This window comes from Macrobrachium rosenbergii, chromosome 43 (assembly GCF_040412425.1).
Source record: "Macrobrachium rosenbergii isolate ZJJX-2024 chromosome 43, ASM4041242v1, whole genome shotgun sequence".
Taxonomy (NCBI): domain Eukaryota; kingdom Metazoa; phylum Arthropoda; class Malacostraca; order Decapoda; family Palaemonidae; genus Macrobrachium; species Macrobrachium rosenbergii.
The window spans coordinates 47600453-47744631 of NC_089783.1; the positions used below are offsets into that span (position 1 = coordinate 47600453).

Consider the following 144179-nt stretch of genomic DNA (forward strand, 5'->3'; position numbering starts at 1 on the left):
GAAGTGATGCTACATGACTCCATGGGATTTTGTTCAAAATTCACTAACTGGCAACTAACATGATGCATCTTAATCTCTTATTTCAATGCAAGAACACGATTATTTCATAAAATAAGGTGTAATATATTTCATAAGAGTGAAATCTGTCACATATATAAAAACTGTAAGAAAATATTACGTGTAGCAAAATTTCGGAATAATGGTGATGAACCATTTCCAAAACTTTTGGTCATTCAGTGCTGATGCATTCAACAAAGAAAAGTCTTCATCAAATCTAGGTTCGAGTGTTAAAATAATAAACAGAATAAAAACAAATTTCCTAGCGCTATCATATTGCTTGCATTGCACCTTTTAAATTTGAAGTAGTCCTATTTGACTATTATTGTTATTTGTTTTCAGTCAGTAAATGGTCTGTTAGCCTAGCTCTCATACTAAATGAAATTGCTGAGTTGGACTTTTGTAAAAAAAAAAATTGATATTGAATTGCTAGTACCCCTGTATATCTAAGATACATTTTTGACATTTTCATTTCATGAAATTTTGTTCCTACACGATATACAAACCATCGGTCTTTACATAAGGAATATGCTCCAGCGCAGCTGGAAATGGCCGTTTAACTTTTAAACAAGGTGGTTAAGTAGTTAACTACCATCCGAATGGTGGGAGCCCCACCCACCCAGACAGTAAGCATTCACTTTGCTTTTGGGGGGGTTTTGACGCTTCAGCAGCATGGTGCAGAGGGTATCACCCTCATCCAGCAAGAGGCAGCAAACCTGCAATCTGCAGCGATGGCAGCATTCCAGGCAGGCTCTTGGCTGGACCTGTGGTCTTTCAGTGTCCAAGTTCGCCACTCCCTCAGGTTTCATAACCCTCAGGGGAAAATTCCACCCTTGGGAGACTGTGCCAGTCTGGAGGTAGGGCAGTTACCTACCCGGCCTACCAGATGGCGAACCTGTGGGCGAAGTTGGTATTGATGAGGAGGGACACCATCCTGAATCTGATATCCAAGTTTATTGGCATTGGCTCTAAGGAATGGACTGTTGCTGGGATCTGCCTCTCTCTTCCCTCGAGAGCAGATAGATGCTTTGGTGGACAAGCGATGAGTTGAAGCTAACGACTGACTTGTACACCAGGCAGTGGCTAAGATTTCTGGGTCTTGCTGTGCCAGTGTGACCAACCCTCATGTCAGGCTGGCACTTTCCCCACGGGCCCCAAGAAGTCCCAGACTTCGAAGGATTCCCCTGCCAAGAAAGGTGCATAGCCGTGCCTCTTTCAACCCTCCTTCCAGTCTGGAAAAGGGGGCAAGGGCAAAAAGAAGCAAGGAGGATGCTAAGGGCGATGTTCCCCTCCACATGCTGCCGTGGGGGGGGTGTTGTCTGTCGAGCCATTGGGCAACTTGGCAATGATATGGAGCCGAGACCTGGGAGGGCTATCTACTTCCCTTCGAGTCTTGGCCACCCTTCACCAACAATCCAGTCCATATCCGAACGTATGCTCTTGTCAGGCGAAGGTAGAAGTGATGCTGAAGATAGGCGCTGTGGAAGTCATGACAGGTCAGTCCCCAGGCTTTTACAGCCAAATCTTTCTCATGGAGAAAGCAATGGGGGATTGGAGACTGGCCATAGATCTCTCACCCTTGAACCGATTTGTCCGCCAGGCTCAGTTCACGATGAAAACAACACAGCCGGTGCTGGCAGCATCAGGGAGTCCGACTTCATGCCCAGTCCAGGGGACTCTGTTTCGGGTTCTTGACCACTCCCCAGGTGTTCACACGAGAGTTCACCCTTGTGTCAGCTTGGTCCCATTCGCAGGGGATACATCTGCTGAGGTATCTTGACATTTGGTTAGTCTTGATGAGTTCTCAATCGTAGTTGCTCCAGGACAGGGATCGCCGCCTTGAATTTTGCCAGGACCTGGGGTTTCATCATGGTAAATATTGAGAAGTTCAGTCTCATTCCCAAGTAGAGGATAAAGTACCTAGGCATGCTGATAGATACGGCAGCAACGAGAGTCTTCGTCCCCTCAGACTCGTGTATCAGCAGGTTCAGGGAGGCAGCACAGTAGTTCCTGTCTTGACAGGAGCAACCAGCTCGGCAGTGGCAAGTCATTCTCAGCCACCTGTCGTCCTTGGAGAAGCTGGTCCCTCATGGGCAGCTTCCCCTTCGTTCTCTCTAGTGAAGGATGAAGGAGTTCTGGTCTCCGGTTTGGGATCTCCCGTCCCTTCCCATTCCTCTCTCGGAGGAAGTGAGACAGGACCTAGCTTGGTGGCTGGACGACAGGAACCTCATAATAGGAGTGTCTCTGCACACTCCTCCTCCAGAGATGCTTCTGTTCTTAGATGCTTTTACTGAGGAGTTGCTGGTTTCAGGTGTGTGGTGATGGGCACTTTCACATCAGTGTGGTGTCAGGAGTTTCAGACAAGGTCTCTCTGTGGTGTTGATGAGCAACAACACCACGGCAAGAGGAATGCAGTGGCAGACAAGATCATTCAGCAGGGTCACGGAAAGGCTGTTCAATCTTTGACTCCATTGTCTTTCTTTGCCCAGACCCATATGCCTTCCCTCCGTTTTGTCTGATTCATGAACAGGGTAATGATCGCCCCAGATCTCAGGATGACCCTGGTGGCTTGTATGGTATCCGGACCTCTGTCTGTGTCAGCTGCATGTAGAATGGTACCACCAGTTAGGCCTTTCACTTCATGGCTGGAGAATATCCAGCATCTCTAGTGAGCGAGAGGATATTCTCGCTGAAGGGTGTGGATACCTCTCCTCTGCTGGTGTACCAGGAGAAATTTCTTCTTGCATGATGAAAAGTTCAGCAGGTAGCAAAAGTTTTGTCTCAGCTGTAAAGGGCTCCACCCTAGGGAAAGGGGTCAGGCCCCTTGCTGATGAAAAGCTAGGATGTTTTGCCCTCTCAGGGAAGTCAGGCCCCCTGAGTAGGATGTGGTCGCACCAGACCACCATTACATCCTTCTACCTTTGAGATATTTCCCACAAGTCCTTGGGCACGTTTTCCTTAGGTTTTGTGACAGCTGCTTAACAAGTTGTTTAGCTTACCCGGCTCCTCTAAGAAAACAGGTAGCATCTCGCCTGAGGTGTTTGTTTGTGAAAGAGAGAGCTGTGTGTGAGTGGTTGGCCTGCCCTCCTTTTCTCTTTCATTAACCTTCCTCTTCCTACAGGAAGAGGGTAGGTTAGTGAGCCGCCACATGCTGGAACTGGCATTGATGCAGGTGAGTTTTACAATCGAGTATCCATCCTATTATCTGTATAATACTGATGTATAGCAAGAAGCAAAAATCAAAACCCTGTCTCCAACATATAGATTCAACCTTTTTGAATAATGTTGCTTTCACACCCATTCATTTGAAAAGGCCCAGAAGTCTGACAGTTGAACATGCAGTTTCCATACGCTGTCCAGCATGTCAGAGGCACGGTCCGCTTCCTTGATCTACTCGGCCAGGAAGAAGACCCAGGCGTAGCAAACTACCAGTCAATTCAGACTTACTCAGATTCCTCCCTCCAAGAAAGTAAGTGTTCCTTATGTAAAGACTGATGGTTTGTATGTTGTGTAGTAACAAGTGACAAATTTTAAAAAGTAATTTGTATTTTCTCTAACTATACAAACCTTAAGTCTTTACAGTTAAATGCCTACCTCATGCCACCCCTCATTCTATACCTGAGCCGAAAGGCAAAGCGAATGCTTACCGTCTGGGTGGGCAGGACTCCCACCAGTTGGTAGTTAACTACCTAACCACCTTTTTTAAAAGTTAAATGGCCGTTTGCAGCTGCACTGAAGCATATTCCGCATGTGAAGACCTCAGGTTTGTATAGTTAGGAAAAATACAAATTACTTTTAAAATTTGTCATATTGATACTACTGTATTAGGACAAAGGAAATCTAACACATATTATTGTGATCATTGGTGTTTCTTTACTTTCCTAAAAAAAAATTGTCTAACTAGTGTCACTAACAAAAATTTTATCAAGAAATCTGTTTTTCAATGCAAGAAAAAATAATTCAAAATAGTGTATAGGATCTGAAAATAGCTTTCTGATTTTGTTTAACTTGGGCCTGAGACTATGAACTTGGAAAAAAGTAACTTGTGCCTGAGACTATGCACTGTACTTGGAAAAAAGTCTCATCGAGTAATTGAAAAAGTCTTATCCAGTAATGAAGAATTTAAAAGATTAAGCCTGGTCTCATAACAATGGGGTTTCCTTGTTCTGTATATGCTGAACTTACATTTTCTTGCCAAGGTTTGTAATTTACACCATTTATAGATCTTTTACATAGTATGTTATAAGGTATGCAGAAGTTTCAACTAGTAAAAAAACTTTTCACAAATATCTTTTTTTGAGTAGTGTAGGTATCATCCAGATACTTGAGATAATATTTGAGAAAGTAGCTAGTATTGGATTACCAGTGGCATGTTGCAGTTTTTTCTAAGTTAATAAGCTTTTTATAATATTAAAATTGATGTAAGAAGTTTATAGTGTTCCCTCATTCTTTTCCCTTTCTTCTGTACAGTATAATAAAGGGCAAATTATCCACAATTTGTATTCTGCCTGTTTATAGATATGCTGGGTATTAAAGTGCTATTTGATTTTGGTAATCCTTAAAGGACACAACGATTTTATGTAGAAAAATTATATGTTTCATTTACATTCTTCACCTCTTTCAATGTAAGCTTCACTTGTTATGTATTCATTTCTTTGTATAATTTAATTGTTCATAAATTAGCTGTTTTTAGAATTGTGTAACACTAAGCATGCATACTCTTCTAAAGTGTTATTTGGTATTTAAATTTGTTCTGTGAGTTATTAGATATATTAGAGATTGAAAGATTAAGGTAACAGAACATTCAGAATGTTTAAGGGTGGCATATTTGCTTAATATGTTTTTCAGATGTCAACTGCACCAAACTTGTTTATTTATGTAGCAGAGTATTGACCTCTGAGACATATTTTAGCAAAATAACTGAATCATGGTCCAGTGATCAAAGGGAACTATTCATTTGCAGTGACTGTGATGTTGTTGTTCATTTTGTTTCAGCAGCACTGGCAACAACAACAAGCAACAATAGTTGCTATTCAAGGTGCAGCAGTGCCAACTCCTCGAACCACACACTTATTCCATGAATATGGAACTGCTCATCATTCCAATGCACAGATAGCTAATGCACAACAGCAGGCTGCAAAGGAAATTCCAGGTTTTACACCCATGGAACATAAAATTATCCATGAAGTGAAACTGAAGATGGATGGAAGTTCAACCCCCAAACAAGAAGTTGATGGCCAGACATCTGATACCTTGCATCTCATGCGCCCGCTTATAGACCCAATATCTGGACAAGAGATTGAAGGGACCCAAGGCCAGGTAATAGCAAAGGGTATTTTATCAATATTTTTTCTACTTTTTATAGGGTTTCTTTGCCCTAGTATGCACACCAAGGACATCAGTGCGATGGTGTGGAAGAGGATAATTACAACCATTTGATAATTCTAAGATAACCAGGTTGTGTACACACTATGATCAGTTAAACTTGATAAAGCTATGCATTTATTCCTTATTCTTTCATTTCAGCAATTTCTGTCTTCACCAATTTCTCTCTTTCACATTTTCTATGCTGTATATTCCAAAAGTGTTTGCTTAGATACTATTCCTTCTTGCAGTTTCCACGTTTCTATTTGTGACTTTTTCATTTTTCTGTCACTAACATTTCAGCTTGCAAAAGTTTATCACAAAAGATACAGTAGCTTCTCAACTGAACATGCCTTGGGGTCTGGAATTTCTGATAAGTAACAAAGTCTGTTAAGTAACAAAGGCCCTATATTATAGCCCGGATATGAATATTTTTTAGGTATCTTACATTTAACAGTTATTCCACATGATTCCTAACCTAAGCTAACTTTTACTGAATTAAGCTTAAGATGTGTTTAAAAATCTTATCACATCTGAAATGGTAGCATAAGGAAAAATAATCAAAATATGGCAGCTGATAAGTACAGAAGTCTGGTAAGTTTAGGTTTGTTAAGTCGAGCTGTTACTATTCAGGACAGGAAACAATTGGAATAAGGGTTTATCAAAACTGCAGAAAGAAGACATACAAAAAATAGCTCTGGCAGAGGACAGGCATAGAAGAAGGTAGTAGTGGTGGCAAGAAAAAAGAAGAGGAATTTGGGAGAACGGAACCAAAACCCAAACACAGCAGAAGGAAAAATGCAAATGCACAAGATATTTGAGTGCATGCAGAAAATGAAATAGATGCAGAAATAGTAAATGAATATTGGAAAATTAAAGCTGAGGAGGAAAGGCAGTGAAACCATGGAGGGAGTGTTTTGCTTGTTTAGTAAATGAAAACTGAAGGATGTTGGCATTGCATATGACCAACAGAGAATGTAGCATCTGAAAAGGTTAGAATCACCTATGGGAGATAAACAGTAGGAAACAATGTTACTACCAGAAATAACTGTCAGTTTCCTGAAAGTAGTTTGAGAACTAGTCAATTGATGTGCTGACCACGATGAGATTTTCCAAGATGATCTCCTGCAACGTTTGGAAGGGCACCATTCATAATCACACTAAGAATGATCATAATGGTAAAATAAAACAGTGATGTAATTCCCAATATCGCAATTATCGATAATGCAGCAGACCATCGCCATCTTCGCCTCCTGGAGGCTCTACAAGGAAAGAAAACTTTCCTTCTCCCAAAGGTGGCACATAGAAAGCTGCCAATCAAGAGCTGCCTCCATCTGCTGTGAGCAACCCTCCAAGTACCACCCACCCTGTCTCCAATGTCCGCACGTGGAGACGGGTGCAACCATCAACGTCTGAGAGAAGGCTTGGCTCAGGCACTAATTCCTTAACATCCAATCAAAATTCAGCTCTCCTCCCACCAACGACTTGGGACCCTATATATACCGACTGATGAACTCATTCTAACCAGAACAAACCACCCCATCTTGAGAATAGGCTGACGATATGGCTTGAAGCATTGATACCCTTAGAAAATCTCTATGAGATCGTCTACTACTTAAGAACGATGCTACCACTGGAGGATGACGTGAAGATTTTAGTTACTGCTTGCTGACAGTGAAACTCTATAGACATACCATGCCATGTTTAACTTCCATCTGCATGTACCTGAATAAAACGACTATATTCAGAACTATTACCTTTTTCCTTATCCAGATTACCGGCATGTACATTGGCCAGCTCTCAGCAGATATCAGCTTTGAAGGAAAGGGAATAGTGAGAAGAATTTAAAAGGCATTGTATAAAATCGGTTCTACTGATGCTGCCATTCTTTTTAACAGAACTTGCTTAAAAAAGGGGTCTACTCCATTCAAATAATAATGATACTGTCATAATAGTAATAGTAATAATAATAATAATACAGTAATAAACTTTTAAGTTTTTGATTTTATAAAATTTACAAAATTAAAAAGAAGAGGTCTTATAATAAATGAATTCTTTGAAATTTTGGCAGAAGTTCCAGCATTGAATATACTGTAGATTCACTATATTTTCTCCTTGTGTTGCATTTACTGTTTGTTTTTACCATAGGTATGTTAACTCTGTATCTGTTATGTGCTCTATATTTTAGATATAAAATTTTGTTTTGATATTTTATCTCCAAATTACTAAAAATAACTGGTGATTTTGAAACACATGGTCGCTCCGTTGTATGTAGTGCAAAGAACCGTTGTTCAAGTACAGACACATTACATGCAGTATTTACAGTACTCCATATAATACATTTTAAAGCCAGGTTTGTTAGTTTTGCCTTTTAAATCCATGTTTGTTAGTTTTGCCATTTCCACACAGTACTGTATTTATTTGTTTATTTTTTCAGGAACATGGTGAGGCCATTTACAATTTCACTGGTAATTTCACCACAACACAGGTAAGTGCTGATAAGAAATATTGCAGCAAATTTTTACATGCTTGTGTAAAGTACTGTACAAACTATTGCTCTCAAAAGGCCATTAATCATGGTGTAGATACCTTGTCAGTTGGAATGAAGAAATTTCACTATCAAAATAAAGTAATAATCAATATTATGAGGGAAAAACATTGTACAAAGTATAGAGTCTGAAAGTGTTGATATGACTGTCAGCTGTGCAGTAAGGTTTTTGGAAACTGGTCATAACTAGACGACGATGACGATGTCTTCTATTGTTGAAAGAAAATGGGTAAATAGATAATTGAATTTACTTAGAATCTCTCTCTCTCTCTCTCTCTCTCTCTCTCTCTCTCTCTCTCTCTCTCTCTCTCTCTCTCTCTCTCTCTCTCTCTCTCACAGTCTTGAATTGATCAGGACATTTGAGATCCAGAAGCAGACCAGTTGGTAGTCTACATCCTTTGAGTTGGCTACAGGATTTTGTCCATTGCCGGTCATCCCCACCTGGCACCATCTTCAGTAACTAAAGACCTTACAGTGTACCTTGTATTATGTAAACTGTGCTTGGGCTCTTTGCAGGACCTCTTTGGCTCCCAGCTGCATTGCTTTCTCCCATTTACACATGTTTCTTGTAGACCCTTCCCACCTAGTTGCCCAACTTCTTTGTAACTTTGCAAAGAGCTCTAAGCACAGTTTACATAATACAAGGTACACTGTAAGGTCTTGAGTTGCTGAAGATGGTGTCAGGTGGTGATGACCGGCTATGGACAAAATCCTGTAGCCAACTCAAAGGATGTAGACTACCAACTGGTCTGCTTCTGGATTTATGAACACTAATTTGGGCAAGCGTTGTGAATCCAGAATGAATGAACACCTTCTAGCCTTACAACAAGGACACAGGGAGGTTTGCTGCAATGGGCCAAAAGATTGTAAACAAGTGGAAGATGTAGAGGGAGTTCAAGATACTTCTGTAGGATCTTAGTACCCAAAACAGTGGGAGATAGTGTAGATCCATCACGGAGGGAAACAGTGTGTCTATAGATTTGTAAAGCACTTGCTACCAGATACTGATTCATCCAATATTGCAGGAGTGCCTGAGGGTCCCTTACAAAAAAAGTTACAATTTTCATCCCTGGTTTGTTCTCTCTCTCTCTCTCTCTCTCTCTCTCTCTCTCTCTCTCTCTCTCTCTCTCTCTCTCTCTCTCTCTCTCTCTCTCTCTCTCTCTCGAGTATTTACAGGAATGGTGGCACCCATACCTGTCCAGTCTCACTTAGGAAGGCTAATACTATTTTTCTGTTGCAACAGCTAGTTTTTTCTTATAAGCATGAAGAAGTCTGACCTACAGACTGGACATCATGGTAGACTGCACAATGTAACTAACATGAGTTTTGGTAGGTTCTGATGGATTCCTGGGAGTGCTTGTGCTACATGCAGAGTTGTGACAATTTAGGACAGATTCTCTTCAACTTCAGCTTTCTTGGAACTTTGTAATAGTGTACATTGACAGGAAGCAGAGCATGCTCCTTAAGGGTTGCAGGAAAGATCTGCAGCAGTGGTGGTGAGGTTCAAGAACATTGCCTGCATTGTACAGAAGTTGATGGCAGTTGAGGAGGGCCTAAAAACTGGAGAGAGTTAGCTACTGTAATAGGGTAGATGGTCACCTACTGTTAGATGGAGTGTACTGCAGAAACATAGGGTGAATCAAGTTATTTACTATTTATGAGACATCCCTTAAGATCCTTTACTGGGGAGGAGAGGAAGAGTTATTTTCTAGATCTCATCAATGAAACCAGGTGCTACCCTCAGAATGATTGCTGTTTCCATGATGTACAGGCAACTTTAAAGAATATTGAGCAACCCTTTGGTAGATCTTTCTTCATAGATGTGTACAGTACCACACCTCGTTCGTGACAGATGCCAGAAGCCACCAATTCCTTGCATGTATATACTGTACAGTTATATTGTTTTTTTTTTTTTTACTGGTTTCCAGTTGGTGCCAGGAGATTTATCCTGATGTTAAGTCCGCAGGTTTGTTAGTTGTGAAAAATACAAATTAATACAAAATTTGTCATTTTGTCATAAAACTTGCATGTTCAAGTTATCATTATTTGGCAATTTAATCAGACCACAAAGCTAAAACTCTCTTAGAACTGGTCTGTATTGTTCAGAAGACCTAGATTAATAATTACTCACCAGAAATGGTTTCCTGACCTCGCAGCTCTTTTGTTGGATGTCTTGAGAAAACTCTGTTTGGCCCAAACTTCTGTAACAGCCACACTTCCAAGTTTCATGTTTCACCATAACTCCCAGGCTGGATCTGCATGGGTGGAGATTATCCAGTGATCCTTTCAGGTAGAGAAGAATTTTTATGGACATTTAAACTGTGAATCACCAGGGTCAACCACAGTGATGTCATAGATGCAATTATATATTAGTACACAATTTTGTTCTTTATATTTTTACATTAAACATGTCAATGTGAAATTCTAAAACAAATTTGTTGTAACTTATATTCTCACAAAGAATTGTGACAGAGATATTACTTGCCATTCTCACCTTAAGCGGGGAAATCAGCCACCATAATTACCAAGGGGAACAGTCATCAGCCATCAAAAAGAACCTTGCAAACAGGAAGAGATTAAACCACCTGTGGGTCTGTGAAGGTTATTTGGATAGAGTACCAAGACAAATAATTAGACAGTGGAAAGAAGACACAGGGTACCAGAAAGACTGATTAAACTAGTGATGATACTCTATCATAACACTGGATCCAGAATGAAGACTGTAGCAGGTGTATCAGGATTGGCGGTAAACCCTTTGCTGTTTATCATGGTATAGGTTAAACCTCTGTAATTCTTTTGCCACTTTTTTTGAGTAATGCACTTTCATTTACACATATGAAATGTATTACTTACCATGTATGTCTGTGTTTGTCAAATGCTTAGAACATAAAAAAAAATCACAGGCATATGTGGAACCTTTGATCAGGGCATGTTGGCCAACTCCTGATGTCAAGAGGTGGTTGTATGGGCAACGATCTATTTCTCATATATTACATTTAGTGCAGTCTGAGCAGTTAAAGGATAAAGGTATTACAGTATTTGTGCTTGATACCAGTCTGGGTCTGTGTCATTACATGAGGAGCCAGCTGTTGAAACTGCCGATACACCTCTCTGTACCATCCTGCAGTGTAATGTGTACATTTGCTTGTCTCATTTAGTGAAACCAGTGTGCCTGATTCGGCCTGTTACTTGAGGCTTGAAGGTGGTCACACAGGATCAACTTTAATGTCTTTAGACTATGACTATGTCTGGGGCTTGCTCTAGACATTCCTCAAGATCCTGTGAGTAGGCACAGGATCAGAAGATCAGGCTGCTACATCCTTTCCCTCTGCTTCAGTGAGGGATCTCTCTTGGTAGGTATTGGATTTTCCCCATAGATCACACAGACAGAGTTAGAGAGACACTTTTGTGATGTCATTGTTCACACTCATGAATGGAATGACCTCAGGAAAGTGATCACGACTACTCATCTGTATCTGGTGTCCCCCATTAAGTGTAACTTGGGATTTTTCCCATAATCTTACTATCTTTTCTACAAGCCTGAAGTCTGCTTGCTACTGGTGTATTAGGGGAAGTGGACCCTCTGATTTCCAGGGTGTCTAATGCCCTTTCCTCCAGTAGCTCAACAAAGCTTCTTCCCCTGCCTCCAACATGACAGTGAAGATATTAGGCCCATTCCAGGTGTCACCATGGTTGGATATTTGGTTCAACACATTGGGAGATTTATCCCTCTCTAGTGGCACTCAGAGGAGGACAATGCAAAGTTCCAAAGGTTGTAGGTGTCAAGAGGATGGACATCAATCTGTCAGCAAACCTGTTGGCTAACCTTGTTTCGAGGAGACGTGGTTGAGTTTGTAGTTTCTTTTCAAAACAGGTTTTGTCTGAGAGAGGTCTTCGTCTTTGGAACAGAGGTTTTTAGTACCTCCTTGCACTTTTCAAAGAGCAGGGCTCTTCATTATCAACCATGCGTTTCCTTCAAACTTCTTTCAGGTTATGGGAAGGTTACTATAGTCAACCCTTTGGGGGTGGCTACACCATTGACACTGGGCTTAGAAAAAGGTTAAACCTTTTCCTAATTGGTGAGGATTCCTTTCGGCCCTTTCAGTCTTCTGCTTAGGCCTCAGGCCTTGGGCCTGAATGGAGGCAAAGGAAGGAGGGTGGAGGAAGCTGAATTTGAATCCTCCTCTTTTCCTGTACCAAGTTGTTGGTCCTGTCATGCCACTGACATTTCAGTAGCAACAGGTTCAAATCCTCTGGAAGTCTGTCATTTGGGATGGTTGCACACTACTTTTTAAGGACAGGTGGCCTGCCCTTTCTTGCAGAGGATGGACAGAGCTAGAGAAAGGGATGGTTCTCACATGCATGTTAGCATTGTCAATATGGGTACAGCAGTTTTGGCACTGCAAGCATTGTGACACTAGTTAATGAGTTACTTGGTAGCATTGGTGAGCAACAGTGCAACCACTTTGGTTTATGTTAACAAGCAAAGGGGACTGTCTCCTCCCCTCCTGCATGTTGGCAAGGCAGGAGCAAGAGTGGGCAGTTTGCCACACCATCAGGCTGTCAGCAAAATACATCCTGGGCCATCAGAATGTATTGGCCAGCTACCTCAGTTGCTAGAGGTGGTTGGTGGGGACAAAGTGATCACTGAATCCTCTTGGGGCATGAGGGCTGTACTAGGTTTGGGGAACACTGATAATTGACCTGTTCACTGCTTTCCTGGCTGGTATATCTTTCTTTTCTCGAAAATGGCACTGGCCTTCAGTCAATTTTGAAATTTAAAGGCTGGTTCAGTAGTTTTGGCTCTGAAGGATGAAAGCCTATGGCCTTGGTTTATGGACACATCTGTTGAATGGTCCCCCTTAACCATTTTGGTGTAAATATGATCCACTTGACCGGTTTATACATCTCAATAGTGCTGACCCAAAAAGATTTCTACTATTTGCTGCTATAAAGGTAGTCTGTAGTGTCATCTACTTAAGGGCCTTGAACAGCCACATTGAAGGTTTTGAGAGCAGTAACAAATACCTCTTGTGTAGCAGGGGAGGTTTCATCATGTTCCACAATTTTGGAGGAAATCAGCAGGAAACCAGAAACATTTTCACTAAGTATATTTCAGGTTCTCAGAACCTTACCTACCTTCTGCTCATGAAGCTCTGGACCAAACTTCTTGCTGTGGTAAGATATGCTAGGGACATCATGCTCACTTGGGTGGGTATTCCATACTATTAGATAATGGGATATTCAAGTTCACAACAAATATATCGTGACTGTGAAGTGTTATTCCCTTATGGAAGGCTATTGCTGTGCTAGGCCAAAATCAGTGTTGGCATGGGGCCTCAAATTTATCTCACCTTCTTCATCAGATCCATAATGTTTTTACCTCAAGATCATAACACTTACAACTGGAAGCCTCCCACCTAAATAGCTATACAGGCACATATAAACTGATTTAGCTGGGTTAAAGATTTTTAAAAAAAGAAAAATTTTTTCTTAGTATAAAACCATTGATTTGCAAAGTTGTAAGTATGGATAACACAGGGAATATCTCATTGCCCTGAAAGGTACCTGACCAAGTGAGAGTTCATTTTTTGTCACCAAATAGTTGTTGACCATTGGATAAGACAAAAGTAAACAGATGGGTTTGTATTAAAAATAATTTTAAAAATATAATTTTATATTTTAGCATGTTTTCAATATGTACCATATATATACAAGGAGCTCCTGTGCTTACCCCTTGATGAACTCCCCCATATCTTGATTCCCAAAGGCCAGCTAAAAATACAGCCTACATAATTGTGAGTGAACATCATCAACTGATAATGTAGAATTTTAGAATTGTCTAATTTACTGAAACCAGTTTTGAAAGGCGTTTGAAAAATAATTAATTGGCCTCAAAAACTATTATTTTTATTTTTTACTGTACCTCTGATCTTATAGGGTTTGTTTTTACCCTTTCCACATCTCTTAGCAAAATTGACTTAGTTCGTGAGCTTTTCAGTGTGTATTACACTGTGTTGTATGCATTTAAGGGTATGGAACGTCTTTTATTTCAACAGAGCCAAACTACTCAGCCAACTGGATTAAAGGAAGCCATGGAGTGCCATTATGGGGATTGCAAGTGCATCAAGCAAGAAAACCAGCAGGACTCTTCAGCCCAGACAGTGCCACCTCCTCCAGCTCCCTTCAAACCGTGCTCTGGAAAGCATTGCAACTGTACTTGTAAGACACACAAAATTGTGATTGCACAGAAAAAAGAGCATGCTGGGAAAATTCATAAATGTGCGCATTGCGACTTTACTAGTAAGCGTTCTGACAATGTAAGGCGGCATATGCTTAGACATACTGGTGAAAGACCCCATAAGTGTCCGCATTGTGATTTCAGTGCAAAACGACCACATTCCATAAAAAAACATATAGAAAATATTCATAGCAAGGAATTAAATTGTGAAAGCATTACAATGGAAAATTTGCAGACTAAGAATAGAACTGAAGAAATTTCCTTAGATGGCATTCAAGGAAAGGACCTAAGAGGCGACGGCATAACTCTGGAAAATCTTCATGATAAAAGCTTACACACAGATGGTATTGCCATGGAAAATATCCATACCAAAGATCTTGGAACTGAAACTATTGCTATGGAAAGTATGCAAAGTAAAGACTTAAGTGCTGATGGGATTGTTAGATAAAATCTAGTAATCATATTGTATAGATAATATTTCTTGTAGGGTCTTACAGTTAGCATGCTGCTGCATTGCTAATTGAGAGAATTTCTAAAGTACAAAATATTCATCTGTAAAACACATGAAAGCATTGAGGTAGTGATGTCTTAAGAGGTACAATCTATTTTAATTATTTCTCAATCTGTGAAAAAGCAGGTCTGTGTTGCAACCAAAGTACAGTAGTCATTAAAGAGCAGCCAAGTTTTAATAGCTTGTATTGTTTCCGTAGTAAGAATAGTATAATGTTATGTATTTAAATGTTATTGTAATAAACAGTATTTCATGATCAAAATACTCAGCAGATTCATACCTTCACAGTTATGTAATATGATGCGCTGTACCTGTCGATCCTGCTCCTGGGTTTATTGTAAGTTTGGATACGTTGAGAGGTTAGGATTTTATTCCAATTCTTATTCATTCTTTTATGACAAACCAGTCGATCATAATTAGCTTTAATGTGGAGTTTTGAGTTCTTGAGACAAACCTCTGAAGTGTTGCAAACAAAAGAAGAATAGCCAGAAAGCCATTTGCTGAGTAGCAGTATGAACACCTTTGACCCCAAAAAAACTGCTGGCTTCATTCATATGCATGTCATCATTAAATCAGTACAGTAGCACCTCAACTTAGAGGGGTCTGGCTTTGTGATAAGTAATAAAGTTTGTCAAATGACAATGACCCTGTATTTAAGCATGCATGTGAATATTTTCCAGATATCTTGCATTAACAGCAGTTCCACATGCAGGCAGTCCCCGGTTATCAGTGATCTGGTTTTATGGTGCTTGCCTAGCGATGACAATAACTGGATTTTTGGTGCCCATATGCACTGATCTCTGCTTGTCGGTGTCAATCTCTGGTTATCAGCACCGATCCCCACTTAACAGTGGTGCCGATCCCTGGTTATCGACGCCAATAAGCAGGGATTTCAGCGCTATTATCGCCGATTTTCAGTTGCTGGGGATTTTCGGTTATCGCCACACCTTCGGGAATAGAACCCCCTGATAACTGGGCACTGTCTATAGTTATTAACCTAAACTAACCTGTGCTTTACACCTGACATAATATAACCTAAGAGATTTATTTAAAAAAGTATGACAGCTAAAATGGTAGCCAAGCAAATAATAATCGTATTATTGCAGCTGATAAATATAAAAGTTGGCTAAGTTTAGGTCTATTGAGCTGAGGTTGCTACTGTTCACCTTCTGGATTATGTCTGGCCATTTGTTTTGTTTGTTTCATTTCTTTGTCTGTTCTCCAACCTTACAAAGTTTTGTTTTTAAATCATATTTTATCATTGCCTTTTTAAAATTGCCTTTACTCTCTTAGCAAATTCAATAAGTTTTTTCTTTCACCACAATATTAAGTCTCATAATATGGTACGATACCAGCATGTTGCCTACTAACCAGAAAGAAAACATCTCCAAGTGTGGTATCCTATTGGTCATCCTTTTGACCTACTCTTGAGGTCTTTAGAGATGGAGGCTCATGTGTGAGATTGACTATTCACAAAACCCAGGCATTGTCAACTTCATTAGCTTATAAGGGTAATGTATTGCCAAAAACCATAAGGCCTAAAACACTAAATTTTTAGGTAAGAATATTCGTGGACAGTTAGATGTTTAAATAAACTTCCTAAAGTGTTATAGCTCAAAAATATTCTGGGATAGGTTTATAGTAGTAGATAATTTTGTATATTTTATTTCATGGTACAGTACCATCAAATATCAAGTCAGTGCTGAACATCATAGTTCATGGTTGAAAAATATCAATTGATAATTTTAATCAAATCCCTTCACCCCTAAGCTCAAAACCTTCATTCATAATGGTTTCTTATGAAGTCAGCACTCCCCTGAAGAAAAATGTTAGTATTAAATGCTACAGAATTTCTTCAAAATTATAATCCCAAAAATACCCTTGTACAACAGATTAAATTTTACCTCACAAATTGTATGAAGATAGGTGAAAATGTAGCAATATGTTGGTTTCCTGCCCCTGTAGGCATTACAGGAAATGAAGCTGATAAGCAGCCAGAGCTGATGAGATCACTTGCACATGTTCCTATTAGTGATTATATGACACCCCTAAAAAATCATTATAATCAGTAAATGGAATGGCAGAATATAAGGAATAATGAAACTGACAGTAACATTAAAACAGATCAAGCCTAATTTTTGAAAATAGAATTCATCATATGAAGAAGAATGACAGTTACAAATTATTTTGACTTGTCTTAGAATTGGTCACTCTCCTTTGACCCATAGATATTTGATCAGTAACCCACTAGCACCAGTTCCCATATGTACAGAACATAGAGTAGTATTAATGAAAAATTTTTGTATGTACTGTCAATATAATCAACATAAATGTCAAATTTTGGAAACAAATCAGATTAATAGATTTTGTCAGAATATCCATAATTTACAATTGAACCAGTTATAAAATTTTAAAAAGCTGTATAATTTAAATAAAATGTAAACCTTTGTATTAATAAAGACAAGTCTTTCAGGTCATCCTGGTGAGAGCTAAACAAATTGACCCTGCGGTCTGGTTAAACTACTTAATGATAGTAACAAACAATCCTAAACTGAAACATTTGGAGAAATCAGTTCTCTTTTGCCAACTTGTAGTACATGCACAAGGGGATGAAGACATTTCCTGGGTCAATTAGGTGAAGTAGGTCATGATATACCCTGGCATAAGATGTAGTGCATTCCTCTTTCTCTTTCTGATTTAGCCTGGATCCATTCTTTTCCCCCATAAGGGGGTAGTCCCGTCAACGCACCTCAAGCGTAGCGCTGTAGGCATTACTTAAGGTTCTTTGCAGTGTCCTTTTGGCTCCTAGCTGCAACCATTGTCATTCCTTTCACTGTACCTCCGTTTGTATTCTCTTTTCCTTCTTACTTTCCACCCTCTCCTAACAATTTTTTCATAATGCAACTGCGAGGTTTTTCTCCTGTTACACCTTTAAAAATTTTTCACTCTTAATTTCCCTGTCATTGCTGAATGACCTCTTATGTCCCAGCATGTGGCCTGTGACCTAGATTTAATAGTCCTCCTCATTAATTTTCATTCACCAAGGGTTACAAGTTGCTCTGTCTATCTTGAATTGTTAGTGTTGGTGCACACTTTTTTTTTCATTAAATAGTAATTCAAGGCATATTATTACCTCACTGTGGGGATTTACCTACTTAGCAGGAACTTTAACCCACTGGGACCCCCAGGAGCCAGGCATAACTCTGTACTCTCTGACCTAAATAGTCATTCTGGCTAATTATGATTGAGTGTTGAGTATCTTATGCCACTCAGTATGAAAGATCTTAAAACAAAGAATTTATTGTAAATCAAAATAAAGGTTCTAAACATCAATACAAAACTTTTCATATAAATGCATTGATAATAATCCTGGTCCTTCATCAGTCCCCTCACTCTAGGCTTTATTGCAAGTTTCACACAAAAGAAAGGAATCCCAATTTCCTCACTATCCATGGGTCAAAGGTGTACATGCACGTAATTGCTAACAAAGTGATTTTCTATTTGTCTTCTGTATGCAGTACTTAGAAGTTATGTGTCTGGGGAATCCAGTTAAGGCTAGTTATGGTTCATGGTTTGATTTATTCTAAAAAGTTTGGTTTTATATAGCATTATGGTAAAAAAGTGCAAAAGATCGGGTTAGTTTCAGATCTATGGAAAATTGCTGAATCCCTTATGTATCTGATTGTTTGGTGGAAAAAATTACAAAAATGCATATGTTCCGTTTAAGGTTATTCGGGAGTATTCTGTTTTCTTTTTTTTTTAGGTGTGTTGCAACTTTTGCCAAAAGACTGAATGTGAAAGCAGGTGATGCCAAGATGTGCTTAAGTAACTGATGAATTTGTATGAGCAGCGACAGAGGATATAAAGTCTTGTTAGATGGCAGTTTTATGTAAAATATAAGAATATATTGGGTGCCTCTCTTTATAATACAAAAATTTATAGCAATTTCAATGTACTGTACAAAGTTTACCGCCTTTGAGGTTGTTGGTTGTGCAACTTTATTGAGGTTGATTTAAATTTTATGTAACAAATGCTATTTTTGTTTTCTGGTTTTTGCATGATTGGATTGTTAGGCTTTTTACCATAAATTCATAGTATTTTGACTTTCCTCTTGAACTCACTTGCAAATATTTCAGGTAATCATTAATATTAGTTTGTAGGCATGTAGAGAGGAGGGAAATAGCTTGTTGTTTCTTATTAATCCACATCAACTGTTAAATTGTTAAATTTTCCTATTTTTTATTTCTAAATACTGTATCAGGTTTGGAAGGGTATGCCTCCACTGCCCTTGAATGCGTGTTGTTTAATAATTGGTGTGGTATTTACTTGGAGTAGACATTCTTCTTTATTTTGATACACTGTATTGTAAATTATTTGTTTTCAGATATTTCATGCTGAGTAGCATAAGATATTCAATACTTTTTTGCCCTTTTTGTAAGTACATTTTGTTGTCTGCTTTTGCTTTTAAAGACAAAGGATTCATTAGCAGATTTTACAAGTTTGCATCTGTCACAGTTCTTATGGATAGCTCCAACCTGGTTGTGTAAAGCTTGTTTTAAACAGGTTAGCATAGATGAAAAGTGGATTTCAGTACCATAAGGTGACTTATTCATGTAGAGAAAATGAAGGCTGATAGGTATGTAGTAGGGCATATAATTCAGGATTTCAGAGAGGAAGTTTAAGTAAGAGACAAAGTAACACCTGTATGAATTTCATGGAACAGGTGTTGAAACTTAGAATTTAGGAAGGGCTGAGTGCACTCTGTATGAAGGTATCTGGCGCAGTGTATGTACTGGGAGTTATTGCAATGCAGATGAGCCATATACAGGCAGTACCTGGTTTACGACGGGGGTTCCGTTTGTACACTGCGTCGTAAAACAAAAATTGTTGTTAACCAAGAAATCGTCAAAAATCCTAAGAAAACCTTACTTTTGATGCTTTGGGTATATTGAAAACGATGTAAGCTGCATTTTTATTGAGTTTTTCATAAAAAAACCTCCAAATTTTGATTATTCTGCCGTTTTGGAGCCATATTTCTTCTTTTGGATCGGCGTACAACGCGTCATAACCCCGGAACATGCGTCATAAACCGGGAAATAACTTCTGATGAATATATTTGAAAAGCGTTGTAACCTCAGAACGTCGTAAACCGGGGACTGCCTGTATACAGTATAAGTATACAGTACAGCTGTTGCTGTACTCTCTCTCTCTCTCTCTCTCTCTCTGATACAGTGATTTTATTGACTTTAAATTCAATACTGTATTGTACTTTATACAGTAATGTAGTTGTGCTATCCTACCTTGAGGATGACATTTTAAAGGCATTTGTATTTCTTTTAACCACAAGTCTTAGAAGTTCAGATGGTGTATTCCCACAGTGTAATGAGCATGGCACAGTCACTCAGAAAAGTTTGTGTAAGGAACCGTTTTTATATCTTCAATGAACAGTTGTTTCCTGTTCTGTAGTACATATACATATACAGTACAATTACTGTACTTTTCTTATAACCACAGGTCTTTGAATATGTAAGGACAGGGACACACAATGAACAAAAATCACTTTAAAAACTTAATTTAAAGAACTGATGAACAGTAATTTGCAGTGGTGTGTATGCCTATTCTGAAATACAAGAACACTACATGTATGCATGCATTTACACTTTATTTTACCAAACATCTCAGAAATCCAGAGCACCTGTTTTCCAGATGAACAAATAGAGTGACAGTTTCACTTTAAAAAATTACTTTTTAAATTTAACAATGTAAAGTAGGTACATTACGCTATGTAACTTTGTTGTACACTGTAGTTATAACTTTTAACTCATGATTAAAAAATAACCACATTTTCTTTACTTGCAAAAACAAAAGCAAAAAAGTACAAAACACTGTATTTTTAAAATTTTTGCTGGATTCAACAGTGCATCCAGTAAGTAATAAATTGTTATAATTGAGATCCTTTAAGTTTGGTTGCCAGTGTATATCTAAATTCAGCTTTTGTCAGATTATATGCTTCTCAATAATTACTTACCTCTATATTTCTTTGACTGACTCTCTTTTCCTCATCACGTGCTCAGTTCATTTTAGTCTCCTAAGAGGAACGACGGTGAGATTGTTGCACCTCAAGAATTGTATAGCCATATTCTAAAAACATTCTCATTCTCATTTGTTTTAATTTATATGTACTTGTGCTGTCTGCAAAAAAAAAAATGCATACTACAGTAATGCCATTTGGTACTTTGGAAGGGCAACATGACTTTGGAACAACAAACAGCAATAAAAAAATCAGTTGGCATTTCTGAATGGAAGACATGCTGGTTTGGTACTGTTTGAATTGTGTATTGGACATGGGCATGGATTCAGTAGGTGTTGGTAGCATTGCAAAAGAATGGTCAGTACATGATATTTAATTTGTGTTATGTACAGTACTGCCTTTTCTCCGCATGTATTTGTTCAACTTAAGCTGGTAACTGAGGAAGTACATACTGACAAGAGAGACAGACAGACTCTTGTGTTATGATTATGTCATCTCTTAGAGCATTGTCTAATTATTATCAGAGATATATTTTAATTTTCTTAGCACATCACTTGTGTATTAAAATTTTAAACTCCATTTTAAAATTTGTACTCAAAAGTATTCTGGGTCTTGCAAATGACATGATAAAGAATAGGATATTGGATTCGGTAGAGGCTATACTGTACCTGAAAAGGTGAGCAAAACAAAAAGCGCAATTTGTATGTTTACACATTTTAAAAACTTGAGTACCATAACTAGTCACTTTTGTCTCAAAGTTTTAAACCTCATTCTTAAGGAGTTAAGAAAAGCAACCTCATTCAAGGCCTTTTTTTATTTTTATAGTATTCCATGTTTCATTAAATATTAGATATGGACCAAGACTATACTGTACCAAAATGCTGAAAATTGTATACTTTGTATTTAGGTTTACAGATAATTTCTCTTGGTTTTTGAAAACTTATAAAAGTATTTTTCACGTTGTTTTTATGGACAGTAGTAAGTGTGGTAGTCCATAGAATGGTAAGCTGTCATTGTCACAGAAATGATTTCCCACCAGAATAAATTTTATAACACTGACAACTTAAAACGCACCACTATTTTGGTAGTTTACACTACAGTAACCCCTCAACTTGCCAGGTTTCTGTGGGGTCAGGCATGCTAATGATAAAAGCTGTCAAGTAATAAAGACCCTGTAGTATAGCCTACACTTGAACATGCAGCTAATTCTTTGCTTAAATTAAACTATACTTAACACTTAAAGTAAATGTGGTTATCAGACCGAGACTGATCTGTAAAATGCATCACATCAGAAAAAATAGCCTAGAAAAACATTCACAATAAGGTAGCTGGTAAGCAGAGAGATTCACATTTGAACGTTGCCATACATTGAGTGCCCACCCAGAAGCAGATGCATACCTCAAAATGTATCTGTTTCTGCACACTTAGAATCCTTTTGAAAGTTTCAAGGTCTAATCGAGTCATTTTATTCACCTAATGAAGTTTCCTCTTAAATATTTTTATTCCATATGTTTTAATTTACTTTCGAAAGTGATATGCGTACCGTATTCTATATAGGTCTATTTGGAAGCTTGTACATGTATTGTAAATCTATTCTTCAGTCCTAGGTTAGCTTACAGGCAGCCATATTTTCCATGGAGGTTGTTTTAAGGCTCATTAAAACCATATTGCTAGGCATTATTTGTTTCTGTATTCTGTTATTTCTTTATGTCAGGAAACAAATTGGTGAGACATATTTAACTCATATTTTAAAAGCCCCCAATATGTACTCTTTTTTTTTTTTTTTTTTTTTTTTAGTGATATTTTTCATTTTTTAACTTATTTTCCAGTTTTATCCTTTCTTGTTTGTTACTAACACCACTTAGAGGAAGATGAAATACCTATTCAGAATGTAGGATATGTAGTAAAAATTTATGCAGTATTGCTTATATTTTGCAAATATTTGAAGATTGTGATGGTAAAGCAACTGAGTGAAAGACCCAAAATCATGCTGTAGTGAGGAACAAAACTTTATTGTTTACTTATTGCGTACAAAACAGTTGAACAAGACCACTGAATTAAACATCTTTTCTGTTTGTGAAATTTATGGCAGGCAGGATTTTAAGATGTTGGACAGTTAGAAGGAAAGAGAAAAAAAATAAAATAAATAAATAACTGAAAAGTATAAGGTGAAAATAATGCATATTGGAGCTAAAAGGAGCCTGCAAAGAACTTTTAAGTACCTTCAGCAGTGTCTCACACAAAGCATACTTTACTTCTTTTCATTTTTTGTGAATTGAATAATCAAGAGATGTTTTTTTTCCACAACTTGACATTGTGGAGCTTCCAGTGTTTCATTCTGAAAGTTATCTCTGTGTGATTAAATATCATCTGGATTTTGTGGTATTTGTAATGCATAATACTGGTGACTTTCTGTAAACGTCAAAGAGGTTTGAAAGATTTTGAGCCTGATTGTGTTGTAATTGTTGTTCTTGAACAACTACAACTGGTTGGTTACCTAAAGCAAAGATTGGACTTTGTACCCACAAAATCATAGGGGCATATGAGGTTATTGGAACTGATCTTGTTGAGAGATGATTTAGATCTTACAATCCTATTAGCTAATAATTGCTTGGGGATCATGCATTGTTTCCATTGAGATTCGTGACAACTGGTGGAAAGATATGTCAAGTGATAGAATCTCTTAAGACTAAATTTAGTCATAGAGTATGCACTTTTTAATTGTTGAAAATATGTGTTGATTTATTTTATTTACATGGGTGTAAATTACTTCGGTGAATAGTAGTAACAAGAAAAGATGGCTGAGTTGGAGGACTAGTACCAGAAGAAAAAATTTGCTAAATTTTGAATTATTTGCTAGATTGCCAAATGTAAAGTAGATTAAATACTGATTTGCTTTTTTTCTTCATTTCCTAAATCTTTTGGTAGTTACGTAGTACTTGAATTTTAAATATGTTTTGCAAGTTGGTAGTTACATAGTACTTGAATTTTAAATATGTTTTGCAAGTTTGGTTGCCAAAAAAATACATAAAACCTCGGTGTCATGAGCAGAATGGTTAAGGAAGAGTTCTGCTCTAGAAATGTACAACACAATTTATCACTTCATTCTTGTGGAACTGTCAGATCTTGAGAAATATATTGATGAGAGTTAGTATGTTTGCAATTTCTTTTTTGTACTCTTTATAAGCACCAAACGTACCACTTGTAAATACACAGTAATTGCCGGTGACAATGTTTTTTCAGAGATGTCATCTCCAAATCTTATGGCATTCTTTCTTCTTTTTGTAAAAAGGTTTTGTGATAGTTTTGTGCAAGAAGTTATGTTGTTTAAGAGTTTTCTTGTTTTAATAAAGCTGAATATTTGATGTGAATAAATGTATATTTATGTACTTTAATAAGATTTAGAAAGGTAATTTTTTTGTGTGATAGGTCCTTATTTTTGTGTTAGATGGCATTTACATAATATAATGAACATTTTAGTACAGTATTAGTACCTGAAATGAAAATGTTTGCCAAAAACTTAATTATTTAATTATTTTCCCAGTGTGTACAGTACATAGCTTTGGGCTGTATGTTACTGTTTTAATGAAGGTTATTAATGACTAATCTCCTTCGGTTACATTTGACTTGAATTTCATTGTAGATGGTTTCATGATGTGTTGACAGTGCTTCATGGGTAGTCTTAGAATTAAACACATTCAAAGCTATAGAAAGTACAAATTTGTTAGACTTTCTATGATAACTAAATCTATTCTTTTTATGTTATACTAATAGAAATACCATCTTGTTTGTTGTTTACCCAATAAGTGTGAACCTTCATTTGTATCATAAGTTATAGTAATTTCAATTTTTTATGAGTACTGTATTTTGTGTCATAAGTGTCAGGCACACTGACAATTAATCTAGGCTTCTTTTGTGATAGTTATTTATTATATGAATTTATTTATTTGTATAAATATAGATGAAATCAGTAAGATATTTTTATTATCATGTAAAATTGTGTCACAAGATAAACTGAGAATGGTGTTGAAGCTGTCATAAAATAACATTCAACATGAGCTAGTAATATTACAAATAGGCCTGAAAATTCTTATTAAATGAAAGTTAAATTTACAGGAGGGTGAAGTTAAAGAAGTTGGGAAACTAGAGAGGAAGAGACCAAATGGAGTTGTTAAAAAAAAAGAGAGAGCCATGCATTGGCAAACTGAAAGAAACCTAAAAAAAAAAACAGTTTGTATCTTCTACACAATGCCACGTAAGAAAGGAGCACTATAGGTGTATCCCCTTAAGAGAACAGCATTTGATGATGAGTAGGAAATTTGGGAAATGACAGTGTAATAAGTCCTCTTGAGGTCAAAAAGGTAAGGCATTTTCGTCTTTGAAAAATGAAAATAATATTGATTTCGGAATTAGAAAAATTTATGCATGTACTGTAGTTCATTATATGCTTTCTTTTTCGAAATGCACGTTATTTTATATTAAGAGCTGTAAAATTTGTTTGCAGTAGAGAGTGGGCACTTAAAACTTGGAGGCTGTCTTGAAGAGGAGTTACTCCAAAATGGAGATATTTATACTGTACACTGGAAAGATTGTGTTAGATAAAATGATTGCGCATAATAAACAGGTAAGTTAGCTTAACATTTTTATATAGCACAGTTATGTTACAAATGTTTTGATATTTTACAACTCTGGAAGTGTTTGGTATGATTCCTATTTTTATTGTTTAAAAAGTGACAAAAGTAGAGTGAGATATAGTTACATATTTAGAGCATTTACAACTGCCATAACACTTATTCCACCATGGACATTAAGCACAGTTATGATTACTCATAGAGATTCTATCCCAGTCTGTTCAGACTTAGGGTTTATAGTATGGGGGAGAGAGACACACACAAGTAATTCTTATGCGTCTTCGAATAGGCCATACTCATTTGACACATGGACACTTAATGAACAGTCCATATGGCCCCCCTCCTGAATGCTCAGAGTGCAAAGTGATAATAAAAGTCAAACATGTACTATTGTGTGAATGTCCAAAATATAATGCCAACAGCTATTATCAACCTTTGGAAATAAATTGATAAGGGAAATTTTGTCAACCTCCTACATTTTCAGTCACTCCAATTGTAATGTTTATGAACAACAACAATTTAATTGATTAAATTTAAAAATAAGTAAGTAATGAAAATTCAAAAACCCTTAGGGCATTTAATGAATTTTATAAAACGAAATTTAAAAATGTTATTTATTCAGAATTTTATGTAATTTTTTTGTATGTATGGACACATGAGTGAATGTATTTAATGTGTGCATGTTTTTTCTTTTAAATTAAATTTTCATTCATTCATCACCACGCCAAACGAAGTATTTGGTCCCAGTGCTTGGCCTATGGCCTAGACCTGGTATTTCATCCCAATCCTTTGGGCCAGCCCTATGAGAGCTATTAGTCAGCTCAGTGGTCTGGTTAAACTATTTGAATAATTAATTAAACCTTCTTCCATAGGAGTCCATCACTTTTCTTTTTATATGTGCTGTTTCTAGTAGCATGCTCTTCTGCACAAATCCTGGGGCTGCTCCAGCTTCCACTTTACTGAAGTTCTTCAGGAATTTTGATTTGCCTATTGCTCCATTTATTATGGGCACTGTCTCTACTGGCATACATCATAGCCTTCTCACTTCAATCTGTGGGTCTTGGTGTGTTTTTATTACAGTATCTCTCTTTTTCCTCCACTCTGGAATCCATGGTACTGTGACATCTCTGAGTGATACATTGTGTTTGGTTTTATCAGACAGTCAGGTCTGATTGGTGTGCTTGTGTCACCCTGTCTGTCTTAATATTGCAGTCTCAATAATTTTTCCTGTTGGTTTTTACCACTTCCCAGGTAAGTGTTCATACCACATGTTTTTGCCCTCAATGTGATAAATTTTTGCATGGACTTCAGCAGAGGGCTTTTGCTACTGCATCATGTCTTTTTATACTGGTTCTGTGCTAGTGCTTGGTATTTCATGCAATTGGATTCTTGGTCTCTTCTTTTACATTGCATTCCCAGCACTTGGAAGAATATTGGTTCTGTCTACTGCCTTTTGGATGTACAGTAAACCCCCGTATTCAATGGGGATGTGTGCCGCAGCCCCCCACCCCCCCAGCTAAAATCTGCGAATACTTAAAACTCCTCTAAAACCATTTAGAACTACCTGTTTTGATAGTTTAAACACAAAAAAAAATAAAAAATGCTTATACCTGAGTATTTTAATAGTTTTATCACAAAAAGTGCATTTAGTTGTGAAAATATGAAAATACAGTAATTAGTGAATATTTCTCAGTGAAAAATACTGCGAATGGGTGAGTTTTCCGCGAATAATATGTAGATACGTTCCACAGAGAAATCTGCGAATAGGTGAGTTCACAAATAGTGAGACCACAAATACAGGGGGTTTACTGTGCTGTATCACGTTCTTTGGGCCTGATCTTTTGCTGCTGTTATCATTCCTTCCATTTCTTAATTTCTTCCCTCTGTAGCCATTGCCTTGTTTCATTGCTTGACAGTGCTTTAGTTTGTCTTATGAACTGTCTATCCATGGGTTTCCTGTGCCATTCTTTTATTCTCTTCCTCATTGCGCTGTCTCTGTATATTTATGGGTCTTCACAATGTGTTGAATTGAATATAGAATTTAGGTCAAAGGCCAAGCACTGGGACCTATGAGGTCATTCAGCGCTGAAACGGAAATTGACAGGAGAAGGTTTGAAAGGTGCAACAGGAGGAAAACCTCGCAGTTGCACTATAAATCAGTTGTTAGGAGAAGGTGGAAAGTAGGATGGAAGAAAGAGAATATGAAAAGAGGTACAGCAAAAGGAACGAAAATGGTTGCAGCTAGGGGCCGAAGGCATGCTGCAAAGAACCTTAAGTAATGCCTTCAGTGCACTGCGTGAGGTGCACTGACGCCACCACCCCCTACGGGGAGATACTTGACTTAGATCATATGATGATCAGTGATCCAGCAGTTGTGGCATAGTAAGATATACAGCTAAGGTGTAGACTTTATAACTGTTATTCCTTGGGAATTGCGTATGTTTGTTTTTACTCTACAAGCCTCCCTATGCCAGCCTTGCATCTATTCTGTCCTTGCTTTTACTGGATACTCTTACTAATCGTAAGCCCAGGTCCCTATATCGTATTTGCGCAGTACCTACAGTACGTTCGTATCAGTACCTACGTTCGTATTCTCTCATATATCTTTCTTTCCATCTTCTCATAAATTGTTTCATAGTGCAACTGCGAGGTTTTCCTCCTGTTACTCCTTTTAACTCATGATTTTCCCTTTCGGCGCTGAATTACCTCATAGGATCCAGCGCTTCGCCTTAGGACTAAATCCTATATTCTATTCTTTTCTGTATTGTTGTATGTTTGTCAACCTAGCCCTTTCCTCATACTATAGTAAGCTGTTTTATTTGTTAATGAATAACTAACTCTATGTTCCTCGGTTCAGGGCTTGATGTTTTCCGTGTGTGTGTTTGTGCGTGCGCGCGTCTGTATGTGTGAAGCGTTTTCTATAGATAAATTAATGTCAATGCAAACGGTATGCACACATGTATGCAGGAAAAAGTCACTGAGCAGTAAAATAGATTCAAAATTGTATTTAACCATCCATAATAGATAAATTTTCGCCTTCAACTAAGGCATATTCATCTGTATGAACCAATTTATCTACGATTACCAAACTAAACGGCTACGATGGAACTGTTTTCATCATCAAGTAGCGTAACCTTCATTCGGTTGTCTTCTGATTCTTAACATTCAGCCTTATATCATGTTATTTTTGAGGCCCTTTCTTATTTATTTTTAATTTTTTCCATTTAAATTTCTTTTCTCAGTCTAATAAATATAAAATTATAAATAAGAAATGTGGAAAATGGATGGCAAAGGAACGCAACCAGAAACAACTTATCTTGCATATTTAAACTTCCATTGTTTACGTTTACAGAAAAGGTGTCAAGAACAGTCTCCCAGTGGGAAGAAACCGCTTGTTTTGTCGCCGTTCATCCGATTTCTCCGCTTCAAGAATGGTCTTCGGAACTAAGCCGGAATGTGCAAAATGTAAAGTTAACGAGAGCAGTATCTGGCAAAAGGATGACAGAGACCAGGTACTGTGTACAAACTGCTATTCAGCCACCACCCACTCTGCGCCTGGCACAGCGCTCCCCAAGAATCAGAAGGAAATAAAAAGTGAAGACAGCGACAATGGGAAGAAGGACGAGGAAAAAATGGAAATAGAAGAGAATAAAGAGGGCGATTCCAGCAACGGGGGAAAAGAAGACGAACAAGAGAATGACAAAGATAAGGATTCTGCTAAAAATTCTGAAAAACGGGACACTAAGCGCAGAACACGCAAGGGACGTCAGGGTGGGAAAGGTAGCATACCTAAAGGAAAAGGAAGGCGGTACATATTCAAGAAAAGTGTAAGTTAGCCTGTGACATTATTAAATTAATAATTTGAAGTTTGGGGTAGCTTAGTATGCAAACGGAGAGGTCAAGTTTTTTGCCACCCCCCCTTCCTAGAAAGGGCACATCATCCAAAGTAAGGTTAGGTAATGGTAGGTCAGATTAGGTTGCACTGCCTCTGAAATATCTGCCACTGTAAAGGGTTATCCTAGACCAGATCATGTGACCCCTCCATGTATATTGACTAATTCTTGGCTTTTGTAGGATAGCTTTGCATACATGGTATGCTAGACTTACGCTAAGTATTCAAGATTGTCAAGGTCAACATTGCTTAGACAGTTTAATTGTGCTCATTGACTCTAGGCCTTGGTAACTGTGAGTCATTTGCAGAAGTGGCCTGGCTTTCTAATACTATCATAAGTTTTTAACTTTGCAAGTTGTAAATGGTCAAATGCCATTTGCTATGGCCATGGATAAATAGCCCATAAAATACATACGGTTATAGGGGAACTTCAGCTGTCTATAGGTTTGAAGTGGAGAAAAAACAAACAAAAGTGAATTGCAAGAGCATGAATGGTAAGAAATGCTCAAGTCATAAAACATACAGTGCTAAAATTCCTAGTCCAAGTGTGTAATCATTAAAAATGACCAAATGAGACAAAGCACAGTGATACAGGGATACTTGTAAATGTAATCTTTCTTAACATAACTTGATATATGGTCAGTCTTATCTGACCTGGTGGCAAAGCCCTAACCTAATATGACCTGAAGAGCCTTATGATATAAAGTAAAATACAGGGATGCATATTAATTTAGCCAGATGTGGTGTGCTTGGTGCTGCCTGACCTCGAGAAAACCCTCCTAACCTTGCTTTAAAAACTGCCGTAAATTATGTTATTTTGAGTGTTTTATTAAAATGTAAATATATAATGGAAGCCAACTCTTCTACCATCAGTAGAAAGGTCACTAGCACCATCAAATACTCACTCCTGCCCTTAAGGAGAGTGAGTCCCTACCTGCTGAACCTGTCAGAGGGTGACAGTATGATGGAAATAAGGCAGGAGGAGGCAAAAACATCCAATTTGACCAGCCTCTGTGATAGTCACAGATTGATTAAGAACCTTAATCTAAATAAGTTGGTGGCCCTGAGGTTTCTCCCACATCATCAGCACTGAATGTCCAAGTGTCACAGTGCTTGGCTTGACACTGTAAATTAGAACATTGTTTCTTTTTTATAATCTGTAGACATAGTTGAACTGCTTTATTTGAATTTTCATATGGTGAATAATGGTAATACAGTACTGTATACATCAAGAGCTATTGTTGTTTATGTTCTGATACAGTTGATGTTTTGCCAGTTGAAGTTGCTTATCATCCGTATGTATTATATGTTCATAAAAACTGCCATAAAAGTTGTTTTTTAGAAGTATACAGTAATGAATTGGCAAATTGGATGCAAAAGTTGGCAACTACATATGTGAGGAATTCTAAAATAATCATTCAGGTTAATGGTAAATTTACTGTTGAATTGTTTTTTAAATTGCAGTGCATAAGATTTTGTGCACAATTTGACTTTAAATGTTTTTCCTGTCTACTTTATCTTTAAGTTTTTAATGTCAGGGGTGACACAGGTATTGTAATGATATTAATGTAATGTGTACGTGACGATAAATACCGGTAGTTATAAAAATAATGCTTCTTCAGTATCTACCCATTAATGTGGCACAAATCGTAATAGGATGTTGATAGTACTGTAATTGATCATATTTTGCTATGCAGTATTTTCTTTTTTTTTAATATAGCCTATACAGGGTAGACCAGGAAATTTTTATTTAACAATTATAATTTGCAATTCTTTTCTTGTAGAAAGTGATCTTGGGATGATTAAATTTGTGGGTAGTGTGGTGGGAAGATCACATTATACAGGAAGAAGGTTTAGAGATATGTAGTATTCTGCAGTTAGAAAATAGATTGGAATCTCAAAGATTGAGATGTTTTTGACATTTAATGAGAAGAGTCAGGAGAGTAATATACAAGGAAGAAGTAGGGTGGAGACCAGTAGGGAGGTTCAGAAAATCATGGGAAAGGGGCAAAGATGAAGACCTACAGTAGATCAGATGGGAACTCAGGCTGAAAGTGCACAAGACAGAAGAAATGGTGGGAACTGTTATTTGGCAAAAAAATCAGAAAAATTTCATCATCTGCAAATTCTAGCTGTTGTATGATAGTTAACACTTGTGAGCTCTCAAACCAACGTGTTAGCCCATGTTATACATGTTATAGAATATTGGAATTACAGTGTAGTATTTTGTAAACCTAAGGAGCTGTAGCATAAATATGAATATGGCCTGTAATGGCAGTTGTTGATTTAAATGGACTTTTGCTCCTTCATAACCAAATGGATTTCAGGTAAGCAATTATTGTAGATATAATATAGTTTGTTGTTATTGTTTATCCTGTGTCTGATGCTCTATACTTATTATGTGTGTTTTGCAGGCCACCAAAGCTCCAGCAGCTGTAGCTACACCATGCACATCAGAATACCTGTTTTATAAGGTAATTATTGTAATAATAGTACTTGAATTTGATGGAAAGAAACTGGCATCGTCAAATTGTAATTTACTCTTATTAGGTAATTACTGAGAGTCATAACTACCTACTGAATGTGTAGGAAAACTGCTGGTTGAGGGTGTTTAGGAAAAAATAATTTTATACAATACTGTACTTGGAAGGCTCCATGAAAATAAACAACTTGGCATCTGAGCAGTGTTCTGTTCTGTGCTACTGTATTTTATTTTTGAATTGTTTTAAATTTGGACCGATTGTGGGTTGTCATTTTAGTAAGATAGTTTGTTTTTTGTTGTTAGCTTTGAAATTTATCACTTAACACATGCTGGAAATGTTGTACTTGTTTTTCGAATAATTTACACAAACCTATACTGTCTGTAGTAATTCCCTTGATTTAAAAAAAATATATTTTTTAAAGTTTTGGTTGAGTGATGTCTTTTAAATTCATCTTTTGTATGCTGATGTATTACAATAAATCATATATAATGGTGCTTTAATGTTAATCAGAAAATGTTGAATTTTCTTTCTTTTTTGGTATGCTTTTAATTCACATTTATGTGGTTGTCTTTTGTTTTCTTGTGTGACTGTACCAGTTATTGCACAGTAAGAGATGTGACTCTGGTCCTTAAGGGAAGCAACCATTTCTCCATTGAGCACTCCATGGGTTTTACTCTGGAGACTTCATTATTTGGAATGAATCATAGTTACTGTTAAAATTAGTTGTAGTGGGGACTCTTTCTTTGAACTAAATATAATAGTAACCGTTTAACCTTGCTTTCTATCTGTTGTTAGTTGTTAGGAATCCCTCTATGGAATTTTGGGAGCATGAAGGTACACATTGGTGTATATGTGCATGCCTTCATATATGAAGATGGTAATTATCTTTAGTTTCTGACTGTCGATTATGGGCTTTCGACTCAGGCACAGGAGTCACCAGTACTCTACGAGATAGAATCTTTTTTCCTTGTAAGATCAGTCCTCAAACCTATGGGCAAATCTGGGGTGTTTTATATGCAGATTTTTGCTGAACGTGGTCTCTCTTTTGGAATGGATCATTTCAGGGTTCCTTCTTGCTCTTTCTGAATCTTGCTCTTTTTGAAGGCTAAGGTGACAGTGAAGGAATTACATCCTGATACTCAAAAGACTCTTGATCTGGAACCAAACCTTATGGGGTAGTCCCTTTAATGACATTTGGTTTAAGTAGAGGCCAGATCTCTTCCCAAGGCCAATTGAGTACCCACCATTCTTCCTCATCAAAGGGCAAGGTGCCTTTCTGATCCTTTTAGTCTTCCTCCCAGACTTTAGCCAAGAAAGAGAGGCATGGTAAAGGGGGATTGATGTCAAGGCTGTCAGTCTTTTACTGCAGCCATAAGTTAGGGATACCTGTTTCACCGTGGGGCAATATGGCAGCAACTAGGGTAGAGCTTTGGGACAGTTACAGGCTTCCCTTCAAGGGTTGATGTCTCCAAATGATCCTGTTCCCAACCTATTTTTTTGGGGGTCATCTCTTGCTTTGTGTGAAAAGGTAGGAGTGGGAGAAAGATCATCTCTTGGCTTTGTGTGAAAAGGTTGACTGGTGACAGGTGATGCTAGAGAAAATGCACTTGTATATGCAGATTTTCAGATACTTGTTCAACAGGACTCTTGGAAGCATATACTTTCAGTTCAAGGCACTGTGCAGCAGACTGTCAACTGCTCTGCAGGTTTTCATACAAGAGTTCTCTCTGGTGCCTTCTTGGGATCTGCTTTCTACTTATCTTTACCTTTGGCTGTCTTTACATCTTTCAAGGTGTAGTTGCACTCAGATAAAGACTGACTTTCTCATTTTGTGATAATTTGTGGAAATTTCTCTGATGGTGTTTTTTAATTGCTTTAATGGTTGATTCTGTTGCACATGACTGAAATATATTGGTGGGGGTGTTGACATGATTGCAAGTCACACCTGACCAAGATTTAAACCCATCAGTTTACATTGCAGTGTGAACCTTTATGCCTTTATATGTTCTATTGAATGTTGTTAATGATGTTGTGGGGTTTATGATTATTTTTAAGTAAATATTTTAAGTGTGTACCAGTTCATACTTTATACCTAATCCAAGAAGGAGGTAGTTCTGTTAATGGAGGAAACTTGATATTTATTTGTCAACTCACAGTTAGTAGGCTTTAATTTGGAAAGATGGTAAGTGATTATTTAAAATATACTTCTTTGTTTGAAAAGTATTTTGTTGGTTAATCACTTGCTTATGGTTTTTTTGCACCACATATTATTACAAAGTCACAATGAAGAGTTAGAGGTGGTTCACTACTTTCAACTTTGATGAGTTTGGTACGTCAGCTCCCTAATTCATTTTCATATTTGACTTTTATATGGGTTACATTGGCTTTCCAGATTGTGTATGTCAAAGATTAAGTGTGAGAGCTTTGTTGCTTGCCTTGTAAGTATGTGATGCTCTGTAATCTTTAAGTCAGTCTTAATTTTTCCCACTTAATTTTTTATAAAACGTAACTACTGTGGTTTTTTCTAGAGAAAATTGGAAACCTACTGATGAGGCCATATATTTATTTTTACTGTAGCATTATTAATGGTGTATTTTGCCTGCTTTATGTTTGACACTAGTATGTGGAGCAATTGTCCTTGTAAATATTATTTTATATTCCAAATGGTACTTGACTACCAGTGTCAGGCATGGCTAGTGTGAAGTGGGTAAGTCTTTGAATGAATATCATCAATTTATACTTGAAAGGTACAGTCTATTAGAAAGTTCTTCAGTGAAGATTGGCAAGTAGCCATGTGTTTTTGTGTATAATGTTTGTAGTATTGAGTATTTCCATGTGGTAGCTTAGACTTTTTGTATAGCAAAGAAAATAACTTGTTACTTTTTTTGCATTAAAATCCTGTGTGGATGTGATCGACCAGATGTGATAGTGAACAGATGGTAGATCTAGTGTTCCGTGATTCAAATTGGCTAGACATCAGTACTGTATTGTATTTTTATGTGAGTGCCATATGAGATGTTTATTTTTCATTTTCTGTAATTACTGTAGTTGGGAAATTGGTTTTTTAATTGTTTACATAATGTGGGCCAGTTGTTTAGTGAATGACAGAGTGAACCTTCTGCCAAGGAATTCTTCATTTGCCTAACTAACTATGTATTACCAGTTTATTGGGATTCAGGATGGGCTGTCTCCCTCAGCTGACAGAATAAGGTTTTTGCAAAATAATTATTAATTTCTGTGGAAGAAAATTTGTTTCAAGGAATTTTTTTCATTTCCATTTTCAGAATTTGTATTACCAAGTTGGTGACATAGTTTCTCTGATAGATGTTGATGGAGGAACATACTATGCTCAGATTCGTGGGCTATTACAAGACCAATATTGTGAGAAGAGTGCTGTCCTTACCTGGCTGATACCAACCAAAGAATCTCCACCACCTGAGGAAGGATTCGACCCATCTACATACATCATAGGTTTGGCTGTTTAATTTTTAATGTGGTTTTCTTTATGTTATTTAATCCAATAACAAAGTTAATGTTCTTTATACAGTTTTATGATTTAATGGTATGGTTAATTTTCTCCTCCCAGAGCCTGAACTCTGACATTTCTCAACCTTCTTAGGTTTGATTGTCATGTGAACATAATGGATTGTAACCTGTAGAGGAGAAAAAACTACCCATTATTTTGATATGCGTAAAACAATGGTACTAATTATGTTTATAACACAAAAAACAAAGTTACCAATTGCTTTGATAATACAAGTACCATCCAACTTACAACCTGCTCGACATAAGACCATTCGCACTTTCAACTATACTTCTGACAGCAGGGCTCAGTGGGCTGATGCATAAGAGTGCACGCCGTATGACAGTTGACCACTGAGTTACTCTGCAACGTGCCATCTTGGGAGAGCTCTCATCACTCAGGCAGCATCAGTTTGAGTTACCCTGCCCTATCTGCACCATCATATAGTATTAACAGCACTGTAAACTGAATTGCAAACCGATTTACGTATGTGAAAATCGACTTCTGACATGCAGGCAAGAACCTAACCCCATTGTAACTCCATGCCTACCTGTACATATTATATGTTACATTAATGATTAAAATATGTCAATAGAAGTACATTATGGTAAAGAGATTGAAATAATGATGCATTACATTACAGTACTATGTAGGTACTGTATATAGCAAAGGTTTTATATTATGCCCTACCCATTATGTCAGCCACATTCTAAGGTTCAACTTACACCCATTTTGACTTGCAACCAGTTGGTCGGAACTAAGCTCGATCGTAAGTAGGATGGTACTTTACAAAGAACAACAGTAGTACCAATTATTTTGACAACACAGAAAGCAGTAGTGCCACTAGGCAGTGTTTTTAGCATTTCTATGCTTTCAGTTTTTCACAAGTTGGAAAATGAGTTTGAATGTTTTCTGTGAGGTAAGAGCCTCGAAGTCTTCTTGAAATTCTGGAATATGGCTGGAGGGCTGTGGACTGCAGGATCAGACTAATGTAAATTACATAGTGGGTTTGTGTGTAGAAAAATCATATTGAGACCTGCAGCTGCTTTAATGACAGAATTATTATCATTGCTAATAATTCAGTCCCCAAAACAGGAGGCAAACTTGGGAGACCTGTGGTTCATCAGTGGGATGAGAAATGAATGGTTTTGAGAAGAGACACAAGGAACTACTACAAGAGTTATAAGAATGTGGCTGTCTAATTTGCAAAATTATTTATATGTGCCCAAGAAAAACAACACTGCTACCATAAAAAAGCTGATAGACAACCTTGGATACATTATACAGGTAGAACAAATTTAGAATTTTAAATTATTTAAAGAAACTAAGTGGTAGACATGTTCCATTCACTTTTAACATCCTAAAAATAGACAAAAATATAATCACAGACCCTGATGATGCAACTGATAAATTTGGGGAACATTGTATATTTAGCCTGGCCTGTAAGGGTTGAGACCTACTCTTGCTAGCTTGTAATAGCAAGGAACTCACTCAAAACCATACCCATTGTACCATTTTCACCCATCAGATGAAGGGTAACTTGCAGTAACAAAGCTGGAGTAGATGGGTTTATACTTTCCACCAACAAGGATACATTACGAGTTTGTTATAACCTTGAATATATTAAAATTTGGGAACATATGATCCAGCAGACTGAAGGAGTTAGGGGAGGCCATTGGTTGATCTTATGCTCTAGATTTTCTGATTTCCTGATTTCCATGTGGAGCTTCACATCAGCCAGGGTGCCCTTGATTTTAATTTGTATTAGTACATCTTGTTGCTCGTGTCAGTAGAGAAGTCCTCTGGTCATGACGTGTGGCAGAAGCTTCTTTTTTTTTCATACTGAGCAATGTCTGGAGACGAAACATTTCATAGACGCAATCCATATATTTATATATAAGAGGCCAAGGTGATTGCAAAATCAAGAAATTCACAAAAGAAACTCGTGAATCAAATATCAAACTGAAGTCTAAGAACCTGTTCCCTCCTATTCAGGAACATCAGTCACTCTTGTCATTTGGTGAAGGCGGGACATTTTGTAAGGTACCTTTCCTAGGTATTGCATTTCAGTGGTGAAAGAGGGGAAAGACTTGGGGGATGTACCCGGAGCTGGATGACTAGAATGACATAAGCAATCAGAGGTACTGTGAGGCTTTTGTTTATGTACACAAATCAGCAGTGGAACAGGAAGTCTTTTTGTATATGAAGCCTGTCTGTGAATCAGCAGTTAAAGAACTGACATGGCAGTGAATGTGTGGTGGTTTCCCTTGGGAACAACCTGTCCCTGGAAACTTTTGATTGTGGAAAAATAACATTCAGTTTTGTCTTTGAAATAAAAGTATAATGCATAAATTTTTTTTTATTTAAAATTACTCATGTTTATAGTCTACTGCACTCTTTTTTCCCCACCATTATAATTTTTAAGAGGCTTCTCATCAAAATTATATTCATCTTACTGAATTACTTACAGGGCCAGAAGAAGATATTCCTCGTAAACTTGAGTACATGGAGTTTGAGTGCCATGCCCCTTCAGATTACTTCAAGGATCGTACATCTCCATATTCTACAATCTCATATCGTCCACAGTCATGCTTTGTATGGTCAAGACTAGGTCCTCAAATAAAGCCTATAGAAAAAGCAAAAGAGTTAATGGCTAAGTAATTGAGATGTTTGATTGTATGGAGAGATTTTTTTATTTTCTGTGCCCTCTTTAGGTAGTAGTGTTAGAAATTTTATATTCATGTTAATGTGTCCTGTCTATTAGTTTCATAGGGAATTAATACAAGATTTCTATAGGTCCTGTACAGATATTTTGTATACTTTCTGTTTGAGGTAATTTTTAATTAGCTTAGACTATTTTAGAAAAAAAATAATGAGAAATTTATCGAGAACAGTTGGAGAAAGTGATGGCAGTAACCAAAATTGAAACATTGAGAATGCAACAGGTAAAGAGATTGGCTCAGGCTGTAAATGAATATTTTAACTGCATATTAGTAGACACCAAATAAGAAAGAAAACAGTTAGTCCTAGAGAGACTGCATTGCATATGCAAAGTTCCAAAGTAATATATAAATATAGGTAATACAAATGCTCCTAGCTTTACGATGGTTTGACTTACAATATGGTGGTGCTGTAGTATATAGTGTTTGTTAGTAGAAAAATGAGAGACAGTCTACTGTAGTGTTTAATTGTTCTCTTGTTTATGAAAAAATTTCTTATTTTTATTAATAATAGAAAATATATTTACTACAATGGTGTTCATATACATAAATCACGATAATACAGTTGAGAACTACAGTATGATTAGTAAGAAACAATGGAGACTGTCAGCCATTTTTTAACATTTTTTCATAGTTATGTGTCATCTTTATATTTATTTTGGATGAATCTTACCTACTGTTAAAGATAGCTTATTCTCCAAGCCGATAGGGGAGTCAGCATCCAAACAAAAGAAAAGATCGAATGGCTGCTAGGATGACTGTGTATTACACCTGTTCTCCACCAGGTGTATTTCAAATGTTGTAGCTCTTGTCAGAATTCTCCTTGCTGCCGTGGTGCAGGAGCATGTTGGTATTTCATGGTTTTGGCTGTTTGCTGCTCTCACAGTGCTGTACATTTATTTTTTCTTGGATGCCTTCCACTAGAATCAAGGCTGAGAACATCAGGTTCTGCAGGAATGATTACTGTGTTAGCAGGATGTAGAATTTGAGGAGATAGACACTGTGTTAGCAGCAGGGGTGTAAAGAGTGATCTTGAGAATAGATGTGAGGAAGTAGGGATTTTTGAAGGACTTTCTGCTTAAGTTCTTTAGTGCAGGGAAAGGAGGGAAGCAGATAGATTGCAAAAAATAAAGTTAGGTCAGGTCATCAACTTGTCATTTCTCCCCCTTCTCAGGTCCTTTATATGTAGTTATTCCTACTCAGTTTATGGCTTATCCCTCCACTAATGCTTTAGCCAGTACTGGGACTTCCTCTTTAGCTCCACCTTCTACTCCCCTTTGGTTCAGGAAAAATGTATTTGTCACAGTATCTTCTGTTTTTTCCAAGCTAGATATTATTCTAGCTACTTAGCTTTTCAAGAATGTGTCATATGGGAATACTCTCAAGTCTGTTGAGTCACTTTCAGGCAAAGCTGGAGAATCATTGTACCTCCTCTTCAGGTATACCTGCACTGAAATGCTTGCACAGGCAGCCTGTGCAGGCAAATCTGAACATTAATATGAACAACCTGCACAGTATTTCCCACTTGCACAGGCAACCTGAGCAAATAGCTCATTTCAGTTTATATGCCTCTGACCAAACGGCCTGCACAGACTCACTTTAACATTAATGTGGAGAGGCAGCTGCTTTGGCCCAGTTCACTTTCCGTCTCTGGACAGATGGTATGTACCAGTCAGGAACAGTATTGAGTTTTAGGTATACTAAATTAATGATGTATTGGATTTACTTGTTTTTTTATGGTACAGATGTCAGAATAATATTTATTTATAATTTTGCAATTTTTCCACAGGAAAAATAATGTGTACTGAAGGCTGAAAGTGGCATCATCACTCCTGAATATCTTGTAAATTTTGAATTAAATTGGACTAATCAATATGTACACGTATGAAACAAAGGAAAACAGTCTTAAACTATTGCTGTTCATTTGTTGTAACACATCGTAAGAAAGTCAGTCTTAAAATGAAAACAAATCAGTATTAAGCATTTTAATGAAACAGAAAAATGATACTGCATTAGGCCTATATTTGTCAACCATGAAATGAAAATAATTACTAGCTTAATTAACATAATTATCTTGCCATGGAACTCTTCCTTCATTCATGAAATATCCAATATACATTATGAAAATCCTTGGGGGCAAATTTAAACTCTTAAAAAATTCACAATGGAGTACTGAATTAGTTTTTTTCAATCCCTCTTTCACCTGACATCTTGACATTTATGAATTTTTAATGCTATCAGCAAGCTAATTACAGCCAGACTGTCACCTGTTGATGCCATGGCTGCTTCAGAGGACTGAGGAAAAAACTGCATCATTAGTGGTGAAGGTATGCCTGCACAGGCCGATTGTGCAGGCAAACCTGCTCAGGTATACCTGAAAGTTAGTGGCGGCCTTTAGGGAGGTTGAGGCTCCAGCTTAGTGTGTTTGTGACACTAGCTTAGGGAGTTTGTGGTGCCAGTTTTAAGTGTTAGTGGTGCCAGCTGGATTTTAGTGAGGAAAAGTGTTAGAGTTTTTACCTTGTGCAATCAAACCCTTTTCTGATACTGCAGACGAATATTCTCATGCTCATGCTAACCCGGTTTGGAAGAATGGAAGAAGTGAGAACACATATGCTCCTCTGTCTTAAAAGGCTTATTCTGCACAGGAGATGGCAGCTATTTTGGTTTCTCCTTCAGGTTCCCTTCTAAGCCTGACTCTCTTTAAGGCAATAAGGGAGGATATTGCTAATGTAAAGTGTATGAAATAGATATATAACTAATTAAATAACAGGAAAAATTACTTGCTAAAAAAATATAGCCCATGGAAGAGTAATACTGTATAATGTTATTAGTCACAATATAGTTAAGTGATTGTACCAAAATACTTTAATATAGTACTCTATATTATAAGCACTATACAGTACACTAGATGATGTAAGATTTAAAAGTGCAGATTATGCATTGTGGTGTAGGATTTGATGCAGTATGGTCTAATGGAACAAGCCAGTTTTCTTTATGTGGTAATGCATCTATTTTTACAACAATATGGTTAGCAATCAGAATCATTTAAAACATAATCCTGTAGAAATTTACAGTTTTCAGCGACTAGAATTGCATGAGAAGCCTTTCAAAATCCTTTTCCTAAAGATTCTTGTGTATTTTTCCTAGCCTTCCATATTGAGGGTAACCCACCTTATCCACCCTGCTTTGTCACATGAGCAGTGTTGGTCAGGTGAGAATGGGGATCCCCCTTTCTCCCATCACCCCATGCACAGGATGGATTTTCTATATATGAAAGGCTACAGTTTCTATACCTAGTAAAAATACAAATTTCTTAAAAAATTTGGCATTTCAGCAAATTAAGGTTTCATTCCAAAATTGTATGACGCTGGTTGAAATATGTTGGGTCCCAGAACATGTAGGCTTTAAGGAAAGTGACATGCCTAACATATCTGTTCCCATCATTCATTCATAAGTATCTCAAACCCCTGCATTTTCAGTAAATGATAGGCTTTATGGTTAAATGAAACTGACAATAACAAAATAGTTTAAACCCAAAATTGGATTGTTACATTTCTCATTCCCAAAAAGTGTTGCATTAAAATAATTTTATCCAGTATTTAGTTGTAGAACATACTGTAATGTGATGTCATTGTCCATTTTACAATGAGCAATAAATGCCAAGCATTGGAAACAGGTTTATTACAATGAATTTTGTCATAGGTTTTAAAACTTTTAAGTTTAGTTTAATAAATAAAGTGCGTATATTTACTAGGAGTAAGCCCATTTGGGCCAGCATGTCAGTGCTCAGAATACTTATTCAGTGTTTGGTTTAAACTGTTCATTGATAATGATAATAGGACAGGCATATAATCTCTGGGTGGTGGATGTAGTTTTCAAGGACACAACTATGAAATTAGCCAAAAATTATCAAGGAACTAAATTTTAATTTTCATTTTTGGCCAGCAATATTTTCAACTTAGTATTGGGTTTGCAATACCAAAACTCATCAAAAGTGAAGGAGCATCTGTATTGAAATTTGCTGAAAACTTTGAAGTTTGTTGGGACACAGCTCAGGATCCAATCGTAATGTTAAAGATTTAAAAAGAACCTTAAGCTCTGTATCAAGCTAGAAGTAATTATTAGAGGTTGACCAGCCACATTGCTCAGGGAACCAAGGAAAGGTTAATGCTTACAATTTCTTGAAGATAGTCTTCCTGATGAGCATCTTGTGTAATAAAACCAGTACAGAACTTAATATGGTGCTCACAAGATGCTGTGAATGAAGATAATTCTTAATCAGTAATTTATTTGTCAGTAGAATTTGGCCGGACTGATAGAGGCTTGCATGCTTCTAAGTTCGTAGATAATAGTTCAAATTTTTGGGAGAAAGCTTTAAGAGAGTACAGTATAAAGATTTCAAGGATTGTATACAAGGTTTTATTCAGAGAAATTTAATACATCCTTAAGAATTAAATGTGGTCTATAACATAATTTAGTGTTTATGCCCATTCAATTCCTCATGTGGTGTTAATAGTAGAACGGGAAGAAACTTAAAAGAGTTTGTCATAAGTTTAAAAAACTAATGGTACATGCAAGTCACAAAGAGATATTAGCAGTTAGAGTTTCAGTTTTTTAAACAGATTCTCACGAACATCTTATTTAGCAAGTTTTCACATTGTCTGGCAATAATTGATTCTGTACAAGTAATAAAGTAGAAGTTGTTATACAGTTAATGTAGCATTGTACTGTTGACCTTGTAATGAATTTTTGTTCCACTATAGTACACATTCTCTTTGCTCTGTAATAGAGTAAAAATCTTGTTTGTATAGAAACTCTGAATTCTTTTTAACAAAATCCATGTACATGAAAAAGCATCAGGCATTTTCCATGAAAGTTCTACTGATTAACTGTATGTAAGTAAACTAGTCCTATTTGGTTATGCTTGTCATTTGATGTTGACTGACTGTGTTAAGTAGTAGTTTCTGTTTGGTGATATTATTTTGAGGTGTCATGTCACCAGTTGCTCAGAATGATAATGGAATCAGTATAAAATACTGTAAAATGTCTTACTCAGACTTCAGGTAGTATATTAATTATTAAGGATTGAGTATTTTTCCTGTATTCATTCTGATAACAATTTCTAAACAACAGCTCAAATGAAATGTTATGTATTTCATGGTGTTGAATAATGATGTAGTGTGTAGTGGGAAGGCATTGCCAGAAATGGCTCTTATATGTCATGATTTTTTGATAATTGCCATTTTGAAAACATTCCTGATTGGTATGGAGAATTAGTGTCATGTTGATGGGTGGCCAGGTTTCAGGGAATTTCTGTGTATGCAGCACCATAATTTTTAAGCTTTCCACAACCAAGCTGCATCTCCAAGTAGCTGGGAGGGTCTATATTTTCTCAAGTTACACAATCTGCCACTGCATTCCATCATGACATGGCAGTTTTCAGTAACCCTGTATTTTCTGAGTTTGCAAATTTTTGTTTAAGGAGTGGCTTGCTTGTTGAATGTCAATTTTTTTCCACATATCTGTTTTTTATCAGAAGAGAGAGGGGACTGACTGATTTGTGCCATTAGTGAACAGGGAGTTTTGTTAGTTAATAAATCTCCAAAGATACCCTCTCCTTTCCCATGCATAGTTACTCTTAAAGGTTTATTTTTAGTGTTGATAGTTTTTTTGCTAATTACTGAAACTGATAAACCCAAATTTCAGTCAACAGTACTTTTTTGATAGTGTAGTCACTGTTTCGTCCTCAAGGAGTCACCTTCCATGGTCTACCAGAGCTCCATAATGACCAAACTAATATCAAAGAAGTCTCTTCTAGTTGGTCCTTTTGGTCAGGTATTGTGTCATAATGATTAACATTATGACACGTGATAGAGTATATAATGGACTCAAAGATAAGAGGGCACTTTCCCTTATCTTCAGCGAAGCTGAACCCAGTTTTTCCACTGCCAAAGAACCTGCAAGAAAGAGAAGTGACTATTGCGCCTGCACGTCTGCCCTCTTGTTTACAACCGGGCCGTTAAAAACCAAGGAGCCATTACTCCCTGTTGGTCAACAGCAAACAGTTTACATCGTTACCAGCGCTTCGAAAAAATTCTACTTTTTTCTCAGATTTCATTATCGAGGATCATGGAAACATCAAAAATAGCAAGATAAGTGCTTAATATTAAGTTCCAAAGTGCTTAATATTAAGTTCCAGTTAAAGGTTTTAGTTTTAAACTTTTGGAATTGATAATGTGTGTGTGAAAGCCGGAACCCAGCTCGCTGATTGCTAGTTTTGTAAAGTGAAAATTGTTTTAAATTCTGACTAAATGTTTTAACTAAAAGAACTTATTAATATAGAAAATCCTTTCAGATTATACGATGTCTACAATAATCTAGGCAGTAAGTGAGAATGATTTAGACTAGATTAATAGTGGATGTTGTCTATAGTCTGTGTCCTAGGATTACGTATCCGTAAGTGGCCTAGCTTAGACCAAGGATCCCAGGATCAGATAATGGCCTGGTTGTAAACAAGATGGCAGACGTGCATGCGCAGTAGTCACTTCTCTTTCTTGCAGGTTCTTTGACATTTGAAAATTTGGGTTCAGCTTTGCTAAAGGTAAGGGAAAGTGCACTCCTATCTTTGAGTCCATTATGTACTCCATCACGTGTTGTAATGTTAATCATTTCGACACAATACCTGGCCAAAAAGACCAACTAAAAGAGAATTCTTTGATATTAGTTTGGTCACCATAGAGCTCAGGTAGACCATGGAAGGTAACTCCTTGAGGACTCAACAGTGACTACCAAAAATAGGTTTTTCCTACATTAACCCCCTTCCTCCAAGTTCCAAAATCATAGACTTTACCTGTGTCCTGTTGAAATGTGGGTCAAATAATCTAAAGATCAGGACCTGCAGATATTTTTGGATAGTGAGTGTTGCAGTGCCAAAAATAAACACCCATTTCTGTTAGGGGTACAGTCTGCTGGAAACAGTTACATAGCAAACTATAACAGTAGGCAGATCCTGGTTATCGGCGGGGGTTCCATTCTGACAGCGTGGCACTAAGTGAAAATTGCCGATAACTGAAAATCAGTGATTTTCGGTGCTTATTGGCGCCAATAACCGGAGATCGACACCTCTGTTAGTATGTATTGGTGCCAATACCCAATTATCAGCACCGATAAGTGGAAATCAATGATTTTCGGTGCCGAAAATTGCCAATTTTCGTCGCTAGACAAGCACCATAAAGCCGGATTGCCGATAACCAGGGTGCACTAATGGTATTGTATTTTGCAGTGTCCCGTCAGGCCACGACTGGATTGCTTTCTGCCTTTTAATTTTCATCCATTCCTTTCAGTCTCTTCCCATGCAGTTGTCAAATGTTTTTTAATTTTATCTTGCTCATTTTTTCAACTTGTTGATTCAAGACATAAAACATAAATCCTTAGGGCCAACGCAGTGAGAGTCCAGAAAATTAGCTCAGAAGTTTAGTTTTATTACTTTGTAATGATAATAACCCATCAGGAAGCTTGAGAATTACAGCAGTTTTTGGGCCAACCCAGTGAGAGTCCAGAAAATTAGCTCAGAGGTTTAGTTTTACTACTTTGTAATGATAATAACCCATCAGGAAGCTTGAGAATTACAGCAGTTTTTATTTGGCTAACTTAATGGTTTGTTGTTTGTTATATGAAAAAAGCTAACATCTTTCATGTGATCCTTCTTTGTTTTTTTATTTTGATTATTCTAGAAGTGACTTGAATCTCAATTTTTTTAATTTCCAAATTTTTAAATACTTTGAAGTTATTTTGAAGTCTTTCTGTACTCATAACCTTGGGAGAGTTTCAAACATAATAAAACTAGAAATTCCATATTTCTGTATTTTATGTACAAAAAGTTAATGAAGTGGTTAAAATGTACTCTGGATTTTATGGTTTTATAGTGATGAAAATCAGGTATTTACTAAAAGTATGTAAATAATGGCAAAAAATTTATGGAATATGCAATTAGTTGTTTAAATTCCATTGTGTCACTTGTAAAGTGCCAAGTGCTTTGCTATATTATCTCTGATGTATTAGACCTGTGTGAAAGTTTCATGTTGTCCTTTATTAAAGGATGTTCTCTATTTGTAATAAATACTGCAACTATAGGTCTTAATTTCTTGTCATTGCTATAATCCTAGGGCAATAAAAGTTCTACAAGTTATGCCTCGTGTGAAATGTGTTGCATTTTTCAGGTGTCATAATGGTGCTCTATTAACATCAATTCAACCTAGAACTTCTGCATCTCTTTCCAAGTCCTTGATCTTCAGGCACTTATTTTTCGCCATCCTTTATGTTGTCATTTTCTTTTTCCCTGGTTCCTCCTATCAGTCTGTTTTGTGAAATTGCCGTCAATTGTGTGGCACTCACAGTTGCAGTCTTACATTGCCTCCAGACTTCACTGTCTCTATTTGAGTTTCCGATAGTTTCCTTTGCTTGGCAGTTGATAACTTCTAGTCATTAATATTTTTAATCATTTATGATTTACAGTATTCATTTTTCATTTTTATGTTGTCAACATTTTGCAGCATTTTTTTTTTTTTTTTGTGTGAAAATGATTGTAAAGTGTTATCTATCTGTAAATAACACCTGCTTATTTTCTACTCATTTCCTTATGTAAACTTTGTGTAATTCAGCTGTTTTTCAGTGTATTCCTGTTAATAAATCTTAGTAGTGGTATTATTTTATTTGCATGCTGCTAGCTAACAAATTGTTACCATGTTAGCTCTAATAGGCAAGTTTTGTTGTGTCGCATCTTTTTTTTTTTTTGTTGCTTGAAGTATTAGTTTTGGCTTTTGCTGCTTTTTAGTTTTCTGTAAAAGAAAACTAATGGGATGGCTATTTTTCTGTCCGCCTGCACTTTTTCTTTCCGCCCTCAGATCTTAAAAACTACTAAGGCTATAGGGCTGCAAATTGGTATGTTGATGATCCACCCTCCAATCATCAAACGTACCAAATTGCAGCCCTCTAGCCTCAGTAGTTTTTATTTTATTTAAGGTTAAAGTCAGCCATGATCCTGCATCTGCAACAACAACACAGGCCACCAGCCCTTGGCTGAAAGTTTCATGGGCCGCAGCTGAGTTTCATGGGCCGTGGCTCAGAATTTCATACAGCATTGTGCGCTGTACAGAAAACTTGATTGGGCTGAAGAAACTTTAGCGCATTTTTTACTTGTTTTTATTTCTTTTGGTTTCAAAAATTATATTCTGTTTATTGATTTTTGGCATTTCTTGGTACAGATCATTATTATTTCCATGACCATAATAGAGTTTTTTGTAGTTCTTTTTAAAGGAAAAGCCTGGTTCAGTGATAGTTGTAGGTATGCTTATTTGGAGAAACAGGAAGCCTATCATCTGTGGAGAGGATTAGATATGGTGTGACATGGACTTAATATTATTATTGAGTTTTTAACTACCATACAGTAGTTGTTGATGAATGTTATAATGACTACAGGAATATAATCTCTGGTGTTCCTCAGCATTGTGTTCTTGGCCCAATACTGTACTGTGTTCATTATGCACACACAAAATGTGGCTTGGCCTTGAAAATAATCTTGTTGGTTATGTAGATGACTACTGTCAAGATTTACCTGATATTTAGGTAAAATCAGAGCATGATGCAAATTAGGGGGAATGAAACTGAGCCATAATTTAAAGTGCAGTACTTTATGATTTCTAGTATGTCTAGAACAGAGTATCCCCTCACCAAGATCATTTAATTGATTGTGTTACTTTAATTACATGTTCTATTCAACTTTGAATTGGACACATTCATTTGAACTGTGGATATCTTATGAATATTCCTCACGACCCAATCCTCGTATGCTGGAAATGCAGGTCAACACTATCAGTTAAATACATTTTATGTGAATGCCCAAATTTTTTCACAGCTTGTTAAACTATTTAAAATTCCCCTTTAGATTATTTTTGGACATTTGGTTCATGTCTGTACTGTCCCCAAGTGCTCCCTGGATCTGCAGGACATTTGCAAACTTTAGGAATAATTCCATGAAATTTGATAATCTTAATTTATGACTTGTAATTCTTATACCTTTTAATGACTGATGCATGAATACTGATAATCTTGAGCACCCCTTCTAAAATTTACTGCAGAAACCAAGTCTCAAAAAATTTTAGCTATACTCGTATAAGAAATCCAGACTACACCCAGTACTGAGCCATTTTCATTCCCACTTTGGGAAATAATGTTTACCTCCAATTTTCATTTTTCAAGTCCCTTTTATATCTTGGTCTAAAAAGACAAAAGAACAATAACAGTAGTTTGATTTTTTGTAATCTTAAAGAGTTGGATGCAGTTTTAAGAACAGTTTTAATCCTACGTGTTAATGCTTGACAGTACTAATCTGTAAGGGGTTAGTGCTGTCGGGACACCTCACGTGATGTACTGAAAGCACACAAAAGGTGTTTTTGCAGCATCCCTTTGGCTTCTGGGTGCAACCATTTCTTAGAATCTTGCTTACTTCTAGTCCCATCCATCTTGCTATTCAACGACTACAAATTCCACTTTTGAGTGTCTTAAGTGCTGAAAGTGACCTAGATTGTGGCTTTATAGCCAAGTTTTCATAAATCACTTAAGGCATATTAAAGGTAATGAAATGGCAGTAATTTCCAAGATTAAAACAAATATAATTTTTGTTTTAAGTATTTATAACAGTGAATAGGAAAATTAAGGCTATATATCTGTAAGGAAGACACTGCTTGCCTATGCACAATTAAAACTAACATTGTTCCAAAATTTTTGTACCATAATGCAGACTGGTGTAGCTTTTGGGTATATTGTCATTTGAAAAACTCGTACATTGCACATAATTTGAATAAACTGACATAAATACAATCCACCATAGACATTTCTGACGGGGTTCATTTATACAAATCGTCGTAAGCCGGAACATCGTCGAAAATCGTCAAAAATCATAAGAAAACCTTACAATGCTCTGGGTGCAATGAAAACGATGTAAACTGCATTATTATTGAGTTTTACATCAAAAAAACCTTCAAATTATGATTATTCTGCCATTTTGGGGCCAGATTTCTTCCGTCTATTGTTATAAGAACATTTAAATAATTTCTGATGAATATATTTGAAAAGCGTCAGTGCACCAAACATGGTGCTCGGAACCGTCAGGGCTGGTGGGACTGCCTGTACCCAGGATGTATGCCTGACAATCAAGCAACAATGCCGTCACACCCCATCAAGCCAAGAAGTAACTGCAATAGGTAAGTTATGTCTTTAAAGATTGTCTATTGTCATAAACAAATTCAGCCCATTGGGGAGTAGTGACGTCAGTGCTGTCAAACATGCCCCCAAGACAATGTTTGCCTCAACTTGTCCCCTATTTTGCTGCCCCAAACACATTTTCCATGTGGCCTCAAAAAATGTCACCACATTAAGTTATGTCTGTCTGTCTGTCACACAATGTTTGTTTGTCCGCTTCTGAAAAGCCTCTGTCTGTAAAATAGCTCAAAATAAAAAATAGCTAAAAAAAACCAGCTGTTTAGGCTCGCTTTGCTCGCCAAACCATCTTTGCCCCCCCCCAAACAAAAATCTGAAATGACGCCCTTGATCTGCAGGCATTACCGAATGTTCTTTGCAGTGTCCCTTCGGCCCCTAGCTGCAACTTCTTTCATTCCTGTTACTGAATCACCATTCATATCCTTTCTTCCATCTTGCTGTCCACTCTCACCTAACAAATGCTTCATAGTGCAATCGCAAGGTTTACCTCCTGTCACACCTTTCTACTCATTTTACCTTAGTGTTGAATGACCTCATAGGTCCCAACGCTTGGCCTTTAGCCTAAATTCTACATTCTGTTCTATAAAAACATTTTGAATTACGTTTTTTTTTAAATATTGTGATAATTATACATAAATTAGACATTGAAACTATATTTTTAGAATTTTGTTTCGAATGCTGTGTGATGCAGTACTCATCAATTGGATAATACAAATTTTTTTTTTAGAATGAGTTTTTGTTTCGAACATTCTGTGATACTTATGACAGGTTAGATAGTACAATTTTTTTTAAGGATATGAATTACTATTTCTGATGAATGAATGTCCTGCTGAGCTGCGCCAAGCGAAGGCTACTGAAATCAAATAATATCCAAACGCAGCTAAATAGCAATGAAAATATTTGCACGGTTGGAGTAAAAATGAGAGGAATCAACAATTTAAGATGGTGAAAAGCTCCCAACCAGATATTTAGAGAACAAATAACAAAACTGAGAAGGTTATGGAGTTCATACCGAAACCACAAAGAAGAAGCTGTGGTTAGTGTCTTCAACACCAGGCGTTTAAGTAAGATTCGCTTGTCAAAGTAAACAAATGGAGCATCGAGGAACCAACCGTAAGCTTTAGGTAAAAGCACAGGTGTCAAATAAAGGAGAAAGGTTAGTAAAGCATGTCACAAACGTGTTTAAGCCAGCGCAGAATGATATGAGTATTTGTATGATGACTAATAATGGTGGTACCTAACCTAATGAGCAATTCCATATGCCAACATTGGCAAGTGTCATTTACTCTGGTGATAGTGCTGGCCTACTCTAGCTCAGCAGGCTACTCTAATGTAGGGACTTGTGCAGACTGTGGTATAGGCTCGATTAATTAACGTATCGTAGTAAATTTTCAGGTAGAATTATAGAACGGCTCCACAAAGTGTATTACCTTTGAAATTGACTATAGTAGGCTATTTTGGTTGCTTATCAAGAATTTACTGTTATTTTTTGTCAGTCGACTGTAATTAACCTCAGAACTGATGTTATTTTATGCCGGCCATCCTGGAATGCTATCGTGTAAGTGCAGTATTATAGGGGAACTTTTGGTAAAAAATGGAGTTTCCCTTCCCGGGGGGTTTGGGTCTAAGTAACACAGCCTACCAGGTTAGGTTTAGGGTATGCTAGGTTAGTATAGTTCCTATTATAACAGGTTGCCTTAGCCAATCTCTTCTTGAACATATGGCTCTCTAATGACTTGTGCATGCGGGCAACCATTCCATAACATGACATTCAGGTCTTTCTCCCAGCAATTTCCCCCACCCAAAACCCCACATTCCCAAATGGTTTCCAACCATGTTGGATAGAGATATAAGGTTAATAATACAGTCAACCCCCACTATTCGTGGTCTCGCAGTTCGCAGCTTCACCGATTCGCGGATTTTACTGTGGAACATATCCCCAAATTAATCATGAAAAACACAGCAATTCGCAGACTTTTATGGAGAGAAATATTCACAAATTATTGTCTTTTGATGTTATTTTCCTGACTAAATACATTTTTTTTACGATAAAAAGATGATTTACTAATTTTCAGATATTAATATTAAAGTAAATTTAGCATAATATCATAAAATGTTTTTTTATTTTTGTATTTAAGTAAATACCGTACTATACTTCAGTTGTGTAAGTTCTAGTGTTTCCCCTATCCTGTAAAAAGAAAATGGGACAGCCTTACTACTCTATGAGAGAAAATGGCTCTGCTTGAATGTAACGGGGACTTACGTTTAGCTATCACACTTACCTGTAAGCCATATATTTTTAAGGATAATGTTGTAAGATGAATTTTTAATGGTATTAAAATGTCTTAGGGTGATAGTTGAAGGTAAACATTTGGTGTTGGAACCATTAAATAGGCATTTATATTAAATAGACATTTATAAATGTTTTTATAGGTGGTCTTTGGTATCTGACCTGTTTAAATATGCAGTTATAAGTGTTTTTAGGTAGGTGTCAAGTGTTCATGGATTTTAGCTATTTGCAGGGGGTGGGGGGGAGTTATGGTATCTATCCCCCATGAATACTGGGGTTGACTGTAGTTGATTGACAACAAACAATACCACCTCCTTCATCAGCAGCACTAAAAGTTAAGGAAAAGTTAATTTCCAAGGTTAGGACACAGCATTCAAGTTTAGGTTAGGTTAAGGTGAGGCTGGTTAGGTCATATTGCCTCCAAAATACCTATTACAGAAATGGGTGCAACTGAAGACTGCCACAGCCTGGTTCCTGCTGGTTGCCAGTCGGAATATATACCTATGGCAAGTGTTCCCTACTTGGCATTCAAGAAGAATTTGTCTGCTTTACAGGTATTGAGGGCAGATGTCTGGGGCTGCCAGATTAACTTTACCTCCATTTTAGGAACATTGCCCATAAACCCTTAGACACCTTGTTCTTAGAACCTGTGGTGGATGCTACACTGTTTAGAAAAAATCTTGCTAGAGATTCATAATAGGTATAGTTTCGGTTGAATGAAAGGGTGATTGGTTTTTCCTTTTTTGCTTTCTTTCTCTCTTCCTTTTAGCAGCCCATAGCCATGTATTTGCTGGTCTGGCCAGATGCAGATGAGTTACACAACAGTGCCTATCTTAGAATTTTATTTGTAAAGCATTATTAGGCTAACTTGGGATCTATTTGTCTTCCCGTCTCACTCAGGGACACTAAGGGTCATCAGAATTTTCTAGAGTGAGGTTATAAGAAAGCTAAACTTTGGCACACGGCTTTGTCAACCTTGGCATCTCATATGCCTGGCTGTATTGGTGGCTACAGGAGTCATTCTTCTCCCTGCTCACATACTTGACTAGGACACTTACATTTTTAGGGCAGAAGAACAACACTAGCTATGCTCTTCAGACAATACTTTCCATCTGAGGAGTGAGCTTCCATATAAAACACAATGGTGTAGGTTAATTTAGGAACAAACTGCAAATTCAGGACAATTTGTAATTATGCTAGCTTTATAAACCTCAAGTCCTTATCATAATCCCACTTCTAACCAACCCTGCACTTGTCCCCATTGCCAAAAAAGTAGCCAGGTCTCCCACCTCCTCACTCATCTGCCTCCAGTTTCTGCCAGAGTGCATCCTTTTAAAGGACTACTGTTTTGTACAGCTAAAAAAAAAAAAAATAGATTAAAAATTTACGTTTTTTGTCACATCGACATCTTATGTTAATGCATTTTGGTAGAGCTAGTTATTCACAGAAACAGATGTGAGACTGTGATTAATATTTGCCTGTATAAGAAGCTTTATATACTTTTATTTTCAATCATATTCATTTGATTTCAGGTAGGATGAACACGGCTGGGCTGGCAATCTTAGTAAGAATGGGCAACTGTTTGTGTGCGAAGGAAACTGTCAAAGTCAATGACCGACAATATTATGTTAGAGGATCACTGGGAGAAGGGTAAGTACTGTATCACATTCCTGTTGTATGTCTTTATTTGTATGTCATCAAATCCAGAACTTTTAGCCATTTCATTTGCCACATAATGCTCCTCAGGCAAGCATTATGTTTTTACATAAGTGAATTACCAAGTGGTTGCATAGCTGCTAGCTTCCTACCACAGCAGACCAAAAATTCAAATTTTGTGGTGGCGCCACCATCGCTAGTGTAGGTGACAGGGTCCCACCCACTATCAGGACTGACAGGTACAACTCAGCGGGTAACTTCAGTTCGTTTTCTGCTGACTCCCAATCAACATCAGTGGTTTTTGGGCAGTACCTATCATCATTTGTTGGATTTTTGTTCCAGTATTGGTGACATATTTGAATTTTGTGTGGCTTCTTCCGATTAGGTATGTGTTAGCTTTGGTTAACATAGTTCCTAATTAAGATGTCAGATTCTAGTTCTTCTAGTGTTCAGTTTTGTACCGAGGGTTGCAAGATTAGATTAGTCAAAATGACATATGATTCTCATACCAACTGCATAAAATGTAGGGGGCAGGATTGTAATAGGGGGAAGTTACTTGTCCAGAATGCCAGGACTGGGATGAACATCAGAGGAAGGTTTTTAGATCTCATTCTGATAAAGTTGATAGAGTTAGAAAGAGGAAGGCGGCTCTTAGAGCCGGGAATAGAGCTAGCGTAGAGACTCCCTTTGCCTTCGGTGTTTGAGGGTAGCGCTATTTCTTCACCTCTTATCCCTTCTTTTTCCCCCATCTTGAGCCCTCCTGCTATCTTACAGCAAACTCCTTTACCAAGTTCCCATGCTTCAGATCTCAACACCATTGCCAGTCTCGAATCTGGGTTCGATAAGAAGTTTTGAGTTCCTGACCAATACGGTCATGGAACTATGTTTATCTTTTATAGCTTTTGTGGACCAAGCTTCGACTGTACCCAGTGTTAGCGCACCCAGTGCAAGTGTGCCTAGTGCAAGTGCAGTGCAGAGTGAGAGTGTTTGTGATTTCCGAGGAGGTGGCTGTCTGTCCTACTAGTGCTCCTAGATGAAGATCCCTCACTGGGGAGAAGACTTACCGGAGGTCAAAAGGAGGCTGGTAGGGTTTGCCCACAGGTGGTCACCCCCTCCGTCGAGCCTGTTGCCCAGTCCCAGGCTGCGACAGAGCACCACTGGAAAGGCACATGAGGTTCGAGCCATTGCCACTTGTCTTGCTTTTCGACACAATATGTTCTTGTCTTTGATACTTCAGTCTACCTTTTGGAGGTCGAAATCAGTTTTTGCTTTGCACTACCTTAAAGATGTTGAAGCAGTGTTTGAAAATTGTAGTGTGTTAGGGCCTTTATCCGTGGCTGGCATGGTGTTGGAAGAGGAAGCATAAGGGACTCTCTGTCCCCTACTGTCTCCTCACCTTGTTATAAGGTTGTTGTGTTAAGGGAAGCCTGGAGGTACAGTGTACCTGGAATACCCACCGTTTTTATGGCTGGGGTGATGGTTTGGTTTTTAATTGTGGTGTAGGTGACAACATTTTTTTTTATTCTGGTTTATGCCCAGGGCAAGGGCACCCTTTTATTTGTCTTTGTCACCCTCTGGTTAACCTCCATGGCTGCAAAGTACCCACTGAAGTAGGGGCAATTCTGGCCATTCTGCCACACCCTCTACAGGTTAAGATAAGTGCCAACCAGAGGCAGTAATTACCTGCAGCAGCTCTCTTACCAGGTAAGGTACAACAAGTGTTGTCTCAATGCTAGCAAACTTTATAGTTCAAAGTCATTATCTTTATTAATGTTTTGGATTAGATCATGTCCATCTAACATTTTTATGATAAAATAAAGTTTTATATGATACAGTAGGGTGGGAGCTGGACCAGCTTTTGCCATCTCTGTTCCTCCTGGCTTTGAGTTCCTCCTTTCTGTTCTTTCCATCATTGCTTTCTGTCTTGGTCTTTGGACCACTATGGAGGTGGTGTTCTGGAGTATCTTCTCTGGATAATCCTTCAGAATCCCAGTCTTGCTCCTATCAGGGCCCAAACAGCAGGAGAAATAGTTGGTATAGTCACAGTCTCTTTTGCATATCTGTCTGCAGGCTCAAATTGGGAAGTTCTTCCAGAGATGGTACTCTTCCAGTTTTTGGTAATAGTGGGGGCTGATTGGAAGGCAGTAGGGTAGGAGTAGGAAACACGGGTGCAATTTTCTTCTCTGATTTTCAGCCTTTCCCTGGTTTTTCTGCAGATGTTCAGCCCTTAACAGTATATCAGAGAATCAGTACAAATAAAATGTGTAAATATGGATGTCCCTTATATTTTTTTTTTGTGTTAATTAAAATTTTATGAAAACATAAATGATTACAAATACATATTCAAATTTTTGTTTTGACAGAGGCTTCAGTACAGTTGATCTAGTAGAAGATGCAACAACGCATAAGCTGTATGCACTCAAACGTATTACTTGTCATGCACAGTCTGATCAGAAGGTAGGTATTTTGTAGTGAGTTAATAATGCAAGATATATTGGTATTTTTCTTTTCTGTAACCAAAATGGCAAATACTCAAAATGTTAAAGCATTGGCTTAATTTTCAGTCAGTAGTCCTGGCAGTGCACTGTAGGCATTACTAAAGGATGTTTGCAGTATCTCATGGGCCCCTTGCTACACCCACTTTTTAGCCAATTTACCCTACCTCCATTCCTCCTTCCTTTATTCCATCCTGCAATCCAACCTCTCCAACTATTACTCAGTCCAACTGTGGGATTTCTTCCCAGTTCATCCTTCAGATCCTTGCACTTCATCTCCTTTATTTTCTGTATCTTTTCATCCTTTCAACTACTCCAACTCCCTCTTTTTACTCTCTCGAGTGTTGACTGGTCTGAAGTGTCCCAGTGTTTGGCTTGACAGCCTAAATTTTATAAGTGGAATACAATCAAATCCAACCAGTAGAACTCTTGAAGTGAACTTCAGCATTTTAATGCATATGGTATGGGATACCTAAAAATACTCTTACTAGACAGTGAGAATTAAAATTTGAAGTGGGTGATCTTTATTCACCAAATATCTTCATTGTTGCATAGCAACAAAATGACTAGTGTAGTACTGTACTTCATGCTCTAAATACTGAATTAAATAATGTGTAAATGTGTTTAAGGGATGATATGCTATGCCATCTTCCCTTAGCTGTAAAATTCTATTGTTGGAAAAGAGGATCAAAACTGTTAAAATATCTTAGACTGACTGACATTTTCATTATCAGGTTTTCTAAGATGCTTCTTAAATTAGCTCAATTCACCTTGCCCTAAAGCCCTCTATCCAGCAAGCATAGTAATTAATACAGTACAGTATACAGATTTTAAAGGGTCTGTCCATTGGTATTACTGTCATTACAAAGAATAGCTGCCTTGTTTTAAAGCATTACTTGAAGTATCTTTAATTTAGCATTTCTTAATTTTGTATTTGCTCTTCAATTTGTAAATTTTTTCTGTTTCAGATAGCCTTAGCAGAAGTAGAATACCATAAAGCTCTCTCCCATCCAAATATTGTAGAATGTGTAAATTCTGATTTAGTTGGTGTACCAGATCTGATGGGAAACAGAACGTCACAGGTACTCATAATTCTTCCTTACTGTCAGGTATGTTAACCTCTATTTTTGTTTAAAATTGATTGGAGGGGCAAAAAGTAGTCATTGGTAATTTCTGAGGGGAAAATGCTAGATTTTTATGTAGCTTGATACGGAGAAGAGATGTACAGTATTGTATGAAGTTTTGCAGAAATCTTTTCCCTCTGAAATGGAATGGCTGTGTTCCTGTTTACACCTATGTAAGTGTGCATCTGGGCACCAGAGCAATCTGCCTGTCTGTCGTAAACACCACCTGCAGTCATATTTACATCAAGTATATTTTAGCTCACAATCATCATCTAATCCTGTAGTCATTTATACTTACAGTTTCATTGTAACTGGTGTGATCACCTATATTTTTACCCATGTTGTGTATGATTTTTTATATGCCAGCTTGAACACTTGGGGCAGGGGCTGTTGAATTTGTTTAATTTACCAGACTCATACAAAGACTCTTGAATGTGCTTATGAATGAATTCACAGTGTTTGAAGTGCAGTCAGTAATAAAGAAACTTAGGCTATGGAAAACACCAGCTCATTATTGAATCACTGCAAATAGAATTCAGTTGACACTGGAATGAAACTAAACAGTTTTGCAGAATATGGAATGAGGAAACAAAGCCTGATGAAAGAAAGGTAACCTGACTGAATGTGGTAATTATAGAGCCATTGCACTTACACTGGTTATGAAATATTCAGTATGTGTATTCTCAGTAGGCTGGAGAAAGAAACTGATATAAAGCTTAGAGATAAATAAGCTGGTGTTAGAAAAGGCAGGAATTGTAAAGATCAAATATTATGCTAAGATGTACTGTGCACTAGTGCCTTTAGTTCAGCACCCACAGACCAATATTTTAAAAGGTCTTGCATCACTATGGAATTTCTGTTTGAAATTTATAAAACTAATTGCAATTATCCACGAATGAAGTAGTTGCAAATTTAATGTTGACAGGGACTTATCAAGTATATTTACTATAAACAGTGGGAGCTACAAGGGAATATTTTTTCATCTTTGCCATTTGCCCTCCTTATAGATTTTATAATGAAACAAGTACAGTACGTGGGAGATGGAAGAGAAGGTTTAGATTCAAGTTATGATAGAAACTTGGTAGCCTTAAATTATGCAGATGATGCTGTTTCAGTTACCAAAATGTCACAAGATTTACAAAGCTAGCTTAGTAGAATGTATCATATACATAGAAATGAGACTCAAAATACATCTAAGAAGAACAGAAGTAGGGAAGACAGCATGTGCAAAGGAATGACATAACATTAGATGGAGTAAAGATAAATGAGTTGGAATCTCTCAAATATTTAGGGACAGTGATATACTGCACTGCACAGTACGGCTCTCTTGAGTTAGAATTTTGTGGAAGACTAAAAATGTCCACGCAGACATTGGCCTGGCTGAACAAGATTTGGGAGTCAAATAGGCTGAAATTGAATATGAAAGTAAGATTATATGCATGCTAGGTCTAGTATGATCTACGATCTATATTGCTATACAGACTGCATCATGGTAGGACAATGAAACTATTTAAAAGATTATGCTGATGTCAGAGTAAAGCTTTATGAAGAGTATTATAAGTAAGATGGTAGTATATTAGTGGAAATGATACTGTAAGGGAAATTACTCAATTTTCATATGTTGATGAGGTAATGATGAAAGGTCTACGTCAAGGTCATGGTCTTACTTGAGAGGTCAAGCACTGAATATGAATCTAACCTTTGTATTAGCTTTTATATGAGTTAAAGACTTGGTTCAGTGTGCGTAATCCACTAATGAAACCACTGGGGAGAGTCAGATCAAAGGCCATAGAAGAATTTAATCTTGCTGCAAAAAATCTGAGTTTTATGGGATAAACTTCATATTTGGCAAGAATACTTTACAGCTGAAGCTTATGTGCAGGCTGAGGTCAAGGGCGTGATTAAAGGTCAGAGGACAAAAATGAATTTAACCTACTAGTGAAGTCAGTATGCAGATTGAGGGCAAGACCAAGTTCATGATCATACATAAGGTCAAAGGCCAAATAGGAATTCAGGTTGTGTTTTTTGGTTTTGTATTTTGTCTGTTATCTGCATTACACAGGCATTAGGAATGGATTTTTTCAAAACTTTTATGTATTGGCAACAATAAGGTTTGTGTGTGCAAAACATGAAGGTTGTTGTGATATATGAGTCTTTCAATCGAGAAACATACCAAGCGCCATCCTGGGCCAAAGTATTTTTAATTTAATTTATTATATTTTAAAAATGGCACCTGGCATGTTTCTTGACTGAAAAGCTCATATGTATTTTTATATTTTTAATTAACCAAGAAGTACATGGTACCAAGTTAAGAAATATTTTGTGAATTTCATTGTTTTAGAGTTTTGTGCATTTGTGTGTAATTATTATAACTTAAACATTTGTTTTACTTCTGATGTATATTTTTGCAGAATCATATTGAAGTCCAGTATATTTTCCACACTAAGTAGGGAGCATTCTGTGCATTCTCATTCATTATCAGTATCATATTCACTGCGTACACAAGAGAGACATTTTGATATCTCTCATGTTCTCTTATCTCATGTACTTGTATTCCCAAATTCCCATCTATCAGTGCATTCCCCCTCAATGATTTAAAATACTCTCCCATTGGCTGGCTTCATGCCACTTCCACTTTGCTGATTGGTTTTTCCTCTTCCTTTCTCATCACATGTCAAAACTGTCTTTATTTTTCAACTGATCAAAAATACTGCAATGTACTTTGCCAAATACTTTTATATTATATCTGTATGTGGTTTGGCCTTGAAAACTAGCATATTGCTAATAGAGATTATACTACTCTTGTTTTAATGGATATTTAGTGTGCATTATATAGACTTGTGACTGCAGAATCTGTTATTGGATATGTAGCAAAAATTACTTAAGTGTTTATTGGTTCCCCTCACCCAAATCTTTTCATTGACAATGCTGATGTCTTCCATTACATTCAGCCTCTGTAAAATTGTAGTTATCATTCTTGAAGGTAAATTCTCATTTGAGAAGCATCTTTGACCTATCTTTTTACAAAGTGCACAAAATATTGATACTTTGAGAAGAAAGACTTTAAAGTTTTGGAGACCCTTCAATCCTGAGAAAATGTAATTCTTTTATCCTATTATGTGAATATTGTTTCTTCAGCAACTAACTCAAAACTCCGATTGGTGGACAGATGTGTTAGTATGAAATTTCTTATCCATGATCTATGTTAATTTATCGCACACTCATTCAATTGGCTCATTCGCCATGTATAAAATTTATCGTAATTTTTAGAAGTTCTGCTTCTGCTGTGAGTAATTTGTTGAGTGATCTTTCTGATCATGTTGTACTGTTGGAACTTTAGAATTTCAGACTTAGTGTAAATGCTTTTGTTGTTGATCAGGCTGACATGAGTCTCACTTCATAGTTTATTAGTCTTTTTCTGCAAGTGTCAATATCACTGCTGCATGAGAAATCAAATTTATTACTTGGAATCATAGATTATTGCTTTGCATATAGTAATGCCTCAGTTACCAGATGCTTTGGGGTCTGGTTTTCTGATAGGTGACATTTCATTAAGTGCAAAGACCCTTTGCTGTGACATTTCATTAAGTGCAAAGACCCTTTGCTGTAGTCTACACTGGAACATTTAAGATACCCCACAGCTGTCAGTAATCCCATATAATTGTTAGGCTAAGCTAATCTGCACTTTATACTTACCATTCAGTTATTTATTCACAAAATGCATCACTTCTAAAAGGTAGGTCATATTTATTGTAGCTTAGGAGTAAAGAATTCCATTGTGGTAAGAGAGGGTACTACTTATTTACTATTTTTGCATCAGTCTCCCTCCATTTTACACAGCTTATTACCTGCTCTCTAATACTTCCCTCTCAGTTTGAGCTACACAATCAAGTACAGTACATTGCCAGGGTAACAAATTATTCTACTCTCTTCAGGATCTACCAATTCACAATAATGTGATCACTTTATCTCATCACTATGAGGTCATTTTATACATGCCAAACATTGAAAATTCCTATTCCATTTAAACTTTGTCATACCAAACATTTCCTATTTGATAAATAGTATTGCATCCCTCCCTAAATATTATCCTCAGCATTACATTGCAACTCCAGATTGCAGTGTCTCCTTAATTTTCTATATGGTCACCAAAATTCTTGGTTTTGCCCACAGTGATTTTTTTTTTCTCTTCCTCTTTCCCTATTTTTTCTTTCATCTTTTGAACATGCCTTAGGCTTGTCCTCTATCTCCACTTTTATGTTTCATCTTTTGAACTTACCTTAGACTTCTTCCTTTTATGATTGCTATTATTACTCAGTGCTCTACCAACAGTAGCTCTAACAGCCCTCCTTTACTGATTTCATTAGTTTCATATTTTGCTATGATATATAGTAAAGGGCTCAGTACTGATCCTTAACAGGCACCAACATTCATTTTAAATCCTTCCAGCATATTTGCTGTTGTCATCACTCAAATGCTTGTGCTATGTATAGTACCTTTGTGTTACTCTGTGCCATCATAATGCCCAAAACAAGCAATTAGCTGTTTTGGTGCTCCATTGAATGCCTCTAGATCTTTCTTTGTGTGGGACTTTTCACCTGCATGTCCCTCATTGTAAAGACTGACTCTGGCCAGTTTTTATGGTACAGGGACAAACTAACAACTGTTTATTTGAAAATTATCTTCCTTTTATACCTCCAGCACCTTCTTCCATACTTTCCTACCATGCTGCAGCAGCTTACTGTATGGTACTTTTTTTATATTATCTTTAGTTATAGTTTTTATAGCTTTCATCAAGAAAATTTTCTTTGTAGGTTTAATCCTAGTGTTAGAGATGTGCATAAGGAAGGAGGTGAGGTCTAATTTTCTTCTTTAAATTTCTGGGCAGCGTGGAACGCTTCATGATGAATTAATGAGCAGAGAAAAGGCGGGAACTCCCTTAGATGAGGTATGTATAAATTATAGTGCAAATATAGATGTGTTAGTACCAAACAACAATTGCTGTGAATTGATGTATGCTTTGGGTGGAGTAATAAGTCTCATACATATTTTTTTGAGTTCTCAGTCTCATACATATTTTATCCATAAAAGATAATTTTGCCTAGGTGGCTAAACAAATCTTTCTGGTAGAATGGATTGGAAATATGTTGTGTAAATACTTCTTCCCTTTGGTTCGCATGGAAGTTAGTTTTTCTTAACCCCTTGTGGCTGGATGACATATATATATATTTACTTATTGCTTTGGGGTGGGTTCCTGGTAACATAATTATATGTTCAAGAGTTCGTGCCTCTCAGTTTGAATGAATTTTGCTGGAAAAGTGTTCAGATCACTTCCATAGGCCATAAATGACTTCTGGCAACTATTACATGGCAACTGTAGTAGCTCAGTAGAGGATAGCAGGAGATCAGTTTGACTTGAGATGTCATGGGTGAATGTACTGCAGCTCCCAAGCAAGGATGTCTCGCAAATGTTTTACAATAAATATACAGTACAGTACTCAGAATTTGTTACCGATTTTAGTTCTTATCTGTTATGATACTGTGTGAGCTTTAATTATAATTTTACAAAAAATTAAGAAAAAATATTAGAAAAAAATACTTAGAACTTGGTAAAATTAGCATATTTTTGACAGTCTTTTGGAAAAGAGGCCCTGCACAGGTTTGGAAATATTCATTTTCAACTTCCCCTGGAAAGTACAGAAAATTTCTTTTTTTTTTCTTATACCTTGTGCCTTTGCATATCTTCCTCTTTCCATTGATTTTTTTTATTGGTTATCCTTAAATTTAGCCCAGTCTAGGGGTATGTTATCAATAATTATTTAGTGTGGGCTGTGAGGATTAAGTACCTGCCTTTATGTTATAGGTGTTTGCACCATGTACTGTCTGGATCTTGTCTTCCTGTGGAACTGCCTGGATTTCTGAAGTCATTTTTGGCTCCACTTTCTGTCATCCTTGGGAACTGGACGCCTTGCATCTGGGTTTTATATTGTGTTTAGAGTCCCTTCTACTTATCTACCCTACTAATTTGTAGTTCATGCTAATTATGATTAGTGGGTTTTGTGTAGCTGTATTTTTTCAACACAGCTGGTTTTTATATAAGTAACTTACCAAGTAATTTATATTGCTACTAGTTTCACTTGATTGGCAGCTAAAATTTTGAAATTTGCAGGTCGTGCTATTTTGTTTGGCTAGGTGGCTAACCCCTCCCACTTTCGGGGTAAGAGAGGAACAACTAACAAAAGGATTCAGTTTATTTCTGCTGGCTAATGGCTGTACACCAGCTTTTAGCAGAAGCTGTGATTTTGGAATTTGTCTTTTCCGATTGCTGTTTCATCGTTCTGTTGTATTCTTGCTTTGATAGCCTTTTGGCATTATTAGATAGAGTTAGACACTGTTTTTTCCATTACCATATTGTAACTTTTGTTTAATTAGTCTTATACTTATTTACTGATTGTGACTTTAGTTGACTTGTTTTAAAAATGTCAGACTCAAGTTCAACTAGCCTCATGTTTGACCAAGAAACCATACGATTCTCATTCTATCTGCACAGAATGTAGGGGACAAGTTTGTTCAGTAGATTTAAGGTGTGATGAATGTACTGACTGGGACAGTAAGAAGTGGAAGACTTTAAGATCTCATTTAAATAAACTAGCTACAGATAAGAATAGGAAGGCAACAGCTAGATGGATTAGTAAGTCTTAAGAATAGGAAGGCAACAGCTAGATGGATTAGTAAGTCTTTAGCTAGTCAGGAATCTCCCATTGATCATGATATTGATAATGCTAATGTCAATATTGACGTTCTTGTAATTTCTGTTGATTCCGTACCCAGTTCTCCTTCTGTCCAACCCAGTTCTCTTGCTTCCGAACCCAACCCCATGGCCATTGTCATGCCTTGAATTTTATATTGTTCTGCATGAATATCATAGCTTTCCAATTAGCTGAGCTGTATGTAAAGATATTTTCTGTTCAAGAGGAGCTAGCATGTAACATGAAGTCACCAAGGAAGCAGTCTCTTCTAACAGTTGAAGTACCTTTGCCCCATTAATCCTTATGAGATACTCTTTATATTTAGATTAACAGGCACATGTAAAATTTATTTTTGTATAGGTAAAATGGTTTTTTAATATTTTGGGGTAAAATACAATGGTTTTCTTTTATAATTTATTTCTCTAAAACAGTTTTGACTCCAGGGAAGAAACATTTCACAAATCAGTAATTTCTGTTTCAGGTGATGGTGCTATCCATTTTCCGAGGAATTTGTGAGGCTGTCCAGTGTATGCATTCTGCCAAGCCACACCCTCTTGCTCATCGGGATATAAAAACATCTAATGTTCTTCTAAAGGAAGATCTCACTCCATTGTTGATGGACTTGGGTATGTATATGATCTTGGTAAGTTAAGAGAGTAGCCACACCTGTCAGTAGAGTAATTATTAATACTTCACTACTTGTTGCTTGAAATAACATTTAACATAAAATAATTTCATAAATATAAAAATTATTGATGCCTCTGTAACCAGTCAGAGAGGTAAGAGGGGGGCCCATATCATAAGGCAAAAAATCTTGTGTTCATGCAAAGGCAGACTTAGCTTATACCTATACCTTTTGTGTTGTACATTAAGAATCAGTCTACATAATACTTTAATGATATTGTTAAATAAATTGGCAGCATCAGTTGAATTGATTTTATATAGAGTCTTTTCAATTTTACATAATTCTTTTCTCTTCAATGCTAATGTTAGAAAAAAGCTGGCTAGTTTTCATATTATGGGTGAAAAAAAATTATACAGTTTTACTCTGTATATATATCAGGCAGAAAATGAAAAGCAGAATGAGGTTTCCTTAGGGTTTCTGGCAGGAGGCATTTGACAGATGAATTCCTGAGGTTGGAAGTCAACGTTTCTGCCAACTCAGTGGCTATCTTCAAGATGGGCGAGTAGAATCTGAAGAGGGAGGTTAGCAGACAGTGTATATAGGGGCCCAGTGCTGCAGGCACAAGGAGCACAGAACTTCTCTTGGTAGGGGATTAATGTGCCTGAGCAAAGGCTTCTAGACATCAGTGGTTGCACCTGTCTCCATGTACGAGCACTGGAGAAAAGTGGTCCTGGAAGAGTTCCTGCCAAAGTAGATGGGGGCTCCTGATTGGTCTGCTTGCTGAGTCCAGGAATGCCTGCAGGTGGCACCTTCATGCCATTATCACTAGGAGGAGAGTCTCCATTGTAGTGTTGAGTCTGGGCCTTCTCCTTCCTGATGTGTAGGGCTTCCAAAGGAGGCACAGGAAGTGATGGTCTACCACACTATTGATAATTTTCATATTATGCTGTGTGCAGCTCTTGCATGGTTGTATATTATGCCCTCTTGAACATGGCAAGAAATCCTTTTGGAAGTGCACAGTGAACATACTGTTGTAGGAGTCAAGACATTCTTGGGGGTTCTGAATTTGAGGGGGCTTGGTTGCTAGTTTTCTTTTTGCAGTAAGTGAGTGATGTGCTTGATCTCCTTTTCTGGGTCTGCCACTGGTTGTATCCATTGGAAGCCGGATGAGATCCTACCAAATGACCAAGTTTCAATGGTTCACCAAGAACTCAGTAGTCGACAAAGTGCATGAACGACAGGATCTTCGAGATGTTCAGTGCCACCTCCAATGCCCTATACCAGCTAGTGGTTGTAGGAGACCCCAATCTGTTACATACTGTATATCAGATTGTAAAGGTGCACAAACCAGGTAACTCTTACACCCAGTTATTAGCCATATCCTGACCCCGTTGTACCAACTTGCAGGGAAGATGAATGCCATTATGACCTCTTATGTCACTGATGATCATAGTCAAAAGTCTTTTGCCGAGTTCTTGGAAACCCTCAAATCAGCATCCCTGGAGGAGGAGTCATCACCTTGATGGATGTGTAGTCACTCTTTATTAACATACTTGTAGATGAAACGATCAAATAATAATCGTTGATTACATCTGCAGAGACCTGCCACTCCATCTTTGAACATTCCAGAACATGTACTCCAAGTACCCTTTGCAGTTTGCATCCAAAGGCCCCTTTTACCACCCGTATGTACACTCAAAAGGATGGAGCAGCAATGGGTTCTCCCTTCAGAGTGCACCTTGCCAATTTCAACATGGGTGCCAGGGTAGTGATTATTTGCCATCAGAGAAAAGCCACTGATGTATATCCTTATCGATTATACCTTTGTTAGTGCCAGCACTGAGGAGGAAATAAGAGTGCCTGTGACATGCCTTCCATGCCCACAGCTGTCTCAGTTTCACCATAGAATACAGCCTTGATCATTGCCTCCCCTTCCTCAGCATCATCATAGAGCAATGAGAGGAATGTTATTGTTGTACACTAAAACTTTGAACTTGGGTATGTGCCTGAATAGAGAAAGTGAGTGTTCTGAGAGCTGTAACTACACCACCACCATCAACGCCTTCATCAGAGGAGCCCTCTCACACTGGTCTTCCTGGACAGACATACGCAAAGTTGGAGTGTATTGCCCAGGTCTTTACAGACTACAGACATACCAATTGCAAAGTTGCCTGATGCATAGTTAGAACTATGGGATAGCTGTACCAGCAGGAACCTCCCCTTGCTGTCCCTGAAGACAACATGCTCTTCTGGGTGTATGAGAAATACAAGGAAGACAATTATGCTCTTTAGACCATCATCAAGGGGAACATCAGCCCAGCAGACCCAGAGAAGCCCAAGCTTGTCATTTACTACAAAAATCAAGAAAAGTAGCAGCCTCATTATGAGAAACAAAACCAGCCTTCTCCATGCAGAACCCCTCAGAGTGCCTTGACACTTACATCAATATGATTAATGTGCACTTCCCCAAAAGGATCTCCAGTTCAAGAGGGCATTGCATTCACCCATGTCAGAGCTGCACATAACACCAGAGTAAAAAGAAGTGATATAATTCCTAACATCAAACTTTTCAACTGTGCAGCAGGCCATTACTACCTGTGCCTCCTGGAAGTCCTACACATCAGAAAGGAGAGGCCCAGCCTCAACACTATGCAGGAAACTCCTCCTACCAATGATGGCCCTAAGGGTGCTGCCCACAGACTTTTCTGAGCCAAACGAGCAGACTAATCAGGAGCCTCCATCTACTGGCAACAACCCTCCCCAATTCTCATTGGCTGCCTGGGGTAATTCTCCTTGGGCGGAGCCTACACGTCGGGAGAGAGAGAAGCCTAGTCTCAGTACTACACAGGAGACCTTCCTCCTCCTGACATCGGCAAGAAGGGTGGCACCCAGTGGCACTCCGGATGAGCAAACCAATGAGGAGTGTCCATCTGTGAGCAGCAATACTACACTCATGTACTCCAGTTTAAGCAACCATGGTTGCACGAGGGTAGGCTCCATCCAAGGAGAATCGCCCCAGGCGGCCAATAAGAATTTGACTACCTCAGAGCTTGGTATAAATAAAGCCACACAAATCCTGTGTCTCCAAATTCATCTCAACCATCCAGATGACGACGAACTGGCTTGTCGAGACATGTCAACAGAAGAACTGCAGAAAAAGTACCAAGAAAACCCAGAATCCATCTACTGGTAAAAAAGATGTCCAAGATAAGACCCTGTGGAACTCTACAGATTTACAACACCAGATTTCAGTAACCCTGCTCTTATTAGAATAAAATTCTGCTGTAGAAACACTGTTTAAATCCACGGAAATATGAACACTGGCCAGTTTTTTACCAATATTGATGCAAGAAAGGCGAACTATAAGAAAAGTTGAAAAAAAAATATAAGATAAATTTGCACAGTGCAGCCATCATTTTCAATAGAATATTATTCTGTTGAAAAATTATTATTATTATTAGTTTCAACAGCATTTATTTTATATAGTAAATGCTCAGTTTGCCTTATCAGTTGCTTTTCTTGCACTGGAATGGTTGCAAGCAATTGACTGATATTCATATCCGGTGGTTCAGTGATGTGTAGGATGTAGTTCTTGTGGGGTGTCGACTAGTTTTGCCCTTCTCATTAGGGCATCATTCAGGACAGGATCGCGGGATGCAATGGCTGTAATGTGTGGATTTTTCATCTTTTTTATCCATGTCTGTTGGTTTGTGGAGTTAGTCGCTTCATTTTCATTGGCTATCCAGCCGTGACGTCATCGGAATGGCGGCTCCTGATTGGCTGTCTTCTCCTCGATCTAAGCCTACTGCTGATTGGCGATGGTGCAATTTCTCGAGGAAGGCTGGTTAACCAATCGTTCCCAAGGTGAAGGGCGGGGCCTCTGCCTTCCTCAGGTGTTGGTAGGCCGTCCTCGGGGCGAGGGTCAAAGTCTTCCTCAGCGTCGGGGCGTCTTTGAGTCGTAGGTGGGTGCGAGGGGCGATCTTGCAGGTCGTCCTTGAGGTGAGATCTCACTAGGCAATCACCCTTGGTGCTCTGGAGGTCGTCCTCAAGGGGTGTAGGTTGGGATGCAGGTCTTGCCTGGTTGTCCTCGGCTTTCCTGATGGCTGCAGGGAGAAGGAAGGTCTCCTGAGTCATATTAAGGCTCGGTTTTTCCTTCCCTATGTGGAGCGCCTCTAGGATGCAAAGATGACGAAGGTCGGGGGTGCTGTCAATAATTTCGAAAAGTCCGACAATGTCGCTGCAACGGATCCTCTGGTTGTGGGCAGTCTTACAATGATTAAAGATGGTTCCCTCCTGGTCAAGGCAGGAGATCCGTTTGGAGAGGCGCATGGATGTCATGCCAATGTAAGTTCCGTAGCATCCTCAGAAAGGGCACATATATCGGTATATGACATTCGTCCTCTTCATGGGATCTTGGGGAGGGGCAGGATTGTTCTTCATCACTAGACTGCACGTCTTCTTGCTCCTGTAGAAGATAACCAGTTGGATCTTCTTGCTGCTGTCGGAGGGGGCGACGTTGTCCCTAATGATATTTTTCAGGGCCCGTTCATCCTCCTTATATCGTGAGTGGTAATTCCCTTTGTAGATGATCACCCCCTTCTACAAAGGGAATTACCACTCACAATATAAGGACGACGAACGGGCCCTGAAAAATATTAGGGACAACGTCGCCCCCACCAACAGCAGCAAGAAGATCCAACTGGTTATCTTCTACAGGAGCAAGAAGACGCGCAGTCTAGTGATGAAGAACAACCCTTCCCCTCCCCAAGATCCCATGAAGAGGACGAATGTCATATACTGGTACATGTGCCCCTTCCGAGGATGCCCCGGAACTTACATCGGCATGACATCCATGCACCTCTTGAAACGGATCTCCTGCCATGCCCAGGAGGGAACCATCTTTAATCACTGTAAGACTGCCCACAACCAGAGGATCTGTCGCAGCGACATTGTCGGACATTTCAAAATTATTGACAGCACCCCTGACCTTCGTCATCTTTGCATCCTAGAGGCGCTCCACTTAGGGAAGGAAAAACCTAGCCTTAATGTGACTCAGGAGACCTTCCTTCTCCCTACAGCCGTCAGGAAAGCCGAGGACAACCAGGCAAGACCTGCATCCCAACCTGCACCCCTTGAGGACAACCTCCAGAGCACCAAGGGTGATTGCCTAGTGAGATCTCACCTCAAGGACGACCTGCAAGATCGCCCCTCGCACCCACCTATGACTCAAAGACGCCCCGACGCTGAGGACGACTTTGGCCCTCGCCCTGAGGACGCCCTCCCAACACCTGAGGAAGGCAGAGGCACCGCCCTTCACCTTGGGAACGATCGGTTAACCAGCCTTCCTCGAGAAATTGCACCATCGCCAATCAGCAGTAGGCTTAGATCGAGGAGAAGACAGCCAATCAGGAGCCGCCTTTCCGATGACGTCACCGCTGGATAGCCAATGAAAATGAAGCGACTAACTCCACAAACCAACAGACATGGATAAAAAAAGATGAAAAATCCACACATTACAGCCATTGCATCCTGCGATCCTGTCCTGAATGATGCCCTAACGAGAAGGGCAAAACTAGTCGACACCCCACGAGAACTACCTCCTACACATCACTGAACCACCGGATATGAATATCGGTCAATTGCTTGCAACCATTCCAGCGCAAGAAAAGCAATTTGATAAGATGAATTGAGTGTTTACTATAAAAAATAAATGCTGTTGAAACTGTCATTTTGTTTAACAAAACCTGTATTAAAGGTCTTTTTCCTAATTATTATTATTATTATTATTATTATTATTATTATTATTATATAATAAAATAATAATAATTATTAATAATATTATTATTATTATTATATAATACAGTAATAATAATATTTAGCTCTCACAGGGTTGACCTTTACTCATAATAAAATTTAGGGTTTTTATTTATTAAAGTACTATAAAATTTTCTAAACCATTCATAATAGGGTTAATGGTGGAGATTGACTAGATTTATGTAATTTATTCCCAAACTTGACATTGTTAAATATATTTGGACATTGTGTAAGATATTTAATTTTTAGTGTTACTTTACATTCTGTATATATATGTGGACTGGATCATGTGGGCTATTCATCAAAAATATCCAGGGGTCAAATGAGAGAGACCAGTTATAAGGTAAGTGTGTGGCATTCCTTCTGATATGATTAACATATTGTATTGCTCTCTCAATTTGTTACTGTCAGGTTCATTATTCCACAGATTCTGCCATTTATTGATTATAATAGGTTTTAGAGATTATATTAGAGGAGTAACATGTAATCATGTCACAGTATTTGTACCTTTTTTTTTTCAAGAGCTGAGTAGCAAGGATAAAAAAGGTTGAGAAAGTTAACACTGAATCATAACATGCTGTTGGAGCATTATGAAATTAATCAGAGGGCATAATATGAAATGACATGAATATTCTTCAGGGTATTGGGACAATTTTAAAGGCAACCATGATATGTTACATCTCACACATGAACATGGGCAAATGAGCTCAGGAAGCATAGTGCTGTAGCTCACCGAGATAACGGATAAAAGCGTCCAAGCCTACACCGGTATATCGTTGTATATACTGTACTGTATACGTGAATGCATGTTTTTGCTATAAATCATATTTAAACCCTGTACCCCTTAAACCAAAATGCTTATAATTGCCTAATTTAATAGTTCAAACAAAATATACCTTAAATTATCAAACTAAAAAATTTAATATCGTTTCAAACAAAAATACACCCCAAACAATCATCCCAGAACACCCAAACTCATCTTACATTACCCTCCTACAACTGTTACTCTTAAGTATATACACACCTACAATGCTTATAACAATGATTTACTAATTAAAAATATTAATATTAATGTAAACACAGCAAAATATCTATATAATACAAATTATAACAATGATTTACTAATTTTAAAATACTGTATTAATGTTAATGTAAACACAGCAAAATATCTATATAATAAAAATTAAATAAATCTGTCATACAGAAGTATGACAACTAATCAAGTTACTCCAGTATATGTAAGTGAAGTTGTTTTCTCTCAGAGTACTGAAGTCATCCCGTTTTCCTTTTTGCTATACAGTAAAGGGTATATTTATATAAACAAACAGTACCCATAAAGTAAGAAAGAGGCCTTGTTAATATAAACTGCAGGACAGTAAAAGCTTTAGCATAATTTTTAGAGTTGAAAGCAATGTAAATTAATACAGAAACAGTAACAATAACAAATTTTACCTAGCTGCACAATAAACATGGAAAATATTTGAGTAAAATAATAAAAATAAATGAAATTAGCCTAGGTCTAGGCTATTTTATAATAATGGCTGTACTCACTTTGAACGTGGAATGAAGATCGTAAGTCCCTCTGGGTTAGTGGCAGGTGTAGGACAATTTTCCATGTGGTAGTGGCAGGCAAAGGGCAACGATTTATTCAGAATCACTGCCCCCAAGAGTACCTGAAGCATTCCAGGGAGGGCCTCACATCAATCTTCTTCCTCAGCGTTATCAATGATGAGGCGAAGGACATGGATGGCTGGGGGATGGAGGAAGGGATAGTAGCAGAACTTGTCACCGGCATCTTGGGCCTAAAAAAAGTTTCGATCTTTGGCTGCATTCTTCCAAAGCCCTGCAGACGAAGATCAAGCACAAAGTCTTTTAGCTGACGGAGGGGGTTATAAAGACTGGAGATGTGTGGCTCAGTATGGTCCCCCACTAAGGCCATTAGTACGCCCAGGTACTGAGCCATCTCACCCAGCAGCACCTTCTTTCACTGAGGTTCTTCCTCATCGTCGCCATCGTCGCCACCTTCTACAGCAGCATCTTCAGGCATTACTTGCTCGGCTATCTCTTCCCCTGTGAGTGTCTCATAACCAGGATCAGCTGTTGTTTCCTCTAGCCACTCTTCAACATCCTTGACCTGTAACTCCTCTTCACCTGCTGCTTGAAGTTGATCGAGGATGACATCCTCAAACTCTGGAAATTGATGATGGAATCTTTGTTCTTCAGCAGTTTATTCCAGCCATTTTGCAAAGTGGATAATTTCCTTCGCCCAATTATGGAAAGCCGAGTAAAGATTGAAAGTCTTCATATTGGCGGGAGGCCGTTGTCCTGATTTCTTCAGTGCCCTCCATCACACAGAGCACCTCCTTCAGGAAGAGCCCGGTATAGAGCTTCTTTACTGCCACAATTATTCCTTAATCCATTGGTTGGATCATTGATGTTGCATTTGGAGGAAGAAAAGGACAATGAACTTGGCCATATTCGCTAACCAATCCTTTTATGTCAGGATGAGCTGGTGCATTATTGAGGAATCAGTAGGGCATGAACACAGTCCCAGGAAATCTTAAGGGTCTTCATTTGGTACTTGATGATGGAAGGGATGAAATAATTGAAGAACCAATGCTTAAAGATATGCATGGTGACCATGCATTCTTCAAAAAATCATACAGAACTGGCAAGTCACTCGTGTCGATGTTTTGGACGCACCATGGCTGTTTTGCCTTGCCGACACACAGAGGCTTGAGTCGGTGCATCCCATCAGCATTCGCACGGCAGAGGATGGAAATTCTTTCTTTGCTTATCTTGTGGCCTTTTGCCCACTTTTCTTCTCGCATAACATATATACGATCAGGCATTGTCCTGAAATACGGCCAGTCTTGTTGGTATTATAAACTTGAGATAGCAGCAAGCCTTCGTCCTCAATCACTGTTAAATCTTTTCTCTGAATTTTGCAGCAGCATCTTTGTCAGCAGACAGTGTTTCTCCTGACACTTTTGGCCTATACTTTACCTGCACTTGAAGCAAAAGGCCCAACCAACTGATACTGTGAATTCTTTTAGTTCAGCATGAACACTCAATTTCTTGGCAGCCTCAATGAGCTCTTCAGCACCGATGTGGACTCCTGCTGTACATTGCTGCTTGTACCATTTCAGTATCATTTCCTCAAGTTTGTTGTTGTCCAATACCCTTATAGATTTTCGAGGAGCACCAGCTTTGTCCCCTCCATGTAGTAGCTCAACCGTGCCTCTGTAACCAATGCTGTTATGGCAGTTAAATTTTGGATAAATTATTTAAATGTACTGTAAGACAGAATACTTATATAAGTAGTTTTTCAAGTACTGTAGTACTGTTTTACTGTGGCAGTAAACTTATTACTGTGAACGTTGTTGGCATTAATTTTTTACAGAATGATTGAAGTAGGTTTATTAGGTTAAGGTAAATACATTTATGTTTATGTCTTCTAGGGTCTGTGGCTAAGGCACGGGTTGAGGTGAATGGGAGTTCAGAAGCACGTAAACTACAGGATGAAGCAGCTGAAAGGAGCTCTATGCCATACCGGCCTCCAGAACTTTTTAATGTAGAATCTTTTTGTCATATTGATGAAAGAACAGACGTTTGGGTATGTGGCTTTATGTTAGTTTTCACAAGTAGAACATGAAATTTTTCAAGAATTTAGTTCCAGGCATGCAAACCATTGCCTTAAAATGCCTTACACAATGGTTTGAAGTATTGACTGGTCATATATTCATCAGAGGAAGAGAGTATACTTGGCTAAATTGTAATAGGGGTCGCCTGTGGTGGGGCTGGTCATCCTACATTGCTTGTTTACTTACATAAACATGTAGTTTCGTTCTAAAGAGAACTCTGTTCCTTGTTCCTAATTGAAGGGAAGAGAAGGGGTGACCTCAATGTCAGGCAATTTTTTTATATGGAAAACATATTGTTTTTATATACAGAGGTTTGTGGGGGTAAGGGGGAAGCACCTGCACTCACCTAGTTGTACCCAAATCTGGTTGCTCTCAGCAGGAAAAGAGAATCGTGGATCAGTTGTGAATGCGAAAGATTTCTGTCAAAATACAACTTTTGAAAAATTGACAAATGAGACCATCCATTGATGGCCCAAGTCATAACTGCTAATGTAAGGAAATGGAAACAGAAATCTACTACCATGAACCCCACTATCTAAAAAAGGTAAATCTCTGGCAGAAGCAGATATCCACACCGAAAAACAGTATTCTAGCAAAGGGAGGACAAATGGCCTAAAACAGGTTGTATTGATTTTATCACTGTCATAAATATATTAACTGTGGAAGCCAGAAAGTTGTACCTAAAGTCTTCTGACTTTAAAGAGATTTAGGCGTCCTTGTTCGTAATTGAAGGAAAGAGAAGGTGTGGCCTCAATGTCAGGCAATTTTTTGTATATGGAAAACATATTTGTTTTTATATATAAATGGGTGTGGGGGGTAAGGGGGAAGCACCAGCACTCACCTTGTTGTACCCAACTCTGGTTGCTCTCGGCAGGAAAAGAGAATCATGGATCAATTGTGAATGCAAAAGATCTCTGTTAAAATACAACTTTTGAAAAATTGACAAGCGAGACCATCCGTTTATGGCCCAAGTCATAACTGCTAATGTTAGGAAACAGAAATCTACCACCATGAACCGCTCTACCTAAAAAAAGGTAAATCTCTGGCAGAAGCAGACATCCGCACTGAAAAACGGTATTCTAGTAAAGGGAGGACAAATGGCCTAAAACAGGTTGTATTGATTTTATCACTGTCATAAATATATTAACTGTGGAAGCTGGAAAGTTGTACCTCAAGTCTTCTGACTTTAAAGAGATTTAGGCATCTGACTCAATTTCTTTTTGGCCTAAACATCTCACAGGGAACCAGTCTCTGAACAAGTGGCTTTTAAATCCTTGCTAACCTCTCTTTGGAAGACTCATAAGACTGGAAAAGTTGGAGATAACATCCAATTCAGTGTCTTGAATTCCCACTGGGAATCCTGAACAGTGTCTCTGATATTGTGGTGCTCAGTATTGAGGACTTTCTTGAAATTGTAATGCTCAGTATTGAGACTTTCTTGAAATTGTAATATCTCCTTCCAAAACTCTAACCAGCCCTCAAACATTATCTCCTTATTAGGCACCCAGTCTGATTTGGTCAGGGCAGCCACATTGTCACCATCCAGCAAAGGTTTGGGAGTCTCTGATGATGTACCATCATTGTATTAGAAAGAGGAACTACATGGGGAAAAAGGTGATCCCTGATAGGGTCTTCCTCAACACATTATTGCCTGAAAGAGCCCAGATTCTCTTTCAAGGGATCATTCTTATATAAAATCAAAGGCAGTGTCCCTAGGCCCCAGGTTAAGAAGGAAAAGCTCAGTGGGAAGGTCCATTTCTTGCCCAGTTTTTGGGAGATCTTCAATTCCAGTGTCTTGGTGTACTGGGCAGGATGTGGAATCCGTTCAGAAATGGAGGGGAATATTTTCTGCAAGAGCTCTGCCAGAAATATGTACTCTACTTGCCGACCATGCTCCCACTGAAACCTTGGGCCCAAAAGACTAGTCTTAATCAAGCCCTAACATCATGGTTTGCTGCCAGGACCATGTTACATATTTTCAATGTGCTTGACAACTAACCAAAGTCTACTTATGCCTGCAAACAGTGGATCATGCAGTTTGGAGTAGAGTAAACAACTTTTTGGTTTAGTTTACTAGAAGCTCCATAGCAAGGAAAAAAATAAAAAACTACCAGAAACAGTACAATGCCAGCCATATTTATGCAGTAAATATTGCACACTGTTATGACAAGGACCAACATTGTTGTAAGTACATGACCATGACAACTAGGCGAGAGACAGATTCAGTGGGTGATGTTCCTCTGATATAATTATTGGTGTCATCCGTTTAAATTATGATTGAACCAGAAGTACCATTACAACTAATATATAAAGTATGGAAAATCTCTATCCTACTATGAAAAACCATGAATATATATAAAACTGGTTTTACATGTTTGAGATCTTGACATCTGATTAAGCAACAAACACAACAGTGGCTGACATGCATAAACCTAGACGAATTTCTATAATGATACACCCTTTTTAGGCTATGGTATTCTATAAGAACTAGCCTATTCTATAAGAACTAGCCTAGTAAATCAGATTTAAAATACAAATGTGGGGGTACAGCACTAAATTCAAAATATTACCAACTATGATAGTATTGTTGCAAAAACTTTTAAAAAAATTTTACAGGAGCATTTCTATGTTTGTATGGTAAGGTATTTTATATTGAAAGCTAGCCAAGTACAACATACGTAAATTATATTGGGTGGTGCCTTATTTTAAGTTGCTGTATTATTAATTACAAGTATGTATTGTACATATTGGGAGTGCATGTCAAGGTCAGTACTACTAAATACTGTGATTTAAAAAAGGAAGCCAAGACTAAAGGCCTAATAGCCCAATCCAGAATCCCACTTTGAGAGATGCACTGGCCAGAAAATTTGACAGTTATGCCTAACTGCCAAAAACATAAGCAGCTGAATTTTTTATGGGGCTTGAGAATATGCACTTATCTTTCCTCAGCATTTGGGCAGAAAAGTACAATAGATAGTTGGAGGCTAGAGCAAACCAACTTTGAGTGTTTTCACACTGGCAGGCCTAAGAGTAACAGCAAACATGGCTGACTCGAGCATTGTTGCCACATATATGTAATAAGGGTAAATGTACAATACTGAAGTAATTACTGTAGGCAGGGGAGAGAGGCTTCCAGCTTTGAGTCCTCTTATATACTCTATCACTGTGTCAAAAGGCAGTATTCTGGCCAACTCAACTATAAAAGAATGCTTTGATATTGATTGGTCTGTCTTATGAAGCCCGTAGCTGGACCCCATGACTGACTCCTTTAAGGACAAATGGGCTATCCTAACAAAAATACAAATAAATGTAAGAGCACCTACAGACATAAGAAATAAAAACTATGTTGTATGTGTGCGTGTTTGCTGATCTTGTCTGAACATGTTCTTGCAGTATTTTATTATTTTCTCTCTCTCTCTACAATGAAATGAATAATGAAATCTTTTATTTTTTAACAATCTGTGTAAAGTAGTAAGGTATCACAAAAAATGAGTGAATTATGGTCGTTTACACCCAAACACATGAGCTATGCTAGTTGAGTGGAATTTCTCAGGACCATCACAACTTTTTGTTATAGTTATCTTATGTTGTCATTTGTAGACTGGAGTGTCTATGCATTCATACAATTATACTTGGTTAAATAACTATTAAAAACAAGCAACAGATCATTTATATATTAAGTTCATATAAGTTGACATTTGTCAGCTGAATTATACTTACAATAAAGTCATTCAGCAATTTACATAAATTTAAATGTTTCAACAGAGTTAAATGAACTGTCATTTTTCTTTCCAGTCTTTAGGATGCCTGTTATATGCACTGTGCTTTTACAAATCTCCCTTTGATGCTGTTTATGAGCGAGGTGATAGTGTGGCCCTAGCTGTTGTCAGTGGCAATATTAAATTCCCAGATACACACATCTATTCTGAGGTATGTTTTAATATATAGTTCTGTATTAAGACAATTTTTTCAATGCTTTAATAAAGCCTTTTCATGAATTGCACAAGACTCCTAGACATGTCAGTCCACTTAAAGAAAAAGAAGATAGGTTTCTCTGGTAGGATGGCACTTGCATCTAGAGTTCCTTAGCTCCTTCTAACCTAGTAAATTGATATGTCTATGATTTGCAAAATGGCAGATGAATAAGCTATGTTAAAGTAATGGGTATGGGATGAAATTTTATTTTGGTTCTAAATAGATACTGTATTAGACAAATCCATATTAATGGATACTCTGTTTGGCAAATATGACCCTAGTAAGAAAATTTCTTACCTATATGCTTTGATTTTAATCTTTGATGAACTTACTAGCACAATATTTTCAATTCTCGAGTATACTTACAGTTTTTTGTGACATCTGTTTCACAGGAACTCACAGAATTGATCAAAAACATCTTGAAAGTTAATCCAGAGGAAAGGCCATATGTTGATTGGATAATCAACACAGTGGATCAGCTCATTAATAGATCTTCTGGGGCTGTATAATGAAAAGGAAAATTTAAATTTATTTTTCATATTTTATTTATATTCTATTTTTGAAATATTGTTAACTATTTTTAGCTAAAGTATAGTAAAACTCCCTAATTTCAGTATTGTTATTCTCAATATTTAATTTCTTAGAAGACTATTATTTTATGTACTCTTAGGAGGCTAATTAATGACTTACAGCTTAGTTAAAGGTTATGACAAGAAATATTGATAGATCTCACAAGGTTGTAACTATATAGGGTATTTTGTAGGGTGAATTAGTGTATAATAAGCAGTTTATATTATACTGTACACAAAAGCCCTGATTTTCATGGGGGAATAAATTTTTACCATATGGATTTTATATTTTGTTATGCAGTACATTCCACTGCTGTTTATTCTAAGAAAAGTTGTAAGGTGTCTACTGTATTACTTTGAATTGGAATAATTTACCACCTACTTAATAAGTAGATAGCAATTTCTTGAAAGTGTGGATGAAATTATTAATGTACCCAAGCAGAATGCTGGGTATTAGCAACAAAACATAAAACTATTAGTTTGTGACTTTTCTATTGTTTATTAAACATCCTTGGTTTTGCTATGAATAAAACAACAATTTTGAGTATTTGAGAACATTTTTAAAGGCATTTTTAGATATTTTACCTCTTCTTTATTGTAGATTACCCACACTGAAGAAAACACAATTCTCAGGCTGCTTGAGAATAAATACTCATATCCTCGAAATTGTTGTTGTATTACAGTCATAGTTCAGTAGTGAATTTTTATTATTGTTACTGTGAACCAGTCACAACTTATTAAATACAGTATGTGTCAAGGGAATGGGGCAACTCTATGCCAGGCAAACTCATTGCCAGCCCATAAAAGGATTGTATGAACATGTAAAGAAGAAAAAAAAATAACTAATTCAGAAAGACATATATGAAAGATTATAATTTTAGACTTTATGGAATGCATATAGACTCTTCAAACTTTGTGGGAGGTTCTCTACCAAACTCAACTAGCAACGTTTTATTCATTTCTTGAGCGCAGTCAGTTTTATTTTAGCCAACGAGAGGCAGATATTTTCTCAAGTTCCTATTTAAAATGCCTTAACCTGAGATTCTGACAATATCAAATAATGTTGTGCAAATTTTACCCCTTGAGGTTCTGATGTCATCCATAAAAAAATTAGAATAAAATATCTTGATGTTGTACAATATTTGGATATAATTTCTGGATAATTTCTGGAGGTGCTAGATGGTTTAACTCCATTGCCTCAAAATTAGGGGCCATTCCAAGAGAATAATTACTAAAAAAAGACAATAACAAAGAAATTTATTGTACTTTTCTATGTAAAAAAATTTATACGTTAACTTTTAAAAACTTTATCTATGAAAAGTAACTACTGTTCTTGGTTCAGTTCAGCTAATCTTTCTTGATTTTTATTTTTTTTTTATAATCACAAAGTTTAACAGTTACTCAACTTCAAAATGAGAGCAAAATCAGCAGTGTTGAAAGAAAATTTAGTCACCAGGCTCATCAAATATTTGTCAGCATGGTTAACTGTGATATGCAAGGTACTTACAGCAATAATAATGACTGGACAATGCACAAATTTATACAAGTACAACTTCAAAAGTAGCATCCTTACCAGAGATGGAGGGTAGTTGTAAAAACTTTCTATTTAATATGGTATATTGTGTAGTGCATTATCATTTAATAAAAATTTCTCTATTAGCTGCCACCTCAAATCATTAAGCTTGAGATGTTACCATATTTTTATGACTACTTTTTATTGACGTTTTCTTACCCTTTTCTGTTCCTCAAATGTTATGACACTTGCATAAAAACAAACTTCTACCTAGTACTTATTGTTAGTCCTTACATAATTTTAATGTAGGTTTCCCTGTGAGTTCTTGCTTTGTTGATTGTTTGTGCACAGGTTTCCTACACACTAGGGTAGTTGCCCATTTTATGCCATTTGAAATTTGATATGCTTTTTGTACTACTGTGCAACATTTCTATAACTATTTCATCATTCCTCTGAAATTGTATTTATCTCTAAAGACTGAGGTGGGTTGGCATCAAGTTTGCCTGGCATAAGTATCTGACTGGCATAGAGTTGGCTGTATTAAATTAGCTGCAGAGATGACCATAGTGAATTAAAGAAAATTATGTCAGATGCTCTGTACATTAACCGTACATCTTAAGAGGGTTATACTTCCAAGTCTATACCAAAATAATCAATGAATTATTATTGTACAAAATCCTAATATGCATCTATCTTATAGAGTATAAATATTGTAATATTATAGAGTATAAATATTATAATAGAGTATATTACAAAATCATTTAAACTAATTACTGTAAAACCAGTGTTGAACTTTTTTTATGATGAGACATTCTGTAGTACTTCAGTAGTCTTTTATCTTTTATAAAATTTAATGCAAGTTTTCAGTGTAGAGAAACTCTTAAACACTACTTTGTACTTCCAGGTCTAGAATGACTAAATCCCAAATGCAATATATTACAAAAAAGTGAAATTGTCAGTATGATGGCAAATCTGTGAAGTAAATGGGGAGATTGCTGCTTCATATTCAGCCGTATAAAGTCAAATCTATATTATATAAATTTACATAAAACTTAGTTTTTAGTATTTGTGGTTTACTAGTAGAAGTGTTAAGATGGAATGGACCATTTATCACCATTATCATCCTTAAAAGTATGAACAAAATATTTTAAAGATAGGCGAGCCATTGCTAGATGGTAAATTGTGTGATTCATTGCTAAACAGTAAATTGTGGGTCATATAAATTAAGGGTTTGAACCAAGTCTTAATTAAAGATATTTGATTTCATAGGATATTCCAGTGAGAGAGTTAGATTTTAAAAAATCAAATTTGCAGTGATGTTATACATAATGCAATAGAAAATCAAATTAGGTTAGGCTATTTAGAATTCTAACCATATGATTATTTTGAGTGCAGTAATTTGACACATTAATTATATTATTAATGGGATGAAATTTACAGAGTATATTTTATATAGTTATTAGGAATGGAAAATGTACTGAAAAGTTTATTTCCAGTTCCATGTATCAAGAAACAAAGTTATGTCACCAACCAAGAATTAGATCACCCAAGATAAAGATTATCACATTACTGTATTTATTTAAAAGACTTAATATATACAATTAAATTTCCTTGTGCTACCAGGCAAGTGTTAGGTTTTATTTATTTTTCTGATTTGTAAGGCATTTAGTATGTATTCTAATACTTAAAGTAATGGATCTTCAGTGCCTTTTTAATATTTGATGGAGAAAGACTAACATTATTTTACATCACTAAGATCCCAGCCCGAGAAGAACCCTAAAAGAGTTCAGAGGTCTGGTTAAACAAATCATTTATAACTAACTACATCACTAAGAAACAAAGACATCTATCTTCTTTATCAAATACTAAAAGTCATAAAACAGTCATGAAACATGTAATGTTATTGCAATATATGATGTTATGGAAATTTATATAAGTAATTTTGTTATTGTTAGCAAATCATTCAAACACTTATAATGACACCCCAAGAATGAGAAAAATTCTCCGACTAATCTCAACCTGGAAAATATTCTGTAACACTTTCTTTACAAATAATAAAGCATATATATATTAATTGTGTGATCTTTTTTTCATCCCCAAGATAAGTAAAAGAAACTGATAACACTCAAGTAGTTGCAAAATATTACAAATTACTTAGAGATGCAACTTCTTCCCAAGCCAGGAATCAGGAAGACCATCCATCTGTAAAAGATCGCCAAAACAAATTATGAAATTGTCATTCAGTGATTGTGAGAAATACCTAGAGAAGGTTCTTCAAAACAGCAACTCCAACATGGAATTAAGCTGAGAACAAGAAGTAGTGATTGTTAGAAACACCTTAAAAAGGCTCATCTGAAACAACAACTCCAACTTGGGATTAAGCTGAGAACAAGAAGACGACATAGAGAAGTAACTAAATGGACAGCTTAGATCCACGAATCTTAAGGTAGTATCCAACCCATGAAACAAATCTCAGCTTAATCCCAAGTTGGAGTTGTTGTTTTAGATGAGCCTTTTTAAGGTGTTTCTAACAATCACTAATTCTTGTTCTCCGCTTAATTCCAAGTTGGAGTTGCTGTTTTGAAGAACCTTCTCCAGGTATTTCTCACAATCACTGAATGACAATTTCATTATTTGTTTTGGCAATCTTTCACAGATGGATGGGCTTCCTGATTCCTGGCTTGGAAAGAAGTTGCATCTCTAAGTAATTTGTAATATTTTATAGGCTATAGAAAAATTACAAGACATTAGTAATGTTTTTATTGTTAATATCAAGAAGATTACAGATTTGTCTGAATATAAAAAGGCACGTGAAATAAATCCCCTGGATGTCCAGTTAGCAAGTAAGCTAAAGTATTAGAGAAGTTTTAGACCATATAATTATTCTACAGGGGATGTATGAATCCAGAGTATAAGAAGGACGAGGCAGCACTGAAAATCATAATTTGGGCTCATTTAACCCCTGCTGAAGCAAACACTATGGTTGACCTTCTAATCTACTATAAGGATCAGAGGACTGCCCAATTCCTCATGAAGAACAACCCCACCATCAGCAGCAATCCCACGAAGAGGAGGGTAGTAGTCTACCAAATACTGTGCCCAGAGAGTGGATGTTACCATTCACAAATCGGCATGACCATGACTCGCCTTTCTAAAAGGGTCGCCATTCACCTACATGATTGGGCAGTATACCACCACTGCATGAGAGAACATGGCAGTGTAATCCTAGATGGCAATATGGACCACAGCTGCTTCTGATACAAGGAGGCCCTTATCATTCTTTGGTTGAAACCCACACTTCATGTTACTCAGGGGACCCTCCTCCTTCCCACCAACACCAGGAGAACAACAAGGTGTGCCCCTGAGATAATCAACAGCTGCCCTCCTCCTTGAGTGGTGAGTAGTGTCCCCCCTTGGTGCCAACCAATCAGCACCCCCATTAGTCAGCCAGTAGGAGAGCTCCTTGAATGAGCTCATGCAAAAAAGGTTGCCACCCCCTTCTTTGTAAACCTATTTTCGGGTATCAATATTCCATGTATGTACCCCACAGGCTATTCACCCTGAGTTAATGGTAGCATGGACTACCGAAACATCAGGATAATAAATGAACTTCAGACAGCTGCTTTACAATTTACCTGCTGAAATGAAGAAACTCACATGCCAAGTTCAGAAGGCACAATATAAGCTAAACAGGGGTCTACCACCTGTAAATTTCCCTCCACATATGTCTAAAGTGGGTCTGATCCTGATACTGTATTAGTAAACTCTAAGCATCTAATGACACTAGAGATCCCCTGGAGTGAACCTTGCTGGTAAACCAGCATTGTTGGCCAACCAAACAACCACTAATGGACTGAATACTGTGCTTGCTTTCTTGCAAAAGCTCAAGGTTGTCTTCCACTTGGTATACAAAGTACAGTTATCACAGCAAATCCTGTAGACAAAGTACAGTTATCACATCAAATCCTGGTGTCTAATTGATAAATACAGCCATGGCTACTAATATAAAAAGTCACTAATGGACTAAATGTGACATTTAAGCTCTGGTTAGCTCTCTCAAGAGCATTAAAAAGGTCAACTCAACAGCAAGGTAAATAATGATGGACCTTGCACCAAACCCTAGTAACTAACAGACTAAATATAGCCAAGACTACTGTACTGCTGGAGAAACAATCTCATACAAGATAAGTAAAAAAACTGAAGACTGACTCACTGGCACTGTAGATAAAAAACTACATCCTTACATGAAACCCTGGCAACTATGTGTCTAAATAGACTGAAACTGCTGCTAGAGACATTGTCTTTTAAAGAAAAGATTATCAACACATGTCTTTACATAAAATTGCAAATACAAACACAGTAAATCTCCATCTGCCTCATTTATGACTGAGCCATTTGTCTGCTTTCCAGAACGAGAGATACAATTCTGCATCCAAAATGTCTCAAGCTCAAGCCTTGAGAAGATCTCAGACACCCTTTTCTCCTATATCACACACTTGCTGGATGTACAAGGAGAGAGAATCGCATACAAGAATTGCACACGCTCCTGCTAGAAGAACTCTTTCTAACACTGACGACCTGTGCCAGACAAGCCTTTTATCTCCTGAATACTCCATTTAGGGATACATCAGTGGGGGCGTCTTGGGACAAGCTCGTGTCCCTAGTCATACTGTCACAGCTGGATGCCAATAAAAGACTGAAGTAGGTCAACCTTGCCACAGAAATCTGGTTACACCATCTTTCAACGAATATGTGCGCCATCATTCCCGAAGCCAAGGGAAGGCCAATGACAAACCTACTGAAGAAGGTGGATGAGTTGCTGGAGGTCCACAAGATGGCAGGAGCCAATCCATAAGATGGAAGCAACAGCAAATGTCTGTGCTGTGGCACACTTTGATGGCTGGGTCAGCGGTTCCAGCATCCCCAATGACAAGATATGAACAGCCTTGGTCAATTAAGTGAGTTTAAACAACCACTGCATCAAAGCATACATCCCAGCTGCCAATGGCATGGTGAGAAAACACAATCATTAAAGGTGGCTCTCATTGTTTGATGCAACAGACCTGAATGGAAGACAAAGCTACCCTGGGTCGTCTTGTTCTGTGAACTGCCCCTACAGAAATGAAAATGCCTCACCTGCAGAATGGTATTTGACTAGACCATCCCTGTACTGGATGAATTCTCTGTCAACAGCTACACCCATCCAAAAGAAGAATTATCAAGACTAAGAAAAGGGATTTTGACAAAGGAAAATCTATTTCTGGGGGAAGACCTGTGTCACCCAGTGAAATGGTTCCAATAGCACTCATTTCTAGGCATAAATATTGCTAAATATACCAGAGAAAAAGCTATCCACAATGCTGGGGTTACTACCCCCGGAGCGAACACCATAACGGTGTTGGTATGCACTAGGGGTGAGCGGATTCCACTATCACAGGCCTTCGTCCGATAGATCTCTCTATTCTCAAAAGCTTTTTTCTCTGGTATATTTAGCAATATTTATGCCTAGAAATGAGTGCTATTGGAACCATTTCACTGGGTGACACAGGTCGAGCCCAGAAAGATCTTTAGGAATTCTCAGCCTTTCATCTAAACCTATGGAACAATAAGGAAACACTATATCACAAGTCAGCTGAGCACTTACCAGGAATCTCTTCCTCCAGAATGATGTATACAAACCTCCCATTGTGCCCTAATACAGGGACCTTACCCAGTCACTGAATGTCAAAACAAAGCATTTAAAATACTGCTACTTGGCCATGAAGACTGGGTATCTATCAGAAAGCTCAAACCAACCTACTGGGAAGATGATGACAACCTCCACATCAATGTCAAAGTCCAGGTGGCACACATTCCCTATAATTAAGTGCCCTTAGCATGAACAACATTCACAAAGTATACTAGTTCTGTGAAAAGATATAAAACATTTAAATATTTTTTTGTTCAACAACTGGAGATTTTGTGAGGGAATGGAAGAATAACCCTCGCTCTTCTGCTGTACTGGAGCACTCTTTCCTTTTGCCTCAGGTCCAAGGTGAGATGTTGAAATAAATTAAACAGCTTTTGTTTGTATACATAAGAAATATAAAAAATTACTTTAAAAATCTTATATTTATTCCTATGGAAATATAAATCACCTTTCACTCAGATAACTCATGTCTTAAGTGGAGGTTCGTCTCTGTCAACTGACGAGTTGAATAACCAATACAGAAATGCCACGTTCCTGGTGGCTATTGTGACCAAAGGCTGCAATAACTCCAGTGCTAACTTTCCACTTAATCTGGCATAAGGGTGACAGAGCAATAGGGCTCCTGGCCTGAGTGAGGGTAGACAGTCTTGCCCAAGAAAGGAAGATACAGGACCCATGTAGTTTAGATCGTGATTTCACCGTAATGGGCTACACATTGGGTGGTAGCTGCTCTGGCTAGTGCAATTGACTGGTTCAGGAATGGGTGTACAATGACATCTACAATAACGGACAGCTCGTGGGTCTGCCCCTTTCAGTAAGTAATGAACACAGGATATAAGCTGCACAACAGGGTACCTCAGGGCCAACTCACATAGTTTACAGTGTAGCGCATATCCATATTAAAGTCACGTAGTTTACAGTGTAGCACAAATCCATATAAAAGTACTTAAAAGCCTATTATAACTGGTATTTTGTAATTATCATTAAATTTAAAATACTGAATTCCTTATCCTTCACATATACAGATATATCTGCAAAGCAATTTGCCCCTAAATATACATGTCTGAACCTGTACCTACTTAAGCTTACAAGATTCGTACATGTATGTAAAATACTGGATACAAAGACCATACAATATAAACAAAAACATGAGTAACCTCAATATACAATATATATATATATATATATATATATATATATATATATATATATATATATATATATATATATATATATATATATATATCATTATTACATAAGAAACATATATATTTATTTCAAGTTATTGATATATATATACAAATATATATATACAAGAACATATATATATCTATAAAACTATTTGGCTAAAATATATATACCTGACAGGTGTGGATCTGAGGTGGGGTATGGTCTGTTTATCAGCAATGTCCCCTGAGAGTCTATTGTGATTTTTAAAATATATATATATATATACATATATAAATGGATCAGATCCACACCTGACAGGTGTGGATCTGAGGTGGTGTTTATCAGTGTCCCCTGCATTTTTAGTGAGTTTTAAAGGCATAACGACTGAATGGAGCATCAACGGTTGGCACCTTGTAGTAAATATTTGTGACTTCTCACACTCTGTATCAGTCCTTCGTCAATGGTTGGAAGGGTTTCTTATTTTTCACCTGTGGTAATGTGTGAAAATGAATCACGGTGCCAGTTCTGTCCATAGATTTAGGGTAACTAAATTTAGTAACAAACAAACTTGACAGGTTTATCACACCTCATTTCAGTATACATATGACTTACTATCAGAAAAAGAATACTGTACTGTGGGGGTAAGACATCACTGTCACCAAAGGGTAATCCATAGGGGTGATTTCAACCGGTTGGCGAGATGAATCCAGGTTGGCGAGATGAACAGTGACAAGCCTGATGCCCTTTAAGCCCAAGTTCAGCCCTGATAGGAAGGCTGGGTGAGAAGGGGTGAAAAATAAAATGCCAAAAATTATAGATATTAGTGTCTAATCCAGATATTACTGTTTAACTGTCCCTTTTATCCAAATATTACTGTTCTGAATGTCCCATTTATCCAGATATTACTGTAGTGACTGTCCCATTTATCCAAGTATTACTGTACTGACTGTCCCTTTTATCCAGGTGTTACTGTAGAGAACTGTCCCTTTTATCCAGGTATTACTGCGGAGAATGTTCCTTTTTATCAAAACATTACTGTGGTGACTGTCCCATTTATCCATGTATTACTGTGCTGCATGACCTTTTTATCTAGGTATTACTGTGCTGGCTGTCACTTTTATCCAGGTATTACTGTGGTGACTGTACATTTTATCTACACATTACTGTGGTGACTGTCCTTCAGGTATTACTGTGCTGTCTGTCCCTTTTATCCAGGTATTACTGTGCTGACTGTCCCTTTTTATCAGGTATGACTGTGGAAACTGTTCATTTTATCCGGACATTACTGTGGTGACTGTCCCATTTACCCCCACTAAACCTAAACACACCCCCTTAACTGAAACACCCCTACTAAACCTATACACACCCCCACTAAACCTAAACACACCCCACTAAACCTAAACACACATATCCACTAAACCTAAATACACCCCCCACTAAACCATAAACACAAATCTTAATACAGAATTATTACTCACAGGAAAGTAAAGCATTTTCAATAATACATTTCTATGGCATTGAGTACATGAAATGAGGTATGATAAACCCGTACAGTTTACAGTTTATTTACCACATAAATTACAAAGGGGAGACGGAAGGGGAAGGGGGTATGGGATTGAAACCTACCCTGTTATCTAATTTGTGTTAAATAATGGCCACCTGCCAAATCTTGTCTAGATCGGTCAAGATGTTATCACATCAATTACAATGGGAAGGGGGAAGGGGGAAAGGGAAAAGGAAGGGTTATGAAAACGACCCTATTTTCTAAGTTGGGTTAAACGATGGTCACTTGGCAAATTTTGTCTAGATCGGCCAAGCGGTTCGGATTTCTATAGCGCACAAAGCTACAAGTATACAAACATACACACATATAAACATTCACTTTTATATATAAGATTATATATATATATATATATATATATATATATATATATATATATATATATATATATATATATATATATATATATATATATATGACCAGCCATAAAGTGCTAGTAGCCTACACAGGTCATCAAATGGCTCTTAGTAGGCCTACATTCTACATGCAACGTAGAACAAATTTCTTTAAATGTATAAAATTTCGTACCATATTGTGTTAATAAACCAATATAAACTACAGTATGCATGAAAAATGATTTACACTGTCATGCATCCACATTTTTAAAATAGAACCAATGTCAGTCATGCATTAAATGACAAGATAATTTATCCTGCTGTGAAATGATTCCCAAGAACATGTGCGAATGTAAAATTCTTCTTCTGATGAAACTGAAGCCATAATTGTACTTTTACTTATATATAATTTCCTCTGAATATGATCAAATTACTGAACAACAAAGAAACCAATACAAGTAAGATTCTGATTCGCATTAAGCTACTATGGTTAGTTAGTCTAGGAAAATGAATAAAAAAAAAAAAATACTAAAAACCCTGACTTCATCATTGCTCCAAATGTACTGTTTCGTCTTCAATTCCCGCCTTGTTTACCTCATGAAGAAAACGGCGGAATTTTTGAAACGGAAAACGAACTTCACTGCTCTCGATTATTAATCAACAAGGTATTCAAGACCACCCTCACCTCAGCTAACAAGTCCTACACAGAGAGGATTTTGGAGGTGCATTAAAGTAAAGGGCAAAAGAGAAAGAGAGAAAGCTGAGCGTGCAGTCGAGTATTTCCAGAATGTATCATGGGTATTGAAAATATGTTAAGCCTGAAAGTGATACGGTATATACGGTAATCATTAATCAGGAGAAGGAAATCCGTACTTCGTTTGTGTTGAGACTGCAGGTTGGGGAAGGGGGGAGGGGGAGGGGGTGATGAAAGGTTTGCTTCATCGAGCTTCAATAGCTATTGTTTTGCACCCTAAGCCTGATTAGACCAATACCCCTCTGAACAACAAAATACCTTTCAGATGCCTCGGCTTTGTCTTACTGTTCGCAAATCACAGGTAATCGGTTTTCATCAATATGTGACTTCTCTCCACCGACCTCCCTTTAGAAATCAGTATTAGTTTGCTTTATATAAGTATAAATACAATTTATAAATATATATATATATACATATACATATACTATATACAAATATATAAATATATATATATATATATATATATATATATGACATATATGCACGTATATATTATGTATATATCATTTGATAATGAATTCACTATGCTTTGGAAATAATTCTCACCCAAAGAGAATTATAAGCAATAAGTGGGGCTACTTTGGTCAGGATTCGAGACGTAGCCTGGTAAAAACAAGACAGTGACTGTCACCACCAAGCTATCACTAGAGCACGGTCAAGACCAAGTCGACATCGACTCAGCTAAACATATTCCTGTCAAATTCAGCCCTGTACTTAGCATCAATATCAACCCATCACCATGATAGCTGATTGATAAGTTTGTAACACTAGGCTATTATGAATTTTTGTCACTAATATGGCATGATTTTTTTTTATTCAAAAATTTCAAGCCACTCTACACTATTGTTCCCATACCACACCAAGGTTTGAATCCTGCTGGGGACGAAGCACTTACCAGTGCATGGTGAATTCGATATTTGAGGTTTAAGATTTGTGAATATAAAAATTCAAAATTAGCCTAGTGTTGCAAACTTACGAATCAACTATCGTGGTGGAGATGGGTTGATATCAAGTACAGGGCTTGAATTCGGCTGACACACTCGTATGTACAGCATAGTAATTAACAACTTTGCTCTTTTATCTACTGGAGCACTGGGGGCTCTTTGCGCTTTAAAGTTTGTAATTGCAAGTAATCTACTTGTTTGGTAGCACACAACGTTTAACAGTAAAACACCAAATTATGCAAATGGCCTCTTACGGCAACATGACACCGAATGCATACACGCACGTAGAAGGATGGAAAAATACGGATTAACGTACCGTAGGTTTGGAACAAACGAGAACTATATATTCGTTATGTTGCCCCGAAGATCTAGAGCAATGTACAATTTCGGAAACGTTTAAGAGCACTTGGAAACACATCTGTTCAATAAAACAAGTCAGTAAAGAAAACTGCCAACTTCAAAAATAAATGGTGTCCTCAACGCGAGGAGGAGGATGATGAAGTAATTTCGTATTTTTCACATCACTGAAAATTGGAGGAACTCTTTACTTCGACCTTGCATACTGGTAACGGTAACCTACGTTATAAATGAGGATTTACAAAGATTTTTTTTTTGCCATTTTATATTAAACGGGGATTTTGTAAAGAAAGTCTGAGCTTTATATTACTATGCATGTCCGCCCGATGGCTTTCAAGCTGAAATTATTTTTATGTAGAATATCACCCAATAAACCATTTAAATGACAGTTGAGTTGTTCCCTTCCAAAATATTCTCACAAGCTTTGCTTAATCCGAGCACTAATCCCTGTCAGGTATCTATTTGCAACGTTGTGCCAGTAATTACACAAATGCTGTAATTATATTTAGCAGACTTCTTGACAAAGAAACAGCCTTGTTATCATATGCTTTTGTTAAATTGCAGCCATGGAAATTAACTTGACATTCAATCATGAGCTCCGGACGCTTACAACACTACTCCTCCTGAGGTGATTGAAAAATGAAGAATTAAAATCGAATCCTGACTAAAATAACAGCAGAAAATGTTATCAAGAACTTGCGAGCAGTAAACACAGCCTCTCCGCCTATAATTATACCTCAGGTACTTGATGCAAGTACTATCCAAGGTCATTGTCTTCCCTTGTAGGCCTATCCATCACTTCAGAATAGAATAATATGGAATTTAGGCCAAAGGCCAAGCGCTCAGACCTATGAGGTCATTCAGCGCTGAAAGGGAAATTGACAGTAAAAAGGTTTGAATGGTGCAACAGGAAGAAAACCTCGAAGTTACATTATAATTCAATTGCTAGGAGAGGGTGGAAAGGAAGATGGAAGAAAGAGAATACGAACGGAAGATACAGTAAAAACAATGAAAGGAGTTGCAGCTAGGAGCCGAAGGGGCGCTGCCAAGAACATTAAGTAATGCATGAGGTGCACTGACGGTCTAACCAAGACCAACGGTCTAACCCTCTACGGTTGTCATCGGGCAGAAGACAATAAGCTGGGCATGCGCAGTACGACTTTTCACATAGAATGAAGGATAATTATGATAAATGTGTTTCAAACTTTTAAGTTCATTTCAAAAACATTGTTTCCTTCTGCTTTCATGTTTCACACATCGGCTTGGTAATGCAGACTTGGCTAACCCATCCCTCTCCTCGTTTAAAAGCATTCTAAAAACGTTCTTAGTAATAAAACCGTTCTGTACAATATATAAACCTGCATATATTACCTGCCACTGTAAACGAAAAATCCATTGTTTCGCTTTATATGTAAAACTATGGAATGGTTCAAGTAATATTTTTCTGTCTTGTGACCATCATTACACTTTCTTTCATTTTGCTATGGTAACTATCCATTCAACGTAATTTTTTTCTCTAAATATTATTATTTAACAAATATTCTAAATATCATTATTTAACATAACTTTTATTCTAAAGATCATTAGGCCCTGAACAATGTCTCGACTTGAAATATTCAAACAGATAACGAGAGGAGAGATCGTTCACAAATAGCTGGTTGTTAACTACTAACCTGCTTTATTGCAGTAATAATAGCTGATAATTTTCTATGGACTTCCTACATATTTCTTAACTTATAATAACTCAATCATTTGAAAAGTTAAAAATTAGTCAATATGCGTCACCAATTTTTCACAAAATAAAAGGGGTCTCCACCAGTCCTTTTATTCATACTCCTGAACTCTCTCTCTCTCTCTCTCTCTCTCTCTCTCTCTCTCTCTCTCTCTCTCTCTCTTTCCTTACCCAGATCGTTATCCAGCCCAACCCCATTTTCGATATTAATTTCATCAATTTCACCATACATTTATAATACACATTATATACAGTATATATATATATATATATAATTATACACATATATGTTTATATATATCAACATATATACACATGCATACATGGGTATTATACGTACTTGGTACGTGTAAATAATTATTACTAGGCCTAATTGCTGTTAAATCTTTACTCATACCTTATTTCAGACTGCAATTAGTCCATGATTAACTTTACTGTCAGTCTGCTATTAAGAACATTTCATAGACCCAAACTTAACCTATACACATACGTAATACACAATATTTGCTAAATTTACATGCTATTAATTTTAAAGTACCTCAATTCCAGCGTCGTTTCCATGTTGTCCAACAAGTACTGACTATTGAAAGTGAGCCGATTAGCCTCGTAGGTCGCATCTGTTCAGGTTTATCCTTTTATCACTTCCTTTCTAAACCTTCTGCTCTGGCCAGATCTAATGTCTATCTAAAATACTTTCACACATCGCACTTCCTGTTTCGTTTCTTATCAACATGGAAAGTGAGATCCCAGAGTATGGGATGGGAAGGTGAACGTTCCTTAGACACTGTACCAGCTGCCTAAACCATTCCATACTAACGCACCGGTCTGCTCACCACGAATATTTCTGAGAAATGCTTGTTTCAGCAGATGTTCCCGCTTGGGAAACGTACACGCCGTGTCTCCGAACGAGTTTCAAGTGTTTGAACGTCCTGACGAGGTACTTGGAACGTTTATGTTAGCATCGCCGAAGCAATGTTTCGAGCGTGATTCAAAGCAAGTTTACGCCTCATATGTAGAAGGTCAAGGAAGCTTTAGGCTCATTTACGCTTAGCTATATCCACGTTCTATCTGGACCGTGGCTATATCCTAAACTTAAAAGTATGGGCGTAGCCGGGGGTAAGGTAAGGGGCGCACTCAGACAATTACTCACCTCCGCCTCAACGCACCACGCGTCAATAAATAATAGCACTGTTTTTGCTTGGCACTATCATACTTTTGTTAATTTTGCGTGAAGGTTATATATGACAATGCACATCTAAACGCAAGTCATTCTCACTTTAAGAGAACTTGCTCACATCGAGTCTGACGATCATCCCTATTATTATTCATAAGATGAAACCTATTCATATGGAACAAGCCTTAGGGGCCATTGGCTTGAAATTCAAGCTTCCAAAGAATATGGTGTTCATTAGGAAGAAGTAAGAGGAGGTAAAGGGAAATACAGAGAGAAGAGATCCCACTTATTAAAAAAGTAAAAATAAATTAATGAATAGATAAAAATGTATTAAAATGCTTGGAGAATAGTTTTAAGTTCCAATTACACGACATCCTCTGGGAGGCTGTTCCACAGGCCAATGGCGTTAGGAATAAAGGACCTCTGGAACTGAGAGGTTCGACAGCGAGGCACATTTACTGAATATTGGTGCTGCTGTTCAGTGCATCTCTTTGCTCTCTGCAGGCAAAGGAGATCAGGGGTCAATTGTGAATGTGAAAATTCTCTGTTGAAATACAACTTATGAAAAAGCGACAAACCAGAGACCAGCCGTCGATGGTCCAAGTCATAACTGCATATGAGTCCGCGGCGCCCTAAAGATTACTTCTATAGGAATTACTTGAGGGAGAAATTTTGAAATATATAAAATGATTTTGTAATGGTTTCGCTGGCAGGAGATAAACAACTTGCTTGCTCGTTATTGTATATTACAGTCATCTCCCTATCGTCAGCCTATGTGTATGCCTGTTCCTCTATTTAATGAAAGAAACAGATTTGTACATGCACACGTGTGTTTACTGGTATATAGAGAAATGCACATGAACAGGATAACAATAAACTTTCGATCTCATCTTAGTCACCGTCCCATCAGCCGTGACTTGTACTCACACTATCCATCACGATCCTGTTCAGTTCGTGCCAAGGCTCCCATCTACTTATTTGTAATATGTGGCTAAAAATACGATATGTGGTGTGGATACCAACATGCGCGCTTTGTATAAGCATAGTTATACTTACATGTATCAAAATACTTGCAACAACATCGAAAGTACTAATAATGATAATCGGAACTAGCTTCTCTATAGCTGGGTGACAATGAGAGAGAGAGAGAGAGAGAGAGAGAGAGAGAGAGAGAGAGAGAGAGAGAGAGAGAGAGAGAGAGAGAGACTGGCAACTTGAATGACAAAGGACAGTTAATGTTTACAACTAAATATACCGACTTAGGAAGAGCTCCGTTTATCGTTTGGTGAATGTATGACGTCCGTGTATTAAAATACATTATCAAAGCGACGTCAGTATTACCCACGAAAAAATAACTACAGAGAAAGGATCTCCATGCATTTCCAATGACAAAGTACAGGTTAAAAAGACAACCGCGATAACAAAAGAGTTCATCCAAAGGTAAGAAATGGAGGGAAGGACGAAGGGAGACCAGCTGCATTCAATCATGGCTCCCGCCACCAAACCTTTCTATTTAAAAGGACGGAAAGCCCTCCCCTGGGTTTTTCGTCCTCAGTCCTCCCCTGGGGGGCTGAGGAACAGCAGCCATTCACTCCCTTCACTGAAATGAAGGGAGCTTCTAAAACGCCACCGGAGAAACGGTTCGATTCACCGAAAAATAAACAAATCTCGAGTTCTCCGTTGAGGTATCTTGATGTATTACAGGTATACGTTACACTTAAAGGGACATTTTTGTCATATCTCAGAATAGTAGCTATTTCAGATGACCGACTAAAAAAAAAAACATTCCTTGTAACTGTCTTGTTTTGTATGGATGCTTGAGCTTTAAAATATCAGATGTTTATTGTCATCGGGCTCTTAATCATTATTTCTTTTGCCTGGGTTGGAGTAGTTTGCAACAGTTTCTCTCCACACAAGCAGGTTAAAATCGCATGCCTATTCAAATATGTCGACTTTACGCAAGTTTCCTACAAGCATTAGCGGATCCAGGGGGTGGAGGGGGGGCACCTGGGCAATGTGCCCCCCCCCATGAAAAATAACGACAAAATAATAATGTTAAAGATTTAGATAATAATAACATAAATAAGAAATATAAAAATGGGAAAAAAAAATAAAAAAATCTATTATAATTGAAAATAATAATAAAAGAGAGAGAGAGAGAGAGAGAGAGAGAGAGAGAGAGAGAGAGAACATATATATATATGTGTGTGTATATGTTTATATATATATATATATATATATATATATATATATATATGTTTATATATATATATATATATATATATATATATATATATATATATATAAACATATACACACATGAAAATTGGTGGCCGCCCCCCATTAAATTTTTCTGGATCCGTTAGTGCCTACAAGTATAGCTCTCTATCTTACCAGGAATGATTACTATTTGTCCATTATAAAGACCTTTCCATAAAAAAAATCATCTTAACTTCAAAATCTTATTTTCTGTAACATCCCACCGAAGATCTCCCAAAAATAACCTTTCTCCTCTAAACTAAGTTCTCTTCCTTGCGTATTTTCCCCACAAAGTCAGTCTCTTAACTTTGCAACCGAGTCTCCTTAACAAAAGCCACTTCCTAATAACATTTTCTGATGTTACTGCCTTCTTATTATTTCTTTCTAAACTAAGTTCTCAACAAAACCTTTCTCCGAAAAAAGTTTCCCCTCAAAATTCTTTTCCCTCATTCCAAAGTTTATTTCTTTCCCAAAAAGTCCCAAGCCAATAAATCTATCTTCTTATTAATGCTGTATAAATGTTTCTGTTCCCGACTGAATGATAAACAAAATGTTATATAAAGCTCGCAAAAAGCGCATGATTAGCGAAAAGGACAAACAGACGCCTTCTAAAGTTACGTGGTCGTGCATTCAAGTAACTAAATGTTACCTAAAAGGGAGTGTGAAGCTAGCAAGCTCATGGAAAATGATAGATTTCCAGTTAGAACATAAATACGGAAATCGTTGAAAACTCTCAAAGGGTGATTCAGTTTTATTGGTGAACTAGTGAGGGAATCCTAATGCAAGTGAAGAAACAAAATGAGTCGGTGGTATATATACTGTATCTGTTTATAGAAACACAATTTGCGTTGGCTTAAAGAAGATAACGAAAAGAAAGGGATAGGTAAGGGTAATGAACGTAAAGAAGATAAACGAACATAAATAGCAAGCCCATGAGTATACAAACATTCCCACAGTGAAATATAAAACTAAACTGAAAGAGGCTTACACCTTATACGTAAATGGGAGCTACACTTAGCAGATATTTTACTTTCTACTTAACTGCCAAATTCAAATTTTTATATATGAGAAAAATAAACGGGCTAAAACCTCTACATTTTAAGTTAGTGATACTTACATGAACAACTTCTGAACTCGTGGTGTGTCACAGGAATGTAAACAGAGGGATGGAAATTAATTGGGTTTGTAATGCGGCAGTTATCTGACCATTAAGCTAACAAAACGAAATGAAGAAAAAATATATATGTCTACCCAAGAACAAATTATTACATTTCCGAGACTGCGAATCTTGGGAAACTCAGGAGCCCCAAAAGCAGCTTCACAGTCTCCTAAATATACATACATACTGTACATACATACACAAACACGTATATATATTACATTATAAATATATGTATGCATGTGTATGTTTATATATATATAAATAATAAATCATATATCTTAACATTTATATATATTTATATATATATACATATATATATATTTATATATATACATCATATATATATATATATATATATATATATATATATATATATATATATATAAAAATGTATGTATGTATATTTAGAGACTCTGAAGTTGTTTTTGGGGCTCTGACAATTTCCCAAGATTCTGCAGTCTCGGGAATCTAATAATTTGTTCTTGGGTAGACATATATATATATTTTTTTTCATTTCGTTATATATATATATATATATATATATATATATATGTATGTATGTATATATATATATATATATATATATATATGTATATGTATATATATATATATATATATATATATATATATATATATATATATATATATATATATATATATATATATATATATATATAGAGTTGACTGACAATAAAAAACGGATCGACTTTGGGAAATGATATTTAAAAAAAAACCTTCGGTAAAAATCTTTACGAATTCATGATCTCCCAAAGGATGTAGACCCATCCTGGTGAGAGAGAGAGAGAGAGAGAGAGAGAGAGAGAGAGAGAGAGAGAGAGAGATGCATTTTTATAAGGGTTCATCTCAAATAAAAACTAGTAAAAATCGTGGTCAGAGAGAGAGAGAGAGAGAGAGAGAGAGAGAGAGAGAGAGAGAGAGAGAGAGAGAGAGAGAGAGAGAGAATGAATATTTATAAGGAGTTTATCTGTATGTAAACCTGAGTAAAAAAGTGGTCTCAGAGAGAGAGAGAGAGAGAGAGAGAGAGAGAGAGAGAGAGAGAGAGAGAGAGAGAGAGAGAGAAGAGAACCATGAACGCAAACAATATGCAAATACGCTTTAGTAAATTTATTGCAAAGCAAATATCCCTTGTTTTTTTTCGTATCAGTCAAAAGTAAAATATCTGAATTACACTTTGGCCCCTTTTAGTCAGCCAACACTACTTGCGTATTCAGCCTCGTAACATGCTTACTTGAAAACCCGATAAATCGCGATATTTTACGAATTCCTCTTCGATGTTGGCAAAGCGCGCATATTTCTTTTTGATATATGGCCCACCCTCGCTGCTTTCACTTTGCGGAGCTATAATATTGGCTCGTGCACTTTGCGCATTTCTTTCATTATTAGCAACGCAGTGGTTTTTTTTTCTCTGGAACGCCACAATAATTATTCTGAATATCTGAATGATTTCACGCATTCAAGGTGTTATTGACACTTCCATTATCCTGGATGGACCATCAACTGCCCAAGTCTCGATAGCCTCCAACCGACAGGACAATAAATCCATCACGACTGAACAGATTCGAAAAACCTGAAAGACATTAAACACTTGGAAAATGCAGAACCCTTGAAGTAAGTATATTTCTTTCCTGGAGACACACACCTCGTGCAAAAGGCTAAACATTTCCAAAGCAATGCTAAATAAAACTTCACCCATTTTGCACGAGTAAAAGTTCCTTTCACTGCAATATTTTCAACTTGATTATGAAAAGTTCATTTTCGATCATCTGGTTGGCGTGTTAAGCCAGCTTCTGAACAGCAGTTGGAGAGTTGCCTTACAGCCTGATCATCTTCCTGACTGAAATTAAATTTGAAACATCTTTATCAACTAGGTTGTACCGTCAGTTAATGAGTCGATTTTGAAACGGCACATTGAATGGTTTATCATCATGGTTAGACCTTTACTCATCAAAAATTAAAATTTTGTAAGAGTGACCTAACCTAGCCATTGTGTGTGTGTGTATATTCAACTTGATTATGTAAAGATCACAGTCCAGATCATCTGTTGGTATATATATGCATCAGCTATATGCGCAGCAGTTGGATATATTGGCTATATAGCCTATCATCATCTTCCTGACTGAAATTACCTGAAACATCTTCATCAACTATTGTACCGTCATATAATGAGTCTGCTGCTGACAATATATATATATATATATATACCCTCAAAAGACCTCCACGTCATATTTAAATATTAAAATTTTGTAAGAACTAACCTAGCCCTATATGTTTATATATACTGTACAATATATAATATAGCACAGTCCTATACACATATATATATATATATATATATATATATATATATATATATATATATATATATATATATATATATATATATATATATATATATATATATATATATATATATATACAGTATATATATATATATATATTCAGTGGCAGTGCGCTGGCTTTGCATTTACAAGATCCGTCGTTCGATCCTGCCTGCAGCCCACCAACTGACCCATCTGTGGCTGGGTAGTAGAATCAGCTGGGCTTAGAAAAAGGACATGAGGCTGATAACCTCATCTCGAAAGACTAACTAATGATAGAAAAGCCCTAACCTCCTGGCACCAATCCATTTAGAGGAAAAAATGGAATATGCTGACTTTACAGACACACACACACACACACACACACACACACACACACACACACACACACATATATATATATATATATATATATATATATATATATATATAGATATATTCATCACATACATTTTTATAATTTTCAGGGAGTTGCACCTGAACTGCAGTACCTTCCGTTTCACAGCAACTCCTCAGAGATGGAGGTGCTAGGCCCATACCCACTGCTTTACTCCTAACCGACGATGTTGAATGGTAATCATTCAACGTATATGTATACTGCAAGATCGGGCGGAACAAAATGAAACGAGTTAGCACTTCCTTCTATTTATACATTTGACATATAAATCAGGAAGGTACAAATCAGTGACTGCTGGATCTTGCATTACATTCAGTCACTGTACCATACACACAAACACACACACACACATTTAACGATTAATAATCCATTTATTGCTTTTATCGACACACTACAGCACTACATTATTTCAAGCCTAAATAACCTTTCTTAATTATCTTCACATTTCCCCATTTTCGTCGTAGGTCTGGAAAACGCCATTCAGCAAACTGATAACTCAAATTTACACGAAGGAAAGAGGTAAGCATGAAAATGTTTCCACTTAATACGTTAAATAAGAGCTCATTCCTTTAATGAAGTATCTAGCTGACGTAGTGCTCTTAGTGCCGTTTTCCCATTTTAGAGAACTCCGCGTCTCTCCGCGGCTGTTTGTATTTTGCATTTTGCCTTAATAACAAGGCTCCAACTTTAGGAAAATGGTGAGAGAGTTTTAGCGAAGGGAAAGGCATTCTAATCCAGCAATCAAGGAGGGGGTTTGCCTTCGTGTTCCAATATTATAAGCGGATTTGCTTCAATTACGGAGAGCAGGTAAAACTCTTCGAAAAGCCGACTAAGGATTGCAGTAATTAACCAAAACTTGCCGTAAAATCTCGGCGGAGATGGTAATGCTTCAAAAGGAAAGCAAACACACACAGAGGTAAACAAGTTAAAAATAAAACCCCTCCGATTATTTATATAGTAAATATTCTAACGAGTAGATGTGCTATAGTGGTTACGATGTTCTGTTTACTAAGAGGAAACGGGTTTGATTCCCGGGCAGGCTGCTAGCTTTAGGGATCCGAAGCAAGGAATTAGGGTCCTGGTAGTTAGACGGATGTGGTGGGTTGCAACCAGGCAGGAGGTGTTTAGGGGTTAGAAACCTCGCCCCAAATGACTTGTCGAAGGCCGGATGGTTCTCATGAGAACATCTGACCTGGATCTCATTTGGAGAAAGGCGTCATGAACATCTGACTTCTTCATAGAGATTCCTGTGTATAACTTGTTTACTTAGAGTTTAAAAGTAATTTTTTACATTTGGAGAAAGGCGTCATCGAAGAAAACTATTGTTGTTTGGTTCATTAACACTATTCCTGAATTTCTTTCCTTTGTTATGACTCACCATAATGAATTTAAACAGCCACTAAAATAAAATGTAAGCCCACGGTCATGGAGATAAAATGTAAATACGTGTAAATAAAATGAGGGAATCTAGCGTATAGTCGTTGGTTGAAATGTGAAAAGGAAGATGGAAAATAACAGGCAATTGGCTTGAAAGAATAGGTTAATTAATGAGTTAACTCAGCATTGGCGACAACAGTAAAAACTCGCTACCATATAAAAGAAGTGACAAGAACCCCTCCTTTCTCTCTCTCTCTCTCTCTCTCTCTCTCTCTCTCTCTCTCTCTCTTGTGGTGGAGGGAGGGTTTGCCACTAAGGGTGTACGACTTTCTCTATGGGGATTTCTTTATAATTAAGATGTTGGGTAACATCAAAGAAAGGGGTATTATGAATCATACGATGAAAGAATGACAGACATATTTCTAATGAGGTTCAATTAGCCATAAAAGAGCTCCGATGGAGGTTAAAGTTACATAACGGGAAGAGTTAGACTCTTGAACACAATTCCTTGAATTTAATTCCTTAGAAATGACTGAAGAACTGAACAACACATTCATTCAAAGTCAAAAAGTTTTAAAAACTCACATTACAAAATGTGAAAATACCGATCGAAGACATAATGGGTCCCTAGGGATTACCAGCTTTATGCGCCAAAAAAACCGTCCGTTGGAGTTTAAAATAAAGTACTCTCCATTTTTACAGATATGCCATTGAAAATAAAGCAACATTGGCAAAAACGACTGTTGTTCTTGCGTGATCTGATGTATGCTCTAAAACAACTTCATCTCCTACTCAGTTATTCTTTATAGCCAAAATAAATTACAGGCAAAATTTTATCTCGCAGACCGTCCTCATACATTGTTCTAGAGTTCTATATTTCCAAGCAGCAACATATGCTTTCATTATGCCAGAGAAGACTGACCCATGATGCTACCTTGGGCAAATGCTTTATACACAGTGGTCTCAAGTGGTACTGAAGAGATCATCGTGAAATACATTTTTTTTCTTAAACCCATAACGTGATGACGACAAAGTATTATTATGGCCTAGATACCATACCAGTTTTATATTCACCATTTTCTCCCTTAATTTGTCTTAGGCTATTTAGATGGATATGAAACGGCTGCCTTCAACATATGAAAAAAGGTTTCAATAACCAATACCAGCATCAGAACTAGCGATACACTTTTTATAAATTGTGAAATGGTAAAAAATAACATGCACTGTTTCCTTCGATATGTCCATCTGGCTGGGTTCAAACATCTACAGTATATTGGTCAATGTCATCTTCAAGTAAAAATTCCTGAGTGCTTATGTAAAAATACAAGACTGATGGTCAGATTCAGTTTCATAATAACCTCTCTCAATCTAAGGATCAAGGTCTAAGGTCGGTTTCCATAGTTAGGATAATACGCTCTAGTTCTGAATGGATTGCCTGCTGGGGAATTTGGGAGTCTCCGGAACCTATTCCAACTTCAGACCTACAAAGTTTGAAAACGGATGTACGGCAGATTCTCACCCGTGACCACTAATATGGTCTTAATAGGGGATAAGCTAAAAGCACAAGTCGTTATTATAAGGATTCCTGTATTACGAACAGAATAAAGTCTTCAATCAAAGAAGACTGGCTGACGAAAAAACTTGACATCTGCAAGTTAAACTTCTCATGCTTATTGATGGCATGAACAGGCCTTGGAGTGATAGAAGCATAATTAATTTAATTTCTTACATAAATATAAATATATATATATACACATACATATACACACACACACACACACACATATATATATATATATATATATATATATATATATATATATATATATATATATATATATATATATATATATATATATATATATATATATATATAGTTATTGGGCATGTGTGCATCTGAGTCTCAAACATGTCCTTTGTATCAAAACCGTACTAGATTCTCCAACTATGTAGAAAATCGAAATAATTTCACAAGCTAAAGATATGATGTAATATAGCAAATAATGACCATCTACCCTGAAAGAGAGAAAAATACTAACCCTTTACATCATAATGAGATAGAAAGTCGATCTTTTTTGTACTAAGGCCATTTTACCTAAATGAGTAACAAACAAGGATACCTTGTGAAAAAATCCATTAGGAATAGTCTGAATGATTAAAATAAAGACAATTAGCCAAAAGAAATATTATAAATATTATATATTATATCGAGGGAAATATGCATTGCAAGAATAAACAAATGAAAAATGCGCAGATGTTTCTTCGCGCGCAATCGAGTTTTCTGTAGTCGTATAATCAAGCCCACCAAAAATAGATCTAACTTTCGGTGGTCTCAATATAATGCTGTATGAGCCGCGGCCCATGAATCTTTAACCACGGCCCGGTGGTAGCTTGTCCTGTATCGTTGCCAGACGCACGATTATGGCTAACTTTAATCTTAAATAAGATAAAAACTACTGTGGCTACAGGGCTGCAATTTGATGAGTATGATGATTGGAGGGTGGATGATCAACATACCAATTTGCAGCCCTCTAGCCTCAGTACTTTTTAAGATCTGAGGGCAGACAGAAAAAGTGCGGACAAAAAGAGTGTGGCCGGACAGACAAAGCCGGCACAATAGTTTTCTTTGACAGAAATCTAAAAATGGGTCGTTTTCGTAGGTTATCAAGTTCATCAAATGAATGAAAAGCTAAGAATGACAGAACATAGTGAAAATTATGAATGATGTCACTTGTGAACAAGAGGAAACCTGAGAGCTGCCTCAGACTTTTCTCGTAGTCTAATGTTGTATTAAGAGCCTGAATTATACTCTAAGGATCAATCGATAGCAGTATCAACGACCAAGAGAAACGTTTACATATGACAGACGTATCGAATATTCCGGGGGAAACGGCGTTACCTAGCAACCGAGGCAGCAACTCTAGCGTCCCTAGCAACGCAACTCTGGTTGCCATGGTTACGGAGACGCCGCGACGCTAGATTGTTGCTTCATCCGTGATAAAAGCTTAGGTTTACGTATACTGAAGTGTCACCGCTTGAATATTATACATCAGTCACCGTGACAGTCTGACGAAGGCAGAAGAGAACTCGAGTTTTCAAGTAATCAATCGAAAGATGAAGCTGTAAGCGAGCAGACTAACTAAATAGTACTACATGGGGGTATCAAATACCTTTCGTTTAGTGTCTTGATATTATATCTAAAATAGTCATTCGCAATGAAGGAAGCAAAAGAGACCCAGAGGGCACGACGCTCCTCCGGACGAAGCAGGACCCCAAAAGATCTTCAGCTGCTGTCTGCGATAGGATTTTCTGGTATGTGCTGATGAATTTGTTAGGTACGTTCTCCTACAGCTTGTCCAGTATTTGTTGATAAAATTTACTGGAAAATTGTTTACATAACTTTTTACACACACACATATGTAGTATATATATGTGTGTATATGTACACACACATATATATATTATATATATGCATATATATATATATATATATATATATATATATATATATATATATATATATATATATATATATATATATATATATATATATATATATATATATATATATATATATATGCATGTATGCACAGTATATTAAAATACACTGAACAAAAAAAATAACTTTAAGATACATACGCAAACCAGATAATGGAACGCATTTTCACCTTATCTATCAATTGCACTGAGTTTACAAATTCACAGCAGCAAACACAGTAAGGGTTGAAAACTTGTCCGTTAGACTTAATATATACAAACATTGCAAAAACATTTCTGTTTAAGACTTGAAGATTGATCTTAGTATCTCGATTAATTTCCGGTAATCTAGCCATAAGCAGCATGAAGTAATCCAGAAATGTGCTAACTGTTTCATACGTAGCAAAATGAAAAACATCACTGCGAATTCTTTGTATATACAAAAATCATCAGTCCAAGTCTTTAAGTATTTCACAGCCGACGTAACAGGCATTTCATCGTATCCAACTTTAACTGAAGTCGTCCATATATTACTAGCCAATTTTATACTACTAATATCAGCTGCAAGAACTCCTCTCAATCTAAGTGTATTTTGAATCATGACTGGATGATCATGAGAATGTCGAAAGATACATTCGAGAGATACATTGGGTAGTCTGTGATATAGGCCTAAAAGGAGGGATGGAAGTGAAAACAAAATACTCACTCTTGTACCTTCGTGGTAAACGGAGTTCGATGTCATTACTATCTTTTCCTAATCGAATGTCCCTTCCCTTCAAAAGCCTTGGCTCATAAGTCATTTTTGAGACTAGGCGTAGCTGCTTAGGTCTGAATGGACACAATGGGGTATTTTCAGGTCCAAAAACGCCTTTCTCCTGAAAATCAACTCTGATCTCTCACGGGTGAGGTGGGGTCGATAACTACTGAGGTAGTATATATTCAGTAAACTATGAAATAGTTTGGAAGTAAACAACAGCAGTTTCATTTTACTGACATTAGGCATAATTTTGTTAATAGTTAACCACAAGGATGATTCGCATATCAGTGAACACATTCTCCACACACACACACACACACAAAGCTTGGAAACGGCGATGACAATAATTAATGAAAAAAATCTGCACCCATGACTTTAAACAGTGAATTCATTATTTGCTACATGCAACGAAGATGGTGAAGTAATCGGCTTCACGGTAGATTTTTGTTTTGATAAGGCACAGATATATTCTTTTTTGGTAAGTAGCACAAAAATTAACTCGTTATGCTTGTAAATCTATTAATGAATATTTTTTCCTCGCGTGTTGCTCTGTCAATGGCATCAAATGCTCTAATTAGAAGGTGTAGCATTATGAACCGATTTCTGATAAATTACTTCTGAGATGTAATGGACTACTTTGAAGATAACCTTTGTAGTATTTACTCCCATCATTCTTAAAACTGCACTGCAAATAGCAAAGCACGGCATTCCGGTCAATAAAAGTTACCAATCACTTGTAAGTGAGTAGTCCTACAACTCTGATGGTTATATGATAAGTCATCACTTCCGATAAAGAGTTTATACTTTTGGTCGGTTAGTTTGCCTGTTGGTCAGCAGGAATACATAAAAACCAAGGCCTCGATTATTACTAAAATTTGACCATAGGCAGGCCCTGTGACTGGCAAAAATAATTGACTTGAAAGACGTCCAGATTTAAATTGGGACACTGGAGGGATTCCTCAACCGCGGTGCAGTTTTAGGCCCTCTGAAAGCTCTTGTTGGCCTGTAGTGCACTGCTGTTGTTATTAAATGAGATTTAACATGGAAACCACACTGACTACGTAACTTCAAATGTTTTTGATAATTAGTACTGGATGCACCTAGATTATATAATACACTAAGGCATGTGCCACAGATAGTAGTGACTTGCGAAAGTATACATGATTTCTCATTATGTAAGGTGCTAGCATCGTTTGGCATCATTGTTATTACAACCAACTCCCCCCTCATCTTTAAATATAGTAGTAGAAATGTGCAAGAACACTGCATCAAACAACTGGACATCTGTTTTTAGAAGTGGTGAATTAGGAGCTATTTGAGGCCACCCAGTGTTATCCTTTATCATTTATCTTAACCAGTTAAGGTTATATAGTTAGGAAGGTTAAAATGGACCAAGCAGTATCTCACATTACTTGTTACAAAGTGCATTTCATTTTTGGGTTAAAATCTGGGGACCTTCCTAAATTCAAGTGCTGATAGAGCCGATCTCTGAAGACTGATTTCATAGGGTTCTTTGCAGTTGTTCGTGACCCATGAGTAATATCTCTAATTCAAAACAGGTAAAGTTGTGAACGGGCTCCACCTGCACAAAGATCAAGGTCTGGTGTATCCTGTAGGAGTTGGAGTTGGCATATGGGACCGTGCACACGGGCGACACTCCATTTTGCACGCTCACAATCGTCCAGTGACGGCTCTTGCTGTGTCAAAATCTGGGAAACTTATCGTTTCGGCGCAGAACAGCGACCCTGGATGCTTGGTAAGACTAAAAATGGGCATTTGACTGATATTTACTCTCATTTGATTATTTGTAGACTTTCCTAGATCTTGAAGTATTTTGACAGGGTACCTAATGTCTATAAGCTTCATGTATACAGTACCGTTTTCTGTGAGAACCCTTAAAAAATGAATACTGTAGGAGTGAAGTATTTGCAAAAGCATCGGGTTTATAAGCAGTGTCAGCGTGCTGCAACTGATTTTACGCAAAATAACGGATACAAATTTAATGACTATAAACTTATTTACCAACAAGGCCAAAGTTGTGGTGTGGGATTATGCCAAGAGAGAGGAAATAGGAAGCTACACAGTCCACCGTGAGGAGATAGCTAGCGTGGATATTTCAGCAGAAGATCATTATGTCGTCAGTCTTGGCGGGCTACTGGATGGATACCTCGTCCTGTGGCATGTGGAGACCAGGAAACCAATCTGCAGTAAGGATCTTTCTTTGCTCTAATAATATCAATGATATTTTTGTTTACATTTCCTTGTTCTATCTGCCACTGTATGATCTTTGTCTTTAGTATTTGCTAATACTAAGAGTACTTTTCGGTTTTAATATCAATCCATTATATTTTGTTTTATATTTCCTAGTCGTATCTGGTACTGTATGAACTTCGTCTTGCATTTACCAGTAATGTAAATACTTTTTGGAAACTCTTTTCTCCACCGTTTCCTTGAAAAACATTTCATCAAATATAATTCTCTCTCTCATTCCCTCTCTTAAATTAAATCACTCGATACAGAGGTAGTCACATTTACCACCTTCAAAACAACAATGGTACTTGACAGGGTGGCACTCTCGACAGTTTTCAGATGGTGTGGAATTTTTCATTTATGCTGATGACGTCTGCAATTGTCTGTAAAGGCAGGGAGGAATAAAAATGAGGAAACACATGTAACCATGGGCCAAACTGACGAAAAATGAACAGAGTTGGGTCTAAAAATGAACAGCATCCAAAGAAAATCCACCATAATCAAAATTACATCAGACAGAAACATATCCTCATGTTATCATGCTAAGGAGAATGTAAAGCTACTCTCAGCCAGAAGAAATAGTGAACTTGAGCTTATCATCGTCAACAACAGCAAAAACAATGAAAGGAAAACCTACTATAGGCTTAACACCCCGATGGAAATCACATCGGTCAATCATTGAGCATTGTGCTACCTGCTTCGAACTTTCTATATTCAAGTCATTAGGCCACATGTTGAATATGCAGATCAGGCCCTTCTATCTCTGTAAAAATGAATCATGAGAGGACCATAAAGGTCATCCAAAACAATGAAATAAAGGTCTAGTTATCATTTTCAAGGCAATTTAACATGATAGAAGCTATCCCCTACACGTGGATGAAAGACTGCAGAAATTGTCAGGATGATCAAAGACCTACCAGAACTTTTGCCCGTAGTCCAATAGTTTCATCGCAAAGGGTCGGCAGATGGGAGATACCAGCAACACTAATTCCAGGCATTCCTGCCTCATACAGGGATCCAGCGTTAAGAAAACCTGCACTGAACACATCCAAAGTTGAGGATTATTGCACCCTTTACATAATTATTCACAGTCCTCTCATCAAGGAAAACCACCTGTACACTTCCTCAGTTACAGAGCATGGTGAGCTGTTTTGTCCTAGCCCTTTAATGGTAGCAGGGGGGCAAAAATCTCCAACCATCAAACAGAACTAACACCCACTTAAATGGCAATGTAGGGCTTGTTGGATAAAATGGGGACACCACCACACACGAAATCCAATATCGCAATTCAAGCTCTCAATTTCGCCAGAACAATTACATTAGCAATCTCATTATGCATCTTATAGAGCTAGCATCTGCTTACTATAGCAGAGGAAGTGGTCACTTTCAGTCAGAGTCCAAGTCGCAGTAGAGTCTAGGTACGAGTAAATGAGGTAGTGGAATCTGGAATCTGCTACTAAGTATGCACAACACCGTCACAAAAGAATCACTATTACATTCTCTACTCTACTGGAGTAAAAGACCATAAAATATTGCTTACATTAAGAAGAAAGCTCTATTTATCCATCACAGATAAATACATCAAATTCGCCTAACGTACGGAGCGGCCAGAAATCTCCAGCCACAGTCCATCTTCAAAACATCCCAAGGAAATTGGTAGTCAGTGCTCAAACTGACTTTCAACTGGAAAACCAACACTGGAAAATTCTCTTATGAATTTAATTACTCTATTTCTCCCACTAAAATGAAATACTCTTTTCCTTGTCGTTGCAAGTACCAAAATCAAAACCACAACTCTGTCATTCAATGTTCAACTTCAACTTCAGCTAGTACCCTTTTAGTTTGGCTGAAAATGCTCATTTGATTATATGAATTCTGTATCACACATGACTCACATTTTGCTTCCTGATATCTCTACAACTTAACCAAGACTTTTGTGAGAGCAGCAGCCCATGCTGACACGGGGACAATTTGATCTAAAAAAACAACAGAAGCAAGAGAGAGACAGAAAGAGAGAATTATTCCAAGCTACTGTACTGGATGCACTCTATACTAAAAAACGAAACTATTTCCTATTTGAACTATACATTGATTCCTGTTCTCAAGGTGTGACTGCAGGAGAGCCTGGGCTAGGAACTCCAACACTGCTCCATGCAGCACCTATCACGCCAACGTTGATGATTGTGGGTGGGCTGGCGCTGCTCCGGGCGTGGACTCTTCAGCTTTCAAACAATAGACTGACCCCGACGCCTATTCAAGTTGGTCTTTTGGAGAGGAATTACACTGGCCTTCAGGTCTGCTTACCTATATGATTATTTTTGAATCATTGCACTACTCAGCCACACATTCCATTCAACCTTTGAAACAGACTATATTCATAGTCATTCTGTTATCTGTCGACTGCCTCAACCAAAATAAAGTATAAATATATGCAAAAGATTTTAAGCCTTAGCAAAGTAGCTGCCTGCACCATGGAAATATTAAATTGTTCCCGATTCATGATAAAATTCCAATTGCTGTTGAATCATTTCTCCGTAAATAAGTTGTAATTTCAATTTAAAATGTAAACAATTTAAACAAAACTATTTATTCAAGAGATTACAAGAAACCTATGAAACCACTGGAACTTCTTTTAGTGGCTAGATTGACTTATCTTGAAGACACTAAATCAAATGCCGAATCTATTTTTCAATACACTGATAATAACAACAAGCAATTGGAACTACCGATAACAACTAAGGCATCCGATTACTTTGTTTTTTCTAATTTGAAATGTAGAATTTAGCTTTTGACATTTGCTCTGAGGCAAACTTCTGTGTTATGACCCAATCAGATGTTTGGCTTGTTTTATGTCCCCGTCACTTCAGGCTGCTGATTCGAAGTAATATGGCCATTTCAATTTAAGATAGTATGACTTCAATATATTTTCATAGTTTACGAAAATGACTCAATTTACTCCACGCCAGGATTTATTACTGCAAATGGACAGACGCTGCTAAGGACAAGTTTAATAGATTCTCTCTTTATTTCATTAAATCCTAAGCACAGAACTGCGGACAGGGGAATATTAGAATAAATTGCCCAATCATCTTTAAATCAAGCAATTCTACAGATTCATTTACACTATTTTTGGCATGTCACAATCGCTAAATCACTGCTTACATGTAAAATTACTCCGATTTTTTTCAGGGAAGTTAATTCCTTTGTAAACTAAAATTTCCAAATTATGTGGACCTAATTATTCAAAATTACTGGTTGGTTAAACTACTTTGTGGGATTTAGACGATACCCAAAATAATATCTTCAGGGTGACTAGGATCAGCTTCTAAGGATGACAGGATGTTTAAATGTTATTGTATACGTCCTTTTTCTTCAGATAGATGATCGAGAGAAATTTCTGTATGCCGCCACTACTACGGGAGACGTCGTTAAAATACGACTGAATATGGAGGGAGGCAAAGGTTAGTGTTTTGCTGGGTTTGAGAAGTGGGTCATTTACAAAATGGAGCTGATATTTAGTCTCACAAGTAGTCTTGTACTCGGTGCGTCCAAGAGGACAGTTATATATATATTTATATTGACCAACTTCTTAAATTTTATTTTTTTACTTCAATGGTCATATCTGACATAGTAATTACCATTTATTCTGCAGCTGTGTCAGGCGGTCCTATTCTGTTAGCAGTGATGGCACCAAAGCCGATGAAAGGCCCAGGTGTTCCAAAGCTTTCTCGAGCTGCAACACCAGGTAAGGTTTCTATTTGCTGGATTATTAGAGAGTTTATTTTTATTTAGTCTTTTATAAGCTGAAAAACTAGTGAAGGTATTTATGACATTACAAAGGATTTAAGCAATGTATGTAAGCTTTTGTAAGGAACAGAAGCAACTGGGAAGTTGAATATTCTGTCTTGGGGTTCACGCTTTCATTCAATTATCCTTTCTCTTGATTTGTAAAATTATGATTCACCGTCACAGTAAGAAAATGTGACATAAAATATAATGTCACTAACGTTTCATTTTAATTCGAATATTAACATTTTGACTTGTTTAATCCTGGGAAAAAAAAGTCATTCAGGCATTCTTGGTCATAAGTGGCGACGACTTTCTGGTGGGCGACATGGGGGATCTGTACGAGCGTACAGACAGGATGGAGACATGGACGAAGAGGGACGCCCAGTTCAGCCTCCTTCCACTCGCGCCCACGGTACTGTTAAATACACCCACCCCAAAGATCCTACAAGGCCCCTACTGAAGCAGGTTCGTGAAATTTCACGGGTGTGATGACAAATAATGGTTTCGACTCAAGCCTTCCTTTAACAAGACAATAGTTTCATTATGTTTACGTTCATTTAAATGTCGCCTATCGCCTTCGTAGTTGAAAACAATGAGTTTAATAATGATTCTCTTCTCTTAGCTTTGGAGCGTGGACTTAGGATCACCCGTGACTTCCCTGAGTCTGGTGGGGGACACTTTAATAGCAGGCACCTTCAACTCTGAGATACGCCAGATGCAGCTTCTGTTCAAGGCTCTTCCAATGGCCCTGGGAGCTCGCATAGGTTCAGGTCACAACAACCGGAATTCGTCGAAAGCGGGGAAAAACATACACGAAGGAAGAAGCAAGAAAACGATCAAGCAAACACAGTTCAGTGACGAGAATGTCGTGAAGATAGTTTTGTCTGAAATTGCCCCTGAACCAGAACTGTTGTCCACGTGCCATTCAGAGCCTATTTATGATGTCACATTTCCAAGGTAGGTTTCAGGGTTTTATAAGTTAGGATAAAAAAATTCAGCAAATAAGACCATCCTCCCTTTCTTAAACTTGATTAAATCTTGCATCGTTTATGACACAACATTTTAGAAAGGTTTTCTGCCAAATTTTCGCAGTTGTCCGAATCTTCAAGAGAAAACCAATAACGTTATTTCATTACAGAATTGTCTAATCTGACCCTCAATAAAAACAAAGAAATTTACGTGGGTAAAACCGAGCTAGTAACGTACACACAGATCTTCTGAGAGAAGGACTCAAATTTCAGACCTAGGGAGACGGATAATCCGTGTAACCGGACTTGACATTCTAACCTCCTCGACTTGACATCTCCACAGCGGTGTGGGAGAGCTGGTGGTGACCGGAGGGGAAGGGGGTGTGAGAGTATGGAATGTCCGCTCCCTGGAAGAAGTGTTGAGAGTCCAGCTTCCAGGTCTCATCTGCTGCTGCTGTCACGTCACTCACACGCTTCAGATCATTGTTAGTGGTGTGTTGTCTTCCTGATTGTTTTTAAGTACGATTGCTTATAACATTCGTTAATTGTATTTCTTCTAAGTGCTATGCGTTTTGCAAGTGGTTTTCCTCATTTACGTGAAGGCATTCTTGGCATACTTTTGTCCCAGATATTCACGATAATGATGCTAAAATTTCTGGAAATATACAAATCACCTTTTCAAACGGCGCAACGACCCAGAAATAGAGGGAGCTTTATAGCAATATGAAAAGGGAAATTCAAATGCACCTCTCAATAATTACTTAAAAGAAGGCAAAGATCTAGTCTGCGTTGGATTAGCACTGAAGCAGATGAGATTCAAGATATCTCTAACATTACAGTCGTGAAATTCACGGACTTGAACAACAGCTATGAGTGCAGATGTCCAAATCTAAGTATACAGTATAACAATAATCGAAATAAGACTAATAATCAAATGATCATCAAGTCAAACAGAAGAAATTTCAATAATGTGCCCAACATCAACAAATTAGCATTTTCGCGGTCCATAACAGTGAGGTTATCTAATATTACTATAGTATAAAGTATAAAAATAATCTAAATCAGACTAATAATCAAATACTGTTCCACATTACTCTATTAATAAGGTTAGCACTTTCGCAGTCCATAGTTTCACTTTAAAAGATTAAAAAGTCCGAGTTTTTCCTCTGTCTAGGATGGAGTGATGGCCGCCTCCGTGGGCTCGGCGCTGAAAGTGGGCGTGTAATGTGGGTTGTCGACGATGCCCATTACGGGGGCGTGAACACTGTCGTCGCACTGCGCAATGGAAGAGTCGTATCCGGAGGCTGTGACGGACGGGTAAGCAAAATCAGTTCAAGAACCAAAGAGGCAACAGTCACTTGTTTTGCTACGGAATTATCATATGACATTGTGTGGCGACATAAAGGCTTATACGCCTGTTTATAAAATCCCCTTTGTCACACTTCATTAGAGAGACACTCGATGACGATGTATAAATTGATCAATTTAACACTAATTCAAGTGGATAAGGGTTCATGCCCCTGTTTATTAAGTCCCCTTTTGTCACACTTCACTAGAGAGACATTTAAAGATGATGTATAAATTAATCAATTGAACACTAATTCAAGTGGATGAGGGCTCATGCACCCATTTATAAAAACCCCTTTGTCACACTTCATTACAAAGACGCACGAAGAGGATTCAGACACTAATAATCGATTTTTGACTTTTTGATTCCCACTTAGTATTAACTCGAGTGGACCTGCGAACAAATGAAATCAATTTAGTGAATAACTATTGCATTGAAGGTCCGCGTCTGGGCGCACGAGGGCCTGGGCATGCGCATGCTGGCGTCGCAGAAGGAGCACAGGGGCGAAGTGACGCATTTGTCACTAGACGCTTCTCAGAGCAGAGTCCTGTCCTGCAGCGGAGATGGAACGTGCATCCTCTGGGATCTTCCGTAAGTGTGAAATTACTCGTTTTTTGTCTTTTTGTAAAATATAAAAGAAACGCCCTCCAATGGGTGCCATTTACTGATTTTATGTCATCATTCTGAGCTTGTACTGGGCAGGATATATCCTTGGCCTGTAAACGAGCCTTCTTGGATGAACCAATTGGATTTTAATATACTAATTAAGTAGTCACTGTAGACGTCGGTGTGAACTTACTGTGTGGATCTTATGCAAATACCTTCAAAATAATTTAATCTCTGCTTCTCACGATGAGCACAGCTCGTTTTTTTTCTTTTATTTATGTAAAGAATAATCGCGGTAAAAGAGTGACTGCCATTTTACAGAATTTTTTTAAAGCTCTTCAAAATTCAAAAAATTTGTTAATAACTGTCCATCGACAGGGTAATGTATACGTTTAGGCTCCCATAGGGGGTTGGCGCCGTCAGTGCACCTCACGCGGTGCACTGTAGGCACTACTTAAAGTTCTTTGCAGCGTCCCTTCGGCCCCTAGCTGCAACCCCTTTGATTCCCAGTACTGTACCTCTGTTCATATTCCCTGTCTTCCATCTTACTTTCCACCGTCTCCTAATAATTGCTTCCCAGTGCAACTGCGAGGTTTTCCTCCTGTTGAATAATTTACTTGCATTTTTATTTATTTATTTACTAATTTGCTAATTTATCTGTTTTTCTAATAACTGATCTCCTCTTTCTGCATTTCCCATCACCTTCTGTTACTTCTTTCGAATGAACACCATATTCTTTGGAAGCTTGAATTTCCAGTCAGTGGCCCCTATGGGCTTGTTCCATATGAACAGTGTTCATCTTCTGAATAATAATAATAATAATAATAATGATGATAATAATAATAATAATAATAATAATAATAATAATAATAATAATAATAATAATAATAATAATAACACTTTTAAAACCTTTTACCCTCATTTCAGCACTGAGAGACCTCTTGGGTCCCAGCGCTTGGCCTTTGCAATGGAATATGAAATTTAGGCCAAAGGGTTTAAATTACTATACAAGCAACATCAAAGATTTCTAGGCCTTTAAAAATTTGATTTCTAGGCCTTTAAAAATTTGTCAAACTATAATCATTGTCGCAAAAATCTAGTAACTATTTTTAATGAGATGCAGGACAAGTAATTAAAATGCTAGTCATCTAATAAAAAATTCAAGTTTGGAAATGACACAGTTACACAATGTGTTAATGCTTCTATCACAGATCTCTAGAACGTGTGTATAACCTGACGGCACACACAGTTTTCCTTGGAGGAACGATTCTGAGCAGCGGCGAGATGGCAACTGTTGGCAGCGACGGATCTGTACTTGTATGGGAGCGGCATGATGGCGCTCTGTTGGCAGATTTACCCACTTCAACAAAACCAATTACTTCTATTTCTTCTACCGCTGATGATGGAACCCTTGTGACAGCTGGAGAAGACGCTGTTGTCAGGGTAATGCTTATGTGTCATGTTTAAATGCTATATTTTATGAATGACTATATTCTGGAATGATATCAGTGACATGGACCATAAATTTTCAATTGTAAGTGAAATCTCAAGTAACATTTTCACCCTGTGTCCACTAGCGGATCCAGAAAAATTTCATGGGGGCACCATTTTTTCATATTATACTATATATATATATATATATATATATATATATATATATATATATATATATATATATATATATATATATATATATATATAATAGCTTTTTTATTTTTTCCCATTTTTATATTTCTCATTTATGTTATTATTACCTAAATCTTCAGTATTATTATTTTGTCATTATTTTTCATGTGGGGGGGGGGTACGTGCCCAGGTGCCCCCCAACCCCTTTGGATCCGCTAGTGCATTTGTCAGTGACAGGTGCCTGCTGACCTTCAAATAATTACTGTGAGATGAGCAGAAAATTTTTCCATCTTTGGTTTCCAGAATGTAAATGAAAAATGGGAGGGTCCTCAATATAAATACTTCACGCACAGAGGAAAAGTTCCTGTTACATGTAGTACTTCCTACTGAACTTCAGCATTGCTATTATTATCATTGTGTTTTATTTTCTTAATCATACATTGTTATACAAAAACCCATTAATCATAATTAGCTTTGCTCCATGTAAAATGGATCGGCTACACTGACTTGAAAGAGCTGAAAGAAAGGTTCCACCATACAGGCCCAGCCGCAGTGAAGACTGGCAGCACGGTACGGTGCGGTACGGTACGGTACGGTACGGTACGGTTGATATTTAGTCTATATGTACGGTACGGAATTACAATACGATAATTTTACCAAAGTACGGTACGGTACGGAATTACGGTACGATAATTTTACCAAAGTACGGTACGGTACGATTCAGGTACGGGAAAAATGGGCAAAATTCCGTACCGTACCTTAGGCTTGGACATATCACTAAGTAATTACTAACGCATATCTGAGACACCATTATGAGGAGTCATAAAGATATCCCACAGCTTTGCATATTTTTGGATTGTTGTGATCCTACTCCACTTTGACTTTTAGCTTCAATTATGGACATCAGTTCTAGCCATGATACCTTTTCCTATACACACGGGCAAAAACTTTATATTTATATTAAAGAGGGGAAATCCATGCCATTCAAACCCAAAAAAAAAAAAAAAATATTTGAGAGATATTTGAACTTGAACATGGGAACAAATTCCAGGCTTTCAACAGACCTGTCACCTTGGTAAGGCAGTCCACTCTGTGAGTGGGTAGCCTGCCTGACGATGTAAATGTTAATGCATGTAATATTTTTTTGTGTAATTCTCACTCTTGCTTGTAAATAGACAAATCGATAAAGGAAAACGATTTCACTACTGTTACATTGCTTGTATATTACTCTGCCTTTTAAGCAGTATGTTGAAGAGATACTGTAATTCAGAGGCAGGAGGAAGGGTCACCAATAATCTTATTTTAGAACTATTCATAACACTTATGTCTTCATTGTATAATCAATGAAAAGTAAGTTTAAAAGAGGAAAAACTGCAAGTGCTGCATAAACACTGGGTACACTGCAGAGATGGAGTTACTGTTACTACTAATTCAGAATCCATTCATCGAGTTAGCTCTGTATCTGTAGAATAAGAAATGACATTTACCGAAATCTCTATTGAAGATAGGACCCTTGCTTTAGCGATCAGATCTTGTCTTTAATAATAAGCGTCATTTGCAGTGACACACTTGAAATGAAATGAAATTAAAACACTTGAGTAATTAACGATTTTTTCTGTTGTTGTCTCAAGGCAAATCTTTGGAAATTTACGATTATTTCATCCGGAAAAATTACGCTCGGCAGCACCTTGTCCCTCTAGTTAGCTCACACGACCCTTGAGATGCAGAGACACAATTACAAAATTAAACAATTATCATGGCTGTTTCAAAAAAAAAAAAAATGTTAAAACGATCTCCTCAAAGAACAGAAACGGCTGACGCCTGGCTAGCAGTTAAAAAAAGTTTTTATTGCCATGCTGAAGTTTTTGTTATTGAAATTCAAGGTTGCGTGCCTCACGAGATTCTTCGTGACTGAGACTCTCTGAGGCGTTAGACAAACGACAACTTTTATCGGAACCGTATTGCTTCCTGATTCATCTCCGTTGCAGACAGGCTCGTATTTTCAGTTGGGAGATTTAGTCTCCAAAGAGGGAAAATAAAATAAGATTTCATAATGATTATAAAACAAGACTCCAAAGGCATGTGTGAAAATAATTTCTGGCCTCGTAAATACAAAATATTGTAGATGTGTATTTTATTTCACAGTCTAATTATCCTAGATAGCATGTCACTGGATACTAATCTGTTTTAGTTTTCAGGATGGAAATTCAAAACTGATCAACTTTAACGTGAACAGGTCATGTCAAATCTCAGTTATTCCCTTTTGGTTCAGTCAATCAATTTTCGGGAAGCTAAAAAAAATATTTGTCTAAAAGGATTGTGGTCTAAGCTCTTTTGCCAAGAATTATTACTATTTCATTTTTTGTTATTTTGAGTCCATATGGATGGCCATAAATAAGTAAATGTAGCTTATTTAATGGGAAAATTAAACTTTCAATAAGCCAAAACTGCAATAAACTGTTTTGCGATTCAGCCATTTAATAAAGGTGAAAGATTAATTCAGCTTTGTTCAGTTTTACTGGAACTTTGCTCGAAGGCAGAATGGTCAAACGTCAACAGAGTGGGTCTAGTCAATTGAGACAAACCAAAAGTAACAATTATCAATAAAAAAATCATTCTGCTTTTTGTGCATGAAGACAATTTCTTGCTGACTAAGTCTTATTTTCCTCTTCATATGAAGAGCACTACAAATGTAATTTTTCTCATATTTAAGGTTTTTAATATTTTTGAAGGATTTGAGAAAAGGGAAGTCAGAAGCCCTTGGTTACTCTCTTATGCAATTTACCTGTAAGGAAATCCTGATGATAGTCTCTCTACTTCTTCCAGGTTTGGAACTGGAACAAAGGTCGCGTGAGCCACGAAGGGAGAGGCCACAGCGGCTCAATCACTCGCGTCAGCCTGTCTCCCGACGGAAAAGTGCTTGCGACCGTTGGGAAGGATGGGGCGCTGCTCTTCTGGAAAATGCCTTGATGCAACAGGAAAAGAAGGAAGAAGAGCCCCTACATTTACAGTTCTGTGTTCACTGTAATTTAATTTCTTTTTTTATGATGATTTGCAAAAGGAATTCAAACGCATATCTTAGGAACAACAAACCTCTTCAACAGTTCTCTCTCTACAGAATGGATTAAATGGTCATTAAATGGTCTTTATCTTCCTCTTATCAATTATGGTAATTACTTAAAACACGCGAATGAGCAATGGAAACTTCCTTTAGTCTTCATATTTAAGAACATATGCAGAATAGTAAATCAAGGTGCGTCCGCCAGTTACACTTCTAAACACCATTAACAGCACTGATGACTGTATTACCATTCAAATTATAATCCAAGAAAATAATAGTTCGCATACATCAATCACAGCAAACAGTACTTCAGAATCTAGCTTCGCTAAAATTCCCTAACCAATGCGTCATTTAAAGCGACTTTTAATTGGTTGAAAAAGAACACTTAAAGATCCCTCCTTCCCTAGAAGACAAGTAGTGCCTTGCACATTATCGAAAAGTACCAAGAAACCCTCAAATTCTTTTGAGGTTTGGGAACCATTTTTGTGGATGCAAAGATCATGAGTCTGAAAAATGCGACAAACGCTGCTAATTGCGACTGAAACCATTCAGTTACATGACCAACGAGGGTAATGTCACAGATCGCAATTAATCCTATCACATTTTTACACGTTTTTTTCAAGATAAAACTGAAAAGACGATGACATAATAAAAGAGTGCTCCACAGGCAGCAAACAATAAAATCTGTTGGTTGTGTCCAAGTCCGAAGGCTGATATGAGGAAGATATCTCCCGAAAATTTTAGAGAAGCGCCAAGATCTTTTGTTCATGGGTAACCTCTCCAAACTTTTTCTTTTTATGTGGCTGTGTGCTTTTACAAAATAAACAATTCTTACAACATCCTCCTCCGAAATTTAGATCCTGATCTCAACCATTGAGCGAACAGAATCAAATCACTCTTGCCCTAGCGACGACCCTCTACTTAGAGAGAGAGAGAGAGAGAGAGAGAGAGAGAGAGAGAGAGAGAGAGAGAGAGAGAGAGAGAGAGAGAGATAGAGAATAAAATCTACATCCAGGTTCTGTAGCAATCACAACTGGAATATATATATATATATATATATATATATATATATATATATATATATATATATATATATATATATATATATATATATATATATATATATATATACATACTCATATATATATCGAGATTTAACTAATTTGTATGAAGTTTATGGGATACAATGGCCCTGTGCCACTGTTCAGTTCATACGATTTTGGTTGTGATTGAGATAGAACCTGGATGTGGATTTTTTATTTCCTTCTCTCTCTCTCTCTCTCTCTCTCTCTCTCTATTTTCTATATATATACATATATATATATATATATATTTATATATATATATATATATATGTATATATATATATATATGTATATATATGTATATATATATATATATTATATATATATATATATATATATATATATATATATATATATATATATATATATATATATAACCAAAATCATATAAAACGAACAGTAGTGCAGGGCGATTGTATCCCATAAACTTCATACAAACTGGTTCAATCTCGATTAACACCACTCAAACTCAAGACAAATCTTGATCAAGATCGCAGTCACTGGGGCAGCGCGCCCTTTGTCTGGTCTTCATTGAGGTTTTCTGCTCAATTAGGCGAAAGATTTTGACCAGTGTGCTAAAATACAGTAGGTGGAAGAATGAGAAAATCGCGATGGAAAAAAAAAAATCCTCTGCGGATGCCGATGAATAAATGCAAAAATGAAACCTTTTCATATGAATGCAGTTTTTTTTCTTTATTTAGTGCCTACCAGAGTGGCTGAGATGAGAAAGTACTTGAAAAATGTGCTCCAGGGTAACTTGCTCAGGCTAATGAATCATTTCATTATCGCTATTATCTTCTGCAGAATTAGTTTAAACAAAGTCTAAACCGCAAACTTTGTTTAATCGGTCGTTGACTAGCTCAGAAGGACAGCATTCCTGAAAAACTAGTGCATGTTGCTTTATAATCAAATCACAATATAAAATTCTTGCTTATTCTAAAGAATGCCTTGTTAATATCAACTCTCACCCCTAAAGACAGTCAAGCGTCTTTTCAGGACGTTTAAAAATGAAAATCAAGAATAAGAGAAAAAAAATAGAAGGAACTGAACTTAAAATCAGACGAAGGAGCAAAGGGCCTGAATCGCAATCTCTCCTCCTAACTCCTTGAAGTTCATTCACCCGTACTTCAACCTTGCGAGCTCTCTCTCTCTCTCTCTCTCTCTCTCTCTCTCTCTCTCTCTCTCTCTCTCTCTCTCTCTCCAGCAGATGGATGATTCTGATGGATATCTCGCTCACCCATCTCATCCAGGGCGTCTTTAAGGCCCTCCGTAGCGTAAAGAGAAGCAATGATAGGATTAATTTAAGGTTTGATGGACTGAAATCGGGAGGAACGTTTTTCTCTCTTTTGTGTCCTTACTTCTTATTTTCCTTTCTCTTCCATCCTCTCATTTTCTCAGTGATTTGACTGAAGTACAAATTAAAGGCAAAAACCAAGGATATTTTGCATGCTTCAGTATGTACAAACACATCAATATGAATCTTGAATCAATCTATTTTCTCTAGATCAACTTCGTGAAACGGCAGTTAGAAATAACAAAACCCTAATTGACGAAATCATTGTTACTTCACTTTATTAAGATACGTTCCATAAAGCTGATAGTAAAGTTGGCACAGATGGCTCTTCTTAAGACCTCTTTAATGCTCATCCACTCTTACGAATTCAATCTTATTTACGTAAAAAAAAAGTTTTTTCCAAGTATTAGGTCAAGCATTAATTGAAATTCAAAGCAAACTCTTATTTTACCGTTTTTACTTTTATTGAATTCCTCAGAGCAACGACGAGATGAAAGTTATTCCTAACACTGGACTGAGCAAGCGGCTGGCAGTCTTTTGGCTCGCAGAATTACGACAAGGAATCAAGAATCAAAATAGTTTATCTGAATTTTTCTTCCGTTGCAACAGAAGGTACTCGCCACTTCTGTTTATCTCGTGAGAAATCGCAAAATACCTTCGGGAAACTATAAATTTTTCACTTGTGGTTTAAAACATCTAGAATATGAACCAGTGTCTTTTACAGTTTTTAAAAAGGTAAACATTCAAGTGATTGAACGTGATCTGACAATGTCCTTAAACAAGATTTGATGGTGACGGTTTTTAGTCAAAAGAAAAAACCTCTGCTTTTGGAGAATGAACCTGAAATCTATAAAGATCTTCAAATTTTTTTATTAGATTATTGGAAAACGCAAGATTTGATGGCGTGTCTTGCCAAACACTGATTAACAAAACTAGTTGTCCGTTTTAGAATATCTTTATTTGTGGTTAGCATTGAGATTCAGATGAGGATTTTTGAACTTGAAAGTGAGAAGCCTCCCTTCCTTCTTATGGAGGTGGGCATCACATTCCAAGTCAACGAAGGGGAAACTCTTATAACCTAGAAAAAAAGTAAAGTAGTTTAGGCCAAGATCTAGCAAGCGTAACCAAAAATTGGAGCACTGTTGTCAAAACAGGTAGTCTGTCCCTCGTGCGATTCCGACATTGGCACATACGGGTTAAACACGCAAAAATGAATGAATAAATAAATAAATAAATAAATAAATAAATAAATAAATAAATAAATAAATAAATAAAACGAGAAAGGGGATTTTCAGTCGTCGAACGTTGTCACATTAAAGAAAGGAATCTCTTCCAGACTTCAGAGCGATCGACGAAAATGCCAGATCTCCTGAAGAATTTGACTTTGGTAAACATATAAACAGAGAAAGGATAATTGTAAAAGGGAGACTGATTGTAAAGATACATAATTAAAGATAACAATTACCTAATAGAAAAAAGATGACAGCTTTTTATCACGATCATTATTTGTGATCTATGATATTTGCAGTTCATGTTTCTCTCTTCGCCAATTGCTAATGTAAATGCCGAGCGTTGCTTCCTCATTACTGTCACCGACGTCTATTTCGTAATGCAAGTATTTCCTGTAACCCAGAGAAACAAGACCTGTCAGCTTTAAAGTCATTAAAACAGAAAGAAAGAGAGAAAATCGACGAGTAATGAAAACCACCTTAATTATAGAATCACGAAATCATCGAGCATCTGGCACGACCAAAGCCCTTTTCTGGCATCCAGCGGAAGCACTAATTCAACCTCAGATGCGAAGTGAAACCACCGGCGGATGTTCAATATTCCATATCGTGATAATGAGCTAATTATGCGAATATGAATCACAAGCTCGGCGGTATGCAAATAGCGCCGCATTTATGTGATCCCGCCGGAATTCGCCAACATATTATAAAGGGACCAGACCCAATCCCTTGTTTGAGACGACAACAGAGGACGTCGTAACTGGTCGTTACTGTTTTACGCCTGAGAAGTTGTCACGATGTCCTCGGTTAAGGTTTGGACTGGGTTACGTGGCTGCCTAGGAGGGTGTAACTTTTGATAGCCGACGGAGGATTGTTACACTCTTGGCCCGGTCCCATTTCCGTCTTCATACAAGGAAGGATGTTTCTCTCCTCGAGACGAGAGGAATCCTTTTCATATTTTCAAGAAGACTGAAACTGGAGCACCTTGATCTGAAGTCTCCCATTGCCTTTCACGGCAGTATAGGCAAGGATTATTATTATTATTATTATTATTATTATTATTATTATTATTATTATTATTATTATTATTATTATTATTTATTTATTTTTTTGTCTATCACAGTCATCCTATTCGACTGGGTGGTTTTTATAGTGTGGGGTTCCGGGTTGCATCCTGCCTCCTTAGGAGTCCATCACTTTTCTCACTATGTGCTCTGTTTCTAGTAGCACACTTTTCTGCATGAGTCCTGGGGGTATTTCGGCATCTAGTTTTTCCAGATTCCTTCTCAGGGATTCTGGGATCGTGCCTAGTGTTCCTATGATTATGGGTACAATTTCCACTGGCATATTCCATATCCTTCTTATTTCGATTTTCAGATTTGATAATTATCTTGATAATTATTATTATTATTATTATTATTATTATTATTATTATTTTTATTATTATTATTATTATTATTATTATTATTATTATTATTATTTCTGGTGTACCCACACCTTTAAAATTTATGGTAATATAAGAGAGAGTCGACGCGGCAGAGTCGCAACCACAGGGACGTTATGTACCATCCCTAAGTTCGGACCAAAGTGCCTTCACTCTTCGTATTTATATAAGAACCAGTGATGAGAGGCAGACACCACTTACCGTAGGATATCAAAGTTATTTATACACATAAAAACACACACATAACACGCACAAATTTTCAATATATAAAGCGTTCCATTTACTATTACTAATTATTAATATTTATTAATATTTCAAGAGAGTGTAAATCATAATTATTTTACGAGGTGCGGTGATGTGGTGGTGTTCATAATCACCGCAATTTACCTGAAAAAATGAAAATTAATTTTGCCATCTTTAACATTAAAACTTTGCACTTGCGTAAAATAATCACGAGGGGGCAAATCTTATCAGCCTATAATTTACAAGGTCAGTACTATCTTAACGTCTATATCCCCTCATCACCTGACTTGGTTTGAAGGCCTTACTTGAGTGTTTATCTTGGCCGTAAAGAGAATGAAGTTGGGGCTAGAACACCAGAGAGAGAGAGAGAGAGAGAGAGAGAGAGAGAGAGAGAGAGAGAGAGAGAGAGACTCGATTCCATTACACGTCTCACCGATTCTGAATGTCTTCGAATGGGTTGATCTCGTCTTCCTCTTATTGTGCGCTTTCTCGAATCTTTCATTTCGGATTCTTTTAATAAAAGAACAGAAACGACGGCTGCTATTCACTTCAGCGAGATCTATTTTGTTTGCACACTTGTCGTCTACTGTCGCTGCATATCCTCTCGTCGTTCTCATGTTTGTGATGGAGGAACAAAGCTGTCCGAACGCATCTCTACCTCCGTGACTTCAGCTTAACAGATTCCTAGTAAACCTTTGTTTGTTCTTGTAATCTTGGTAGTTTTCGAATCTGATATACTGAAGAGTAGCTTTAAAGACCGATGTTTGTTTCACGTAACAATAAGTGGTCAGTTTAAAAGGAGAAGTCATCGAGATGTGCTCGGTAATATTAACCCTGAGATTTTTACACAACTGTCATGTCTAACGGAAAAAACTGCACGAGCTGTGATGTATGCTCTTATATTCTGCTATGAATATTCCACATGCAGCGAGTTTACAAAATCTGAAGTTTTCCATTTATTTTCTTGCCTCATTACGTTTAGCTTTTAGTTTGTACGTAGATAAATTTAGTAGGGATTGAATGATTAATTACTGACTGATAACTTTAAATAAACTACGGACATCGACGCCACACATAGATAATTTGGAATAAGAAAATTGATGAGAATACTTCAAGACACTTTAACTAAATTCGTACGTACTTTATCTTTGCAAATATTTTCATAGCAAAAATTGTAAAAACATATTATAAATGACATTTTATTAAGAGTAACAACCAGACACGTAATAATGTATTACGCTTCAATTCAAGGGAGAACACATTCTCTATACCACTTGTCCTATGATCAGCGAAGTTGAGCCAAGTTTGGCCAGGTCAATATGTGATGAGTTAGCGACGAGGAACATGCCAGTTGTCAGTAGCACACAAATCCCCTCCAACATCCGGGGCAGCACAAGTATGGTGCTAATAACCTTATTCGAAAACGCTTGGTCACCCATTGTAAGTGAAAATTGCCGACAGCTGAAATACACACACATACACATACAAACATGCACATACACATATGTATATATATATTTATTAAAATATAGAAATGAAGTATGTAATGACTTAATATTTCGTAAGCTAACAGACAGGTAATGGTTTGTGATGTACAAATGTATGTATGTAAATGTATGTATATATATATATATATATATATATATATATATATATATATATATATATATATATATATATATATATATATATATATATATATATATATATATATATATATATATATATATATATATATATATATATATATATATATATATATATATAGTGAAGCTGAAGATTCTTCCACAAAGCAGGACGAAGGGGGTCCATATCAGGCGACAGCTGACCCAAAATATCTTTCATAATCGTACTGAATGCTTGTACAGTAGGAATACTTTATCGATAGCACAGGAATTACGAGACCCTTGGGAGACATTCATAATTTCAGTTCATTCAATTAAGAGTGATTTATCATTGGGTTTTTGAACCGACAGCCGCTCTTAACAACGGGTAACAAATTCCATTGCACACGGTGATTCAAATTATTTATATGATGATTGAAGGTGGCAAGGTTTTGATATCCGTATCTGATTGAATGTTTATGCCGGATTATCCTCTGCTAAACAGATTTACCTGTAAATCCTATCTAGGATTTTTCGTAGTCCAGAGAAAAGATTTGTTTTTACTGAACATAACTATCACTTTACGTACTGGGATGGCTGAAACCAAAGGATTGCCATGTCTTTCGGTTTGCATTACCTTTTTATTACCTACCAGGTGCAGATTTTGAATGAATGACTGCTCTCTAGGCTATGATAAGTACGATAGATGAATAGGCTGAGTTTGCATGTGGTCCAAGTATTTGAAAGGAAAGACACGTGTTTATGGACATTTAAATTCATGGCCTAAATAATCCTAAACGCTCGTAGAAGTAAACTGTCGGCAAACCTGTTTGGACGGAGATCTCATGATATCCGTAAAGGTTAATGTGAGACAATGCAAAAGTGGGTTTTCTATTGGTGTCTGTTTCCAGTCCTATTTTAACTTGATACTGAGTAGTTCAATTTGTCGAAGAATTCATTACAATGCGGCGGAGAGTTCATTAAAATTACCATAACTACTCATCTTCTAAATATCTCATCCAAATCACGTTTCCTAGAGCTTTTACGAATACTCGGAATGAAGAGAATGTTCTAATGTACACTCCATGTAAAAAAAAAATTGATCTTGTTATGTCTTGCCATTACTGACATCTGAGTGAGGACATGCGCACGAACACAAGCGGAACAAAGGCACGGGAGCACGTGTCCGTACGCGTAAGCAAATACAAACTGATGGAAATAATCAAGTACTTTAACTTAAAAAAATGTAATTTATATTGTCTTTACATACAAAAACAACAGCAGCATAGTGATATCAAACATGAAGTCATCTTGCTCATAATGATTAACAAGAATAAAAAGTTTTCAATATTGTTATAGCAAGAAAAATACAAACGCACAAACACGCTCGTCCATAACGCCTCACACAATACCGCAAATGAGCACAAACACACCCAAACACACACACACAAACACGCAAAGACCCCCAGAAGAAAAACCCCTCAAAAACACGAGGACCGAAAGCGCCCCCTTTCTTGTTCGGAAACTTTGATCATTAACATATCTGATAACAGAGGGACTGAATGGATCGCCGCCTCGATCTCTCAGCGCTCCCACTGAATTTGATTCTAATTAAGGAAAAGTTCTGAATGATCAATGTATTGGGCAAGTTCGAACCTCACCGCGGTCTTACGGTGTGATACAACGTTGAATAATTTCACCGTTTATGAGGTCTCTCGCGAGACACGCAGTGTAGTGTACTAAATTCTGGCTGGCATTTTCTTACAGCGTAATCTTTCTTACTAGACAACGAATTTATCTCCACAGCTTCAATCTTGTTGTACTTAGTTTGAATGGGGTACTATGTTTTGGCTAGCATTTTCTAACAGCGTAATCTTTCTTACTAGGCAACGAATTTATCTCCACAGCTTCAATCTTTTCCCTTTTATTCACGATCAGCATCCACATTTTCTTTCAAATTCTTACTCTAACCAACTCTTCCGAGCTCTTTTACCTTTCAGTCGTGCTATATCGTCTGTAAAATTCATTCATAACAAATTTTCTTATTCCATATCTCTATACCAACAGTTATTGACCTTTCCCTGACTTCTGGAGTCATTCCATTAATAAAGAAATTACACGGCTTTGGAGACGACACAGCCTGATCTAAAACCTACTTTTACATATGACCAGTCACTCCCAGCTATATAAACATGTAAAGAATACTTACATTATCATAATTCTGAAATCGCTCAACAATTGCAAATAAATATTTTGGATCATTTAGATAATCCAGGATAAGTTTATAACAATATCTATCAAGGCAGTGGTTTTCAACCTGTGGGCCATGGTCAGCTCTAAGGGGGTGCCCTGCCACGGACATCTTCAAAATAGTATTTAAAAAATGAAAAAAACAATTTACAGCAAATGCAGGCCAGAGCTTTCTTTCATAAATGAAAATGTATAGCTAAAATAGTGTTATGAAAATGCTTTATAATAATTCTATAATCATAATTACACACTTGTGAAGGGCAGTGGGCCATGAGTATTTAGGGATGCCAAAAAATGGGCCATGGGTACAAAAAGATTGAAAACCACTGTTCTAAGGAGATAACGAGACAAATCAATGCAGGTTTTTTCTCCTAAATATTCCTGAAATTACTGCATGCAAAGTGCAAAGGCAATTTGATGATTTACAATTGAAATATTCTAAATCACACTGCCTTGGGGTCTGTGATGGTAATATCGGCCACAAAGCCACGAGACAATTATATAATGATGTTCAAGTTCTAGAGACTAGAAAATTAATACTCTTCTTCGTTTTAAATGAGTGGTCGAACTTTAAGAGGTAAAATAATATCAAATAAAATGTTAGAACATAAAAAAGGGCCACATAAAAAACAAAAACACACACGAAATTCAAAATGTTAACCCCCTGTGTAAGACATATCTGCTTCCCTTACTTTCTCCTCTGAAAGGCATTTATTAAATGCTTGTTTTTCAATCGATGCCTGTCTCACCTTCACAAATGTTCTTTCAAAGGCTCAGTCTGGATAAAAGTTTCTGTAACAAAATGTACAGCGCCATCAAATAAGTCGGCTAATTGTCACCCAATCTAAAGCTAATGAAATGGAGTACCAGAGAAGAGACCTGCCACAAGGAAAGATGAAGAAAGAGGGGGAAATGGAGTGAAACTAATCCATGAGCGGAAAAAAATGTCATATATATACGTGAGGAACAACGAACCAAAAGGAGTGGAAGAGAAAGAAAAATAAATAGAAACGGACATAAGGAAAAAAAAACGAATGAGTTGACAGGCACAAACTAGACTAACGATAATTAAAATTTACCATACTTGCAACTGCACAGGCCGTTGAATTTGACTCTCCGATCGCAGATTTCTAAACACCCAAGGAGAAAAATCACTCACGTTCCCAAACTTACTAAAAGCAACGTCTTTATTAACATTTCTCCTGAAGACTTACGAATGCGAGACGCGAACGGAGGACCATCATGGCTTATTTTCAAAACGCAGCAGCGAAAGTTTGTTCTCTTTGCGAGAGTCCAAAAGAAGAAAGAAGAAGAAGAAGAAGAAGAAGAAGAAGAAGAAGAAGAAGACAATAAGAGACATCATTATAACCGATGCGTTCTCTCAGTGCCTTTCTGGGAACCCGATAACAACAGACCGGCTGCGCTATGAGGCGACAATAAAAGAAGAAAGGCAATTATGGCTAAAGTTTGCTTTCGGTAAGAAGGCGCCCAGGACGTAAAACGAAAAGGGGTTATTCCGAAATTGTATTGCCTTTGGCTGTAAACGATATTTATATTTAAGTCGCAATGCCGTCTAACGGTATCAGATGTAGAGCGAAAAGAATCTCACTGCGAATTGATTTTGCTCGTAAATGCAACCGAGAGTCTGCGGTGCACACCATGAATACTTATTCAGGAATATTTTGCCTCAATGGAAAAATTACAAGAGTACGTAAGATTTCTATCTCACCAATGATAGTGTTTAAGCAAAAATAAAAGTTCCATTTATAATAGAGTGGAGAAGACGCAAAGGTACAATTACCGCTAGCAAAGGTATATCTACTCACATATACACAGTTAAAGGCAGGGCGTTAAAATATGAATTTACATGATTAAGCCCTTTGGTATGTTATAAAGCAACGGGAATGGTAAAAGTAGTTTCAACGACATCAGGAATTTTGCACTGCTTTTGCTGATTTTCCCTTTCCACGTATGGACATTTTTTTCGGTGGAAGATAACTAATCAAATTAACAGCCTCTTTAGACGGTTTAATTAGAAGATTTGAAATAATAATAGTAATGAAGTCTTCTCTGTTTTTCTTATTGTGTTCTCATCAACAAAGCCCCTAAGGATATCGAAAGATATATATAATGCTGTCGTTGTTCAATTATTAACTCTTACCTTTCAACGCGCACTCAGGCGTTCATCTACAGAGAAATCTATGAAGGATGTCTGATGCTATAATACGGGAAATGATGCTTACTACATATCGATAAAGGATATTAATTACCATAATAAAGGATATAATACGTGCTGTACATTGATAAAGAATGCTTAATACTGAGGAGGGAAATGATGGGGGCTGCGCATCAATAAAGGACATTAAACACTGTGATAAGACAAATGTTAGGTGCTGTACATTGATCAAGGACTTTTAATACTGACATTGGAAAGGGGCGGTAAATGCTATAAGGGAAATGACTGGATGAGGGGAAATGCAAGACACTATACATCGATAAAGAACGTAACATACTTTTTTTTTGGCCCTGATGGTACTGTACATTGATAAAGGAAATTTAATACTGATAACGAATAAATGATTTATGAATTTTAGGCTAGAGAGCCAAGCACTGGGACAATTTCAGCTCTTCACAGTGAAAAGGAGTTGGAGTGCGTCGGCCTCAAGATAAAGAGATCAAGATAATGAATGAGATGAAGTACAAGGATCTATAGGTGAATCTTGGAGTTGTAAAGCCGATACAGCTCGTTACCGGGGTTACAAGTATGAGTTAAAGACAAAGAAAAGAAGGCATCGTGCTGGTAAAAGCACGTTAAAACGTTAGAGACAGCCAAAAAGGCCAAAACTGGGAGTGCAACAGTAATTAGACATATGAAGACGTAAAAACATTACTGAAATATGAAAAATATATAACAATTTCAAGATGTTTTTTCTCCCATAATGAACTTTCTAGGCACTGACTACAAATGAACACACCGTAACATGGTCAAAAGAATTGGCCAAAACATTACCAGTGAGGTAAAGAAGTAAGCCTTAATTGCTTGTCGAGACAAAAGCCATTACAACAACCTACAGTCCTTCCCACCCTAATGGGAACCATCCACCAAACATCGGCCCATCTTTGAGAGTTTCGCTCCCAAAACATATAATTCTGACAAATCGTATTAACGCCTGCTAGGACCTTAAAGACTGCAGGATTGATACTCACCAAAGAGCCATTGTACCCTCTCTTATCTGTCAAGACAAATCGGTAAATTTTCGGAAGGCTCCAGCCAGCCATTTTTGCATGGAAAACCGTTTTGGTTTTTCATGCAAAAATGGTTAGGAAATGATAGGGCAATAAAAGAAAATAAAAATACCAACCTAATCTGACCTAGGGGTGTTTACTGGTTGCAATTTTGTCGCATTAGCTATGGAGGGGGTTGGGGGCCGTATTGTCCTACCTTACAAGTAGTAATTTGATTAATTTTTTCTCTGTTATTAAGCATTTGCGCAGGTTATGTATTGAGAAGAATTTTTTTGTTTTGATGTGTTTTACACCCCCCAAAAAAAAAAATTAAAATTATAATGTGGGAGGTGGATGGAATCTTCCGAAAAATAACCGCTAATCCTGGACTCGTTGGTCCTACGTCTAGGGGTGCGGTGTTGAGGAAAGAAAAGGTTACTTTGCCAATAAAGTGAGAAAATCCGGTCAAATAAAAATCACTTATACCTAGAATATGCCGGATTCTCAATTATCAATTCCATAACGGTAATTTCTTCGGGGCTTAGTCCCGCTTCTATAGGGGGGTCGCTGTTTTGGAAGAGCCTCGGCTTCGTCAAGTCTCTTCTCTCTCAAGTCTTCCCTCGCATAGTCCCTCAATTTCTTGGGCTTCCTCGTCTTCTTCTACCCTGCACTTCCTTCTCCACAGCGCGCCTTCCAATATGGTCTTCCTCCCTTCTCAGTAAGTGTCCGCACCATCTCAGCCTCCCCTCCTGGCTTTCTTTGATATTTCAATCTTCTTTGTTGCTCTACTCTCTGATATATTAATCCCTAATTCCTAATTTCTTTGACATTTCAATCTTCTTTGTTGCCCTACTCTCTGATATATTAATTCCTAATTCCTAATCCTAAACTGCCTCGTTACACCAGACATTCAGTTCCATATAGCGGTAACGAAAAGTATAAATAACAGGAATGTTATTTTCACTTCAGGAAAATATAAAAAAACAAGTGGTATAAAATGCACCGAAGTTTCTTCGTGGCAATCGAACTTTCTGTACAGCGTATAATCAAGGCCACCGAAAATAGATCTATCTTTCGGTGGTCTCGGTATAAGGCTGTATGAGCCGCGCCCCGTGATTCTTTAACCACGGCTTGGTGGTGGCCTGTCCTATATCGTTGCCAGATGCACGATTATGGGTAACTTTAACTTTAAATAGAACAAAAACTATTGAGGTTAGGGGGCTGCAATTTGGTATGTTTGTTGATTGGAGGATGGACGATCAACATATCAATTTGCAGCCCTCTAGCCTCAGTAGTTTTTAAGGCATGAGGGCGGACAGAAAAGTGCGGACGCACAGACAAAGCCGGCGCAAGAGTTTTCTTTCACAGAAAACTAATAAACTAGCTATAGACCGACTGGAACAACATTCATCACTGTAGAAAACGGAAGCTGGCAGAGTTTCACCCAATTAAAGCTGCAATAAATACACACTGAAAAATGCACCAAAAGTGAAAAAAGGTGTTCAGGAGCAATTTACGAGAGAAAATTCGTATCGGTGCATTTTTTTGCGGCTTTGTACACAAAGAGATTTCCGCACGGTTTAAAAAACTGTGTTCTCTGACACCGCACATACCCGTCCACGCATAAACTCTGTTATTTATGCATATACACATGCATATATATATATACATGTATATACATATATATATATATACATATATACATACATACATATATATAAACATATACATATATATATATATATATATATATATATATATATATATATATATATATATATATATATATGTATATATTAATTACTGTCCTTCTTTAATTGGCTGAGGGTTGATCATAAGGTTTTCCTCCAGTCTTCAGCGTATGCTGTGTGGGTGAGGTTGTTAGCCTCATGTCCCGGCTCACCTGTTCAAAGGGTTCATGATTTGTCCGCCTCTGGCATTTCCAAGTGGTCACCTAACCAATTACTGACCAGTCCTATCGCTGATTGCTCAAAGCGTTATAGCGAACCTGTCAATGCCGTATTTATGTGTACGTATTTGTCATATGGTAGAAGAAATATTAATTAGTGAATACTTTAATATACTTCTTTTAATGAAGTAAACAGTTGTCCGTTCAGTACTGGCTCAATTTCTCATTCCATCAGCAATCCTTTCGGTTTAAAAAACCAGAAGTCTTAGGGTTTAAGGATCATGCATCAATCTCCTCTAATCAGACAAGACAAATACCATTTTATCAGATCATGGAAATTTTTAAAAAATGCCTCTTTTTATATTAAAAAAAAAGGGAATCGGGTCGTCTTGGAATGTCAACGATCCTGTAATGCTGTAATGCAATATGCTAATGGATGTTTCAATTTTCGAAAAAAGTGAAAAGAGCTAACTGAAAAAAAAGTGATTCTCTAAAGGTGAATAAAGTTTGGATGTCTGCTTAAACAATCGTAAACCTGTTCAACTAGTTGTTCACGTGCTCATTGCATTATATATATGTAAAAAAATTATTCAATAATAATGTTAAAACTCAATTTCTTCCCGTTTTTCCTTTAAAATGTGTTTACTATACTTTTGCACTGCTTTCTTCTGATGTACATTACTTGACCATCTATATTAATTTCAAGTATATTATTTTTTCATTTATTCACTTGTAGTTTATGCCACTGTCATTACATCATTTCCTACATTTCAAACATCCCAGCAATATGATTTGAAAGATTAAACGCTTTCCTTCTCCTGAAAGGAAAAAAGTAAAAAAAAATACTCAACATCTTTTCCTCCTAGTTTATCTTTTCTATTGCTTTAATTTTCAATTTTCCCTCAGAATGATTCTTGAATATTGCCATAGAAAACCCGAGGACTCTGAACTGAATTGAAGAAAATTGTACAAAAGTTCCTCCATCTGACAACTGAATGGAGAGGGACCACTTCCTTTTTTTTTCCTTATTTTACCCTTCCTTCCTATCAGTTTTGGGATTCCCCTCGTCTTTCTCTCACTTCTCACTACGTTCATGTGTTTCTTAATGTTATGTCAAAAGATTTATGCCTGGCATTGAGCACTATCTAATTGATGAGGGAAAGATTGTTTTAGATTACGCATTATTGAAGAATAGACGTATGAGCAGTTGGAGGATGTGGTGGCGACGAAAAATTGTGGTTGTAGATATATTTGATTAATATTTGGTTCAAGCGAAAGCTGAGGTATATGGAAGTTCAAACTGTTTCTTTGACCTTTGCTTATTATTCGATGCCATGCACTTTCCATTTACGTGTAAGTTTCAATAATGTCGAACCGACTAAAACAAGACTGATGCTGGAACCAGATCTCCCACCATTAACAAATTAATTTTAAGAAATATTAAATAAATCATTTATTTAATACCTGGAAACACTGAATAAATTAACGAAATTTAAGATACTTTACGCTAATCATCATAACCTGTTCATTAGTTGTAAATTTGTACAATCACCTGCTGGGGTCAAGAGAAAGGCCATGTGGCCAGCAGCCACTTCTCTGAGGAACCGGTGGAAAACCGACGAAAAGAATACTTTATTATCGTTCATAGGTGGGACTTGCAAGTACTGTTACTGCATATATATATATATATATATATATATATATATATATATATATATATATATATATATATATATATATATATATATATATATATATATATATATATATATATATATATATATATATATATATATATATATATATATATAATATATATATATATATATATATATATATATATATATATATATATATATATATATATATATATATATATATATATATATATATATATATATATATTCATATATTCACAACACACTTTCCCTCTTAAAATAATGGCTCTAGGAGTCAAGAAGGATCACAATAATTTTTTGGGGAATCTAAGAGGCTGACAACCCCAAGAACCTCACTACCTCACTACCCTAGCTGCAACTCACTACACTCGACCAACGACAAAGCACATAATTCCCTTCTCAGGTCACAGGCCAAAACAAGTTCCCCCACCCCTACCGTCACTTCGAATATTTAGCCTCACACGAAATGACACAAAAATGATTAAAGGAGCGGAAAAGCCCCGCACACTGAGTTAAGTTTCTGTGAATTCGTACTTCGAGCTCCATTTCCCCCCAAATGTTCGATTCTTGATGCGGTTTCCGCGGAGGAGGGGAAAGGAAATGTTCGTATCGAAAGTTTTGAAAGTTGGAAAATTACTATAACCGTGCCGTTGTAATGTCCCAGAATACTCAGGAGCGAGGCTGGCTCTCTCTCTCTCTCTCTCTCTCTCTCTCTCTCTCTCTCTTAAGGAGATGAGAAGGGTTTTACTTTAAAAACAAAAGGACACTTATTAAAATACAAAAACTAGAATAGTTAATGAACTGATAGTCTTCATTTGTACTCAGAATGAAATAAGAAAAAAATACGATTCCAGGTGTTCACTAGAGTTCCCAGTGATTAAAACCATCCTTCCTTCCACCGCAATCATCACTAGAAGTACAATCACATTCTAAAATAATAGATGTTGGCCTATGACTTGCTTCCAAATTTAAACATTTAACATCACCAGCTTCCAAAAATGCTTATGAAATCGATGGGCACACAGTGATGAGATTTTTTTTTTATACAAGATCAATAGAAAAACTTGAAAAACCTTGGCAAAAATTCTCACCATCAAAATTCTCTCATATGCCGTTGGGATATTGGGTGCAGATATGCAAAGAGAAAAAGAGAGAGAGAGAGGGAGAGAGAGAGAAACCAGGATTATGAGATTATCATTATCAGTGACACGGGGGTCGGGGAAATTTAGAGCATTTTTGTTGTTGCATCTCTTGACACCTTGAAGGCCTCTGACAATCTGGCATAACAGGATGTTAGCAACACATGCTCCTTAAGAGTTTACTTCTCTTTAAACTCAAAGCTGACAATTTTTTTTTTATCTCACTGCTTATGCTTGTTACTGATCTTATGCTGCCTGCTCCCTTCCCCATCTCCATTGTTAGTTTCTGTCCCTGACAGGATTCAGTCTAAGCTAATTCGCCTGATGTATGATCCTATCCCTACCTTTTCTCCAAGTTCAGTTTTTTTTTTTTTTTAATGAAATGTGTCTTAATGTCTGTTTATAAAGGTACTATTTTAACGCTATGCTACTGAGTGGAACATGGACCCCACCACTTAACAGGCAGCTTTCTAACACCTGTCAGGTCATCTCTTCCCACATTATTATTATTATTATTATTATATTATTATTATTATTATTATTATTATTATTATTATTATTATTATTATTATTACTATTATTATTATTACGAACACACCATTTTATGAGAGACAACAGGACATGAACTCGTTTATCAAACTACTGCAAAATAAAATACGCATTAGCAAGCAAGAGAAAATGAGTAAAAGTGAATGAACTTATTGCGTTTATGAAAGACAGCAAATATAACAAATAAATGCTTAAAATGTAAATGTGCAAAAAGAAGGAAAGTGTGCTTAGATGTAGTTAAAGAAAAAGAACTCATAACCACAACTGTGGAAAACCACAGTCCAGAAGCTACGGAGCACCCCACTGATTTAAAACAATGGCTGTGAGATCTGCACAAATCAAAAGACAGCAGCCTTAACTAGAGGCAAAGATATTATCACCAAACAAAACATTTTTTACTTGCACCGTTATCATACAATGGAAAGTCCGAAAATAATAATAATAAATTATATACCTTATGTATTTAAGAACGGAAGACTAAGAGTGAGTATCTATTAAAGTTTCTGCAAAGGAAAACAATCACTCTTGCATGATGAACTTTCAAAGAAGGGTGAATTGTCCCTTCCTAACAAGGTCATGGAAAGAAATGTTTCTACGAGCAAACCTCAATCTTCATTCATAGCTTCAAAATGAAACTCAATCTAATTGAGATGCCCTTCCGAAAAAATCTTGGTCTCGCTTTGTGGGGTTAAATTGTGGAAATAAACATCAGAAAGAGTTTTAAACATCTCAATGCAACGTGGTGTTTCACAGGAAATGTATCATGTTTTTCCACGAAGACCAAAAATTTGCCTTGTCATCTTTTACGCGGTGTCCCTTTTTTTTTTATTTCTTGATTAAAGCCTTTAATTTCTCTCTGGAACAGTATCTTCGAAAAGTCCGCAGGATGCTAATTATAAAGCCACAGGATTTATTTTTTCAATTTAACCTCACAGGGACCTTCAGTCTGTGGAACTTAAGAAAGATTCATCCAGCCATACGTAGACAAGAAAAAATAATCAATGCAAAATACTGACAATATTTACGTGCTGGAATACATTTCAGAATTGGGCAACTAATTGCTCAATTATTATTATTATTATTATTATTATTATTATTATTATTATTATTATGAACATACGATTTTATGAGACAAGACACGACATGAAAAGTTGTGCTTAGACGTATTTAAAGAAAAAGAACTCATAACCATAACTATGGAAAACCACAATCCAGAAACTATGGAGCATCCCATTGATTTAAAGCATTGGCTGTGATCTGCTTTAAATCAATGAGATGCTCCATAGCTTCTGGATTGCTGTTTTCCATAGTTATGGGTATGAGTTCTTATTCTTTAAATACATCTAAGATAATAATAATAATAATAATAATAATAATAATAATAATAATAATAACTAAAAAATACTCATAGTAGCATGAGTCTTAAAATGGAGAAGCAAATTCACAGTTATGTATATGTACATATACTGATTTATCTTTAAATATACGTACATATACATAACTGTGGATTTGCTTCTCCAATAATAATAATAATAATAATAATAATAATAATAATAATAATAATAATAATAATAATAATAATAATTGAGCAATTAGTCGCCCAATTCTGAAACATATACCAGCACGTAGGTAAATTCCTAATTTGAAAAGAACTGAATATAACCCGAAAACCTATAAACCAACACAAACTACATTCACCACTGCAGAAAATGGAAGCTGCTGAAATGGGCCGGATAAAAACTACAATAACCACACAGTGACAAATGCACCGAACGTGGAAAAAAAAGTGTTAGGGAGCAATTTACGACAACAAAAATTCCCACAACTTGTGCGGTTTGGAAAACAAATGGATCCAGTTAAGTTTTACGGAACAACGTTCCTTGACACACTTGCGAGCGTGTGCTCGCACATACACTGTCCCTCTCTCTCTCAAACACAAACACGATCTATATAAATACAAATATATATATATATATATATAAATATATATATATATATATATATATATATATATATATATATATATATATATATATATATATATATATATGTATATATATATATATATATATATATATATATATATATATATATATATATATATATATATATATATATATATATATATATATATATATATATATATATATATATATATATATATATATATATGTGTATGTGTGTGTTTTGTTTTATGTATATATTTATATATCTGATACTGCTCTATTTGGATATATATAGCTCAAAAAAAATTACAACAAAAATAAAATGATAGCATACGTTTCTCTGAACGTGTCATTTGGATGTAGCTCAAAAAAAAAAAAAAAATAAAATACAACAAAAAAAAAAAAAAATTACAACAAAAATAAAAATGATAGAACGAACGTGTCAAGGAAAATCATTTTTCAGATTCATTCCAAACGGACATTATCTAACCCTTTTCAGAAACTGATTAAAATAAGATTACAGGTTGAAAATATACGACTTCACGCGTGGAAAAATAAGACCTACAACCTAACGGAATAAGGGCATGAAAGAGGCGAAGGATTTTTCGATTAATGTAATATATGCAAGAAGTGAGGGGGGTGAAAGGGAGATAAGCTTTCGAAACTTCCCTAATGGAAAACTTTTCAATCCTAGAGGGACTAAATACCCCCAGAAAATAAAGACGGCGAAGCAGTTGCAAGCTGAATGTTGTCGAAAAATGGAATCAGAAGTTTAGAGGTTGAAGGAAGGAGAGGTGATGAGAATACATGGCATCAGAAAAAGATAACAATAAGGTTCAAAATATGACATACTACTTAAAAAGTCTGGGTACAAAAGATGACATACTAAAAAAAAATCTAGGTACAAAATATGATATACTTCTTAAAAAGTCTGGGTACAAAATATGATATACTACTTAAAAAGTCTGGGTACAAAATATGACATACCACTTAAAAAGTCTGGGTACAAAATATGTTATACTACTTAAAAATTCTAGGTACAAAATATGACATACTACTTAAACATTCTGGGTACAAAATATGACATACTACTTAGGGTACAAAATAGGACATTTAAAAAGTCCAGGTACAAAATAGGACATACTACTTAAAAAGTCTGGGTACAAAATAGGACATACTACTTAAAAAGTCTGGTATACAGAATAGGCTTAAAAGCATAAAATATACCCAAATACTTGTCTTTGGGTACTAAATCTATGGCATCTAAAATACTTGAAGCAATGTGGATAATAAATCTAATGAAGATATGACACTGCCAATGTGTGTAATATATCTGAAGAAGCTACAAGAACACATATGTCTTGCGAAATAGATAAGGAAACCTGATTTCGTTTACAAATATGTTTTAGTAATCCCTAATGAAAAATTATAAATTTGATTAGAAACTTTCATGAATTGGCAGAAATTTTAAAATCTGAGGCCTTATGAAATATCAAATTTATTGCAAGAAACACAAAAATATTTAAAGGAGAAAACCACCTTATCAGACTTGTGCTCATCAATGAACTGGTTCCAATACACACTGTTTTTTTTTTTTTTTCGTTTTTAACGTGCTTTTTTTTTCATTTTCTATATGGGGTAAGCACGATGCTATATGTTTTTTATTTTTTTCACTTCACAGTGTGGGAAATCTCAAATGTTGATATGCACTAAAATCATGCCAGGCAAAGCACAGATAATGTCTCACTATGAAAAAGAAAAAGATAGGCCCATTTGTCGTCCACCTTGGTTCCTTTATATGCAAAAACTAAATGAACAGCATATAAACTTGTAGAATGTTAAAAAAATAAATAAATAAAAATGGGAAAGACGGAACTTAGCAAAAGCAAATACAAGATAACATTCATGCACATCACAGCACCCGATAATGCTTTTGTTATAGAAACATAGTTGAGATACTAGAGTTCATTTATTTTCACGCAGCTTGAATGAAACCAATAATATTTGACAGGAAGGTTATTAACATTTACCTTTTTAATAAATCTGAAGAGTTATTTATCAATTAAGATTCACTCTGCGTGAACAAATGATTTCTTGCTATTATGAATTCCCATCAGCACTGATTTTAAACCACACTAAGAAAACTTGACCTGGAGTCTCTCCTGGACAAATTCCCTGAAGGGCCTTGAAAGAGATGCACTCACAGTCCTCTACCGCAATCATCCTTTCTTACCAAGAGTCTTCTGTATATAATAGTTTCATTTGAGAAGTATATTCCACATCATATAGCAATACAGATACATACATCGGTAACGACAAGTTCCAAAGGGGTTGTTAAAGACATACCCAGACGGGGTTTCGAGGCAATCATCTAAATGTAAATTCTGTGGCACTTTATCCGGTGGGATCATTCATCTGGTTTATCCATTAGAATTACCCATCTCAATAGCCTCTTGGTAGCCTCTTGTCATCTACAATTCAATGAGACTTCACTAGAATAGTTGGGTAAGGAAGGTAGATTTCCTTTTGTTCTAAGAATAGTGAACGCCACCCGTCTGTCGAAAGTGGATGCATCTCTCACTCAATTGATTATGCATTTGCTCTCTGCAAAGGCTCGTGTTCGTTTTACATGGGCGCCACTTCAGTTCCTCTCGTTTTAGTTTTCTGTAAAAGAAAACTATTGTGCCGGTTTTGTCTGTCCGTCCGCACTTTATTCTATCCGCACTTTTTTCTGCCCGCACTTTTTCTGTCCGCACTTTCTTCTGTCCGCACTTTTCCTGTCCGCATTTTTTCTGGCGGCACTTTTTCTGTCCGCCCTCAGATCTTAAAAACTACTGATGCTATCATCAAACATACCAAATTGCAGCCCACTAGCCTCAGTAGTTTTTATTTTATTTAAGGTTAAAGTTAGCCATAATCGTGCTTCTGGCAACGATATAGGATAGGTTACCACCGGGCCGTGGTTAAATTTTCATGGTCCGCGGCTTATACAGCATTATACCGAGACCACCGAAAGATAGATCTATTTTCGGTGTGGCCTTGATTATACGCTGTAGAGGCTGTACAGAAAACTCGATTGCGCCGAAGTTCCTTCTGCGCAATTTTTACATGCTTTGTAATGCAGATGCTGACAGAACTCCTCTCACTTATGCCTCTGTTGACCCAAGCAATGGGACCTATATACCTAGTAGTTCAGAATGTCATAAATTAAAAAAAAAATATTCAAACAGCAAATTATATGCCAAAGGCCGTCTGTTCAGTAATGTGATTGAAAGCAATAACCACATCTATGCTATATTACATACCTCTGATGTCTTGCAAGCAACAACCACATCTATGCTATTTTACATAACTCCGAAGTCTTGCAAGAAATAACCACATCTATGCTATATTACATATCTCCGAAGTCTTGCAAGCAACAACCATATCCATGCTATATTACATACCTCCGAAATCTTGCAAGCAACAATCACATCTATGCTATATTACGTATCTCCGAAGTCTTGCAAGCAACAACCATATCCATGCTATATTACATATCTCCGAAATCTTGCAAGCAACAATCACATCATCTATGTCTATCCATGCTATATTACATATATTACGTATCTCCGAAGTCTTGCAAGTCTTGCAACAACACATCTACGCTGTTTAACATAAGATCTTCAATCTACTTTTAATTCGCAGGAAATCGACTCTTTACTTATCATTGCCCCTAACAAAGAGATCTTGGGACACAGTCCACTGACTCACTTTCTTCCTTAGTATCGAAAGTGGTCCAAGATTAATATCGATCCGGCGCAATACCTACAAGGAGGCAATAAATTTTGCTTGCTTGTCTTTGACAGCCCCTCTGCATAATGGTCTTCAGTCAAGGGCACGCAAACTTATCACACTTATAATATAATAAGTCTTCCGGAACGTTACCACCGAGCTGGCGTTCACGTTACCATCGGCCGTTTCATGGCTCTTCAGTTGAAAATCGCTGGTTAATTAGATTAATGAAAATTACTGCTAAACATTTTCTCATCCGTGGAAAAACTGAGGTGCAACACGCTTGGCATCCTACAGCAATATCCTCAGCAACTTTTGTGTTGATAACTTCCTTTACGCTTTCCACTTTGAATGCATTATCATCTGATACCACTTCAGTGATCCCAAAATGTCATTAACTTATTCGTTTAACCCTCCCAGGTCTCAAGCTTTCCCCGCTGTTTTCTGCCTATTAATAACATCTTGATTACTTGAAGAGTACTCATCTGCATCACATTGCTGCCTGCTGTCTTGGGAGTTAACGACTGGACTGTCTTCGGCGCAATGATGCGAATTTAGCCGAATTCTCTGGAATTTATTCATGGTCTGGCGGCTAGCCAGTCCTCAAGAAAGGTGGCCACTCTACAGAGTCTGACTAAAGCTGGCAAGCTTTGATTATATGATCGAAGAGTAACAATTTTCATATACATTTTTTGGATCATGTCAAGGTTAGCGAACCCATTAGAAGCAGGGTTCGCTATTCTTTATAAGAAGATTATTTGGTTCGCTATTCTTTACATGGGATAATCGGGTTCGCTGTTCTAGACATGAACACTTCGGTACCAGACATTTGATGCCCCAGGGGCTAGTATCAAACAAGGGCAAATACATTTGACGCCCCAGGGGCTAGTACTAAACAAGACAAAATACATTTGACCACCCCAGGGGCTGCCCCCTCAGGGGCTAGTACTAAACATGGCGAAATACATTTGACCCCCAGGGCTAGCACTAAACAAGGCGAAATCAATTTTTTATCGATAAAAAATGCCAATTGTCAGCGCATGTGCAACAAAACTCCCATAATGCCGTTCATCATCATCCTGGTAAAAAATACATATGTATGAAATTCTGAACAAAAGAAAAATCCTACGTTGTAACAAACATCTACTTCGAATATTCTTTATGACTGAACTGTAACGTCATTAGTGCTTCGCAAAGTCATTAAATACAGTTATTTTTCAAATGACTGATTAATCATTTAGTACTATTCTAAAAAAAAAACAATTACCATTAAAATAATTACCGGCAACGCAACTTAATGACCATTTATAAAGTCATTCAGCTCCCAATGCAAAAATAATCCTCCATCACAATGCCCGTTAAGCCTCGATAACTGCCAATTACAATTCAGAATAATTAGCATTTGTAAACAGAAAAATCACCGGTGATAACTACAATGATCGTACTGTAATTTCTAATGATACTTACTTGTAATCACCCCCACATAATTGCTCTAATCATTAAGTACAACCCTAATTTCTGACAGTCAATGGAGCCAAATCATACGAATGATTTTCATTGCAATGTCTGGATGTTTAGTACTGAAATCACTAGCACTAATTGAAACCTGATTTGTTTCCGTCATATGGTACCGCAGAGACCATGGTCGAGCGGTTGCGTGGTATGGAAACGTTTGGGCAATGTCACGCGTTTAAATCGATATATGACTTTATTTTTTAACAAATCAACAAGAAAAAGATGAAGACTGATAAGATAAAAACTAGCCATTTTATACACGATCCAAGAAAAATATTAGCTTGAATCAGAATGAAAATTGTCATTAGTTGTGGGTGTTATTAATATATATACATAAATTATATATATACATATATATATATGTATATAACTATATGTATATATACATATACAGGTACAGTAAACATATATAAATATATTTACATATATA

The 144179-nt window shown here is 36.9% G+C and overlaps 4 protein-coding genes and 1 long non-coding RNA gene across 5 annotated transcripts in view; 4 read left to right on the forward strand and 1 right to left on the reverse strand.

The window, feature by feature from the left end:
* Positions 1-14935, forward strand: part of LOC136829066 (uncharacterized) — a 76208-nt gene extending 61273 nt beyond the window's left edge. The window contains exons 10-12 of the mRNA XM_067087449.1: positions 5053-5376; positions 7859-7909; positions 14029-14935. Coding sequence (XP_066943550.1) covers positions 5053-5376; positions 7859-7909; positions 14029-14658 — 1005 coding nt within the window. The 3' untranslated portion in view covers positions 14659-14935. The remainder of the gene's footprint in view (positions 1-5052; positions 5377-7858; positions 7910-14028) is intronic.
* A 13778-nt stretch (positions 14936-28713) lies between these two features.
* On the forward strand, positions 28714-40314 carry LOC136828868 (GATA zinc finger domain-containing protein 1). Its single transcript, XM_067087147.1, has 4 exons — positions 28714-29210; positions 31690-31749; positions 35043-35229; positions 37752-40314. Exons 1-4 carry the CDS (start codon positions 28815-28817, stop codon positions 37940-37942), a joined length of 834 nt encoding a protein of 277 aa, XP_066943248.1. The 5' UTR covers positions 28714-28814; the 3' UTR covers positions 37943-40314.
* Positions 40315-50308: 9994 nt separating this feature from the next.
* Positions 50309-81806, forward strand: LOC136828869 (serine/threonine-protein kinase 16). The gene is made up of 9 exons (XM_067087148.1): positions 50309-50434; positions 53101-53218; positions 55588-55681; positions 56688-56828; positions 61732-61791; positions 64074-64218; positions 73493-73647; positions 77471-77605; positions 78043-81806. The coding sequence occupies exons 2-9, from the start codon at positions 53106-53108 to the stop codon at positions 78157-78159; spliced, it is 960 nt and encodes a 319-aa protein (XP_066943249.1). The 5' UTR covers positions 50309-50434; positions 53101-53105; the 3' UTR covers positions 78160-81806.
* LOC136828871 (uncharacterized) lies at positions 63993-93200 on the reverse strand. Its single transcript, XR_010850246.1, has 3 exons — positions 92813-93200; positions 78017-78151; positions 63993-64258 (listed from the first exon to the last, which is right to left on the reverse strand). It is a non-coding gene; the product is annotated as an uncharacterized lncRNA (long non-coding RNA).
* Positions 93201-104197: 10997 nt separating this feature from the next.
* Positions 104198-118943, forward strand: LOC136829067 (cilia- and flagella-associated protein 52). Its single transcript, XM_067087450.1, is given in 14 exon segments — positions 104198-104294; positions 106776-106972; positions 107246-107423; positions 109573-109760; positions 110843-110927; positions 111119-111211; positions 111531-111578; positions 111581-111720; positions 111878-112212; positions 112567-112715; positions 113398-113540; positions 114011-114162; positions 115389-115620; positions 118630-118943. Coding segments are annotated over 14 exon segments (2181 nt in total). The 3' UTR covers positions 118774-118943.
* Positions 118944-144179: the final 25236 nt, after the last annotated feature.

Coding starts and splice junctions, on each gene's coding strand:
- LOC136828868 (XM_067087147.1), top strand. CDS start 28,815: ATGGTCTTCGGAACTAAGCCGGAATGTGCAAAATGTAAAGTTAACGAG. Junction 29,211..31,689: donor GGTACATATTCAAGAAAAGT/GTAAGTTAGCCT, acceptor TGTGTTTTGCAG/GCCACCAAAGCTCCAGCAGC. Junction 31,750..35,042: donor CAGAATACCTGTTTTATAAG/GTAATTATTGTA, acceptor TTCCATTTTCAG/AATTTGTATTACCAAGTTGG.
- LOC136828869 (XM_067087148.1), top strand. CDS start 53,106: ATGAACACGGCTGGGCTGGCAATCTTAGTAAGAATGGGCAACTGTTTG. Junction 55,682..56,687: donor ATGCACAGTCTGATCAGAAG/GTAGGTATTTTG, acceptor TTTCTGTTTCAG/ATAGCCTTAGCAGAAGTAGA. Junction 56,829..61,731: donor TAATTCTTCCTTACTGTCAG/GTATGTTAACCT, acceptor ATTTCTGGGCAG/CGTGGAACGCTTCATGATGA.